The sequence below is a fragment of the Eucalyptus grandis genome, chromosome 11, assembly GCF_016545825.1.
Source record: "Eucalyptus grandis isolate ANBG69807.140 chromosome 11, ASM1654582v1, whole genome shotgun sequence".
NCBI classification, from domain to species: Eukaryota; Viridiplantae; Streptophyta; class Magnoliopsida; order Myrtales; family Myrtaceae; genus Eucalyptus; species Eucalyptus grandis.
The window spans coordinates 43,415,548-43,537,898 of record NC_052622.1 but is presented as its reverse complement, the minus strand read 5'-3'; the positions used below and the strand labels follow the sequence as shown (position 1 = coordinate 43,537,898).

General features: G+C 38.7%; 7 protein-coding genes and 3 long non-coding RNA genes across 12 annotated transcripts; 3 read left to right on the top strand and 7 right to left on the bottom strand.

The window, feature by feature from the left end:
* Window positions 1–1,426: 1,426 nt before the first annotated feature.
* On the bottom strand, window positions 1,427–3,392 carry LOC120289505. Its single transcript, XR_005547519.1, has 2 exons — window positions 3,190–3,392; window positions 1,427–1,745 (listed from the first exon to the last, which is right to left on the bottom strand). It is a non-coding gene; the product is annotated as an uncharacterized LOC120289505 (long non-coding RNA).
* An 11,945-nt stretch (window positions 3,393–15,337) lies between these two features.
* LOC104425855 (putative 3,4-dihydroxy-2-butanone kinase) lies at window positions 15,338–22,162 on the top strand. Of its 3 annotated transcripts, none has more exons than XM_010038694.3 (21): window positions 15,338–15,555; window positions 15,651–15,782; window positions 16,078–16,151; window positions 16,269–16,332; window positions 16,681–16,793; window positions 16,906–16,953; window positions 17,190–17,261; window positions 17,348–17,437; window positions 17,859–18,032; window positions 18,301–18,384; window positions 19,016–19,071; window positions 19,194–19,324; window positions 19,388–19,480; window positions 19,692–19,756; window positions 19,878–20,021; window positions 20,115–20,158; window positions 20,375–20,455; window positions 20,559–20,623; window positions 20,696–20,808; window positions 20,903–20,998; window positions 21,651–22,162. In XM_010038694.3, exons 2-21 carry the CDS (start codon window positions 15,743–15,745, stop codon window positions 21,774–21,776), a joined length of 1,773 nt encoding a protein of 590 aa, XP_010036996.1. In that variant the 5' UTR covers window positions 15,338–15,555; window positions 15,651–15,742; the 3' UTR covers window positions 21,777–22,162. The 3 variants fall into 3 exon arrangements, with proteins under 3 accessions (XP_010036996.1, XP_010036995.1, XP_018721348.1); XM_010038693.3 differs by having other exon boundaries at window positions 15,632–15,782; XM_018865803.2 differs by lacking the exons at window positions 15,338–15,555; window positions 15,651–15,782; window positions 16,078–16,151 and having other exon boundaries at window positions 16,295–16,332; window positions 16,681–16,752.
* Window positions 22,163–30,806: 8,644 nt separating this feature from the next.
* Window positions 30,807–33,389, top strand: LOC104425856 (zinc finger protein SHOOT GRAVITROPISM 5). The gene is made up of 3 exons (XM_010038696.3): window positions 30,807–31,203; window positions 31,325–31,739; window positions 32,467–33,389. The coding sequence occupies exons 1-3, from the start codon at window positions 31,083–31,085 to the stop codon at window positions 33,266–33,268; spliced, it is 1,338 nt and encodes a 445-aa protein (XP_010036998.2). The 5' UTR covers window positions 30,807–31,082; the 3' UTR covers window positions 33,269–33,389.
* A 5,567-nt stretch (window positions 33,390–38,956) lies between these two features.
* Window positions 38,957–44,027, bottom strand: LOC104425857 (transmembrane 9 superfamily member 3). Its single transcript, XM_010038697.3, has 7 exons — window positions 43,740–44,027; window positions 42,289–42,329; window positions 41,617–42,199; window positions 41,347–41,484; window positions 41,066–41,222; window positions 40,497–40,981; window positions 38,957–39,428 (listed from the first exon to the last, which is right to left on the bottom strand). Exons 1-7 carry the CDS (start codon window positions 43,892–43,894, stop codon window positions 39,209–39,211), a joined length of 1,779 nt encoding a protein of 592 aa, XP_010036999.1. The 5' UTR covers window positions 43,895–44,027; the 3' UTR covers window positions 38,957–39,208.
* Window positions 44,028–47,053: 3,026 nt separating this feature from the next.
* LOC104427653 (transmembrane 9 superfamily member 2) lies at window positions 47,054–53,995 on the bottom strand. The gene is given in 8 exon segments (XM_010040714.3): window positions 47,054–47,354; window positions 47,357–47,520; window positions 50,179–50,663; window positions 50,748–50,904; window positions 51,029–51,166; window positions 51,300–51,610; window positions 51,612–51,883; window positions 53,530–53,995. Coding segments are annotated over 8 exon segments (2,046 nt in total). The 3' UTR covers window positions 47,054–47,301.
* A 9,452-nt stretch (window positions 53,996–63,447) lies between these two features.
* LOC120289589 lies at window positions 63,448–66,131 on the bottom strand. The gene is made up of 3 exons (XR_005547613.1): window positions 65,773–66,131; window positions 65,340–65,630; window positions 63,448–65,244 (listed from the first exon to the last, which is right to left on the bottom strand). It is a non-coding gene; the product is annotated as an uncharacterized LOC120289589 (long non-coding RNA).
* A 621-nt stretch (window positions 66,132–66,752) lies between these two features.
* LOC104427655 (toll/interleukin-1 receptor-like protein) lies at window positions 66,753–67,589 on the bottom strand. Its single transcript, XM_010040716.2, has 2 exons — window positions 67,099–67,589; window positions 66,753–66,921 (listed from the first exon to the last, which is right to left on the bottom strand). Exons 1-2 carry the CDS (start codon window positions 67,587–67,589, stop codon window positions 66,753–66,755), a joined length of 660 nt encoding a protein of 219 aa, XP_010039018.2.
* Window positions 67,590–73,672: 6,083 nt separating this feature from the next.
* On the top strand, window positions 73,673–76,727 carry LOC108956775. Its single transcript, XR_005547612.1, has 2 exons — window positions 73,673–74,792; window positions 76,510–76,727. It is a non-coding gene; the product is annotated as an uncharacterized LOC108956775 (long non-coding RNA).
* Window positions 76,728–97,084: 20,357 nt separating this feature from the next.
* Window positions 97,085–101,494, bottom strand: LOC104434188 (disease resistance protein RUN1-like). The gene is made up of 5 exons (XM_039305361.1): window positions 101,019–101,494; window positions 99,146–100,250; window positions 98,801–99,050; window positions 98,569–98,705; window positions 97,085–98,050 (listed from the first exon to the last, which is right to left on the bottom strand). The coding sequence occupies exons 1-5, from the start codon at window positions 101,492–101,494 to the stop codon at window positions 97,085–97,087; spliced, it is 2,934 nt and encodes a 977-aa protein (XP_039161295.1).
* A 14,432-nt stretch (window positions 101,495–115,926) lies between these two features.
* LOC104427659 (disease resistance protein RPV1-like) lies at window positions 115,927–118,659 on the bottom strand. Its single transcript, XM_039305360.1, has 5 exons — window positions 118,181–118,659; window positions 117,947–118,024; window positions 117,469–117,806; window positions 116,946–117,307; window positions 115,927–116,376 (listed from the first exon to the last, which is right to left on the bottom strand). The coding sequence occupies exons 1-5, from the start codon at window positions 118,657–118,659 to the stop codon at window positions 115,927–115,929; spliced, it is 1,707 nt and encodes a 568-aa protein (XP_039161294.1).
* Between the last annotated feature and the right edge of the window lie 3,692 nt (window positions 118,660–122,351).

The window sequence follows — 122,351 nt, the reverse complement described above, 5'->3', positions numbered from 1 at the left end:
ATTCATTTTGTCGAGCTGAGTGTTTTTGTGGGTAGCATGTCTCTGATAGAGGTCAAATCTAATGTCTATACCCATTTCAAACTTGACTTAAGCTTGGAACGTTTTGTTCGTTTTTCATGATTTTTAGTCCGATGAAAGTGAATTTTTATCACACATATGGCTTCTCCTCGTCTGTACGAGCAATTTGGTGGGTAGAACGTCATCAAAAGATGCCGGAATTGACCTCACGAGCTGCCATGCGCCCAGGCAGTGCTAGGAGTTGGCGACATGCACCGTCGCGCCACCGCACGCATGCCAACATGTGGACTGCCACGTGGCCTCGCGCGCGTGCGCCATGCACACCGACTCATGGACTGCCTCAAAAGTGATGATGTCATCATGACATCATCCCGCCGACTTCGCCACCGCCAACACGTGTCATTGATGACGTCACATAAGCCGCCTTACATGCGACCGCCACGTGGCATGTGACGTCACCGATGACGTCACCACAGACTTGACTCGAGTTGACCAGGTTGACCCGACCCGAGTTGACCAATTGACCCAACCTGGTTGACCGTTGACTGGTCGGACCGTTGACTGGTTTGACTCATTGACCGGTCGGACCGGCTTCGAGTCGGTTTCAGGACGCTAGCGAATGCCGCTCACGCGCCGCACACTCTAGCGGCGCGTGAGGGCGCGTGTGACGTCCGTTTAGCGTGTGGTTAATATGGGCGTGCTCGTATGTGAATTTCCTATCTTGTGGTATATTTATTTGCATTGTTTGATGCCTTTAAAAATATGAAATTGTGTGTAAAGCCATAAAGATGTGAATTTTGATATAATTTTGGAATATTTTGCATGGTTTGGAAAATACAATTTTCTGCTTATGATTCTATCATCACTTTAGGAATATATATAGTATTGATTTATTAATAGTTTGTATTATTGGATGGAGCAATACAATTAGCACAAGTTGTGATTTTAGTGACAAACAGCAAATGTCATCAAGTCTAAAATCACATGTGAAAGATGAATGTGAGTCATAAAATTATATCTCTAGTATGAGAGAATTTCGATGATTCAGTTGAGTTGTGACTGCCAAAATGGCATACTTGATTAGATTTGAGAAACATTGTTCATATCGTAATGGGATGTCTCCAGTTCTGATGCATGTTATACTCCCAAAGAAGGTGCTTGTGCGTTAGTTTATGGAGGGATACATATATAGCATATGGTTGAAGAGTAACTAACCCTAGTGGTTCATGCACTCAAAGGTGGTGAATTCGCGAAATGTTAGAATATATTTTTGTCACGACCCGAACCTCGGGCGCATGCACATCCTGCAATGGTCGACGAAAGTTTGCAACCTCCTAAGAATGGTTGCTGACCCATTATTTTATTTCATAGGCGGAAACGTAATAATAGCCTCCAAATAACACAAAGATGGGATAACAAATATAGGATTATATTTACATTAAACACACATATTTTTACAAGAGTGTTTACACACATAAAAGTCTAACATGATAAGGATTTGTTTCAAAAAGAAAAGCTTTTAGGCTATCTATATTCCGAGCTTCTCGTCCATGGGTACAGGGTCCCAATCGATCCCGTTAGACTTCTCGATAACAAAAACGTAGCTGTCACCCAGTGTCCAAACTAGATGGAAGACCCATCGACTCCTGACAGAAACTAAACCAAGACCTAACTTTCACTTCCTTCGACTCCCTATACATCTCCTGAAAATCCCTTCATCTAGGAACCTGAAAAATTTTAGCCCACAACCGAGTGAGATCACATCTCAACGAGTTAATTCCCTAAAAATCCCGAGTAAAAAAATAGTACACTCTACAAGCAACCTAGTCGCGTTTCTCACCACTCTTTTAATACTAGCATTTCCCTGCATATTAGAGTCAATCAAATCATACATAACAATATTGAGTTCATACATCATATGAATACCTTAACATAAGTATATGCAATGACATAAATATCAATGCAAGTACACGGGGCCCCAATTGCCAGACTAAATTGTTGTGGCACGTCCCATACCGCATCACACAATTTCGTCTCCTTATTAGATCCCTCATTTTCAATTATTCATGCGTCTCAACAATTCAACCCAACATATAATAGTCATCAGGCATGGCTGGGCATCGTCTCACACATTGAGCATGGCAATATCTACATCTAGATGGCATTCCGATTAGGAGTATCGATCTAGCATCCACTGCGACCGACATCCATTGACTTGAGACATTTCCGAAGGAGTATCGTCCGGCCCCAAAAGCTCATAACGGAATCTCATGTCATGTATGTATTCACCCAATATCACAATTCAATAATCAATTGCATATTTCATCACAATATCAATTAAGCAAATTTCCAGCAAGAACATCTTGAGAACAGTTGCAATTAACTACTAACCATAATTTGCAGAAATTGTCCTTTTGTGCATTTCTTAGTTTAATATTAGAAATCATCTCAAACGAGTTCGAAAAATTCTCAAACTTGAACATGTAAAAAAGAACATGTAACCTAATAATTTTCATGAAGACACCGAGGTCCAGATCTCTCTAGATTCGGCTTAGTAATTTACTCAATCTAGCACTAAAACCGGTCCGGTTTTCAGCGATTATGTTTTCCGAAATCAGCTTAAATCGGGGTCTGAAACAAGTCCGTTTGATTTGAAATTCGAGTATGTTAAATTAGAAGACATAACGAACAACTTTTATGAAGGCATCATTTGAAAATTCAAACTCTAAATATTAGTAAAGACCCATAGAATTCTTACAAGCCAGGCTTTCTAGTGCAGTCCAACTTTCTATTTGAAGCTAACGAAGCTAAAATCGTCTTCTTTTTAATTTCTAAAAATTCTGAAAAAAATTATATGTTATAATTTAAGGTGTTTAAAACATTTTCTTATAATAAATTTACTTCAAAATCACAACCAATCTCCATCTACAAAAATAACAAACTGCACGCGCCTAGAAATCAGTTCTGAAACAGAGTCTCTGTTCTTGGCCAAACTGTCTTCTACGGTTTTGATCTTGTTATTTAAACTAAGACTAAGCATTTCTATAACTAATCTAACATTTTTAAACTAATATTAACTATCTTTAATCTTATCTAAACCTTTCTAAACTAATTTCAAACCCATAAACAGAGGTACACAACTCCTATTCCAGTTTTAGGAGAACAACTCACCTATTTAAAACTAAAGGTGGCTATTGCTGATGGCTAGACAGCAACACAGAGACGAACCTTGGGTCTCTCGATGATGGGGTTGAGCTGAAACGGCAGAGGGGTGTGCTGCGGTGCGACTGCAACAGTAACATACGGAATTACAAAATTTTCGATAGAGGGAAACAAACGTGGTGTTTAGTGGCTGAGCTATTCTCCTGCTGGTGAGGGAGTTTTATCATCACTTGAACTCCAAGACCAAGAGATATAAAATATGGTAGTAGTTAAGTTAAAGCTTCTGTGGGTCCAGGAATTTTGTAACGTCAAGACCACGTCTTCCTCCATTTTCTTAGTCGCTGGTTTGTTATCCAAGAGGGAGCAGGAACGGGGATTGCACGTTTAAAGAAGAAGAAAACAACAGCTTGCACGGTTGAAAAATGAAAGGGAAAAAGAAAATGAAAAGGAAAGGAAAGAGGGAGACAGGTGCATGGCAACAAGGGAGAAGAAATATGTGCGGAAGAAAAAGAGATAGGGAAAAGAAAAGACAAGCTTTTCGATTGAGGGAAAAGAAAGGAAAGGAAAATAAAGAGAAAGGGGGAGAGAGAAGAGAATAGTCGCATAGTGCCAGGAAGGGGAAGGGGATGGCACGGAGGGGAAAAGGAGGGGGAGGAAAAAAGACCATCAAGGTCCCTCCTCTCACATTTCCACAGCCTTTTTGTTTTTTTCCACAAAAGCTTTAATACTTTTTCTATGGAAAAACTCTCTCCTTTCATTGTTGAGAGGCCCACCCCACTCAAACACACTTACCCCCTTCAAATGAGACTCAAATGCAAGTGAATTTCTCCCTTACATGAATGCATCCGAATTCCATTGTTTCTACTCTTCATTTTTCCTTTCTTTTGCTTGGCCATTTAATAACCTTACTAACCAAGATGAGCCCTCAATTTACTCTTATAATTCTTAAGTCCATTAGTTGCACATTAAGGACTAACAACCCATTTAAAATATGGCATTTCTCTTATTCTTTTAATTTGCCGCATTTGCATTTTTCACTAACTATTCCCGTCATCAATACATTTTGAAAAGATGCAACAATATCCCTAGGATTAATTGTGACACATGAAAATTCTCAATTTCTGAAATTAGCATCATTTCCTCGGTTAATTTCAGTCAAATGTGATTTTAACGCAACCTAAACTATCGGGTAGTTTTTGGGAATTTTCGGTGCAAATGACCCGGTCGATTATTCCCAAGCCACAATGTACATCTTCGACGCATTGACAACTCTTGGTTGTCATAAAAAATCTCGAGGTTTCAATTATGAGCACAAGGTACCAAAACAACACAAAAATCGGTTTAATGCTGATCGATGATAATTTTGTAATTAGATGGAATCACCCATGCTTAATTATATATCTCTATCGAATCGACCTATTTCCAGTCTCTGATAGATTTTCGACTGTGCCGAAATGATCATTGTAAACTAACACGGTTGAGCAGTCGATTCCTAATCGAATTCTCAAGTTTGTTGCATCAAAATCTTTTATTAACTTTTCCGACTAGTGTAGTTATTTCATGAGTGATCAACTCAGAGAATAACACTATAAACACGTCAATAAAAAGTCCGATTTATTTCATTGAAAATAGAAGTAGAAAATCAAACTGTTACAATTTTCATGGACCACTGTCATGTGAAGAGTATCAATTGCATGTCATGTATTATGTCCAAATGTGCTTATATGTTGATATATGTAGCTCTTGAGATGTGTACTTAGCACTCTCATGATGCTAATTATATGTATTGCTTGTATAATCAGTCACCTTCTCTATAAATGACAATTTCATTGTGATTAAGATTTTTACTGGATCAAACTTTAAGAAATGGAAAAAGGATTTTCTATTTGAGATGGAGTTGGTAGATGTTCATATTGCTCTTACTGAGAATAGGCCGGTAGACCTTACTGATGTGAGTACAAAAGTCCAGAAAGTACGTTTTGTTGCATAGGAAAAGAGTAATAGAATTTGCTTGCTCATTATGAAACAGTCAATTCATGAACATTTGATGAGTGGCTTGCCAACTAACTATACTATTAAGGAAATGATGGAAGCTTTGGAGGCTAGGTATCGTGTCTCTTCCAATGCCGAGATAGGTACACTTATGCAATCACTCTTTAATATGAGGTATGATGGTTCGACTGGAGTTAGAGATTATGTGCTTAGGATGATAGATCTTCGATAAAACTCTGAATTCTTCAGGTTGAGATCCCTAAAGCTTGCATTGTGCATCAAGCATTAAATTCTCTTCCTCCTAATTATGGAATTATCAAGATGAACTTTAGTTCGCAAAATGAAGATTTGTCAATCAATGACCTTATAGTTAGAGTGGTGGCAGAGGAAGAGAAACTGAAGAAAGATAGAGGGCATCTTGCCATATATGCTTCTAGTTCTGCCAACAGAAAGGGTAAATGGATTGCACATTATAGAGGAAGTCCTAAAGCCATAGACGCTTCTAACAATATAGCTTCTAAGAGAGAAAATCCTGAAGCTGTTGGCCCCTCCACCATAGTGGCTCCTAAACAGGCACCTTTTAAAAGGGAATGTGTCATTTGCTACTTTTGTAGGAAGATGAGACACATAAAGAAATACTGCGATAAATATAAAGCTTGGTTGTCTAAAAATGAGCATAAAGGTAATGATTCTTTGATACTTGTCTGTGAATCCAACCTATCTAAAGCCCCATCCAGTTCTTGGTGGCTAGATAGTGGTGCAACTAATCATGTTGCATTTACCATACAGGGATTCACAAATAGAATGATGCCAAATCAAGATGAATCAAAGCTCACTATTGGAAACAACGAGAAGATCGTCGTTGAGTTTGTGGAAGATGTCATTTTGATTTTAGATATTGGTTTTAATATGATGTTGAGAAACACCTTTTATGTATCTTCCTTTAAACGGAACTTAGTCTCCGTATCATGTTTGGATATGTGTGGTTACTCTTTTGAAATAAAAAACAATATTGTATCCATGTTCTTTAGTTCAAATAAAGTTGGGTGCTGCAATATGTTTAATGGATTGTACAGATTGTGTTTATCTCCTAATGATATATACGTCGCTAATACAGTTGAAAATGTTGTTTCCAAAAACCTCTACCTAAGGAACAATTTAGGTATTATGGCATAAACGACTATGTCACATATCTAAAAAAAGAGTAGAAAGGCTGATAAGGACACACATCATGCCTACTCTTAAAGGTGACCTAGAGACTTGCATAGACTGTTGTAGAGGAAAGATGACTAAGATAAAGAAGAAAACCGCAATTCGAAGTTCTGACTTACTAGAAGTCATTCACACCGATATCAATGGACCCTATACTGCAACTTTGTGTAGAAATTTTTATTTCATCATGTTTATCGATGATTATTCTCAATATGGTTACCTATTCCTAATTAAGGAAAAGTATGAATCTCTTAACAAATTCAAGATTTTTCGAACTGAAGTTGAGAAACAATCAGGAAAGGTACTAAAGGTGGTTAGATTTAATCGAGGTGGAGAATATTACGGTAGACATGGTAATGTTGGGCAAATTAAAGGGCCATTTGCTAAATATTTAGAAGATTCTGTAATAGTGACTCAGTTCACAATGCCTGGAAGTCCTGAACAGAATGGTGTGGCTGAAAGGCGCAATTATACTCTCATGGATATGGTAAGGTGTATGATGAGTATGACTAATTTGCCTAACTTTTTATGGGGTGAGGCTTTAAAAACAACCCTTTATATATTGAATCATGTTCCTACCAAGCTGTTATATCGACTCCTTTTGAGTTATGGACTGAACACAAACCAAATTTGAATCATTTCAAGGTCTGGGGATGTCCTGCAGAAGTAAGATTGTATAATCCAACATTAGGTAAGTTGGAGGCTAAAACCACTCGATGCTACTTTGTATCTTACTCAGAACATTCGAAGGGGTATCAGTTTTATAATCCAAGTAGAGGAACAACGATTGTGGAATCACAAATGGCCAAGTTTCTGGAATTTGATGTAGCCGAAGAGCATGATTGCTCACAAATTAGTAAACATGACAACATGACGAGACCTGCTATGTCTTTCTCCTTACCTATGAGAATGATTATGGAGCCTATTGTGCCACAAACTGAACCTATTAACACTGAGAATCCTATTGATGAAACAGCCACAGATGAAATCCTTCAAGTTCCTCAAACTCAAAATGAAGTTACAGTGGCTCCACTTAGGAGGTCTGCTAGGGAAAGACGTTCAACGATACCACCAGACTATATAGTCTATTTAGGAGAACATGATTACAATATAGGTTGCATTATAGATCCAGTGACTTATATAGACGTTGTTTCCTGTCCTCAATCCAATTTGTGGTTGGATGCAATAAGAGATGAGATGCAATCTATGAAATATAATGGCGTTTGAGAGCTTGTTGAATTACCGGAAGGTTGTAAGCCCATAGGTTGCAAGTGGGTTTATAAGACTAAAAGAGATTCAAAATGAAAGATTGAGAAATTTAAAGCTAGACTTGTGGCCAAGGGCTTCAGTCAAAGAGAAGGGATAGACTTTGAAGCAACATTTTCTCCAGTTTCTTCTAAAGACTCTGTTGAGAAATATTGTGAGTAATAAGGGTAAAATAGTAACTTAGTTATGATTAGGGTTAAGCACTTGGGAGCTTACTTCCTTACCTACTAATAAGCAACCTGTTGGTTGTCGTTGGGTTTTCACTATTAAAGTTCACCCGGATGGTACTCTTGATCAATTGAAGGCACGGTTAGTTGCGAAGGGATATACTCAAACTTGTGGTGTCGACTATAATGACACCTTCTCTCCCATGGCCGAAATTCCTTATGTCCGTGTTTTTATTTCATTGGTTGTGTAATTTGACTGGATCCTTCATCAATTGGATGTGAAAAATGTTTTTTTACATAGTGATCTGGCTGAGAAGGTCTACATGGAGCAACCACCTGGGTTTATTGCTCAGGTGGAGAATGTGGTATGTCGCTTACACAAAACTTTGTATGGACTTAAACAATCTCATCTTGCTTGGTTTGGTAGATTTAGTGATGCGGTTATCAAATTTGGATTAAAGCGGTGTTAGGTAGATCATTCAGTTTTCAGCTCCGTGTCTTCAACTAGCTGTATCCTTCTAGTTGTATATGTGAATGATATCATCATTACTGGCAGTGATTCAAGTGGTATTCAACAAACTTAAGCAATTTATGCATAAAGAATTCAGTACTAAAGATCTGGGACGTCTTTGATACTTTCTTGGTATTGAGGTATCTTATTCACATGCTGGTATCAATTTATCGCAACGAAAGTATGTACCGGACATCCTTGGTGAAGTTGGATTTCTTGGAGTAAAGTCAGTCGATACCCTTATGGATCCCAATATGAAACTTGATGTAGAACATGGAGAATTACTACATGATCCAACAAAGTATCGAAGGTTAGTTGGTAAGTTAAACTATCTTACTATCACAAGACCTAATATATCCTTCGCAATTAGTGTACTAAGTCAATTCATGAGTTCTCCTCGTATCACTCATTGGGATGTTGTACTTCGAATCGTCAAATATTTAAAGGGAGCGCCAGGTAAAGGGCCACAATTCAAGAATTATGGCCATCTAAACACTGCACGCTTTTTTTATGTTGACTGGGTTCGATGTCCTGTGGATAAGAGATCTACTTCAGGCTATTGTGTGTTTCTTGGGGGTAATTGAGTTGCATGGAAAAGCAAGAAACAGCATGTAGTTTCTCGATCAAGTGCTAAAGCTGAATATCGTGCTATGGCACATGTGACAAGTGAATTACTATGGTTGAGAATGTTACTATCAGAGATTGGAATGTCACCGTCAAATCCATCAATGCTATATTGTGATAATCAATCCGCTATTCATATTGCATATAATCCAGTCTTCCATGAGCGAACTAAGCACATTGAGGTTGATTGTCATTTTGTGCGAGAAAAAGTTCAGAAATGTAAGGTTATTCTACAACACACAAAGTCGCAGGATCAACTCGCGGACATTTTTACAAAATCTCTACGGGGGAATAGAGTGAGCATCTTATGTAACAAGTTGGGTTTATTTGATATCTATATCCCAACTTGAGGGGAGTGTTGATAAATATTGTGAGTAATAAGGGTAAAATAGTAACTTAGTTATGATTGGGGTTAAGCACATATGAGCATATATATATGTAACCCTTTTCACTTTTTAATAATATATAAAATAATTATCTCTTTCACAGACTCCTTTAGAGTGATCATGGCATTATTAACTCATTTTGACATGGAATTACAGCAAATGGATGTTAAAACTACTTTTCTAAATTGAGAACTTGATGAGATTTATATGGTGCAACTTGAAGGTTTTGCAACAAATGATTCAGGTAAGTTTGTATGTAAACTGAAGAATGCTATTTATGGTCTCAAACAAACTTCCAGACAATGGTACTTAAAGTTTCACAATGTTGTTACTTCTTTTGGTTTTGTTGAGAACAAAGTAGATTAGTGCACTTTACCAAAAAAAGAGTAGATCAGTGCATATACTATAAGGTCAATGGGAGGAAATTTATTTTTCTTATAATTTATGTGGATGATATTTTGCTTGCTAGTAGTAATATTGGATTGCTGTGTGAAACAAAACAAATGTTGTCGAAGAATTTTGACATGAAAGACTTGGGTGAAGCATCTTTCGTTTTTGGCATTGAAATCCATAGGGATCGTTCTCGTTGTATGTTGGGCTTATCTCAAAAGGCCTATGTTGATCGTATTTTGGAGAGATTCAACATGCAGGATTGTAAACCAGGAACTGTTCCTGTCGTTAAGGGTGACAAGTTAAGTCTCTCACAATGTTCTCAATCAGATTTTGAAAAAGACCAAATGAAGGACATACCTTATGCTAATGCACTTGGAAGTGTCATGTATGCTTAAGTTTGTACCAGACTAGACATCGCCTTTGTAACAGGGCTTTTAGGCAGATATCAGTCGAATCCAGGACACAATCACTGGATTGCTGCCAAAAAGGTCTTGAAATACTTAAAAAGAACAAGGAATTATATGCTGATTTATAAATATGTCCATGATTTGCGATTGTTGGCATATTCAGATGCAAACTTTGCTGGTTGTGAGGATGATAGGAAGTCGACAACATGATATATATTCATGTTAGCAAGAGGCGCAGTATCGTGGAAAAGTGAGAAACAGAAATATATATCTTCCTCTACCATGCAAGCGGAGTTTATAGCATGTTTTTCAATTGCTACTCAAGCAATTTGGTTTCGGAACCTCATTAAGGAATTGACCGTATTTGATTTTGTGAATAGACCCATACAGTTATATTGTGATAACAATTTTGCTGTGTTATTTGTCAATAACAACAAAAGTCTTAAAGGGTCTAAGCATTTAGAGGTCAAATTTTTTTATCATAAAGAAAATGGTACAGAATGGTGACATTATAGTAGAGCATATTCCCACAAATGATATGTTCGCAGATCCGCTGACTAAAGGCCTACGCCCCTGTGTATTTGAGCGACATATCATAAACATGGGCTTGGGAAAATCGCTGGATACTATCGTTTAGTGGGAGCTACTTCAGATTTGCTCTAATAAAGTTTAAGTCTATATTTTGTTACTTTATGTAACATTTAGATATATGTTGTATAAACTGTTATTGAGTTGCGTACATATATCTAAGGAAAATCTTAAGATACTGTGTAAATCTTGAGTAAAGGCTAGGGACATTCATATGTTAGCCTTGTACATATGTCTCAATTACACATAAAGAAAAGGTTAACCATAAAGATAAGACATATGTGGGTTCATTAGAACCATAAAGATGTTCTCTAGTGCCACATCAGGTTTTTTTGTGATACTTAAGGTAAGAGAATAGTGACCAACAAAGAGCATAACACATAAGGTAAAACTCTTTATGAGGCGTTATCGATTTGCCACACAACCATATTAAATGCATATCAATAAAGTTGATAGCATTTGTGACTATGGAAGGCTCTGTTTACCGCCATGATCTAGTGTTGGAGACTTTATAGAATCGGATTGACTGTTGAAAATTATCTCTAGATCAAAATAAAAGTGCGCACATACAGTACGTTCTCAATTAATATAGTCCAAGTGGAAGAATGTAAGAATTTTCCTTATATGGGCTACATTAATTGAGATTGTAATTAACCATTCTTACGGAGTTGATCTAATAAGGTAGGATATAAAGTTTCTTAACAGTTGAATATGGGTCTGACTTGTGTGAGCTGAGTTGGGCCCGGCCCATGATGAGAGGGCCCATACAAAACTCAATAAATAGCGCTAAAGTCCCTCCTCTAGCCCTCGTTCTTCTGAAAAACTCTCTCACCTCACATAAGGAAAACTGTGAGTGGCGGTCTCATCGAGCTAGGAACCGAGGGTCATAGAGGAGAAGATCTTCGGCATTAAAGGCTTGGATTGCTGTTGTTTTGCTCTAAGAACTATGAATTCAAAATCAGGTACGCAAATCTTCGTCTTCTCCTTTAAGATGTTCGAGATTCTAGCTATGTCGATCTTGGAAAGCCATTTAAACGGCCTACAGAGACACCTTTTGAGTGCCTAGCCACGATGGCCTAAGCATCTACCACCTGACCCTGGTGCTCGAAGCAGTCGATCGGGCGTGGGCGAGTTTTGCATGTCGTCTAGACTCTCGGCTGTGTCATGGGCTGGAATTCATCAGCTCATCAGCTAGAGGAAATAGACCAAGATATGGCCGATGAGTTGGCCGAGAGAACCATGGAGTCTACCTTCTTCTTATATCTGGGAGACTAAATATTCCAAATATAATGATTCTATACCAAATTTCATTGTGCATTCTTAATATTGAATCTAACGGAGAGTTCGATAGTATATGAACATAGGGTGCCCGTGATTTTTTAGGAGATCTTCGGTCCATTTTCATGATTCAGATCGAAATGAAGCACTTCAAGTCTATTATTATTAATATTATCTCTCTCTACTTCACCCGATTCTGAAGCATGGCGTTGAAAGGAAATGTGGGCAAAAGTATATAATTGATTCTTCTCATGCATCATTTAACTTCAGTTTTCTGAATAGTAGTATCTTCGATTTTGACATCAGATGTTTGCTTGCTCTTGTCCGGCAGTAATTTGATGCATGGTAGCATCGTGTATTTGTTTGTACATTTTAATAGTTGCTTATACATTTTATATTTAGTTTACGGAATTATTAGCCTATCTAACTCATGCGTTATTTCCACCTCTACGGTGAAATTGTTTTATATGCTGATAAGAAAAGTTTGTGGTGAGGATACCTTTTCATGTAACATATGATGGCGACATGAAGAAAGTAATTTTATTGAATGGATACACTACAAACAATAACGAAGTGGTGTGACGACCAATTACCATTGCCCATGTGATACGAATCTCATTTTACTTGATGTCATGTATGTATGCATCTCACTTTCAATTGATTTGTTACATCATGTGTAACTGCTAAGTAGTGTATCCGTCACATTAAATACCTTCTCGGTAACATGATTGGTGCCTAGATCCCTTGTACCTTGATGTTATGTTAACTCAATTCAATTAAGCAATAACTAGATGCTAATGGGCTTTAATATGATTTTTCCAGTGCACCCTACTCAGGGACAATGACTTGGCAGAGGGACTTCTATCCAAGAAGAGCTTTGCAAACAAATGTGAATATATCAGTTGACGCCCTCTTTCTGTGAATTGCGATGAGACATTTTACGCTGTCTATGGTTCACATGGCTTTAGCTCTTCTGATCCAGAAATTCAGTTGAGAAGAGCCATCTGTTGTTCTCCTTTCACGACTGGGTTTCTGTCTCTGAACTTATGCGTCAACTTGTCCAAGAAGAACACTGGAGAATGTGTAAGGGTAAAGGCTGTTTCTGTCGTGAATTTGATTCTGCTAAAAGGCTGTGCTTATGAGGACAGGGAAAAGTAAGCTCTGATTGCACCTGCTTGTAAAAACTAGAACAATTTTAGGATGAGCAACTTGTATATATCTATATACATATATATGTATATTGCCAAGAACAAGATGAGCAATTATTTGACTCTGTTTTAGACTTGACTTAATTGACTTCTAGTGAATAGGTTTGGATGTTGAGTGGTTCTGGAAAGCATTTCGACACTCCTAAAGAAGGAAGTTTGTACTTCATTCTATGAGCATGGTTTGCTGAGACTAAAGAGATCAGATTGAGGTTAATTAGCATGGTTGCCTCAGCCCTGGACCTTGCAAATGGGGCTTGGTAGATGTGCTTTTTGCTAGCATAAGTTCATACCCCATCTTTCATTTTTAAGTTTCTAACATTATCTGCAGGTCCAAAAATCTTGGACACGTTCTTCTGCAGTTATAAAATTAGAGAATGTGCTTTTCCTATAGATTACAACAATGACAAAACAATGACAAATTTTCGAGGATCTGATTTTATTCTTGAGGGCTTGGCAGATTGTGTATCTTCTAGGGTAAGTGGCATACAAGTAAGAATAGTTTTTCAGGTGTTCTTTGTTTTATAAATGCTTTGATATACATCAACATCGCACTTATATCAGCAAAAGGCTCATTTCTTCTTTTCGTCAATATGTATTTTAAGCAAGAATTTCTACTAATGATAGTATAAACAAAATCATCTCTTCATTGAAATTCCACTTAGTGTCCACTTTTAGGACTTGAAGCTTCAAAAAAGAGCAACAATGCTTCTGGCATTTTTAGCCTCATCTGGAACAGCTGGCTTTTGAAGTCCTTATGGAACACAAGATATCCAATGGAGCAAACTTCCTTATGTTGATTTTGCATTGACATCAGAGATATTGGTGGAAGCAGGAGGCCCTACTGAGCCACCAGAAATCTTGAAAGAGAGGTACTGATTATGATCAGCATTCTTCTATCTTTTTGGCTTTACTTCTTCCTTTGCATATTCTGCTACTAGCTTGCAAATGTTTAATATTACTCAACCGGCTTGTGTCCAATCCTGAATATTCCGCTGCTGGCTTACAAATGTTGACAGTTAGAAGAGACATGGCCAGCTTGACCGTTCATGCAGCAAACTGAATGTCCCAGAGAACTATTAGGTTCAGGCAGCTAGACAGCTTGCACAGGCAGATGAGGGAATTTTAGGTCATCGAATTGGAAAGAGCATTTAAAAGGAAGAGTTTATGCTTATTTAGGCGATCATGTATCATAAGAGCCCTCATATATCCATGATTTCTGTAAATTTTGGTGGCATCAGCATTTATTGAAACTAGGTGAAGAACTGAGCAAGCAAGGACCCCTTGCTTACCTTGTGAGGATGATGGATGCATTACATGGAGAATTTTAATTATTTATGATAGATTAATTCTAAAAATATTATAGATTGTGAGAAATATCAGAAACTATTTTTATAATTTTTAAGAGAGAAGAGAAAGTGACTAGTATAAGTAGGATGGCTAGGTAATTTTAGGAATAATTTATTAGTGAGAAGTCCTGTTTGGAATGGAATGTAGTATGAGTAAGATTTGAGCATTGGCATTTTAGAGATGCGATTTCACTGTTCATTGAGTCACTGTTCATTTTCTTCTTCCCCGCCAATTTTCTTTGATGTTCGTCTTCTTCTTCCCCACCTGAGAGTTGGGCTTCTCCGACAACCGCCACCACCGCTTGAGGGTCGCGCGTCCCTAATGACCACTGCCTAGGGTGGCGCTCTGCCGAGCTTCACAGTGGGCGGCTCCCCCACAATTTTCCCCTCTCCACGCAGCATCTCCTCCTCCCTTTTCTTTTCTTTTCTTTTTTTCCTTTTTTTTTAATCTTAAAGTTTGTTTTGCAAAATATACACAAAAAATGAGTTTTCAAACACACTTGCTTTCCCAAAATGCCTATTCACTCAAAGATACCTAGGAAATGCAAAGTCTTCCTCAAAGTTGAACCAAACGGGCAAGTTGTTTTGAGAATTAATTTTTTTTTTTTTTGGGTAAAGCATTTTGAGAATTAATTTTTAGAGAGGTTTATTTTGAATAGAAGGTCTTGAATTTGTGCATAAAAAATTAAATAGAAATACGATTAAATGCCCACTTTTCCAAGCGATGGCGAACTAGCTTTCAACTAGCTCATATCATCAGAGGGATCCTCTGACTTTTTCTTGAGATTTTCTACTAAATGTTTGCCCTTCAATAGCACAATCCACGTGCAAACAAATTCTGACATAAGCTTTACCCAGAAAAGCAGAACAAAAAAATGGAGATAAGATGCACATGAATTTAAGCAAGGGGCGCTTCCCAGGTGCTCAGAAAGTAACGCAATCCACATTTTCTCTCGACTCAAGAAGCGCAGTGAGGTTTGACCCAACAGAAAGCGCGGTGAGGTCTCCCTTCTTTCTTGGTTCGCGTGGCATATCGAGATTCGTAGCGTGTTTGACACTGACATCTGAACCAGCCATAGTCGCCGATCACAGCCTTCTCTGGGACTTCGTCACTGTTCGATGCATAGGCGTTGAGTCAACCAGAACCATCGCTCTTCGAAGTTTTGAGCTTTTCCAGCAAAAACATGGCTTCGCAGGCAAAGAAACTCATCAACGACCCAGATGGTTTGCACACGATTTCTTCTTCTGCCCTCTTGACATGTCGCTTCGTTTTGGTTCCTGGGTGCCTTTGATCTGTTCATGGTTTGATGTAAATCAGAAAGATGTAATCTTGCATGACGTTGTCGCTAAAATCTTAGGAGTTTAATCTTTTTGTTTTGTCCTTGACGTGTTATTTCACGTCTTTATCGGCATTTAAGCGTTTCGATGACATGAATTATCTGTGTCACTCGTGGATGAAACAAGAGAAAAGGGAACAGAAAGGAAATGTATCCGTTACATCTGTTTGATGTAATTGCAGATGTGGTGACCGAGTTCATCGAGGGTCTTGTGGAAACCTATCCCAATTTGCAGTACTTGGATGGTTTTCCTGAGGTGATTCCGACTTCCGTAATATATATACATATATTTTTTTTGGATGCTTCTTTCATGAGTCTTACAGTTTATTCAGTGACTCACACGACCGTTCCAATCCTATTGGTGGAAATGCAGGTGAAGGTCGTGTTGCGGGCCGATATTTCGCCTGCTACATATGACAAGGTCGTTGTTATATCAGGTTAATGTTGTCTTCCCTGCATTTCTATGTTAATGTTTTAGAATCTAATTGTGCGCATTGATTTTCTTGAATTCTTATTTTGTCAGTGACGTCCATGGCATCGACGTGATATAGTTGTTATCTTTCAGTTCCTGCCAATGTTTCTATATTCAGAAACACTTTTTTTCCTCTCATTTAGAAACAATTGATCTGTTCGCAACTCCTCATTCCCCACAGCTTCTACTTCATCTACCCAATTAATTCATTTACAGTTCAATCATTTAGAAGGAAAGTGATGGACTTCAACAGCGGGCCATGATTTATGCATAAGAATCTCCAGTTCGATGATCTAGGCTATTTCTTTGTCAGGTGGCGGTAGCGGCCATGAGCCAGCTCATGCTGGATTCGTGGGTGAAGGGATGCTAGCAGCTGCAATATGTGGTGATGTTTTTGCTTCTCCACCAGTTGATGCTGTTCTAGCTGTATGTTTTCTCATGATTATATGACTAAACAAGGAAAATGTCATGGATCTCTTGCTTTATGTTTTGTCTCCTTGTCTATGAGATTCATTTTGCTCTATTGTATATATTTCAGGGCATCCGAGCTGTAACTGGTCCAATGGGGTGTCTACTTATTGTCAAGGTACTTCCTTTACTTTATCCTACCACCTTATAGAGTATTTTGGCATACATGTAAACTTGTGTACACAATGGAAAAACGAAAAAATTTGTAAATGGCACTTTCATTGCCACGGAAATTCCGGGAGTTTATGCAGTTCTAGCAGCCGCATAGACCACAAGTACTTATTTCCTTGTGCTATGACATCTGTCCAAAACAGAAGATCTAACAGAAGAAGGATTACAATCTCCCTTTTGCAGAATTATACAGGTGATCGCTTGAACTTTGGATTGGCTGCTGAGCTGGCTAAATCTGAAGGTTACATGGTTGAGGTACTTCCCCTGTAATTACTTCCAGATGTGATTGTGATTTTAACATATGCTGGAGACTGGTGTCAAAAGGTTATGCCTTATTGCAGATGGTGATTGTCGGAGATGATTGTGCTTTACCTCCCCCTCGAGGCATAGTCGGGAGGAGAGGATTGGCAGGGACTATTCTAGTTCACAAGGTTTGTGGTCTTTTTCTCTCTGAAAGGTTGTGCTTTAAATGTCCCTTTTGGCACAAAACAAGAACCTTTTCCTTCTCCCCTTCTCATGGTCCACACTTGTATCCTTAATTTTTGCCACCATCACTTTCATCTATTCGAGTGACTACGTCAACTTTAAAAACTCTCGTATTTTCTTGTTGTAATGGATCTTTAACATAGGAATCTCCAGTTTTAGCAAATCAATTTGTAGAAAGTTTTTAAATTTTTAATTAAGAAAGTCAGAAGGACATCCCTTTCGGATTATTCTTCTGAAGTTTTCATGCATCTGGCAATATCTATGGTTCATTGTTGTTGAGAGACTCCACACTTCTTGCCCTACGTTTATGAGTAGTTAAAGTGAAGAATATTGATATGATTCTTTGCTTTCATTTGTCAATATAAGGTTGCCGGAGCTGCAGCCGCAGCTGGGCTCTCACTTAAGGATGTTGCAGCAGAGGCGAAGCGTGCATCAGAAATGATTGGGACGATGGGTGTTGCATTATCCGTTTGCACTCTACCAGGTCAGGCTACTTCAAATCGTTTAGCACCGGGAAAGATGGAACTTGGCCTCGGAATCGTGAGTTATCTTGAATTCTCTGCATTATATTTATGACCATGCAGCGAATACAAGCTTACCAGTAAGTGATAATGATATACTGGCTAATGGCTCCACTACTCACATAGTTCAGGCTATGTTGAGCTTCCCTATCATTCATGAGAAGCATCTCCTTTATAATGTCCCCTTCTAATGCAAGCATTCTTGCGTGTGTGCTTGTCTGAAATCTTTTGGCTATGTTTCAACTCGATATAATTATTTGACTAAATAGCACAATCTTCTCTGACAGCATGGAGAACCAGGTGTGGCTGTGGCTGACATTCAACCAGTGGACATGGTGATTTCTCATGTTTTGACAAAAATATTGTCACCGGTATGACCTTTAACTAGGGTACTAAGGATTTCGTTGCAAATCAAGTGAAGCAAATATTCCTTTTTTCTAACTCTATTCAAAATCATTTTCCTTGGGCTCTCTCTGTTTCTATAATATTGTTATTATTATTTTTACTGAAGTTTTAAATGCCTTGACCTCATGTCTTAACATATTCACGCGGAACGTACTTGTATACATTGTTGTCCACTTATACAAGTACCTTAAACAAAACTAGTTTCTGCTTTAGTTCTGTTTTATAAGCAAAATGGATTGCCTTGTTTTACTTGAACAGGTGATTTTTTTATATGAGAGAATAATTCTTCAAGAACAGATGGGACAGTTTTCCCCGATTGTTTCTTGACATTCCTAGTTCTCTTGAGCCATAATTTGTCCTACATACCTTGATGAACTTTTCGACACCTTAGGGAAAACGATCCCATTTATTTAGTTTGAGTTATGATTCTGCAAGTTTTACTATTATATCCATCATTTAACAAGTCCTTTTCTTCCTCGAATATTCTGTCCATGACTCTATGTACTCTCTTAGAAAATTTCTTCACATGATGGATGTGGCAGAAGTACGAATTTAAAATAAATTAACAATCTCTGATTGATTGATTGATCTCCTCAGGAGTCGAACTATGTCCCCATTTCACGAGGTAATAGGGTGATTATTATGACAAATGGGTGAGTCTACTCTCTAACCTTTGTCTTCTGGTGTACTGGATAACCATGAAGTTCTTAGATTCTGTTTAGACAATAGGATTGCAGCTTTAACATCTCTTACACTCTTCATTTCTGAATTATAGGCTCGGTGCCACCCCGATTATGGAACTCATGATTGCATCGGGAAAAACAGTAACTAAACTGCAGCTAGAACATGGATTAGCTGTTGATAGAGTATATGTTGGGTCATTTATGACTTCTCTCGATATGGCAGGTCGGTCACTTTTTATGTGCTATTACTTTGATGGACTAGTTCTGATCGTTATGTTTCTATCAGGGTTTTCAATCACTATTATGAAGGCAGATGAATCAATTTTGCAGCGGTTAGATGCTGCAACTAAGGCTCCGGCATGGCCTGTTGGAGTTAATGGTCCGTGTGCATTTAAGCTTTTCCCTCCTCCTCCTCCTTGGTACTTATATTTCATGGTTAGAACAAGAAGAAATAAAACTACTTTACTGATGTTGGTACCAACCTTCAGAGTGAAGATGTGCATGCTTTCAAGAACATGTTGCTTTTCTATTACTAGTTCAACATGAGTTTTATAAGGCAATCATGGAGCTCATCGTGGTTTGTCGTGCAGGGAATCGCCCAACACCAAAGTTTCCAGTTCCAATGCCGCCATCTTCCTTAAAAGCTATGAATGTGGTATGTAATTTGCGTACAAGAGGAAGTTTGAGATTTTCTATAACGGCCATATGCTTCTTGAAGTTTATCAATGACTATCTCCTTGATCAAAGCTCATTGATTATGATTTAATTCTGATTAGTCATCAAGTCGGCCACGGGAGCTGAGCAAACAGGGCCTGCTCCTTGAGGCAGCTATTGAAGCAGCAGCCAAAGCAGTTATTGATATTAAAGACCAGTTGAATGAGTGGGATGGCGAAGCAGGAGATGCTGACTGTGGGTCAACAGTAAGTCCTTTAAAAGTTTCTTCTTCTTTGCCATTGGCACATTTTTTCTTCCCACCCTTTTGGCTTCCCGCTCAATATTTACCTGTTCTGCAGTTGTTTAAAGGTGCAACAGCTATTTTGGAGGACTTGAAAAACCAGTGAGTTCTGTTAGAACTTAGTCCAACTACATGAAATTCGATTTTCCTTGTACCTTCTCGCCATTGATGAAGTTCAAGTAAAGGCCACGATTATGAAATGACTTTTTCATTGCAGTGAAATGTTACCCTATCTAATAAATAAGTAGCTTTTGGATGGTAACACCAATCCTTGAATATTTGCACTGATTACTTTATTCGTTTCCTTCTACTTCCTAGCTATCCTCTCAATGATGCTGCAGAGACAGTAAACGAGGTCGGGACATCCATGAGAGTGATGGGTGGAACTAGTGGGATCATGTAATGTACTCTCCTTTGCTCTCTCTTAGACGAGGGTCGGATATTATGTTTACATGTGTATTCCAACTAAGTGTGCAACCCCCTTTTCCCCTTTTTGGAACAGATACAACATATTCTCTAAGGCTGTAAGTGCAAAATTGAAAGGGAGTGCTATTTCACCTAAGCAATGTGAGGTTACGCTCTACTTCTGATACTTTGATATGTTTGATGACCCTGGCCTCACTCCTTTTCTTGATTCAGGGGCCGAAGCATTTGAAGCTGGCATCAATGCTATCAGTAAGTATGGAGGAGCAAGTGCCGGTTACCGCACAATGTTGGATGCCTTGATTCCAGCGTCTAGAGTTCTTCATGAGGTCAGTGATAACTAATGCGATGCTGTTTTGCCCCCTGTTGTTGACATTTTCACTGTACAATCCCTTGGTTTTTTAAAATTTCTTTTGTCAACAGAAGCTGGATGCCGGCGTGGATCCTGTAACTGCATTTGTTCTTTCATCTGACGCAGCATTGGCTGGAGCAGAGTCAACAAAAGGGATGCAAGCACAGGTGATATAATTAATTAGAACACTGTCTTCTTCGCCTACTTAATGGCACTAAATCTGCAAGAAAGATCTTTACTCAGCATATCTTTGGAACTGCATGGGGCTGACTGTTGAGTTGTACAATTGTTGTCAACTAAAGAGATAATGTTAGTAGACAAGATTAACTCAACTGAATTGGATATCTGACATCTTACTCAATAAGTGTGAACTGTGAAGGACTTCAAAATCTGAAGGTGCCAAAAAACTTTTAGGCCATTTCTTGCAGAGTTTGCTTCAGATTCACTGGACGTTGGATTAGAAAATGATGAGGGCTTACGTGACCTTTGCATTTGTTCATCGCATCCTGACTTTTATAAACCACAAGGGTCGTCATTAGGATAAGACCATAAAGCAAGAGGATCAGTCACAAGTTCACATATCACGATAAGTAACCTTGACTAGATTCAGGTCTCAGATGTCGGAGTTTGCTATCTGCAGTGTAGCTTTTCTAATTTCAGGTGCAGAAGAATATGCTCGAGGATTTAGTATCAATGCTTAGTTTTGACAGAACATCATGACTACCTCAAAGGAATTAATGCTACTTATAGTTGACAATGCAATTTTCTTGACATTTTTGTGTAAAAGATTGTGAATTCATAATTACACTATTCGTATAGGCTGGGCGTGCATCTTATATCTCTGAGGCAAACCTCCAATCAGTTCCGGATCCAGGTGCAATGGCCGTGGCTTCATGGTATAGGGCAGCTGCATCAGCTGTCAAGGAAAGGATGTCAGCTTCCTGATCTTTCAAGTTCCTTTTAAGCTATAATTATACAAACCAGAAAATGACCGGGGTTCTAGCTAATGACCGATTACTTTATGGCTTGATTCTCTTCATTTTGTTGCTCCTGAAACAGTGTAAGCAAGTGATACCAGTGAGATAGCAACAGTATGTAGTTAAAGAGATATAACCTCTCCCGATCTAGATTTAGATGTACTATTCAACCTATTTTTGGTGTTTCCATATGGTGTTGGTGTTGATGAAGCTAAACTTAAGCGTGCACTACCCACTAAGCAAGCTGTAGCTATTGAAGAAGGAAATTACTGTGATGATGCGAGATTTAGAATCAGCCATGATTTTGATGCTGAGACAAATCTTTTCTCACCAGATGAAAGCATTATTGTTTTACTTTGCTGTTGCTTTATTTTGAACCTTTCATGTCTGATGTTGAGATTTTGACATATGAAGAAATATTTACTTTCAACCAAAAAAGATTTAAAAAAAAAAAATGATTAGGTTAGCTCTAGATTCTTTCTTGGGGAAGAAATATATCAAGATCTATAATTATCACTATTATTACGTACTTTTTGCAAAAGTTACAAAAATCACTGAGAGAATCATTTGGTCCATGGCTCCTCCTTTGTGTTTGTCTTTTGAGTTATTACACCGAGCATCAAGACATAACCAAAAGCAGGAATTGAGATGACAAGTGATGTCATAAATCATGATGCTGTTAAGTATGAGCACAAGGTAAACATGTCGCCTCAATCATGGAATAATTCCAAGAGGATGTTGCAAGGTTACAAGTTACAAACAAAAACATCAAGAATTTAGAGGGTCCATTTTATAGATCACGTGATATCGAAATTTCCCTTTGTTGGGTGCGTGATATCAGAATTATAACATGCGGAATATCTCGATTATTTTTTTTATTAGAATATGCTCTTTTTCAATGATTTTCTTTTTCTACACAAATAATGTATAGGGAAGATTGAAAATTCAACAGGAAACGTTGTCATGAAGATGATGGTATGGTTGCTCATTATTTGCCACTGCTCTCATATATATATTAGAACTTAATTAACTCCGAAAACAAATGAGATTGCATTAGACTTCAAAATTTTAATTAGTACCTACCAACTCTTATACGCTATTCCCTGAAATAAATTAGCCTACAAATAAAGGTTTTCTTCCATCATAAACCGTCTAAAAGAGCTTGATTACACAAGCCGTCCTGGATGAATTTCGAAGCTATTTTTGTAGGCAGAATCATCAACCATTCAAAATTAAAATGGATATGGCAAGAAGAATGATCCGACCCTATCGTATCGGTGTAAACCAAGACCTCGATGTACCACCGTGCAAAAATCCAAAAATCGATGGATGGACTCACGGGATCGACATATGAAAATTGCATGAAGCGTGAACTTCCCAGACCTCCAATTACATCCAATTTCGCTTATACGTACGGTACGATGGGCGTTGAATTGGCGATTCCAGTTCTCACGTCCGTCCATTTGGGATCCCAAATTGGGACGCGAAAATGACAAACGAAACTTCTGAAAAATCCCACATAAAAAGCCAATGAAATTGAGGCTTCTATTCTATGAACGATCATGAGATGGTGTGGTCCCTTTGCGTGCTTGATCATCACTCCTATACTGAGCACGAAATTCTCATGTAAGACTCCATCTATTTATGGTGCGATGTACCAGACCAATCATATGCAATCTATTGAATTGGCGCGTTTCTCAGGTGAATTTTACGTGATATTTGTTCCGTAACATGAATTGTTTCTTACTTAGATAGTCACACTTCATGATATCAATTCTAAGATACGTTTAGCCCAATGCCACATTGATAGACAACCAATGTGCTTATAGTAAGTGAACGGAAACAACAGAAAGAAAAGCCACACTTTCAAGATTTGAGAATTTACTAGCACAACATTTGCTCATAAACTGATGCGGCATATCTTTGTTAGCTGCTTAATGTTGGGGTGTGGTCCTATCGATAGGTAGACATGAGGGGTCCGAGGATCGTCCCAACGGAGGTTGCAGAGGCAACATTCAAGACATCAAAGGGAATTTATAATTTGAATTTATATTTTAGTGACAGTTTAAAGTTGAGCCATGAATAACCGTTAAGTATTTATAATCTATTCTCTCGTAATTGAAAGTTATAACAAAGAGGTGACAGATACTAATCATAACGGAATCCTCTATAGTCTTAATTTAAGAATGAATCAAAACAAATCTTGTATTTCGGTTTCTTTTTCCCCCCTTTTACTCTTTATTTCATTATATTAAATAAGCACCTAATACTGATACTTAAATGGGTCCCACCAACTCGATTATTTCACAATCCGTCACATCACTTTGTAACTAGATTTGGCAATATCAATCACAATATCGCCAGCATCGTTTGAAAGTCATATTCTCCATCCTAGCATGGGCACGGACCGCACAAGAAAACCAGGGAGGCTCCATGTTTTGGCCTCCTTCACCTATCAATTTCACTTGCAATCGCTACAAAAAAAAAAAAAAAAATGGACAGCGCATAAAACAGCGAAGAGCATCGAGGAACAGGAAGTTAGTGGGGCCCGCGACTCGTCCTCACCCATGAAGAGATCATTGCGGGAAAACCGACGATCCTGTTTCCCGGCATATAATTGGGAATCACCCGATCCCACGATGTTGAAACCAAATTAGTCCTTCGTGGCTAAACCTTGGAGAGAAAATCGTTTGAAAAAGTCCTAAATCTATTAATTTTTTTATCAATTCAGTCGTAATATTTTTACTTGTGTTGATTGAATTCTAAATATTTTTCAAGTTTCGATAATTCAATTTTAATTGGAATTCACTAACATAAATGTCGGCTATCCTATATGGCATCGCCAACACTAACATTGATAATATTTAATAATATTTTTTTTCCTTTTTTCTCTTTTTTCTTGTTTATCTTTTTTTTCTTTTTCCCTTGCTGGCCATTACTAAGTCTCACACTGGCCTCAGGCGAGGGCTGCCCTCTCCAAGCCAAGTGCAAGCATCCACCGTCGTCAAGCAAGGACGACCATCGCCTGATTGGGCAAGAATAGCCCTCATCAGCCCAAGCCAAGGCATCCCTTGCTCAAGGCCAACGAGGGTGGTCCTCACATAAGATCGACAACCTCCGCTAGCCATTGATGAGGATCGGTGATGGCCAACAGAGGGAAAAGGAAAAGGAAGAGAGAGAGAGAGAGAGAGTAAATAAGGAAAAGAGAAGAAAAAATTGAAAATTCAAAAAAATTTATTAAAATTATCCATAACGGTACTGGTTATACCACATAAAATGGTCAATATCCACGTTAATAATTTCCAATCAAAATTATCCAAATTAACTCATTTGGTAAAGTAAAAAGATTTATGACTCAATTGACACAATTGCAAAGTTTATGATTGAATTAGTAAAAATATAATAAATTTCGGACTTTTTGAACAATTTTTCTAAACTTTAGATTATTAACACATTCATACCCATAATTTGGTGTATTGTGTATGTCGTGAATCCTCCTAAAATTTCATTATAACATATGATCTTCTTAGTTTATAATTCCATGCTAAGTTCATTAGTTTTATGTTCAAAACAAGGCTTCATAATGCAGAGCTTTAGCTTCACATTCGACCCATTGACCAAAAGGTTTTATTAATTTTTACAATATGCTCTTTTCCCTCCATCTTTTTTTTTTTTTTTTTTTTTTTGGGGGGCGAGGGGGTGGGACATGGAATGAGAACCGAGGGAGGTTGATACGTGTCAGCGGTCTTAGCCCATGATGACACATAATTAATAGTGAGTACAAAAGTAAAAGTTGTTGATTTTAACTTCCGATTTTGTTTAATTTTTTTTATTATTACTTTGAAGTGAATGGAGGGATTGTGGGAGCCAGATTCTCCAAAACATGCATGCAAATATCACCGCAAATAATAATAATAATAAATGAGAAGGAACCGTCCTCTGTAATCATTTTTGTCTAGGGTTCTTGATTTCCCGTATCTAAAACTCTATACTCAATTATTATCTAACCACCTAAAGCATCCTCCCTCTCTCCCCTCCATCTTGCCTCTCACTTGTAGGACCATGTAATTTTTCCGCTCAATTTTAACTAGACGGTGTCCATTTTCTCTCTTTTCCTTTGTTTTTTTTTTTTTTTTTTTTTCATATTTCCCTCCACCAATCGCAAATGCAATGAAAAGAAAAGAAAATTTGAATTTTTTAAAATTACAAAAATCATTCACATCAATATCAATTTTGTCATTTAGAATGATCAATATCAACGTTAGCAATTTCCAGTTAGAATTAGTTAAAAAGACTATATTAGTAAATCGTCAAAAAATTAATGATTAAATTGATAAAATTATAAAATTTAGAACTGAATCGGTTATCGTATAATAAGTTTAGGAATTTTTTTTTAGTGATTTTTCATGAAATACATGTGCATTGTAGAAAGTTTAAGCCAGTTGGCAACGAAACATGAGAGTCGAATAGCTACTATAGGTGTAGAGAGTGTTGAGAATTTAAGGTACGAAGCTCCGGGACTGGTCAAGGTGGGGTAGGAAGCTCCAAGGGAAATGGTCTATAATAGCTCTTTGATAAATTTAAAGCTCTCTCTCGCACATGACTGTTCGCCTAAAGTAGTCGCGTATGATTGCTTTTGGAGCTTGTTCCGCTCCATTTGTGGTGGACGGCTAGTGGAGACTCTCTCTCTCTATCTCTTCCTTTTTAAGCATCGAATCGATTGCTCTCCAGATGATTTGAAAACTTGCCGCTCGCATTTCACACTTCGATTGCGAACCCACCTTTCCAATTGTCGTCGATTTTGGAAAATGAGGGAAGAGCGCTAGTAAATGCACACCATAGATCCAAAGAATAATGATACAAATAATTTTTAAATTTTGAGTCAATATATAATATTATTCCTAAGCAATAACTTCTGGTAAACATATAATTTAGCTCATAAGCTATATGAAAATATCTAATATCATTCTTCCATTGATCCAAATTCAGGGACAACATTGAACATATTCATATAATTTAGAAATTAAATGAAATATGCAACGAAAGTTCAAAATTCACATTGAACAAGTTAAAAATTCAAGAACCACATTTCATATTTGATTAAATTTTAGGGACTAGATTGAACAAATTAAAAGTTAGAACAACATTGCACATTAGGTCAAAGTTCATGAATTATTTGTATCATTTTCCCTAAATTGAATTAAGTCGAAGAATACAGCTATTGATTAAGCATTTGATTCGACAATGTTTTTTTTTTTCTCTCTCTACCCGTGATCTTTTTTCCTTTATTTGAAATTTTGAATATATTCACTTTGTTTTTTGCTCCAAGAATTCATTTAGCCCATTCCTTATGCATTTTCCAATATAAAACTGGTTGACCAAAAAAGATAAGGGTTGTGAAATAATGTTGAGAGTAAGAAATGAAATAAATGGTGCACTTATTTTGCACAAAATGAATAATTTGAAAAATATTTCCTAAAATAATCGCTTGTATCGCTTGTAAAAATAAACAAACAAAAATTATTTTCATTTTTCATGAAAATGTTTAGATATAAATTATTGTTGATAATAAAAATATTTTTATTGACTAATTATTTAATCAATCATTTTTAGAATAATATTTTTTAAATTATTCATTTTTTACAAAATCAACGTACTATCATGTTGAAGCGTTATAATAGGACAATGTCTCTATTTGTTTTTCCTTAAAGCTTTTAAAAGACAACGATTCATGTGCAATTATTGGTTTGACTAGACGAGGGATAAGCCTACAAACTACAATCTCACGTTTAAAATAAAATAAAATAAAAACACACACACACACATAGTATCTCGGCATATCAACCTCCCTAATATATATATAAAAAGAAACTCCTTAGTAAGATTATAGATTCATTAATAATTTTTATCCAGAATACAATCACAATGTATGTAATCGATGAGATCATGTGAATCTTACACGAGATCCACATGATCCGATGGATCACATGCATTGATGTTAGAAATGCACATAATGATAGTTATATTCTCAACTATTTTATTAATGGATATCACTTTAATGCAAACTCGTTTAAAATAAATATCGATAATTTCAATTTTTCACAAGAAATTTCCTCCGGAATGCAGAAAACGTGAAAATCTTTGTGCTCATAAAGCACTTCAAAAAAAAATCTCGCCTAAAATGGGGCCCTCTTCCTAAGTAGTGATCTCCTGCCTCTCACTCGGTACAATCAGACAATGTAATTATGCATGAAATTTCAAATGATGCAGTAGTTGAGAGAGAACGAGTTCCCATTCACCAAATTCGATCAAGATTTTCTCATCGTGTGGTGCGGGCCGTAGTGCATGTCGTATCATGATTTTATATCTCATTTTTAAAGTTTCTGTTGTTTAATTTTGACAGCATCATGTCATGATGCTTCGAGCACGCTTCAGCTCCGCCTAATTTGTACTATGCCTTTCGAACGTGACTGACTTGATTTCATAATTTCATTCTCTAAAAAAAAATTAAAATAAAAACAGAGAACATGTGGACGGATGCCAAATGAACGGTCAAGACAAGACGACCAACACAAGAACAATTTTGCTTTTACTAATTATCAATTTGCAACTTTGATAATTAGAGTAACATATGTAAATGTTATAAAACTGTAGATGAATCTTCTCGGTGATGAGTTATTTTTAGTGATCATCTAATATCATCTATTTTCTGACGAAAAAATAATATCATTTATTTAACAAATTGCAAGACAAAAGAGAATCTATCTATACGTAAACAATATATGGAACTAGAGATGCAAAATTAGAGATATTTGGTAGGGATTAGAGAATTGTTAAAGTGATTCATTTATCTGTAAGGGTTGAGTCGTATCTCTTTAATGATATATTTTACATTGAACATTCAATGTAACATCTTTATCAAATAAAGAAAATATATCTATGTACACATAAATAACGTGGGAATAAGATTTAGAAACTCGTCGACATTAGTGATCGACCAAAAGTGACTACCAAAAAAAGTGAAATTGCTGGGTAAAGCTCGTAGGTGTGCATGCGATGTGGCTTGACCCCACGCAAGTTTTACCCACTTATAAAGGGATACTAATTCTAGCATTATTGATCTTACCAACAAATTAATTTGCTGTTATTTTCCTAGGCATCAAAAGTCAGCGCTGGAATATGAGGGAACAAAAAAGAAACGGCATAGTCAACGGGTAATCATACCTACTCCAATGTCTTATGGCATTTATGCCTATAATTCGTAGCTAGGTCTGCATGGTAACATTTTTGTTCCTTGTTTTTTTTTTTTTTTTTGTTCTTTTATTCTCCAAAATAGGAAAATGATAGACATCCATTTTGTAATATCAATTACTTTTTCTATTTCCTGAAATAAAAAAGTGACTAAAGAATAGATTTGGAATAAAAATAAATAATTAAATAACTTCTTATTTCCGGGAACAATTTCTGAAAATAAGTCTTTTCTTTTCTTTTCTTTTTTTTCTTTTCTTTTCTTCTTCCTTTCTAATCGGCCGGTGGAAACTCACCATCAGCCGCAAGTTGCTAGTCAACGGCCTTCGCTGCCCACCACCACCATTGCCGATCACTAGTAGCTCAACACCACTACCGCCGACTAGAACAAGAAAAAGAGTGGAAAAAGAAAAAAAAAAAAAAAAAAAAAAAAAAAAATTATTAAAAAATTAAAAGCAATTCTATGGCACAAAGAAATTTGTAGGTCGTATCAAACGCATTCTTACTCTTTTCTATTCGTAGAATAGAAATTTTGTACAATTACCAAATACATTATTTTACTCATAAATTATTTTAGAAAATAAAAATAGAAAAAAAAACTATTTGTGAAAATAAATTGTTTCCTAGAATAAAAATCTTACCAAAGGCACCTAAATCTTGCAAACAGAAGCAATAAATCAATCTTGTTTTCCACAATAATGACGAGGAGAGAATCACATAGGATGACACAAGTGTAGACGAGAATCCTTTCTTGTTATCGCTTGAATGGTTTGCCTAGGTTACCACCTGCATTTAGTGATGTGGACCCTGTAATTTTTATTTTTATTTTCGTCGGTGGACCCTGTAATTTGTTGCGCACTTAATCCATATAGAACGTTCAAGACTTAATTGCACGATTCTCATCAAATTCATGAGCAGATCACACTTTTTGAAAATGCTTGATTCCATATCATATGAAACGTTTTGGACGTTAATTTAATATAATCGTTTTGTAAAGAATCGTAGAATCTTTCAAGGTAAGCTTCCATATAGTAACATTTCTTAAAGCTGATATTGAATACTGTTTTATATGCTGACTTACCATAAAAATAAAAATAAAGTAAAAACAAAAAGAAAAAGGAATGAGAACATGCAATCTTTTGAAAGGAGATGGAAAGATCAATCATCGAAGAAATTAGACACAAGGCTTGGGCAGACAGCTAATGTTATGCCCTCTTGCTGACCTATTAACATCAAGGGGACATGTTCAATTCTACTTTTACAAAAAGCTGCTTCGCATTGTAATTAATTACAGGTTTGAGCAGCCATGGCAAGTGGGTACTTTTGTCAATGCACGTTGCCATAATCAGTAGCAGAAGATAATGTGGTGGGGGAGAGAGAGAGGAAGGCTTGTGTGTTTCTCTTGCAGCCCTGTACTAATGCATGCAAAATTTCTTTTACTGTGCAAAATGTATTTACCTATAAAGCTTTTGTTCCTTCTCTCCTTCTGGCCCATTTCTTGTTGCGTGATCAAAGCTTATCTAGCAATTGATTGGCTCTACCCCCTTTCAGCACCACAGTGCTTTCTATCTCTCTCTCTCTCTCTCTCTCTCTTCTCTCTCCCACACCCCCCTCCTCCATCCATTGTATGGAGTCTTTCCTTGTAGGAGAGTTCACAGAAACTTCAGACGAAGATCAAGAGGGTCTAGAGAGAGAGAAAGGGAGAAGCAAGGCTGATGCATAGAAAAGCTGAATGTTTAAAGCCAAAAAGAAAGCTGATGACCGAAAGTTAAAGCCTTTCTTTTTTTCCCTATGGTCTTGCCTCTAGGCTTCTTGTTGCGCCTCTCTCTCTCTCTCTCTCTCTCTCTAGTGATCTGAGTCATCATCTCATGAAGAAGAATCCTTCAAAAAGACAGAAACCCAAGATCAACGGTTTCAGACACCATTAGAAATTGGCTTTTCTTTCATTTCTCTACTTCTCGTCTCTTCAACCGTATATTACAAAGTTCCTACGAAGAAAAGGAAAACTCAACTTGAATCAATACTGATGTTAGGCAACGCCAACACTTCTAGTTCTGCCCCATTTGTTCCTGCTTCTTCTGAACCAGAGAATGGAAATAACAGCAGCAGCAGCAATAAGAGGAAAAGAAGACCGGCAGGCACTCCAGGTACTTCCATTTATCTTCCTTCCTCTTGTCTCAGTCAATCGTTCACTTTCATTCGATTGGTATTTGAGAAAGGTGGGGCTCCGAGAAGAAGGCGTGACTTCTTTAACTGACCAATTGTCAGATCCCGACGCGGAGGTAGTTTCGCTATCGCCGAAAACCCTATTGGAGTCGGACCGCTACGTGTGCGAGATCTGCAACCAGGGGTTCCAGAGGGACCAGAACCTCCAGATGCACCGTCGGCGGCACAAGGTGCCATGGAAGCTGCTCAAGAGGGAGAATCCCGCGGGGCAGGGAGCGGTGGCGAGGAAGCGGGTGTTCGTGTGCCCCGAGCCGACCTGCCTACACCACGACCCCCGCCACGCGCTCGGCGACCTCGTTGGGATCAAGAAGCACTACCGGAGGAAGCACAGCAACCAGAAGCAGTGGGTGTGCGAGAGGTGCTCCAAGGGTTATGCCGTGCAGTCTGATTACAAGGCCCATCTCAAAACTTGTGGCACCAGAGGCCATTCTTGTGACTGTGGAAGAGTTTTTTCCAGGTTGGATCTTTAACTTGACTCAAGCCATGGGATTAAAAGTCATTATACTGTTGCAAATGAGAGTTTTTTTTTTAATTTAGATGCTTTTGATGTATGAAGACATTTTCCTTTGCTCAACCCTTTTCATTCCCTTTTTCTGATTGATTCTAAAAGGCTAAAGTCGAAAGTGGGAAAGGGTATATACCTCGCTCTAGGTGTTGACCGACCATGGAAAACCTTAATTCTGATGGCGTGTCGATAACCGCTGTTTTCTTGAGCACAGCGGAAACACGGTTCCCTAAAATCAGATTTTGTTGGCTGTGTTGTGTTATTTTGCTAAAAATCTCCTTTTTAGGAACCCAAGAACCGACTCTTATGTTCATATAAATAATTTCAAGTGACTGTCTTCCTCGTAATAGCATGTGCATACGTTATACGGTCGCTACACTCTCTTTCATAATTTGCACTCTCGCCTTAAAGGGTGCAAATTTTTAAATTAATTTAATGACTTGTACATATGAATTATGTTGTTAATGATACATTTGTACGAGGTTGACGACTTCATCTCCTTCTATCGCCTTGGTTCTCGGCATATCTCCATTGACAAGACAGGCCAAATAAACAAAAGAGATAGGAAAAGAGAAGAACCCTCTCTTGCTGCCCTTCCTGTGACAGCCAGAGCAACTGCTTATTCTTTCTTTTGGCATATGAACCCTTTATTCATATGGTTCCATGTACCTTTCTACAGGGTCGAAAGCTTCATTGAGCACCAAGATTCTTGCAACATGGGTCGAGTTCGGTCCGAGCTGCAACCTTTGCAGCCAGCGTGTCTCTCAAGAACTGCCTCTAGCCCTACCCCTTCCAGCGACACCAATTTCAGCGCAACTCCTAATTTACCGCCTTTCATATTGCCAAAGCCAATGGAAAATCCCATTCTCTTATTGAGCCCTACTAAAGACTGCTCTTCCAGAAATGGTCAGGATAACCACCATCACAATTTGGAGCTTCAGCTCTCAAGCTCATCGATCCCCACCGAAGCGGCTTCCATTTCCTCCAAGAGCGATGAAAAGGACTCGACCCCATTGCAGCTCTCGATTGGGTCGTCATGCGATGCCAGGGAAAAGAATGAGTCGAACAACGTGAGTCACTTGATGAGCAACATGGGCGACAGACCCAATAGCGTCATCGCCGCTTTACAGATGAGAGAAGAGGCGCGTGAGCAGTTGAGATTGGCGATGGCGGAGAAGGCTTATTCTGAGGAGACGAGAGAGCTGGCCAGGAGGCAGATTCAAATGGCCGAGCAGGAATTTGCCAATGCACAGAGAATTAGGCAACAAGCACAAAGTGAGCTGGACAAGGCCTTGGCACTTAGAGAGCACGCATCTAAGCAAATAAATTCCGCCATCCTCCAGGTCACTTGTCACGCTTGCAAGAAGCAGTTCCAAGCAAGGGCTGTAAGGGACATGGCTAATGAGGATGAGAAGTCTTCCGTTCTGGTGTTGAGTTACGTGTCATCAGTCGTTACAGAAGGAGAGGTTGGAGAAAGATGATAGATTGGCAAGGATTACTACTAGATAGAATCATCATTTCAGTTGCTTCTTTAATATGCTTATGCTTATTATTCCTCACCATGCAAGCGGTAATAATGTAACATCAACTTGATCGAGTTTAAGAAGGAAAGCTCCATGTAAACCACGTGTCGCAAATTCTTTTACGATTCTTCTTTGGTTGATCATGGGCGATATTCTAGGGCAATTGTACTATAATTGCGGTTAGAGGTGAAATACCACACTACGTATATGGCTTAAGTTGAGACCAAAGAAAGTTTCTAAACTAGAAATTTATCTTAGGAAACTTTAGTTCCTCATTTTCATGCGGGGGTTAACGATTGTGGTAAGCATCGCCAGATATATTAGAAAAGACAAAATATTTTAAAAACCTACAAAGTAGATCTTGTGAAATCTTCTTGCGGTTGCTTTGATGTCATTTGCATTAATAAAGTCGTCTGGGAGGAGAGGGTATCATCATGAGTTTTTGTTGCTTGAATGAGAGCTGCAACTAGGGGAGGGCATCTGCTTGCCCTGAATTAATCAAATTATAATATTCAAAAATATATTCTGATAAGGACAACATCATCATGAGGTATTACTTTTTACCCTGAAACCAATATTGACATTGAATGGCGAGTTTCAGAGGCACTCATTTTTCTTCTTACTTCCAGTGTTCATAGAGTTGGACTTTCTGTTTGGACTATGTGGGGATCTTTATAGGGGGGTGTCTGTCAAATTAAAGTCTCCTTCTCTTAAAGCATTAATAGTGGCAGCATGTGTTCTTGACTAAGAGAGATGGAGAGAGGGAGAGAGCATTGGTTTCATAATAGTATTATAATGGGTTATCTTACACGTAGTTGTGCAAGAGCTTTCAATTCAATTCTGAAGGTAGATAACAGTTCAACATATATGCAATAGGCTTTCATATATGCCTAGAGAAATATTTTACGTACGGTATTTAATTTAAATTTAGACATTTCATGACCATGAATTTTATATATCACCGATAATATTGTACAGATAACTTGTTGAAGAGAAAGTAAGTTGAAGATGAGATTTTTGAATTATAAAATTAAATAAGATCCATTCCATGTATGCGTCCGTTATTACCGCATTACATGACTTATAAGAAAAGTACAATGGACCTAATTGGGTTATCCATAAGATAATGTGGAATTTTCCTTTACATGTGTGGAGAGAGAGAGAGAGAGAGATTGGAGGGTGAATTATAAATGCAAAAGAGAGAGGCCATGGTTTTCAGTGCCATAGTTTGAGAGAGAAGGATCAACAGAGAGAGATCAGTGGTCGCTTTCAAACAACACAGACACAAACAAAGCTCCATTCGTCCCTATCATCAGTACCATCACCACCTCTCTCTCTCTCCCCCCCTCCCTCCTGTGTCCATGCGTCTTTTTTATGAGAATCAGGGAGCCTGATAAACAAGTGTGGGGCTAGCAGTTACAGCAGCAACAGCAACAGACGAAAAAGCTCAGCATCTTTCTTGTTTATGCAGACACCATTCAATAATTTTGTTTGTTTTATCAGCGACGCAGTCGCTAATCTGGCCAAAAGGACATGTATTCTCCAACTCTTCTTGAAATACCAAAAACCCAGAATAAAAAAAGAAGGCAAAAAACAAAAAATAAAAGAAAACAGTACGAAGTTAAACTGAGATGCTAAAGGCCTATCTACCAGATCTTCATTTTTCCTCTTTCTTCCTTTCCCTCTCAGTGCTTTCATAGCGTACAATGAGAAGCTAGCTCTTCTTCACTTTCTACACGACAGTCTAGCATGCCTAACACTCGATCAGGTGTTAGGTACTGAACTGAATTGAATTGCAATCGTATCTTATTTATGAGCTTGTATTGTGTGCACGTATAAATTATACAAGAGACGTAGCCATAACTTTGTGCTAATGTAACCGCTCGTGATGAATGATTTTTCATGCCGTTCGTATTGGTACCTTGAAATATAAGGAGTACATGAAAACTTACTTAGACCCCAACGACTTTATTTCGGTTGTGCAACCATAGAAAAGACTCGCTTTTGCTATATTGACAGATGGAACTTTAGTATTACTAAAATAATCACCTTTCTCCTCTGTGAGCTGCTTCCAATTATTTCTCTTTTTTCAACAACCTTAGATAAGGCTGACGCGGTGTTGTAAGGCTCTATTTGCCATATGTATGATGGAGTGCTTCAATCTAAAAGTGGAAATTTCAAGTGTCAAGCTTCACTTTTTAATGTGCATCCAACCACGATGGTCCAATCTTTGCACACTATCATTAAGCAGATATATCGTTTGCTTTAATAAGAATCTTGAAGAATTCTCAATGCACTTCAGTTAAGGGTTTTGCTTTTGCTTCAATTTGCACAGAAAAGCACATTCTTTCTGCTAATTTGATCCCTTATGATCATGACATGTGATGAGTCAAATAAAAAAAGGTTCTTAAGCGCGACTGCATGAACACGCACAAGAAAGTGGAAGGAAAAGCTAGCTTTGCAGGAACCAATACACCTCCCCCAACACCACCCCCTGGGGGGGCCCCCCTCCTCTCTTCCTTTCAAGGATTTTTAAACAAGAGACAAGATGATAAATATTTGACTCTTGCTTTCACATCTGAAAGAGACAAATTGTGATGAATTGGCTTAAAACCTATTCGAGCCTCCAACACGATCATATCTTCCTCATCTTCGTTTAATTTCATCCCTTTCTTCTTGCACTAATTCTTCCATAAATTTTTCCAAGAAGAAAACCTTTCAGTTAACCTATCTGCAACTATACTGCACCCAACATATTATCAAACTTTGGGCTTGGCATATGCAAGCCACGAAGAGTTCTCGGTAGAGATCATAAGGTCAAGAGCCTGACATTTTGGTGAAGATGAGACTATACTTAGGGTTCAAAATCGCGTGGCAACATATAACTGAGAGATAAAGCAATCTAGCCCGGCTGGTCACATAATGATTTCGCTTTATCCAGGTCCCCAGTTCCATTTAATTTCTAGTTGCAGCGTCACTTTCCGGAACGGGAGAGATTCAAAAACCCCCATCATTTCTTCATGCACTCAAAGCTCCAAGGGACAGAGATACAAACAAAAAGCGAAGGAGCAAAGAAGTTCCAAAATGGTCCCCTAACCCATCAAAACACTTTGGAAGGAAAAAGGTTATGCAAATGAATGTGCCACAGGGTAATTTCCCTTTTTTCCTTCTTTTCTCATTTTCGCTTTTCTCTTTCCTGCTTGGGAGACCATGTGTGGAGTACTGGATGTTCATCAGTCTTGGCGAAGATGAAGCAATTAACAACTGGGGTCATGAGGAAGTTAGGTGACACCACGAACCCTAATCATCAAGCTCGTGTTGTGTTGGGTCCCTTTGCTTTTCAGCAATCCCTTACTGTTCTTCGTTCTGGCCACAGAAGTTGGGAAACCCTTTGATAATGAAAAAATAAAAAGCTGAAGATGGTTGAATGAGAAACGAAGCATGTGAGTGGGGGAATAAGGCGCGACTAAAGGGCGAAGGAAAAAGGATAAAAAATAAATAATAAAGCTAACTTGGCCGGAGAAAGTCCAAAAGTCAAAGCATCAAATCGAAAAGATGAAAAAGCTCTCTCTTTTTCCTTTTGGAGGAGGAACTCCCAACGTGCATCCACACCACCATGCATCCTTCATTTCCAGCAGTAAAAATCCAAAAGAGAAAAGAAGAGAAAAAACACATGTTGGTGGTGCAAAAGTGGAATGGAATCCATTTCTTGAAGTTGGTGCTAACTTTTCATAAGTTAAAAAAAAAAAAAAAAAAAAAAACTTTTTTGGACTTTTGGGTCGGACTTTAAAATATTCATTTAAATTGTAAAGTGTTACAATAAAATAATATGATAATTTGAAAGTTTTTCGTGTACTTTTTCTTAAAAAAAAAAAAAAAATTAAAGAACAATGCATTACAACATCTGCGAAGCTTCAAAATTTTGAGAGTGTAAGTCTGATCCAAACAGATTTGGTGGGTGTGAGTTATTTAGTCTAAGTTCGGAACCTTGACAATCAACATGCATTAGTATGAAATTACTACCACGACTAGAGTCGACTATGGACTAACAAATACGAAATTTAAAAATTTATTTGTTCATGAAAAACTAGGTTTTCAAAAATATTTTACAAAAAATGATCAATTATACACTTATAAAAATAAATGAAAAAAAGTATTTTCGTAATTTACAAAATTATTCATGTAGAAATTATTGTCAATAAGTTTAAGCAATATAATCAATCATTTTTTAAAAAATAATTTTCAAATCCTTCATTTTTCACAAAATAAATGAATCCTAAATAGATCAATATCGGGCTACAATTACTTACAGAGTCTCCATATAAATAGTTTCATGGGGTTTCATGCAGTTTTCACATATAGAAACTACGTTCTTTCTAGAAATAGGGGCTTTTTTATGTCGCTATTATACTGCAAGTGTAAAAGTTCGATGGTGGTGAATGTAATGAACGAATTTGTAAATGCAGTAAAAGTATGGCAAACTAGGGGACTCAACTTCCGAAGATTTCTATATTTCTACTGCTGTAAAGACTAAAAGAGTTAAGAGATCTTTCTTACTCATGTTTAAATAGAGGACGCGACAAATGTTTGTTCACCACCTTTTGTCCAGGAAATTACCTAGTCAATCCAAAACTTATTGTACAACTATTAATTCATTCTTAAACTTTTCAATTTTGTAAATTTAATCATAAACATTTACACAAAACTTTAACGTAATCATTTTAGCTCTTACCAAAAAAAAAACTTAATCATTTTAGCTAATTTTTGCCAAAAATGACTAACATGACAATGAATCAAGACGTTCAACACCAAGTTAGCCACTAATGGCAAATATTGGTCTAAATAATTATATTAGAATTCATAGATGTTTATCACCAAATTGACAAAATCGAAATATTTATAACTAAATTAACAGCTATATTATAAGCTTATGGTTAACTGGACAATTTCCCTGCCATTGGTCAAATCGAAACTGGTTTAACGAAGGAGAAAAAACTATTTACCCATCAATGATTACAAACATTTACAAACATTTTTCCAGTAAATAATGACTTTCTAGATGGAAGAATAACTAGATGTTCACTAACTACAATCGGCAACTTTTTGTAAGAAAATTTAACCACATTCAGGATTCGACCCTAGTTGACTTTCGCCTAATGCAAAGCGAACAGCAACTTCTGATTTGTGAAAGATATCTCAATGGAAATTGGAATAATAAAAAAATCAAGAGTGGATATTCATTTGGTGCCCCACGCTTCAACGATCTAACACCACTTGTGGTGGCCCCAACCAGGACACATCGATTCCCCGCCAGAGGTGATTCTAGTAAAACTCTAGAAATCACCAGGTTCGAAATGACATTAGCAATAGTCAACGTCCGCATTAGGCCTTTTGAAGTAAAAATTCATTAGCAAAGATTCATCACATCGGAAGTTCAGAAGAAAAGACCAGGTTCAGAATCACCAAGTGAATAGGCAACACTGCCATGTCAAAACTTCCCCCTAGTTTCTTCCTTTTCACGTTGGCGCTCAGCTGCGAAAACCAAATAGTCTCGATACTCGATCGACAGTTAGATTCCAATGTGTCATGGACATTGAATCAAGTGTGCCAAAGAATGGTAAGAAGAGATGAAGAATCAGACACAAATTGCAAAAGGCGAGTTGAAATATACCGATCAAAAAAAGAATCATCTTCCTAAATCAACCGGAAAGAAAATCAGAACAAAACATTCGGGATAAGTAATGCTAAGCTCGTTTTTCTCAAGTAGCACGATGTGTGAGGAGAACTATATGCTTCTGCTTTTAATACAAAGCCCGAAAGCATTTTGTGAAAAGGTTATTATACAGGGCAGCTAAGAAGAAAGGGAAGAGAAAAAGAAGATTGACGAGGACCACCCATCTACTCGCACTTAATGGATCGGTATATGTGTCGGATGAACAGCAAGGCTGCGCGGAAACCTACGGTACCAAGCATGAGGAAAAATCCATAACAGATGCAGGCCATGTAGCCGAAGAAGAATGAAGTCTGCATGAATCCAGACATATCTGACCGTGCGTAGTAGTAGTATAAGCAATACCCATAGATGAATAATCCAGTTGATCCACCACAAAGAAAAGACCTGCCAAATGATACAGGCGTCAGGCTGCCGTCAGCACAGTCAAAACTAGCGTATGTATGCCATGTACATATTCAATTGAAGATAAAATCCTAGCGCCTTAAAAAGGACAAGTTGGTTTGACCTTATGTCAACTGTCGAGCACAGATGACTTAAGATAAACTAATAATTGCAATCGCCATGGCTATGTGCAGGATTTCTTCAAGAGTACGTGGAAGCTCGCAGACATCAACAACAAAGAATTCATATTCCACAAACAAACCAGCTTTTAAAACATACATTTGATGGGATCTTTACAAATTTCTTGTGAACCTTCAAGTTGTGAAGAAACTATTGACAAAAAGAAAATAACAAACACCCATCTGAAGCCACTATTGGCATTATTATGCTAATTGCTCTCTGACAATAGAACATTGAGGACGATCAGTCCCGTGGCATCACCAAATCTTCTGAGTTTATTGACTAATACATGTAAACATTAAACTTTTCAATTTAAATCAGAAGAATATGCATCATCAGCCAAATTCATCAAAACAGATACTTCGCAGAGAACGAGCCACTTCCAACACCTAATTACAATTGTCAGTTATGTGCCGCTTCTAGCCCGTTGTCTTACAAGTAATGTGGAACCCGCACCTTCTTATGACCTAGTTAATATATCTCCTCTGAGAAGGTAGTTTTCCCCCTTCCACAATTCAGCCAGTCAAAATTCTAAATTTCAAAGTTTGTCCTTGTGAAATAAACAACATATAAAATAGGACAACTGAGCATCACTAAATTGTGATTGAAGTGCTTCCATGTGTAAGTAAAAGCTAAACAGAGATGTGACATTGCTTAGCAATCTTCGATATCTTCTAACAATATCTTACCATCACTTGGGTGACTCATACGATCATAGGTAAACAATTTGACTCAAGCAAGCTAAATGTGACTGGGGATGCCAAGCATCATGTTTAGTATTCATTTTTAACTGTGAATGGCAACTCAAAGGAAAACCAGCAAGCAGGAATCTACAGCACATTATATGAATAAGCCAGAGACAAACGAATAGGGAATCATTGTATGGCATACCTCCACCACCATTTGTGGTCCTCAGCAGCAAGTTGGAAGTAGGTCAATGCCACCGTGATAAAAGCAGTGACTATCAAGAGAATGATGAAAACAACAAACAAGATGCTATATATGGTATAGATCCTGTGACCCCAGACACTGGCAAAAATGTAGTATAGTTCGATGTATATAGCACTGAACGGGAGAAAACCAGCCATTGCCATCTGAGGGATTGTGCCCCTATACCATGGCAATGGTGGAATCTCTCTGGGGTACTTAGTAGTGCGGCATGGAGCTTGAAATTCAGCCTTGCTATTCTTCCCAGCAATCCCGCCTAGTATGAGCAAAGGTGATGTTACAAGTGTCCATATAAGAACTATGACCAAAATCGTGCCAAATGGAAGAGCTGCAGTTGCAGTGTAGGCAATAGCAACTGTATTTAAGAAGCAGAATGTGAGAAACAGAGGCCCACAGAAGAGGCATCCAGTCAATAGTAAATTCCTGACCTGCCATGTCAGAAAAAAAGAAATTCAATCAACAAACAGATGTGCTGTAAATAATGTCCATAGGAAGAATTCAGCATCACATACCCAGTTTGTTCCCTCCAGCTGACAGTAAAAGGAGGTTGCAGTATAGCCTGCAATTCCTGACGTGAGTGCATAGATAACAACCAGTGCCGTAAATAGTGCGCCTCGGTTGTATGGATAAAAGACACCAACCAATGCCAATATAAAGATGAATACAGTGCTGCAGAACACAAATCACGAATTGCCCAATTAAGATAAACAGAGGAATATGGTTCCAATAAAAGGTGGTGCAAATTCCTACTGCAAATAAGCTTCAACAGATGCCAGATGATCTTGATACTTACAGAGTAAAGAGCTGAGTACCAGAACCAACTGCAGCAGCAAAAAGAGACTTATACTTTGGGAACCTAAACACATCTCCGTGTAGGTATTTCCATCCAGTCTCCTCCTCATCTTCAGCCGATTCTTCATCATGGGCATACCTATTTGTCATAAACAAAAACAGAACAAAGACAGAGCCGTCCTATCATGTTAGTAGAAATAAGGAAGGCACACAACTTTCATGTTTAGAGAAAATTAGGCAAGCAAACGAGTAATGAGAGAAGGATCCTAACTTGACGAAATCATTCTTGAGAACTCTCATGAGGATTGTGGCAAGAAATCCAGTCAACAAAAGAACTGTAACACATGAATTCACAATTGAAAACCAATGAATCTCGAGATGATGAGGCAGGGAAGATGAATGAGAGTATTTATCCATCCTTTTCTCAAAAGTAATAGTTGTTTCTTTCCACTTTGCCGAGTACATAAACTGAAAATCAACTTCCTTGTCTTCTGTAAGATCTGCGACACTGTTTGGGTCTGTCCGGACATTAATTTCGATCACACGGTTCTTGTTGTAAAAGATCTCGAAGATAATGTGCTTATAAAGAAGATACTTGTATTCACTTGGATCCCTGTCCTCCTTGTCAACCTTCCCAATGAAACCCCAAATGGGCAAGTCATCGTAATACATCTGAAAGTAATAGTCCTGGATGATTGCAGACCGGAATCGTGCCACTTCCGCCTTTGAAAGTGTTTTCTTGCAAACAACTTCATATTCTTTATTCGTTAAAAAGTTCAGGTCAAAGGGAGCACTGACTAAACGATCTCCATTTAACACTTCACCCAGAGCTTCTTTTTTATCTTTCATTTGATCTGCGAAAGGAAACAAATTAACGAATCAAGGCCTCTGACATATAATGATGCAGAAAGAAACCCAACTCTGGAAATATCAGCATACAGACCTGGTGTGCAATATGGAAGATCGAAGTAGCGATATGTTTCACTGCATAAAGAAAATGTCAAATCATAAGCTTGGCTTGAGATATAAAAGTTCCTTGGATTATTACCCTTAGAATAGACTCTATGGACAAGTGGAGAACAGAAAGCTATGAACGAAGCAGATATGTACAGGCTTGAAAGAACATTGCATAGCAAATCTAGGAGATTCTTAAAGTTACATGCCTCTGAAATTATCCCCTTTTATTAGATTTAAAATCTCTTCTTGTTTCTCGTTCGAATGACACAGTTAAGAAGAATTACAATTTACAACAAATTTTCACACAAAAAATCTGGGTTAGATAATCATTTTTTCACTTTCCTCAATTTAATAAGGCGTTATGATGAATCCATCAATAATTCGGCTCTTATATCCTGCTGAAGCCATGTAGAAACCTGAAGGACTCAAGATCAACTAGTCCAGCTGGTGCCATGGCATTATCTATTTGGTCATTTAGGGTCAAATTGCTCATACTTAGGACAAGAAGACAAAATTTTTCATTTGAAGACAAAAAAATTATTGGTTTCCTATCTAAAGTCACAAGAGATCCATTTTATCGTGACAATGCAGACAAGATTTAGATTATGTGTTATCAGCAATAAAAGCAAAGGCAGCTTCAGGGAAGAATAGCAACGGCAGCTTCAAGGAAGTAGTAACTACTGCCGTGCGTAAACAAGAATGAGATTCATTAGCATCCTAAGAATCTGGTAATGTTGAAGCAAACTCCTAAAGTCATTTCCCCCCTTTATCTTTTCACTTTTTGGGGATAAAGCAGCAAAGCAGGAAATGCCCACGTCGTATTTGAAAAGCAAGAAAAGAAACCTGTAGATTTATCAATACGACCCCCACAAAATTTATCATTTCGCTTATTTCTTGGATTGATCCAGATAAAAAGAATCAAAAACCGTAGTATGAGTAATCCCTGAGTCTCGAGCGAACGCATGATGGATGTAATTTCCCTACCCAGGACTAATTCAGGCTCTACATAGGCCCGATTCCATTGCATTATACTATAGCAACCGCAAAGCAAACAGCGCGCTCCCTCAATTCTGAAATGGACGTTCTAATCCCGATGGCATCGGAACTCCATCGAGGCCAGGAAGACACGCGCAAAACCACTAATGCTCAATACAAGAGTCACACAAGGACACGCGCAAGTGACGATCGACTCGACCAGGTCAACCCCGGACGGTCTCAAATCTCCCACCTCGGCCCTTACCCATCGATTCGCTCGCCGAATCAGAAACTCACGTTCCTCTCCGAACCGACACACTCGAGCGGACATCGCAATGCCGATCGAAACCCACGCGCGAAGGAAAACGCAGAGAGAGAAAGAGAGAGAAAGAGAGGAGATGGGGACCGGAATTCGGAATCCAACGGCGCCGGACGCCGTCATGCCGAGATCGGACGGCTCACCTGGGGTTGTGAAAGGGGCCGACTTTGTTGGCGTAGAGAGGGACGGGGTCGCGCTCCTCGTAGCGGTGGTTGGAGGGGCTCGACACGGCCGCCGGGGCCAGGCAGAGCGCCACGACGGCGAGGCCGAGGATCGGGGCGATCGTCTTCTTCGCCATGGCCGCGCGAAGAGAGAGAGAGAGGGGAGGCCAGTCAAGGAGGCGCAGGAGGCGGAGAGATCGGCGCTCGCCAGTCGTCGCCTCTGATTCTCTCTCTATCTAATTATCTCTCTACGTTGCTTGGTTTTCTAGTTTTCATCAACGGGAAATGAATTATTTTATCATTAATCGCCGGGTCGAACGAAAGAGATGGGCGGGGGGTCGAAATTGCTTCACTTTCAATGCTTGGCGGGTTTGACTTTCAACAACTTTAATTATTTGCACATACCTAAAATTTATTGAACTTTTAAAATCACTACTTCATTTTTTTTTTTTTTTTGGAAGAAAACAATGAATAGATCTCGAGTCATTTTAAGTCGCTAAGTGAGCCACCACTAATGTTTCATACAAAACCATCGCTAGAGTCAACAATTTCCCCTTGTTGCTCAAATAAATAATATCATTGCTCCTCATGCTTGATTTTCATCAAATAATGAATTGGATTCGAATTCGAATTTATCGCATCTCTCTCATGTCAAATTTAATTATTTTTTATTGAATATTTAATCAGAATTTGACAGTTAAAATCTTATTCTTGAGCTCTTTATATAAGAGTTAATATCATGAAATACTCAAAACTCCAAATTAGTAAATTTCACAAATTTACATTTGGTTAGTTATCATTAAATATACTATCAAATTTTTTAGTTTAATGACACGTGATAATTAAATGTCAATTTAATATTTTATCTTATGTTAGTAAGAAGTGTACCTATTTGTAATTTTTCACGTTAGTAATCTAATTTAATAGAAACTAATATAGGCTAAATTTATCACAAATATATTATTTTTTATTTTTAATTGTCAAAAAATTAATTTTGAGTAAATCTGTTATAAATATATCAATTTGAAATTTTTTATAGTCAAAAAATTAATTTAAGGTTAATTTGTCATGAATATACTAATTTGAAATTTTTCGTAATATTAATCTTAAAAATTATTGGCCGTGATAGAAGTAAATATATTATTAACTCATTATATTTAATTTGGAGTAGAATGTACGCATAGATGGAAACCGTGAAAGACGGGGCATGCATTAGTCCCCCTGATCGCCCCCTGATCGCATCGGACGCATCCGATTAACCTTTTCTTTCTCTTTTTTTGGGAGGGGAGGGTCAAAACATCCGATTAACCTTTCTTTTTTTGGTCGGTAAAACATCCGATTAACCTTAAACGTTGACTTTTTATAGACAGCGAGCCAAGCCTTCGACATTATTTTTTTCCAGACACGAGGTGTCATGATTGGCGCCTCGTGATTGGTGCGTGGGGTGGTACCTGCATTGCTTGAGATCTGGTCAATACCTAGGAAACATAACTTCGACCCTTCACATCCGAATCACCGCCCTCGGATCTTCAATGGCCTCTTGTCCAACACAGACCTTTTTGTGGGCCCGCCGCCACGTGGACGGCCCATTATAAGTTGGGTCAATGGCAGGCCAGCACGTTTGGACTTTTGGGCCTTCCGTTTACGACGGCGTTGGGCCCATTAATTATGAAATTAGAGAATTGAAGGGCTGATCCCGCGCCCGAAGCCCCGCGGACTAGCCCAGATCTGGCCCAATCGAATGCATCTTTGGCCGAAGGCCCTGCCTAGAAGGACTCGTCGAAGGTTAACTTGGATTGCGTATAACAACGCTTCTTGGCTGGAGAAGAGTTTTTTTTCAGAAATAATTTTTTTTATTTCTATTCTGTGAAACAATTTCTGAGTAAAATAAGATATTTGGTAACTACACAAAATTTATACTCAAAAAATAGAAAAAGAATGTAAATGCATTTGGCACGAAAATGACTTCTTTTATGTATTTATTCGTTTTTTTATTCTTGTTCACAAATCGCTGACCGCTACCGCCCGTTGTCGCCCACTGCCGCTGCTGCACCACTGTCGGCTGCCAACTGTCATTGCCAATTTCCGCTGCACAACCCATCGATCGCTGGAGGTGGATGGGCAATTGTGGGAGGTGGCAGCCGATGGGCTGTGCGGCGGCAGTTGACGGAGACGATCGACGGCCGGTAGTCATGCAAAGCGAAGAATGGCGGCGACGGGCAGCATCGACAGACGAAGGTAGTGGCAACGGCCGACGATGGCGGAGGCCGGTGGTCGGCGGCGGCCGACGAACAGAGGCGGCGACGACAACCGGCAACGGACGAAGGCAACAACGGATGGAGGTGGCAACGGAGGCCGACAATTGGCGGCGCGGCAACTTCAAGCAAGTGGAGGTGGTCGTAGCAAAAGAGAGGAACAAAAAAAAAAATTGGCTTATTTCTAAAAATTGTTCCCGGAACAAGAATGTTACTTTTTTTTTTTGTTTCTATTCCAAAATTGTTCCTAAAAACAAGAAAATAGAGAAATTGTTCCCAAAACAAAATTTTTACTAAACGGATTTCTATTCTTTTTTTGTTTCGGGGAACAAAAAAAAAAAAATTGAGAGAAACAGAATTGTTGTCATGCAGAGCCTTGATATGACATTACAATCAAACATTTTCCTATGATTGCAAGAGACATGATCAAGCCTGTCCCAAAAAGAGAAAAGATGATGTTGCTGTGTTGAAGGGTCAAAGCTATTTCCATAGGCAAGACCATCAACTACGTTCGGTAGGCTCCGTTTATTGACGTTTTTATTTCTCTAATTTTTTATTTTTTTTTTATTCTTTAAAATAAAAAATATATAAATTCATTTGACAACATCAATTAATTTTATTATTTTCCAAAATAAAAAAGCAGATGGGAAATAAATTTAAATTAAAGACAATAAGTAGAATGGAGTTGCTTATTTTGAATTCATTTACTTTTTTTTCTTTATTTTCTTCTTTTTTCTTTTCTAACTAGTCTGCCCACCGCCGACCACTTGCCTGCTGCATGGCATGGGCTAGAGGAGGAAGTAAAAGAGGAAAAAAATAAAAATAAAAATAAAATAAAAAAACGTTATTATTAAAAAAAATTGTACATCATGAAAAAATTATAGATTGTACAAAAAAATTCCTATTTTTTTCTATTCTGAAAATAGAAATTTTGTATAGTTACCAAACGCGTTCTTTTACTTGGAAACTATTTCAAAAATAGAAATAAAAAAATTATTTCTAAAAGAAATTATTTACGAAAAAAAATATTATCAAACGCCATAATAGTGTTAACAAGAGATACATACAATGTGGATGGAATGCGAAACCAATCACAAAGACCATTTCTAGAAATCGGCACAAACATGAAGGAAAAGTCATGCCCGCTTTCTCAGGTAGCAAGACATGTGAGGAGAACTATACGCTTCTGCTCTTGATACAAGAACCAAAACCATCTTGCGAAAAGGCTACTCCACAGGGCAGCTAATAAGAGACGGAAGACAATGCGGAGATTGAAAAGGACCACCTGCCTACTCGCACTTGATGGATCCGTATATGCGTCGGATGAATAATAAGGCAGCGCAAAACCTACGGTCCCAAGCACGAGGAAAACTCCATAGCAGATGCAGGCCATGTAGCCAAAGAAGAATGAAGTTTGCATGAACCCGTCCATATCAGACCGTGCATAGTAGTAGTACAAGCAATACCCATAGATAAATAATCCAGTTGATCCACCACAGAGAAAAGACCTGCCAAATGACAGGCATCAGGCTGCTGTCAGCACTAGGGGTGAGCGGTTCCAGGTTCCGGTTCGGTTCCGTCCGAACTTAACCTACCTCAGTACAGGTTCCTCAAAATGAGGAACCTGGAACCTACCCGTGGGAATGAGACCTGGAACCTACCCTGTCACAAAAGTTCCAGTGGTCGGTTCCAGGTTCCAACAGATTCCTTTTTCTTCATTTTTTTGTTATTTTCATATTTAAACTATAACATATGCGCACGTTACCCAAAAACTATAACGTACGCGCACGTTACCAAAAAAAAAAACTATAACATATACGCATGTTACCAAAAAAAAAAATATAACGTATGCGCACGTTACCAAAAAAAAATTATAACGTGCACGCACGTTACTAAAAAAAATATAACGTATGCGCACGTTACCAAAAAAAAACTATAATGTACGTGTATACTACACGGTAACTTCCCATTGACATGTTATCTTGATACATTAACTTCGCACTGCACAACAATAATAGAATATAATTAGAAATTTCAAAACAAATAGCAAACTAGAAAGTAGAAATAAAACACCACTAGAACAAGAATGTCTAGAGGTACAAGTTTTGAAAACAATTTCGATTAAACCCTTAAATGAACTCAGAAAATTCTAAAATTTGGACACGTTGTATTTAAGACCTAGAGGTACAAGTTTCATGAAGAAATCGTAGTCCAATTCGTTCTGGATTAAAAGATAAAATCGATTTACTTTTCCTATTCTCTACTTGCACAGTTTTTGAAACATTTTTGGTTAAATAGGCAAATGAACTACAAAAATTACGAAATTTAAATATGTTGTAGGGAAGACATGAAGAGAGATATTTCATGCAGAACACATTTCCAAAAGAACCTCATACAAAATGATATAGTCCACGCATTGCAACTTACAAGATCCAAACACATCAGATTGCACAGTTTTAGAAACATTTCCGATTAAATACCCAAATGACCTTCAAAAATTATGAAATTCGACTATGTGATAGCCAAGACCATAAGGTAGATACTTCATGAAAACATAGAAGTCAAATTCGTCCTAGATAATTAAATATGGACGGTTAAAATCCCTGTTCGTAGTACCGTAATTCCAGATCTAACCATCTCCAAAGGACCACGATTTCACCTACCTATTCTTGTTTTTTTTCTCTAAATTTTTTATATGTTGTACCTCAGGATGTTCTTTACAACTTTTGTTAAGAAACCGAAGTGAAATTTCGACAAAAAGGTTGCCTTACAGTCCATGCATTCATCAAGAGTCGGTCCCAAAATCTCCAGATCCAGTCTTTCCAAAGAATAACGATTTCACCCACTTATACTTGTTTGTTTTGTCCCAAATTTGAGTATGTTATACTCCAAGAAGTCCTTTACAACTTTCATTTAGAGGCCGAAGCCAAACTTCAACTAGAACATCACATACAAGTCACTAGAACATCCAAGGTCGAGCTTTTTCTGCCTAAGTAACCGGTTCCGGTTCCGGTTCAAACAGGTTCCGGTTCCTAGAAAAAGGAACCGAACCGAACCGGTCCCCTTGGAACCGGGAACCGAACCGACCCTCCTCCGGTTCGGTTCCTTCCCGGTAACCCGGGAACCGCGCTCACCCTAGTCGGCACAGTCAAAACTCACGTATGTATGCCATGTACAGATTTGGCGAGGCTCGAGCTCGCTGGCGTCGGGCGGGGCCTCGGCTCTGCTAGATCGGCGAGATCGCCGCTCACCCAACGTCGGTGAACTCGAGTCTTGCCAGATCCCGACGAGGCCCGGCCTCGCCGACAACCGGCAAGGCTCGAGCTCGCTCGTCGGATCTGGCAACACTCGAGCTCGCCGACATCAAGTGGGGCCTCAGCCTCGCTAAATCAGCGAGATTGTGCCTCGCTTGACGCCGACAAGCTCGATCTCGCCTATGGCCAATGGCCAATTGAAGAAGAAAAAGAGAAGAGAAAAGGAAAAATAATTATTAAAATTTATATTTTAAAAATAAAAATAATTAAAAATTATATTTTTTTAATATTTTAAAAAGAATTATAAAAAATTTCATTAAATTTGTATTGCATAAAAATTGTTAAAAAATTTGTATTGCATAAAAATGTTCTAACGGTACTTTTTTTTTTTTAAAAAATCATAAAAATGAGTTTTTTTAGGTTTAGTTAAAAAAATTTCATGTTACATTTTTTAGTTATTCAATAGTATGTTCACTTCAAATAAGAGAAGTATGCACATAATCTAATTTTTTTATAAATATTTCAATTTATAGGTTTTTTAATTTTTTTTTAATTTTATTTACTATTTTTAATTTAATTTGAAGTTTTAATCCAATTAACATATAGTAGAAGTGGATTTTCCTAGAATATTAATTAGCAATACGAGTCGGGTCGGATATGGATCGCTAAATTTATACTACAAAATATGGATCAAAATGAGTTAGATGGATCAAATATGAGTATCTATTTTCGACTCACCCAACCCACCCATTTGCCACCCATAGTGACTAGGGATGCCAAGCATGGTGTTTAGTATTCATTTTTTAACTGTGAAGGGCAACTCAAAAGAAAACCAGCAAGCAGGAATGAAAAGCACATTATATATATAAGCCAAAGATTAAAAAAAAAAAACGGAATCATTTTATGGCATACCTCCACCACCATTTATGGTCCTCGGCAGCAAGTTGGAGATAGGTCAATGCCACCGTGATAAAAGCAGTGACTATCAAGAGAATAATGAAAACAATAAACAAGATGTTGTAGATGGTATAGATCCTGTGACCCCAGACACTGCCAAAAATGTAGTATAGCTCGATGTATGTAACAATGAACGGGAGAAAACCAGCCAATGCCATCTGGGGGACTGCGCCCCTATACCATGGCAACGGTGGAATCTCTCTGGGGTACTCAGTGGTGCGGCATGGAGCTTGAAATTCGGCCTTGCTATTCTTCCCAGCAATCCCACCCAATACGAGCAACGGTGATGATACAAGTGTCCATATGAGAACTATGACCAAAATCATGCCAAATGGAAGAGCTGCAGTGGCAGTGTAGACAACAGCGACACTGTTTAAGAAGCAGAATGTGAGAAAGAGAGGCCCACCGAAGAGGCATCCAGTCAATACTAGATTCCTGACCTGCCATGTTAGAAAGAAAGAAATTCAATCAACAAGCAGTGTGCTGTATATAACGTCCATAGGAAAAATCTCGCTGCTGCATACCCAGTTTGTTCCCTCCAGCTGACAGTATAAGGAAGTAGCAGTATAGCCTGCAATTCCTGACGTGAGTGCATAGATAACAACCAGTGCCTTAAATAGCGGGCCTCGGTTGTACGGATAAAAGACACCAATCGATGCCAATATAAAGATGAATACGGTACTGCAGAACACAAATCACGAATTGCCTAATTAAGATAAAAAGAGGAATATGGTTGCTATAAAAGGTGGTGCAAATTCCTATTGCAAATATGCTTCAACAGACGCCATATGATCTTGATACTTACAGAGTAAACAGCTGAGTACCAGAACCAACTGCAGCAGCAAAAAGAGATTTATACTTTGGGAACCTGAACACATCCCCGTGTATGTATTTCCATCCAGTCTTCTCCTCGTCTTCAGCTAATTCTTCGTCATGGGCATACCTATTTGTCATAAACAAAAACAGAACAAAGACAGAACCGTCCTATCATGTTCATAGAAAGAAAGAGGGCGCACAACTTTTCATGTTTAGAGAAAATCAGGCAAGCAAATGGGTAATGAGAGGGTGATCCTAACTTGACCAAATCTTTCTTTAGAGCTCTCCAGAGGATTGTGGCAAGAATTCCAGTCAACAAAAGAACTGTACCACAAGAATTTACGTTCCAAAACAAGTGAATCTCAAGTTGATGAGGCAATGAAGATGACCAAGTGTATATATCCATCCTTTTCTCATAAGGAGTAATTGTTTCTTTCCACTTTGCTGAGTACATATACTGAAAATCAACTTCTTTGTCTTCTGTAAGATCTGCGACGCTGTTTGGGTCTGTCCGGACATGAATTTCGATCACGCGGTCCTTGTTGTATAAGATATCGAACATAACACGCTTAATAAAGAAAATACTTGTATTCATGTGGATCCCTACCGTCCTTGTCAACCTTCCCAATAAAACCCCAAGTGGGCAAGTCGTCATAATTCATCTCAAAGTAATAGTCCTGGATGATTGCAGACCGGAATCGTGCCACTTCTACCTTTGAAAGTGTCTTCTTGCAAGCAACTTCGTCTTCCTTATTCACTAAAAACTCCAGCTTGAAGGGAGCACTAACTAAACGATCTCCATTTAAAACTTCACCCAGAGTTTCTTTTTTCTCTTTCACACGATCTGTGATGGAAACCAATTTAAAGAATCAAGGCTTTTGAGATATAATAATGCAGAAAAAACCCAACTCTGGAGATATCAGCACACAGACCAAAGAGAAAAATAAAATAAAAATTTAAAATTTAAAAGTTTCTCAAAATGACGCTTTGAGCCTGTTGGATATGTCAGATTGCGATCGCCCCACGCGGCGAGAATTTAGATCTAATCCCAGCCAACATTACTCCTTAAGCAAACAGTAAAAGACTCATTTTTGTATGTCTAATTCAAAACTTGATCAAGGATAGCGTAACAAGATGTCATGTGGCCTAAATCAGTCGCGGTTGTGCCCTATCAATGCAAAAGAGTAAAAACAAGACTCGAGAATTTGAGCCCATAACAAATCCAATCCAAGTGGTTTTTTCAAATCCATATAGGATTTGTGGTTTGACATCTGAAGAAGTAAGAAATTATTGAAATACTTTTCACGTTGGAATTGCGCTTTTCTCCATTAGTGAGCAGAGGAGCTTTTGGTCATAAGAGTCAGAGTACAAGGGTTTTTGCCCATTATTGAGTGATTGTTTTGATAGTTCTTGTGAGAGTATACTGCGTGAGTTATTAGATGTGATTGGATTTAAAAAATATTGAGAATGTTTGAGCTACTCAAGTGTGGTTGATAAATAGGTCATATAAACCAAATCCCATCAAGCTGATGTCTATTTTAATTCTTTATTTTATTTAATTTATTTGTTCAATTGCTTGTTTTTCGAAATAGCCATCTAGTTAGTTTTGTATTTGAGATATGGCCACAATGCCAGCCATAGGCAAGGCCGCCTTTGCCTATGGCCTCCAAGGCCATGGTGATGTTCATCGACCTCTGCGGGGGAAGAAAACCAAAGGAGGAAAGGAACAAGAAAAGGAAAAAAATGATAAAAAATTCGAAAAAAATAAAATAATATTAAAAATAATTCACGTTAACATCAGCCAACATTAATGTGGACAAGTATGTGCCAGTTGGCTAAAATTGGCCGGATAGATTGAATTGGCATAGGTTTAGAGATTGAATTGACACAATTATAATGGACTTATGACTTTTCTGATAATTTTCTTAACAAGCGAGACAACTGATTAGGGGCAAGCAAGATGGATCAATTGAACCGCAAATCGCCTGAATTGGACCAAACCGGCCAGTTGGGTTAGATTCCTAGGAGTGTCAATTTGGTTTTCGATTTCTAAAAGTGGAACTGGTGTTTAGGTGGTTCGGTTGCTTTTTATATATTTATTTTCATATTTTTTAATGTCTCACGCACACCTTCTCTCCTCTTTCAATCTTTCCTTTTCACCTCGCAGCACTCATGCCTAAGCTCCTTTTTCGGTCTTTCCATTTCTCTAGATTTCTTCTCTTCTCATTGAGTTCGAGACATTCTCTCCTTTGACCTCGACTAGTTCAATTGGACTATTGGGGAATCCACATATACATGTGTATGACAAGTGCAAGATCCTCGAACGGGAGAGCCTTCTAGCTTCATCAAGGATCTGACCCCTCAGGAACAGACAACCCTCCGATACAATTCTTCAAGCATCTTCACTAGTTTGATGGTGTCTGGTAACCTTCTTATCTTTGTATAGTCGATCCCGATCGCCCTCAGTTTCTTTAGGTAGATTGACTATACCTGATGATGACAAATGCAACTCCAACAATGCTCCTAATTCCCCGAGTGAGCATGGAAGTTCCTTTATTAGAGAGCATCCGCTTAGAGACAAATTTGTCAGCTTCGTTAGTCCGCCAAGTGAGCACGGAAGCTCTTCGATTCTTGCATTTTCCATCTTTGGAATTGACAAAGAATTTAGATTGCCAACTGTCTTGGGAACCTTGGACAGATCTGAATCTCGAGGCAAGGTAAGCTCCATCAAAGGTTCTAGAGAATCGATTTCCTCAGGCAACTCTTGAAGTGCAGGACATCCCTTTAGATTCAAAGTTCCGAGATGTTTTAGCGCACCTACAGAGCAGTCGATTGTAGTTAAATTGCGACAACTATCAAGAATCAATCTCTCCAAGGACACAAACTTTGAGAGGTCAGGTGTCCTTGTTAAGCATTTGCACCATGACAAATCTAGAACTCTCAATGTATTTGCCATATGCAGAAGAATTGAAAGTTGAAAATGGATGAGAGACGTTTTAGCACAAAGATAGGGCAGTGAATAGGAAGAGACATAAACAGCGGGGGTGAACCATGCCTCAATGTCTCGCCATCCTCCCTAGTCTTCTATTATTTTGCTCCACCATAGGTTGAGCACAACCAAATTATTAACGTAAATGTTTGTGGCTGAAAATTTGGAAGGACAGTAACACCAAGAAAGCCATCTTAGCTTTAGGAAGAAGATTTTTGCATGTGGCCTTCTGATAAATAAAGGGACGCACCATGTTAGGTTACAGAGTTTGGACTTCGGACTGACCAAAATCAGCTCTGGAAGTGAAATGAATATTCCATTGAACCCTTTGTTAGCTGGGTTCACTCCTATGTGGAGAAGGCCCAATGAGTTGCAAGCCCAAAAAAGACTTGAGCCATATGATAAGTTATATGAGGAAATAGAGTTTCTCACTATCTATATAAAGAGGTAGCCACAAAAAAAGGAAATAGTAACAAGAGAAAAAGAGAAAGCAGAAAATCTGGGGTTTGGGACAATATCTGATTTACATCAAGCTGGTATCGAAGGTCGATTTGTGGTCCGATTGAGCTGAAATTTTGTCAACATGTTCGTGGCGCAATTTTTTCGAATCTGAATAGTTTGATTTTCGTTTGAAGCTCCATACATCAGGTTTTTTGTGGATTGATCAAAACCTGCATTTTTGGTCAGATTTATCTTGATCTCTTGTGAAATTTATGTGTATTGCCAAGAATTATGTTCTTGAGGTCTTTGCTGCTATGTATCTCTAGTATTTGCTAGAGAAGATTAATTTTGTTGATAGTGAAGAATTTCGGGTGGACTCCGGTCCCGTGGTTTTTGATCTTCTTACATCGGGAGGTTTTCCACGTAAAAAATCGTCTTGTGTTCACAGGCTTGGTATTTATTTTACTCTATTATATCGATTTCTATTAGGTTTACACAAGAGGGGAGATTATTTTATTCTGTTGTGTTGATTCGATATTGTTCGAATTGTTATTGTTTTCCCATTAGAGTGGTATCAAAGCATCTGGTTATTGCTTGATTTTTCTGCCTTGTGTTAAACAATGGAAATGAATACGAGTAGAATTGTTACATTGAATGGTTCAAATGATCATATTTGGAAAGGAAGATGGAAGATCTTTTATATGTAAAAGATTTTTGTTTGCCCGTATTTGCCGAGGAGAAACCGGAGAATAAAACTAATGTTGAATGGTTTATATTTCATCGTCAAGTGTGTGGTTATATTGGGCAGTGGGTGGATGATAATGTTTTGAATCATATTATTGAGGAAACACATGCACGCAGATTATGGGATAAGCTCGAACAATTATATGCTCGAAAGACCGAGAATAATAAGTTATTTTTGATAAAACAGATGATGGCTTTGAGATATCATGATGGTGCTCGTTTGACTGATCATTTAAATTCTTTTCAAGGAATTATACATTAGTTGATTGCGATGGGAATCAAGTTTGATGATGAGATACAAGCACTATGGTTGCTTGGAACTTTGCCGGACTCTTGGGAGACGTTCCGAACATTTTTTGTCTAATTTTGCCCCAGATGGTACGATTACCATAGATTTGGCCAAGAGTAGTATTTTGAATGAAGAGATGAGAAGGAAGACACAAGGATCATCCTCTTCACATTCTGATGCCTTGGTTGTCGAGAAAATGGGGAGAAGTGAGTCTCAAGGTCCGAGAAATAGAGATTAAAGTCGAGATAAAAGCAGAGGTAAGTATAATAAATTTGCTAATGTTGAGTGCCATTATTGTCATCAGAAGGGACATATTCAGAGGTTTTGTCGCCAATTAAAAAATGAGAAACAAAAGGAGAAAGGTAAAGAGAAGAAAAATGATAATGATAGTGATGACAATCGTGTTGCTGCACTTAAAGAAGACTTTCTCATTATTTTTTATGGTGATGTGGTGAATTTTGTGTCTTATGAGGCTAGTTGGGTAACTGATAGTGGTGCATCTGTTCATGCTACGTCTCGTAGGGATTTCTTTACATCATATAGGTCAGGTGACTTTGGATTTGTGAAGATGGGAAACAATGGACTAGCTCAAGCTGTAGGCATCGGTGATGTGTGCCTAGAAACCAGCAATGGCATAAGGTTAGTATTGAATAATATTAAATATATACCTGATATATGCTTGAATTTGATTTTCTATAGACAAGTTGGATGATGAGAGGTATTGTAGCACCTTCAGTAATGGTCAATGGAAGCTCATCAAAGGTTCTCTTGTTGTGGTTAGAGGTGAAAAATATTCTTCGTTGTACATTATGCAGGCAAAGTTGTTCACAGACAAAATTAATGCAGTAGACAGCAAAGATGCAGCTGAATTATGGCATAAGAGGCTCAGTCACATCAATGAGAAGGGTTTGTCAATATTGGCCAAGAAGAAACTCCTTTTAGGATTGAAAATTTCAGCGCTAAAGAAGTGTGCTCACTATTTAGCAGGAAAACAGAGTAGAGTTACATTTAAAAGTTCCCATCTTTTAAGAAAGTCAGGTATACTGGAATTAGTGCATTTTGATGTTTGCGGTCCTATGAAAACAAAATCACTTGGTGGCTCTCTTTATTTTGTTACCTTCATAGATGATTTTTAAAGAAAAAATTGGATTCATACCTTGAAAACTAAAGATCAAGTATTATATGCTTTTAAGCAAATTCAGGCTTCAGTTGAGAGACAGACTGTAAAGAAATTGAAATGCATCAGAACTGATAACATGGGAGAGTATATTGGACCTTTTGATGAATATTGCAAACAATAAGGTATTCGACATCAAAAGACACCTCCCAAGACGCCTTAGTTAAATGGCTTAGCTGAGAGAATGAACGGAACACTGGTTGAAAGGGTAAGATGTTTACTTTCACAGTCAAAGCTACCTGGATCCTTTTGGGATGAGGCTTTAAGTACAGTTGTACATGTATTAAATCTTACTCCATGCGTTCCTTTAGAGTTTGATGTTCCTAATAGAGTTTGGACATGCAAAGATGTTTCTTATGATTATTTGCGTGTCTTTGGGTGCAAAGTATTTGTGCATATTCCCAAAGATGAGAGGTCTAAATTTGATGTGAAAACACGACAGTGCATATTTATTGGTTATGGACAGGATATGCTTGGCTACAAATTTTATGATCTGCTTGAAAAGAAAATTGTAAGAAGCAGAGACGTTGTGTTTATGGAAGATCAAACAATAAAGGATATTGAGAAAGCAGAGATGATTTCAGCACCATATGTTAGTGATAATCTAGTTGATTTAGATCTAGTTCCTCTTATAAATATTCCTACACAGGTTGATGAAGAGCAGCAGGAAGTCAATGTTCTAAATAACGCACATGTTTCTGAATATGTTGAAATAGATAATACTATTTCTGAACTAGAGGCTCAATTAGATGTTCCACTGCATGTTCCAGTCTGGAGATCCGTTAGAGACCGATGACCTTCCACCAAGTATTCTGAAGATGAGTATGTATTATTAACTGATGCAAGTGAACCAGAGTGCTATGCAAAAGCAATATAAGATGAGTACAAAAGCAATTGGTTCAATGCCATGCGAGATGAGATGCAGTCACTTTATGATAATCATACTTTTGAATTGGTGAAGTTACTTAAAGGTAAAAGAGCTTTGAAGAACAAGTGGGTATATAGGTTGAAGCAAGATGAACATACTTCACAACCACGGTACAAAGCTAGATTGGTTGTTAAGGGATTCAGTCAGAGAAAAGGTATTGATTTTGATGATATATTTTCTCCGATAGTGAAAATGTCTTCTATCCGTGTGGTACTAGGCTTGGTAGCTAGCCTAGTTTGAAAATTAAGCAAATGGATGTTAAAACAGCTTTCCTACATGGTGACAAGAAGAGATATATATGGAACAACCTGAGGTAACTTGGAGGAAGAGATATATATGGAACAACTTGAGGGTTTCAAAGTGAAAGCGAAATAGGATTATGTGTGCAAATTGAAGAAAAGTCTCTATGGCCTAAAACAAGCACCGAGGCAGTAGTACAAAAAGTTTGCGTCAGTTATGACAGAACATGGCGATAAGAAGACTTCATTGATAAGAAAAATTTCTAATGATGACTTTATTATTCTCTTGGTTGATGATATGGTTGGCTGCATCAAGAATTGAGTTATTAAAGCTCAAGTCTTTTGCCATGAAAGACTTGGGCTCGGCAAAGCAAATTCTTGGCATTAAAATTACCCGAGACAGAGATGCTAAAAAGTTGTTTTTGTCGCAAGAGAAATATATCGAGAAGATCATTCAGAAATTTTACAAGGACAAGGCTAAAGTGGTTAGTACTCTTCTTGCTGCCCACTTTAAGTTAAATATGAAGGAAAGTCCTACGACTGATAAAGAAAAGAAAGATATGGAAAGTGTTTCATATGCCTTAGATATAGGAAGTTTAATGTATGCAATGGTATGTACATGCCTAGGCTTGGCGCACGCAGTTGGCGTTGTTAGTTGCTATTTGTCAAATCTAGGCAGAGAGCACTGGAATGCAGTGAAGTGGATTTTGAGGTATCTTCGGGCAACTTCAAAGTTGAAACTCAGTTTCGGGATCGGGAAACTTGAGTTAGTTGGATACACAGATTCCAACTTGGCGGAGATATTGATACTCGTAAATTTACTTCTGGTTATTTGATTTCTTTTGCGAGTGGAGCTATGTCATGGAAGTCAAGATTGCAAAAGTGTGTTGCACTTTCTACAACCGAAGCTGAATTTATTGCAGCGACTGAAGCTATTAAAGAGATGTTATGGATGAAGAAGTTCTTAGAAGAACTTGAGTTTAAGCAAAAGAGGTATGTGCTATTTTGTGATAATCAAAGCGTAATTCATCTTGGTAAAAATTCATCTTTTCACTAAATCGAAACATATTGATGTTAGATATCATTAGATAAGGGATGTTCTAAATGAAAAGTTGGTGGAATTTGAGAAAATTCATATGGATCATAATGGCTCCAATATGATGACGAAAACTTTACTAAGAGAGAAGCTTGAATATTGCCGATTGATAGTAGGGATGGTGAATCCCTCCACATTGTTGTGAGGGGGAGATTTGTTAGCTGGGTTTACTCCTATGTGGAGGAGGTCCAATGAGTTGCAAGCCTAAAAAGGGCTTGACCCAAATGATAAGTTATATGAGGAAATATGGTTTCTCACTATCTATATAAAGAGGTAGCCGAAAAAAAGGAAACAGTAACAAGAGTAAAAGAGAAGGCAGAAAATTTGGGGTTTTGGGCAATATTTGATTTACATCAAGCTAGCGTTGGAGGTTAATTCGTGGTTCGATTGAGCTGAAATTTTGTCAGCATGTTTGTGGTGCAATTTTATCGAATCTGAACGGTTTGATTTTCGTTTGAAGCTCCATACATCAGGTTTTTCATAGATTGATCAAAACTTGCGTTTTTGGTTAGATTTATCCTTGATCTCTTGTGAAGTTTATGTGTATTGCCAAGAATTATGTTCTTGAGGTCTTTGCTGCTATGTACCTCTAGTATTTGTTAGAGAAGAACAATTTTGTTGATAGTGAAGAATTTCGGGTGGACTCCGGTCCCGTGGTTTTTGATCTCCTCACATCGAGGAGGTATCCATGTAAAAAATCGTCGTGTGTTCACGTGCTTGGTATTTATTTTACTCTACTATATCGATTCCTATTAGGTTTACACAAGATGGGAGATTATTTTATTCCGCTGCGTTGATTCGATATTGTTCGAATTGTTAGTGTTCTCCCATCACCCTTCGCTAAAGTGTTGGGATATAAAAAAGTATTGAAAGAGGAGGTGAACAGATATGTGTTCCCATTGTCCACTCGCGTGAAGAATGTTTATGCTGGTCATGGATTAGGTCATTTACACTTTCATTTGATCGTAAAGTGATTAACGCAAAGAACTCAGATCCCATTCCTGGCGCAGAATTTTAGTGCTTCAGACCACTCTAGGATCAATGTGGTGCGAACAGCATGAGATGTCTTCAATCATCATTTACTGAGTTCTTGAACAGCTTGCACCATTGGCAGTTTCGGTCGGATGGCATATTTATCAGGTCTTTGGTACGAAATGAATTTCATTCATTAAAAGAAAGTTATGGCCTGATTGGTAAAAACAGAATTTCAATTTAGCATTCATGAGAGTGATAGTGGCAAATTCATAGTGACCCAACTAGATTGAGGAAGTCCGGTTATTCTTTGAATGACTTGCAATTTAGCATGATGTAAGCATAGGCCAAACAGAATTTGCTCACTCCAATGTGGATCACTAGCCATCTTTTTCATCAGTGGCGTGGAATTCCCCCAAATTCGGTGCACTGACGGTGGTTGAATTCTCTGTTCTCCAGCTTTGCTAAAAACTAAGGTCTTCTGTTAATTCAAACTGAACCTTAAGTAATCTCCATAAGCAAAAACAGACCTAGCCAGAACTACAACTGCAAATAGTTCCTCATATTGTGGCTTTATCAGCTTAGCAAATCATGCACAACATTGTAGCTCTTTTCTTGGGTATAGAAGAGGAAAAGTCACAAGAAAAGTAATCTTGCAGATTACCAGGAGTGACTTCCTCTTACTCTCGACCACATAAGGAGTTCAAAAAGAAAAATGGAGCAAACTTAAATGTAAAGTCTAATTTTGAGACACACAACCATTTTCCATATAAAACTGTTTTAGAGAAATTGTAGAGTGCATAAAAAGACAGGACATTCAGCCATCTATGATTGTATACAAATAAATGTAAAGTCTAATTTTGAGACAAGAAAATTAGTGCCGAATCTATCTATTAATATCAAAGATATGAATCCAATCTCTAATTTTACAACTTGATTGCTAGTATATCTCCGACTCTGTAATTAATGTAGATGTTAATTTGGGTGCCAAAGCAGTTAATCTTGAATCAAATGATGCAAAACCTGATTTCTTGAAATCTTCGGGGCTTTGAATCTTGATACAATAGAATTCAGATGACAGGGCTTTGAAAGGTGATCTTTGAGACTTTGATTTATGTTGAAGAAGACGACGGGGCTTGGAAGCTGGACCCAACGAGACTTTGTTGTTCTTCGCTTTCTTTGAATTTTCTTGGAGTTTTTTGAAGTCTTTGCCTTCTGGAAACTTGAAGACGTTGATTCTTCTCTTTGAGAGTCAAGAGTCTTCAAACACCTTAAGGCCTGTTTTTAATCTCGCATCCCTTATGCTTTAGGACTATGAACTGCTCAGCAGGATTGTCCTTCCTACAAGAAATGCCGAATATGACAGTTACCATCCTGGCTCAGGAGAATGCCAACCATTGATCTCCTAGCAAGAGCTGTGTCGGTAATCTTCAGACTACTTGTTCTGATCTCCCGTTTGAGTGGGCCACAAGACACTGATTGGCCTAGCAGCTGGTATAAACACAAGGGTCCGAAGTTTCTGGTGAATCCCAATCCGTTTTAGCTTTATTCATCTCGGCAGATCTGGCAAACTTTGCAGGGACTCACAATCTTTAACAGTCACATGTGTCGAATGTCGTAAGTCACTGAGGCCTTCAACGGCTCTTAACCCTGGACAACATTCCAAATCAAAATGCTGCAGCTTTTACGGCTTCGATAGGTTGGGTAATATTTCCATCGATCCACAACATGTAATTTTAAGGACTCCAGAGGTTCCAGTTTCCCCAGACCATGTACTTCTACAAGTCCTTGTAAGTTGGTTTAGCACAAGGTTTTTAGATTCTTCAAGCGTGATAGATCAGGTGTTGTCATGAGGAATGAGCATTTTTCTACAGACAATTCCCTTAAATTCTACAGTTGTTCAGGAGAGGGAAAATGCACAGTGGAGCAGCTTGAAATGGAGAGTTTCGATTGGTTCCTAAAGCTGGAAAACTGTGGCAGTAGCGTGATATTGGTAAGTTTCAATGTTGACAAGCTAGATGGAAGCCTGCGTATGGATTTTATGCTTTTCCAAGGTGAGAGAAGTTCCTTCCACTTGCTAGTTCACCCAAAATTATAATCCCTGTGGAACGATAAGTCCAAGTATTTTAAAGTAACTAGGTTTGTGAGGTCGGGAGCAATTCGACAGTGATATCCATCAAGGGCAAGGCTTTTCAAGCTCGAGAGAAGCTCTGACAATTGTCAAAGCTCATGGCAATCCTTCAACTCAAGTTCTTCGAGCTGAAGGAGACTACTAATTGTGGGAGGAAATTTAGAGATGCCAGTGCCCAAGTCCAAGATCCTTAAATGGGACAATTCCCCAATATCACGCCGGATCTCACTGGATATGCCCTGACAGTCTGGGCAATGTAACTCTTCAAGCATCTCCAAATGCCTGATCGAGTCAGGTAACTTTCCTATCTTCGTGTTTCCCATCCTGGTGACTATGAATTTCTTCAGATTTCCGGTTGAATCAGGTACATTGACTACTTGTGGGAACAACAGACCTAACTCAATCAGCAATGCTAATTTCTCAGGCGAGTGCGGAAGCTCCTCTAGTCTTTTGCGACATTCTATACACCAAAAAGAGTATCTTTTGCTAAGGCTCCGATAGAGTGTGTGGGAGTCTGCTTATTCTCCCATTCCGTTTAATAATCAAACTCAACCAAGATGTCAAATTGCCAATTGCCTTGAGGAAACTTGCAGGTCAAGGGTTTATGCTGGTTATGAAATACGTCTTTCACACTTTCGTTTGTTTGCAAAGTTCTTTTTTTCATAAGAGGAATTCACACACTGTTCCTGATGCAGAATTTTAGTGATTCAAGCCCCATTGACCACTTGAGGATTGATGCAGCGTGAACGACACAAGATGTCTTCAAGCATCTTTCACCAAGTTCTCTAACAGCATGCGCCATCAGCAGCTTTGGTTGGGTGGCATTCAGGATTGATGACAGACAGAATTTAGCATTCATGGTAGAGATAGTGGCAAATTCATAGTGACAAAACCAGACTGGAGAAGTTTGGTAATTGTTTTAGAGTATAGGCCAAATAGAATTTGTTGGCACAACTGTGAAATTCGTTTACTCCAATCTGGATCACAAGTCTTCTCTTCCGTAATTGGCGTGGAATTCCACGAAAATTGGTACACAGATGGTGGTCAAATTTTATAGCTTTACACTGTAAGACTCTGATTTCCAGCTTTGCTAAAAGCTTATGCCTTCTGTCAATTAAAATTGAAACATGAAATAATCTACATAAGTTCAAATACAGACCTGGCCAGAATTATGATTGCAAATAGATGACAAGATTGTAGCTTTTCCTAGGGTATAGAAGAGGAATAGTTACTGGGAAAGTATAACTTGCGGATTACTAAGAGTGACTTTTTATTGCTCCTGACTGTATGAGAAGTTGTAAATGAAAAAAGGGAGAAAACTTAGCGCATTAATCCAAAAAATGAACACTGAGTTACACAACCATTCTGTCATATGATATCATGTTTCAGAGAAACTGCAGTGTAGAAAAACAGGACATTTAGCCATTTATGATTGTAGACAAATGAATATCAAGAAAATTAGTGCCAAATTTATATTTATTAAACGATGTGGACACAATCTCCAATTTGACACCTCATGCTATAGGACTATCCACTGTTCTATAGACTTCTTGTCCTTACCTAAAAGAAATGCTGAATATGACAGTTACCATCCCGGTCGGGAGATTGCCATCCAAAGATCTCTTAGCAAGAGCTGCGTTGTGGAATCTTCAGACTTTGTGTCCTGATCTCCTGTATGAGTGGATCCCAAGGCTCCGATTGGTCTAGCCACTGATATAAACACAAGGGTCCGACGTTTCTGCTGATTCCCAATCTGTGTCTAGCTTGGTCCCTCTCGGCAAATCTGGCAAACTTTGCAGGGACTCACAATCTTTAACAGTCACATGTGTCAAACGTTGTAAGCCACTTAGGCCTTCAACGCATATTAGCCCGGGACAACATTCCAGATCGAAATGCTTCAGCTTTTCCAGCATTGATAGGTTGGGCAATATTTCTATTGACCCACAACATGTAATCTTTAGGGACTGCAGAGATTCCAATTCCCCCAGACCTTGTACTTCTACCAGTTCTTGTGAGTCGGATAGATACAAGGTTTCCAGATTCTTCAAGCTTGATAGATCAGGCATTCCCACGAGGGATGCACATTTTTCTATGGACAATTCCCTCAAATTCTCCAGGTGTTCAAGAACTGGAAAATGCGTCATCGAGCAGCTAGAAATGGAGAGTTTTGACAGGTTCCTGAAGCTGGAAAACTGTGGTAGCGGTGTGATATCGGTAAGTATCAAGGTTGACAAGCTAGATGGAAGTCTGTGGATGGATTTTATGTTTTTCCAAAGTGAGAGAAGTTCCTTCCACTTGCCAGTGCCCCCAAGATAATCCCTGTGGAACGATAAGTCTAAGTGTTCTAAATTAACTAGATTCGTAGGGTCTGGAGTGATTTGACAGTGATAAACATCAAGGGTAAGTCTTGTCAAGCTCGAGGGAAGCTCCGGCAATTGTCAAAGCTCATTGCACTCCTTCAACTCAAGTTGTTTAAGACAAGGGAGACGATTCATTGTGGCTGGCAATCCAGAGATGCGAGTGCCTGATACGTTCAAGATCCTTAAATGGGACAATTCCCCAATGCTACATGGGATTTCACCAGATAGGTGCTGACACTCTGGGCAATGTAACTCTTCAAGCATCTCCAATTGCCCAATGGCATCAGGCAACTTTCCTATCTTGGTGTTTCCCATCCTGATGAATTTGAGCTTCCTCAAATTTGCGATTGAATCAGGTACATTGACTACTCCTGAGAATGACAGATCTAAGTAAATCAGCGATTCTAATTTCCCAAGTGAGTGCGGAAGCTCCTTAATCCTTTTGCAACCTTCTATAGACAAATGCTTGATTTTCACTAGTACTCCAATAGAGTGTGGGAGTCTGCTTATTGTCTCATTCCATTTTATACTCAAACTCGACAAAAATTGCAAATTGCCAATTGTCTCCGGAAGCTTGCACAGTAGAGAATTTTTGGGCATGATTAACTCCGTCAAAGAGTTTAGAGAACCAACTTCTTCTGGCAATCCTGAAGAGAATTGCATCCTTCCATATTCAGAGTGCTCAAGTTCTGTAGGTTAATAATGGAGCGATCTATGGTGACTAACTTGGAACACCAAGCAAGAATCAATATCTCCAGATACATGAAGTTAGACAAGTCAGGTGTGCTTCTCAAGCAATTGCAGCTTCTCAAATCTAAAACTTTTAACTTTTTCGCCATCTGAACAAAAATTAAACATCAAATAAAGAAGGACAAAAAACATTGTGTTCCAAGAATTAGAAGCATCAAAAGCCAATATGGGGAGACATTAATACCTTGATTTGACTCCACCCAGTCCAGTTTTCAGTAATTTTACTCCTGGAAAGGTCGAGCACCACCAAATTAACTAGGCAAAAATTCGTCGCTGTAAAATTTAGAGGACACTCATGCCAAGAAAGCCATCTTAGCTCTCAATGATCTTTGAAGTTCCCTACAAAATTCAACCCTTTCCCTCGGAGGACCCTTAGACTCTGTAGTCTCTGTAATTCTTCATCAATGAAGGTATAGCCACTACCATCACTTTGACCATTATAGCTCAGACTCAGTGCTTCTATTTCTTCACTTGCCTGCCATGAGAGATCAAGCATGAATGAGAACAAATAATACAATAAAGGAAAAAGTTAACTCTGTGAGCCACTTGTGAAGTTTGTCTACTTCCCGGAAATAACTAGCAGAATGGCCTCTAAATTACATTCTGTTAAGTTATACCTGTTTATTCCTCAATAAATTCAATGCCTCCTCAGGATTCCATACCCTGCTACGCTTGCCAGGAAATTTGCAATTCTCTTCGTAGACAATGTGTCTTCCAAGATCCCTAACTTGGTCATGCATTGAAAACTTATTATCATCTCCAATCTTTATCAAGGACCTAAGAAGGAGGACTCTCATTGCGTCATGAGGTTAGTATTCACAATCGCTCCACATGAATATCGGATATTTATTATTTTCTTTGATGAAAAAGCACACGATGTCTAGAAAAACTTTCTGCTGCGTTGGTTCTAATCCCTCGTAACTTATCATCAACGTCTCTTGGACTTCCTTTGGAGGAACTTTCTGTAACCTCTTCAGCGTCTCTTCCCATAAGGCCTTGTCAGTGGAAACGCTAGAAAGAGATGAACCTATCACCTCGATAGCCAAAGGAAGCTTCCCTAAAGTTGAGACGATCTGTCTTGATAGGATATTGTAGTCTTCTATAGGAAAGTCTCTTCTAAAGGAATGTCGGCAGAATAGCTGAAGCGCTTGACTGAATCCCATTTCCTTGACTTCATACGTCAAGATTCGTTCATGTCGATTCGGGACAGCGTCGACCTCTAATGTTTCCATCCAGTCAGTCAGGACGCTCATGTTCCTAGTTGTTATAATGACCCTGCTTCCGTTTTCAAACCAATCGCTCTTCCCAACTAGCTTTTCGAGCTGCTCTTTTTTTTCCACATCATCGAGCACAATGAGGATTTTCTTGTCACAAAGTGCCTTCTTTATCATGCCAATCCCTTGGTCATTGTCACGAACAAAAATACTGTTGCTGCACGTCGAATGGAGGATGCTTGACAGCAGTTGCTTCTGCAAGTAGATGATACCGTCTGATCTTCTAGAGATCTCTCGGACATTTTCGAGGAAACTGTAGCGGTCAAAGCGAGAATATAATTTGTTGTAAATGACTTTTGCGAGTGTTGTCTTACCAATACCACCTATTCCATGGACTCCACAAAACGCACGCCACTGTAGTCAATGTCCAACAACTTCATTATTGCATCAATCTGAACATGATCTTTGACTAAATGTTCAGTCACATTCTTATATCTGGCATTCAGCTTAATCAGGACCTCCTGGACGATCTCTTTGATGAGTTTGCCATAGCTGCACCAATGCGTGAGACAATTCATTTCACTCTAGACATGAAATTGAAGAGCGTATGATGAAAAAAAAATTCAGAAACAGAAGACTCATCACTCTCCTAGTTTCTGAACATTCTCCTATTTTCTCAAATATAATGGATCTGAAGAGAAAATAAGGTTACTCTACGAAATTCCTTACCCTGTATAAGTTTCCAAGCTCCATCGCTTTACTTCCTCAACCTCCATGAGGGCGTCACGCCACACCTTCACTTGGTCTGCTCCAAAGTTCCTCTCGTGCTGTACGAACGCGTCGTGATACAGCGGAGACTTGAGCTTGACGTCATCCGAATTCACGTGAAGATAAATGGGGAGAATCTCTTTCGTGCTGTCCGACTTTGATGCCATCGTAACCATCTTAGTGAACTCGATGAGGCACCATTTGCTGGACGCATAGTTCCTTGACAAGATGGGCATGTAGATCCTAGAGCTCTCGATGGCCCGAGGGAGCTCTTCCTTGATCCTTTGCCCGACTTGGAGCTCATCATCATCCCTGAAGACGCGGATCCCAGCACCTTTCATGCCTTCGTAGAGGCAATTGGTGAATGTTTCGCGACTGTCAGCCCCTCTGAAGCTTAAGAACACCTTGTACTCAATTCTCGAGCCTCCATCTCTCTCCATTGCAGGAACCATCCTCTGGGAAGTCAGAACCTGAGGGTCTGAAATTTATACACCAAACTCTCTCTGAAGTAGCACTATCGATTTTGTTGGTAATTTCATGATGATTAATGGTGGTGTAGCGCCCCTTCAAGAAACAAGCGACCCCGTTGACCAACATACCACGCCCGTTGACACTTGCATGTGAGGGGGGCAAGTTCCGGAGATGCTGAGACTACACCCTGGATTTGATTTAAGAAATCCAGCCTTCGCGTTCGTCAATGTCGTTATTCGTGGGAAACGGCGAATGTCTGTATAATTATATCATATCAAAATAGAGATTACCAACTTAATCAAAATTGCAGTTGCATCTTTGACTAACATGTTCAATCAAATGATTCTTATCCGTAGCTAAAAAGCACTAGCCGACCCAATTGAAGTATTACCCCACTACTTCATAATAAAACAATATGATAAATGTTGTTGAGATTGCTCAGCTCGAGAGAAAAAAGATCAGCATTAAGATGACCCTTAAATGTGCGGTGAATGGACACATTTGCATTTAATGCAACTAGTTTGAGCAGTGTAGCATCAACTAGGTGGTGCAAGATCAGGTTGGTTTTGCTGGGGAATTTCCTAGCTCATGGATCATCATAGCACTTCCTATTTTAGATTACAGAATCAAGGAAAATGAGATTTTATGTAGGTAATTCCATGTCATATTAACTTCATAATTCTACAGGTGAGTATAAGAAAGGATACATCTGCAGAATCTAGAAAATACTCAGCAACCTACAATAATGGCGTCGACGAGATAAGACAATTCATCTCTCGTTTACACATCTACCAACAAACACATGGCAATTATTTTACCTAAAAAAAAAAAAAATTTTCTTAAATGAATTTTCTTAAGGAGTATTTAATTGGCATTTGTCAAGCAATTGATTGTGAAAATTCTTTAATATTTTTATGCACCGAAATTTCTTGTATTATGAACGTCTTAAAAATTGAACTGCTGCATGTCAAATATGACAAGTATCTGCAAAACCACCTGTTTATAATCAATTTTCCAAAATTAGAATTGATTTTTTGTTTCATTTTGTGATGATAAATGACCAACTTTGACTCAGTGGCTGGAGTATTGCTTTCGCATGGCAAGACTCGTCATTTCAAATCCAGCAGTAGGTAGATCTTTTATTATAAAGTTGGAAGAGAGAGAGAAAGAGAGATTTTGGGCTCATTTATTTTTTTTTTTTGGGTCAGAAATATAGGTATTGCATTACTAATTGACAGCTTTACAAAAGAACTGGGTATTACAACCGGAAGCTATTGCTTCGGCAGCTACCAAGCTTTGTAAGATAAAAGGAGGAAAATGTTCCAGTTATGGGCCATATCAGATCTACCGTGGGCCTTGGCAGCCCAATCAGCAGCACCATTAGCTTCCCTCTTGCAATGCTGAAGTCTGAAATTAGGGCACAGGGAAAGCAAATGACCAATCTCTGCGAACAACGCTCGTTCTTCCCATGGGGGATTCCGTTTCTCATGAAGAATCTCGAGCAGGACCAAACAGTTAGATTCGATGATAATATTGGCCATATTGAGTCCCTGATGCAGCAGATGATGAAGAGCGAAAGCGAGCACCTGTACTTCGGCTTGAAAGGGAGAAGCGGCGGGACATCGTCGAGTATAGACATCGGTAAGTACCCCTTGATGATTTTTGCTGATACACGCTACGTTTCCTTCTTGACTTCCCGGTTGATGAGATGCGTCTATATTGCATTTGAGGTATCCCCGATCTGGAGGTTTCCAAAGTAAAACTGATCCACGATTAGTGGGATGCCCTGTTTGTGATTCCTCCGATCGTTGATGATTTGTAGAAGAAAGGCCGTGAATCCGTGTCAGGGCAAAAGCGTCGATCACAGCTCGGGTTGGATCAGGACGGATTCGACGGAAGATCCGATTGTTGCGTTGGCACCAAATCTGCCCCGAGAATAGATGGGCGATAGTCTCCAATCCAGTACTAGTTTAGTGTTTGTTGCTCTGTTTGAAAACCACTCGTCGAGACGATGAATGTTGAGAGGAGAGAGACTGGAATGTTGATCTCGCTGATGATTCCATATCCCGTGTGTCCATGAGCAAAAGAAGAATAAGTGTTCAAATGTTTCTGGAGAGTGTTGATTGCATATTTCACAAATAGGATCAGAGATGATATGCCTAGCAAATAGATTAGCCTTGGTAGGAAGGGCATTGTGGCATGCTGACCATAAAAATAGACGGATTTTCTTATCTGTGTTGATTTTCCATAATTTACGCCAAAGAATGCTGGGTTGTTGGTATGATGATGATGCGTGGTGACCCCGTGGCGTTACTGGCTTGCTGACAATAGTCCTGTAATTGCTTTTTACTGTATGATTGCCATCTTTCGTGGCTGTCCACACTAACTGATCAGCAACATGTAGCGGTCTGATAGGGAGATTAAGTATTTCTGATGTGATGTTGGCATCAAATAAATCTGTTATAAGATGAACATTCCAGGTATGGTGGACGGGGTCAATAAGATTTGCCACCAGCCCAGTTCGTCTCTTGTAGCTGGTCCTCCAATTGGGCTAGAGGGTAACCAGCTATGATCACGAATTTTGATGTTCTTTCCATCCCCAACAGACCATCATACATTAGGTAGGATGGCGTCCCTTCCAAAAAGGACACTCCGCCAACCCCAGGATGGGCGCGTGCCGAGTTCAGCTAAGTGAACATCTTTAGTTTGGAAATATAATCCTTTGAAGAGTCGACACCATAACAAGTTTGGCTGTTGAAGTAGACGCCACGCTTGCTTGCCAAGTAGCGCTTTGTTAAAGGCTAACAAATCTCGGAAGCCTAACCCACCATTCACCTTGGCTGTTTTTAACAAATCCCAACTTTGCCAATGCACTCCACCCCTCTGTTTATCGTTTCTCCACCAGAAATTGGAGATTTTCTGTTCAATCTTATGACACAATGATATAGGAAGTTTGAAAATGGACATAGCATACTGCGGAATAGCTTGCACGACAGATTTCAGTAGGATTTCCTTGCCCCCTTTTGATAATAAAAGTTATTTCCAGCCCTCAAGTTTTGCATTTACCTTGCCTAATATCCAGCTAAACATGTATGTTTTGGATCGTCCCCAATCAGATGGAATTCCTAAGTATTTCCCATACTTCTGTAATATCGGTACCCTAAATTCTGCCGCTAAATTGAACTGAAGACTCCAAGGACAGGTTTTAGTAAAAAACATGCCAGACTTATTCCTATTAATGACTTGGCCAGTAGCTAGACAATATTGATTCAAGATATTGGCTAGATTCTGACATTCCATGAGGGTTCCTTTAAGGAAGAAGACCGAATCATCAGCGAAAAATAGATGGGAAAGAATAGGACAAAACCTGTTAAGCTGGATCCCTTTTAGATGGCCCATATTTACAGCTTGATGAATAAGGGAGGAAAGAACATTCGCCACTAAAATGAAGATATAAGGGGAAAGTGGGTCCCCTTGACGTAAGCCTCTTGATGGTTGGAAATATTGGAGTTGTTCTCCATTGAAACGTACACTTAAAGATGAAGTTATGATACATTGCATCACCATTCTAACCCAGGAGTGATGAAAACCCAATTTAAGTAGATAATCCTGTAGGAAATCCCATTCAACCTTGTCGTAGGCTTTTTGCATGTCCATCTTGAGTAGTGCATTAAAATGACGCTTCCTGATCCTTGTTTTGAAGTGATGAATAACCTCCTGAACAATTAACACATTATCCTGAATTTGACGCCCGCTCACGAAGGCAACCTATTCCATTGAGATGAGTTCACCAAGCCACGGTTTGAGACGATTCGCCAACACCTTAGAGATAATCTTATAAGCATAATTACACAGGCTAATCGGTCGAAATTGATCGAGGCTCTCAGGGTGGTTGATCTTAGGGATCAACACTAGTACCGTCTTATTAAGATCTCTAGGCAGGACCCCCAAAGAAAAAAACTCATGAACTAAACGGAATATATCATGCTGAATGATATCCCAATGGGTCTGATAAAAAAGTCCATTTAGACCATCGGGCCCTGGAGCTTTCAGCGCACCCAACTGAAAAGTCGCCAGTCTAACCTCCTCTCTTGTAAGCTCAGCAATTAAATGCTCATTCATCTCAGCAGATACTAACGGTTGACATTGATCTAGGATTGGTCTATAGTCCCGGTAACCAATAGAGGTGTATAAGGTAGAGAAATAGTCATAAGTCATCTCCTTTAGGGTCGGAATATCTCTCACCCAGTTAAGGCTCTCATCCCTTAACATTCCAATCCTATTGCGCTGCCTCTGCTGCACTATAGTGGCATGAAAGAATTTGTTGTTTTTGTCTCCCCATTTTAACCAGTTAACACGAGACCACATTGCCCAAAATTATTCTTCCTGCTGCCATAGTGTCCGGATTTCCCCACGCAGCTGTTCTGCTTCTTCGGTATCAGTGTTGGAAAGATATGGCTTGTTAATAAGAGATTGGAGCTGCTGTTGTAAGGCTGGCACCCTCAAGTGACCATTCTCAAATTTTGCCCGACTCCATTTTCGTAGATTAGAAGAAACAATTCTGAGTTTGCGCAAAAGATGGGAATTGCGTACCTGGATGGAGTTCCATGTGTCAGAAATAACCTCTCTACACTCCGGATCTTGGTTCCAATACGCTTCAAAGACAAAAGGGCGTTGACATCTAGGATAAGATATCAATGTGGACAAGAGGAGTGGGCTGTGATTAGACCCCATAGCCGGCAAGGCAAAGACCTGGGCTTCCGGGTAAAGAAGTCTCCACTCTGTCGTGCACAGAACACGGTCCAACCGTTCTTTGATTTGTTCCAGACCATCCCTATTATTCGACCATGTAAAAGTGCAGCCCTTGCTCTCAACCTCCATAAATGCACAGTCATTGATAACATCTCGAAAAGATTGCATTCTATACCGTTCCGGAGCCCGCCTACCCACCTTTTCCCAAGAGTACAGGACTTCATTAAAATCTCAGCACATATCCAAGGGAGATTATTGGAGGAACCGATCGACGAAGATTATCCCAAAGTAACTGTCTATTATGGTAGGAGTATGGTGCGTGAAGACAGGTAATGCGCATAAGCTTGTTTTCCACTAAATCCCGACAGATGAGATCAAAATATTCCGCCAAATAAGAGACCATGTCTACTGATAAGGTATCATTCCAAAAAAGCGACAAGCCTCCGGCAAGACCTACAGGATTCGGTACAAAAGAGTGACTGTACTTTAACCGTCGTTGCAAACGATTAAGAACATTATCAGTATTCTTAGTCTCCATTAAAAACAAAAAGTCAGGCTTTTCTTTGGCCGTCAAGGCCTTTAAGGCTTAAACCGTCGGGGATTGCCCAAACCCCGACGTTCAGCAGAATAAGCTTCATTTGTAAGTCGGTGGCTGTTTAGGGCCAGCCCCCAAAGCCCACGTATTCCCTTCTGCTGTGTCCAAAACAGGTGTGTCCAGCAATTGAGCATCATCAAAGTTCTCTATTATGATATTTTTCGATTCATAGGGAGAATATCTTTTCTGTTTCTTTGCAAGCCCATCTTAGGAGTAACTCGGCGAGCATTCAGTTTCTGTTGTGGTGATTTATCCATAATAGAACTTATGGGGCCCTTATGTTTGGCCTGTGCAGGGATTAAAGCCGTTGTAATTATATGACCTGGTTGTGGAGAAGTCAAGTGACATCCAGATTTTCGGATTCTAATTTCAACTGGATAAATAGGGCCGTTTTCGTTTGGTTGAAGCCGGGATTATGAAATTGAGATGCATGATGGGTGCATGAGTGAGGAAAAATGTCAATTGAAGTATAGAGGTGTCAATTTAAACTATGGAGATTAAATGAGGATAAACGGAGTAAGATTGAGTAACCAATTGGTGCCTTATACTTGCAATTTCGTGTCTTTCCCCTCCTCCCTAAAATGGACCAAAAAGAAGTCGTTTCAGGGTGTGTTTTGGTGGGCCGAATTTGGTAGCCAAGGATTATACACACAAGACTAAGTCTTGGAGATATTTTGTGAAGAAAATATCAAGCCAAGAGGCCCCCACCTCTCCCTCATCTCTATCTCTTCTCTTCCTCACCCTCACACCACCGTCCATCTCCCTCCTCCCTCTAACGACTTCCTCCTCTCTGTTCTGGCCTCATTTTCATTTTTCATGGAAAAACCGGCAGCTCCTTCCTTTGAAAGCTGAAGCCCCTTGCAGCGCCACACGTCCACGCCTCCACTTGTGTCGGTCAATGAAAGGAGCTGTCTTCACCGATTGTTGACTGCCCGGCTCTGCTTCGTCCACCGTTACGTTCCCCCGCACTAAGCCAGCATCGAAGGAGTCGCGCCAGCACATCCAGTCAACTTCAGCTCTTCGTGGACTCTGTGCCGCGTGTCTTTCCTCTACCAGCGACCACCGAAATTTCGGTCGAGCACCCAGCAGCTTCATCGACGCCAAAAGCTGCTCTCCTCTCCATAGCCACGTCCACTTCTTTTCTTCACGGCTGCCGAAGTCAAACGCCTCCAACTGCCGTGCATCTACTGCCCATCAGCCTAGCAACCGTTTGTGCCCCTTCTCCACCGAGTTTGTCGGCCACCGAGTCAGCCGAGTCAAGCCACGAAGCAGCATCCACGAGCTGCCACGTCCTTGGTCAACTGCAGCTCCACCGAATACTACAGCCCCGTGATCTGTTTCCTCCCATCGCACGCTCGGTCATTTTTCACCAACGAAGACCCAAGCTGGTCTCCTTCTACCGAAGCCGATTGCTGGTGTTGTTGACCGTGAAGCCACCTGTGCAGCAGCCGTTTGTGCACCCATCTCCAAGCGTCTTCTTCTCCAGCAGCTCTTCTTCAGCTCGTGGACTCATTGTCTCTCTTGCTCACGTCAACAGGCCAAGGAGCAGCCCACGGTTTGGGCCAGCAATTCCAGTAGCTTCACGGCCCAGCAAGCCCAAGAGAAAGAGCAGCCCATCTCCTTCAGCCCAAGAAGCTAGTGAAGCCCAGCGAAGCCTGCACATTTGACCCATCTGAAGACAAGCCCAGCAACTTTCCTCAGTCCAGCAAGTGGTTATTTGCTCAGTTCAGCCCATCTTAAAGCCCAAGAAGTTTCAGTAGCTCAGCCGCGAAGTTAGTCGGCCCAAGTTTGGCCGCCGTCATGTCGCCGTCGCGGTTTTCAATCTTTGCTTTGCCAAGTGAGTTTTACTCACTAATGCCTTCTTAGTTTGCTAATTATACTTAAAGGTTGATTAGTGTTAATTAAGTGTAATTAGGTTGTTAGATTAGAATTGATTAGTGATTATTAGTTAATTGGTTTGCATATTAGTTGTGTGATTAGTGTAATTAGATAGAGAATTGCCTATAGTATTTATTGGATGCTTCTTGGGATTTTTCCCGTCCCTTATCGGGTGTTAATTAAGCGATTCGGGCCTAGGTGGTATTTTTAGGAATTAAATATTAATTTTCGAAATTAATTATTTAATTATTTATTTCCCGGAAATTCAATTGGGATGGCCAGTGACCGGGATTTTATGCTGATGATGGTGGCGTAGACCGTTTATTTAATTGAGCTTTATATTGTGCTAAATTGAATTTATTGTATTTATTTATTTAATTTTCGAAATTATTTATTTAATTATTTATTTTCCGGAAATTCAATTGGGATGGCCAGTGACCGGGATTTTATGCTGATGATGGTGGCACAGACCATTTATTTAATTGAGCTTTATATTGTGCTAAATTGAATTTATTGTATTTATTTATTTAATTTTCGAAATTAATTATTTAATTATTTATTTTCCGGAAATTCAACTTGGATGGCCAGCGACCGAAATTTTATGCTGATTTTCGTGGCGCAATCCGTTTATTTAATTGAGCCATATTTCATGCTGAATTGAATTATTTGTGAAAGAAGGAATTATTCTTTAATTGAATAATCTTTGGTTATTAATTGAAAAAGAACTGGGCTTTGGTTGATAATGCCAAAAGGATCTGAGTGGACTACAGAAAATGGTGGAATTTATAAAAATGAAATTATTATGTTTTGGCTAAGGCCAATTGAGTATCCACTCATGGTATTTTATCGAGAATGATAAAACTGGTTATTTGATTATTGCTTGGAATGATATGATCTACCGGCTCGATGACTCTACGGAGCATCTGGAGACAGGACGGTATGATAAATTGTGTGTATACCGGCTCGATGACTCTACGGAGCATCTGGAGACGGTACGGTATGATAAATTGTGTGATATACCGGCTCGATGACTCTACGGAGCATCTGGAGACAGGACGGTATGATAAATTGTGTGTATACCGGCTCGATGACTCTACGGAGCATCTGGAGACAGGACGGTATGATAAATTGTGTGTATACCGGCTCGATGACTCCACGGAGCATCTTGAGACAGGACGGTATGATCTACCGGCTCGGTGACTCTGACACAGTTATCTTGAGACAAGATTTACGGTATGATATACCGGCTCGATAATCCTATAGATCATCTTGAGACAGTACGGTATGATAAAGGGTTGATCAAGAGATAATTTAGATGACATGTAATCGACTAGGTCGATTGATCGATGATTCGATCTGGGTGTGACTTGATGTGATTCATTGCCTTGGGTTGATGTTGTGAATTGAATGATTGAATGGAGATGACCGTGAGTGGTCTTCCCGATATGAAATTGACTAAGTCGATTAGATCGATGTGTGCCTATTCGATCTGTGATGTGATTGCTTGGGTGCCTATTTGATTTGTGCTAATATGCAGGTGGAATCTGAGGCCAAGGTAAGTCTTCTAACTCATGTTGTGCATAGGCAGCCCTAAGGTGTATTAGTTTACTAATCGGGTCTTAGGAGGTAGAACTTGCTGAGACGTTGTCTCAGTGGTTATTGAATAACCATTTCAGGACCTGGATGAGAAGCCTAAGGAGCATGAATCTGACGAGGGGATCATTATTGAGGAACCTGAAGAGGAGTACGTGGAGGAGGACCCCGAGTATAACCCCGAGTACGACCCGGATGAGGACTGAGATCCCGTCCTGTCTTGTCAGTCCTTGTTTACATGTAAAAAGTTGTAGTTGTGAATTTTCAGTATGAAAAATGTATGGCTTGCTTTTCTATCCCATTGCTTTATTGTCTGGGGAATTATAACTGCTTCCGCATGTGCATATATAAAAGAAAGGGTCGGCGATACATAGTCCTGGGATATCGCATTTTAAAATCGACCAAAAGTAAGGGATGTGTGCGTGCCTGAGGGTCGGGGCGTGACACTGCCAGGGGTGCTGGAGTGGCTCACTTAGGGCAGATGTTGTACTCTTTTGGTGGAGCAGTTGGAACTTCGGTGCTACGATCCGTAGCGAGCAAGTAGAGGGACAAATCGGCAATAAATTTGGAGGTGTCTCAGTACGGTCTCTTCATTCTGAATTAGATGTTCCGGGGGGTTGTAGAATGCTTGCCAATAAGGACTAAATTGTTTAACCTCTGCTCTTAACCAAGGACCAAAAGCCATCTTTTCCTTACTATCTGTTTTAGCTTCATCATAAGGATAGTCTGCACAGTATGAAGCATAATGGCCAAGTTTCCCACACAAATAACAGAAATGAGACAACCGTTCATAACGGAAATCCAACCACAGCATTCTCCCATCAATCCTAACCAGTTTGCCAGTCTTTAAAGGTTCATTCAGTGGAAGTTCAACTCTTACCCGTCCAGCCCTTAAAGCCGAATGCTCTTTAAAATCAACGCGAACGTCTAAAACTTCTCCAATCTGGTTAACTGCCTTTCGTATCATCTGTTCTATAGTCCACTCCAAGGGCAAACCAACAACTTGCACCCAAAATGGACATCGTGTAAAGTCATAATAGTGTAGCGGCGTGTTAGGAATCCAAGGCCTGAAGAAGACTAAATGACTAGAAAAGAGCTATGGACCACCTTCCAACACTCTTTTTCTCAGCTTCTGTCCGAAATTTCGCCAGATATAAACCATTTTCTGTTTGAGCAAAGTCGACATGATCATTCCTCCATACCCTCGTTAATGTACTCTGTAATGCTGGGAAGTTAATAGGGGATTGAGTGAAAACTTTACCCACAAGGGTTAAATGACATTCTGCTAATATGGCTGGTGTTGGCTCTTCCTCCCATATTTCTATTTCCTGTGCAGAGCAAAGGCGACCCAGTCGTTGACACAAAGCAGCCAGACGCACAGATTCTTCCTCAGGATCCATAACCAGAATCCGTAGATGTGAAAGGCAGAAATAAATCGAAGTAAACAGGGCAAATACCTTGAATGAAACAGAAGACCATACCGTCGGACAATTTAAAGACGATGATGGATGAAACGGCCAGACACCAGGACAACAATGATAGTAAATTACCTGGGTATGCAAGCGCGCAGCAGACCAAGACATGCAACCAAGGAGATGAAACAGGTAGGGCTCATTCAAATTGATAGCTAGAAGGTGGACAAAATACAGATAGATGGAACATTAGAAACATGTATGCGCAAGTTGGGAACGAATAACAAATGATGACACTTAAAAAAAATCCCGTGGTCATTTGTCAGAGGAATGATTGTTTATTATGGCCCCCACCCACATTATTCTTAGGACTAATAACATTGTGAGATTAGAGAACAGTTCTGCAAAAGCATTGTCGTAATGCCTTGGGACTAGCAATTTTTGAGAGGAAACACACATGGATATATCATATATCAGGATACTGAGTATTGCCCAGTTCAAACCTTCACCAGTTGTAGTCACCCGACAAGCTCTGTTCGAGGTCACTTATATTTTTTAATAGATTTCTTTATCCAATTCGTTTCATGTGGATCAAACCGTGCAACGAAGATGACAGACGCTTGACGCGTTGCTCTTGGATCGCTATGCATCAAAGGAGGCTTTTGTTCTGATACCATTTGGTAACGATCCATTCTGATCTAAATGAGTTAAACTTCTATAACGAGTAATCAGCAAGTGACCATTAAAAATAGGTCTCGTATAGTGTCGTAGGATATGTGACTTTTTTAAAGTAGATGACTAATCGCATTAGCAAAGCCTCCGCTAACTCTAGAAAATCATATCATTCATAAATTTAGTATTTTAGACAAGACTACTTTGTATATGTAGATATAATTTCTCCATTCTTCGGCACTCAATGAAACTGAATTATATCTATCAGTCTCCAAGCTTGCAGGGTCCCTTTTTTGAAAAAAAAATAGCATCTATCACCTATTTGTTTCCCTATAATAATTTAACTTTTTCGTTAGGATGACAAATATATCATTTTAAAATTTGAAACAAAAGCATGCAAGATTAATGTCGGAAACAGATTCCTAAAAAGTTGAACCGATACTCGAACGATCGAATACTGAAAACAAACCCAGAAACGTGCTTGGAAAACATGTAACATCGATCAAAAGCATATCATAGAGATGTACATATCTTGTTTGTCATAGATTAAGTGCCGTTGCAGTCTTAAAGAAATCGTTTGAAGTCTTGGAGTTCCATTCTTCAAGAGGGAGTAAACTGTTTTCCAATGGGTGGAAAAAGACCGGACTTTTTCTCTAAAACACTACTCTTAACATTCTCCATTTATTTATTTATTAATATATTGTAGTTATCTTTACTTAGAAAATAATTTTCCCTTTCCTCTCATGAGGCCTTTTCTTATGGGTTAGATTTGGCCTAACATAGGCAAACGGGCTTGACTTGGTCCATCAAATAAAAAGCCCATTATCTCTCACTCACATATGATGAGCTGAACATAACTCTTTCTTCACATCTTTGCAACATCCATTATCATACATTTGTTAGGAATATACAAGGTAGCTCATAATAGGTATCTCATTTTTGAGTAGATATAATATGCAATATCATAGATTGATCGATCATATTTATATCTCTCTTGATATCTTTTAATAATGATATATTATATTCACAAGTATGATTATCTCAAAACAATTATAATCGGTCGACTAGTGAATATAAAACTAGAATGTAATTTTGCAAACTCGATCTTTCTCTTTCCTTGAAACGCTCAATTTCAATTCAACTTACTTTTTTATAAATATCACATTAGATAGAATTAGTTTATGATCATTAGCAACATTTTAAGATAGCAAATGGTGAATATAAATCTTGACGAATAGAAATTACTCCTAATGTACTCTTTTGCATATGATTGCTTGGTCAATTGTACAATGTACCGTTGCCATCAATATTGAAAATTCATTTGTAGACCTCATCATCTTTCTATCTCAGTAGATCATGAAGCTGTCAAGAACTTCTAACAAGTATTTTCTTGGGGAAAGAACTCCAATAAATAGTTTCACAGCTTGAAATGAAGCTTGCTATCCTCTTTCTTTTAAAACTTGCTTGGAATGAAGACATAGTAATATCATGTTTGAATAGCTAGGAATAAGATATCATGATAACTCTATCATAGTTACTGTGATTGACTTTTTTAAGTCCATTAAAAGTGATATTAGATTCAGATTATTAAATGTAGATATTACAAAAAAAAAAAAAAAAAAAAAAAAAAAAAATTGGTTTTTGAACTTTTGAGAATGTTATACATTAGATTGACGGTTGAGGCATGAAATGTTTCGTGATGCTTAATAACTGGGTCCACCTAGAATTTCTTTGGTATATAAATTCTTTACTTATAATCAATCACAAAAACTTCACAGTTCATTATTTTTCTTTCCAGTACTAAATTTAGTTTATGCCCAGAAGGAAGACGACTTTTTAACAAAAAGATATCTCAATCGTAGGAAAATAAGTTGAATTTAATTGCTCGTTAGTGATAATTTTTGACACAACATGTGAACACGGCTCTTTGAACACAAAAACAAGAATTAAGAAATGATTGAGAAAAAACATTTCATTAACAAATGATGCATAGTAATTTAATTATGAATTAAGTTGATTGGTAACTTTGACTTCATAAAACATGACTCAAACGCAGCAGAAATGAAGAATTTAAATGGGAACTCAACCAAAAAGAAGAATAGAATTACATGACATTAATTAGTGGCTTCATTCGTGATTTGCAAATTTTGCATAATCTTAGTTGTCTTCCACAAGAGAAAATATCCATCTTTTTCCAGTCAATAACTTTTCTCCTAATATAGGATGAAAAAGCAACTATACCAGTAATTACTAATTTCTCTGGATAGAAAGTAAGTAGTAACATATATTTGATAGGTAAATTATCCACATTATTGTCTCACAATTAAGTTTTTATATGGAAAAATAACTTGTGATATATAAATATATATATATATATATAGATGGTTGATAACTTTTCCAAATATCAATTGTAAGTTTTCGCAGGAAAACAAAGAGTGATATATCCAAACAAAGAGGCCGTTGTTGCCAAATGCGCAATCGATGCCGACTCGCACACTCGACTTTTGGGTGTCGTGTAGATTGATTATTTATTTCAAGTATTTTGAGTGTGCTGATAGGCATTTATGGATAACATATAGGTAGTAGTTTTTTATTTTATTTTTAATTTCGGGCTGATCATAGAATTAGCCATATCTTGTTTTTTTTTTTTTTGGTGTCCGAATTAGCCATATCTTTTCTCTTTCTGTGATCTTAAAAATTGACTGAATTATATATATGTTATGCATGGATGGAAATCTTTCAATAATTAATACGATTCATGTATTATATGTGATGAGTTCGCAATCTTTTTGACAAAATTGCAATCACCATCCAAGCAAGAACTAAAGCAGGAGCATAGAAGATCACCAACTTTTCCTAATTATATAAAAAGAAAAATTAGCAACTATGATTTCCAGGAGTGTATGGAATATTCGAACTGAGCAAATTTTTTTTTTTTATTTTTAGTAATCCGCCGGGGCTCGCTAGTGAACAAGAAACTCCGTCGTTTTCTCATGGCTCCCTTCTCGGGGGCCGGGCTTGCTGTGTTTTTCTACATGCTCGCTCCTTCACACTGCGTTACAGTGGGCTTGTCTTGATTTATGTTTTTCTTTCCTATGCAGTTAATATATTTCTCATGTCTATGACAAAGCGTTTGTATGTTGGAAAACTATTGAACCTATACATGCGAACTTTTCAACGATTACTTCGTGGTTCATGTGTGCATATATATATGATTGTTGGCTTTGTTTTTTCGTTAGGTGCATTAAGGATGCTTGAAAATGCCACAGAAGAACCCAACTCGGAGCTTAATAAGCTGCAACTTCTTAAAGTACAATAAAGTGTGTGATAAACCACAGTCCTTGTTGTTACTTATAGTAGCATGATATGGTTTGCCTGGATACTTTGGTTTTGTACTTGCTCAGAGATTCGGTAATTGATGGACAAAAATGGAATATAATTGCAAAAGTTCTAGACCTCCAAAAACACTAGATAGCTGGCAATGATTCACGATCTTGTACATATGATAAATTCATGCTAAACTTTCAAAAACCAAAAAAATAAAATAAAAAATAGTAGCACAAATATAAAGAACGCAGTCCTACTAAAATTTTATTACTTGGAGTGGGAGCTCCTTTCTTTTGTTGCAGAGCACCTGCATAAACACTGACATTTCAAAGCTCCTCTATGTGCTAACCTGGCCTTCCAATAAAGCATGGGAATTTTTCATTTTTTTTTGTTGAAACTACCCATATATTAGATCAACAGGAGATACAACCTGATGCTAAAGCATCACTAAATACAATATCCTGGAAGATAAAAGGAGGGAAAATAAGCTAGTTACGGACCGAGCCTTGATCTCGGTGGGCTTTGGCAGCCCAATCAGCTGCTAGGTTTGCTTCTCTGCGAACATGCTGGAGTGAGAGATTAGGGCATCGAGAGATCACATCGTGAAGAACAGCGAAGAGGTGGCGCTCCGTCCATGGCGGCGGCTGCTTCTCCAGAACGATCTCCACCAACAACAGGCAGTCCGACTCCACCACAACGAGTTTGAGATGAAGCCGTTTATGCATATGTCCTAGCCTTGTAAAAAATCAAGTAATATACTAGTCTAACAAACGACTTGATTAGATTACTCTTAATTGTCGATAAGACAAAGTACTAATGAAGAAACTCATTTATAACGAATGTCTATCTACATCATTGCGGGAAATTTCAGAAATTTGTGCCGATCAAATTGTACTTCAAATCGATTTTTGTCAAACCTTACAGTTTTTACAATGCCCTAAACTACCACTCCCATAAAAATCCATTGCTTGACAACTTCTCAATCAAATCTCATAGTTCAAAATTGATATAAATTCGGATTTTTGACCAAATTTCGAAAATTATTCCGATTAGGCAAACAGCGAGCTCGATTATATAGAGGGTGCTAAGAAATGAAGCAAATTAGTGGCTTGACGAGGTCCTCGTGATGTGTATGCGCAAGCTCAACAACACACCCCAACCACCCCCCTCTTTCACGCGCGGTGACGTGAATTTCTTGGCACTCCTGTGAAATTTGTTTCCTCGGACCTGGACTGGAACCCAAGCCTTCTCGTTCTTATTAGCGTGTACACTGATGGCGGTCAAATTCCATAGCTTCACGTTTTACGACTCCGTTTTCTAGCTTTGCTGAAAACTTATGTTTTCTAGCATGTGATGGAGGCAAGTTCCGGAGGTGCCGAGACCAAACCCTGAATTTGAATTAAGAAATCAAGTCTTCGTGTTCGTCAATGTCGCTCTATGTGGGATACAGCGAATGTCTGTATAATTATATTCGTATCACGGTAGATGATACCGATTTAAGTCAAGGAAAATGAGATTAAATGAAATTCCACGTCATATTAACTTAATGCGACTCCATGTGAGTAGAAGAATGGATACATCTACATTAATGGCGTCAACAACCTAAGACGATACATCTCTTATTTACACATCTACCAACAAACACACGTGGCTATCATTCCAACTACCCAAAAGAAAAAACCTATTCTCAAATAAACTTTCTTAACGAGTGTCTAAATAGCATTTGTCAAGCAATTAATTAAGAAAATTCTTTAATTTTTTAATACCCCAAAGTTTCTCGCAGTATGGAAAATAAACGTCTAAAAAATTGAATTGCCGTGTACCAAATATATTTGACAAGTATCTAGCAAAACCACCCGCTTAGCATCAATTTTCTAAAATCATAATCGGTTTTTCGTTTTCCTATGTGATGATAAATGACCTTCTTTAACTCAGTGGTTCGACTATCGCTTTCATGCGGCAGGAGTCATCAAGTCAAATCCATCAGTAGGTACATCTTTTATTATTAAGTGGGACGGAAGGACGGTAAAACACAGATGGGAACATTAGAAACATTTACGTGCACGTTGCGAACAGGTAACAAATGATGGCACTGTCTAAATCAGATGGTCATTTGTCAAAGGAATGATTGTTTATTGAGGTCCCCACCCACATTAATCTTAGGACTACTCATATTTTCTGAGCAAGAATGGCCGTGATGCCTTGGGACTAACAATATTCGAGAGGAAACGCACGGATATATCAGGACACTAAGCTATTGCCCTGTCGAAAACCTCATCAGTAGTAGTCACCTAACAAGCTCCGTTTGTGGTCGCTTGTATCTTTTAGTAGATTTCTTTACTCGGCTCACTTCATGTGGATTGTTGGGAATAACGGATCCCCGAAAAACCGGATTCGACACTAAATCGAACCCCTAAAGCAATGCGGAAGACGAAGCCCGGAAAAAAACACGTATTACTGATCGTAAAGTACACCACGGATTCGAGCGTACCTTGTTAGCCACAGATTAGACACCGACGCCGATAAGAGGAAGAGAGTCTGGCCCTGTTCGATCCGATGACGCCTTGAAGGGAAGAAAAACGCTTACTGTTTTTCTTTTCTTTTTGGAGAGAGAGAGAGCGCGCGGGAGAAGACGTACGTACCTTTTCTATTTTCAACCGGTACGTTCTCTCTCTCTCTCCTCCCTTTTATATGTCCCTCCATCCACGGGCCGTATTCCCGTGGGCCGGGCTTTTTGGGCCCAACTTGGGCGGATGAGCCTTAAGCCCATCACTAATAAAACCATCATCTCCCACTCGCATATGATGGGCCGAACAAGATTCTCTTTACCTCTCTTCAACATTCATACCGGTGAATAATCCGTGCGACCAGCATACTTTGAGAGCTTGTTGCCATACATTTGTTAGGAATATATAGCAGCTCATAATGGGCATCACACTCCGAGTAGATTTAGTATGCAGCACCCTAGATCGATTGATCACATTTATATCTCTCTTGATCTCTTTTAAACAATGATATATATATATATATATATATATATATATATATATATATTGTATTCACAATTATGATTATCACAAAGACAGTCATAATTGGTTAATCGATGAATACAAAAACTACAATGTGATTCTCCAAATTTGATCTTCCTCTTCCCTTCAAACTCTCAATTTCAGTTCAGCTTGATTTTCTAGAAATGCCCCATTAGATCGAATCAACTCATGACCATTGGCAACATCCTAAGATAGCAAACACTAAATAGAAATCTTGAGAATAAGTAAGAGTCATGAGGGGACTAAAAAATTGAGGAACTCTTTTCCTCAAGAGTCTCACACGACATAAAAGTTGAGATCAAAATTTTGCCACTCTTATTGGTCATTTCATGCATATGCGTATGAAATACATATTACGGTATTAACTCATTTCCCATGGAGCATATGTCTACACCTTCAATACCGTACAGATGATTGTTCAGACATACCCAATGTCTAACTTGAGTTCATGTATCTACACATTCACAAAATTCATCAGAACTCACATCTGGCATCATAGACAGATAAAGTAAAATATGTGGGGTATTTTACTTTCGGACATAATAAGTATTATGTCCTCATCTTAACACCCTGTTAAGGCGACATACGTATTTTAAGCTTGAGCTCTCGATTATCACCTAGATAATAAGCTTAAAAACAGTGTCATCTCTATTTATCACACAGTAAATAGAGGCGATTACCCGTGTGAGTGGGCTAATCTTATATCTGTCCGACATACTTCCTCAACTTAAAATAATGCACTGAGCATTAAGATGCATAAAGATCAAACAAAGATTCATAGGCATCAATGATGAAAACACAAATTCATCAAATATGAACACTTGGGGAAATTACTATATTTAATACATTAGCCTCTACGCAATCCTAGAGATTTCATATGGCCACAAAACACATCTCTAGGTATTGGCTTTGTCATAGAATCTGCTACCATTCTATGCGTAGTATGTACTCTAAGTTCACATCTTTTCGTGCAATCATATCCTTGACAAAAGTATACTTGGTATCTATATGTTTGGTCTTGCCATGATATTTTGGATATTTGGTGTACGCTTTTGCTGCTTGGCTATCGCAGTTAACCAATAATAAATCTGCAGCACTTCCAATAACACCTAAATGATCCAAAAAATCTCTTAAGCCAAAAATCTTCTTATATTGCTGTTGATAATACCACGAACTCAGTTTCCATCGTGGACAAGGCTATACACTTTTGTTTCTTATTGCTCCAACATATGGTGCCTTTATTCGGTAAGAAAACAAACCCAGAGGTAAATTTTCTTTCATCTAAATCTCCTCTCCAATCAGCATCAGAATAGCCTTTGAGTTGCAGATCCTTTCCATAATAATTCAACGTATAATCAACAGTCCCCTTTAGATACCTTAGTATTCATTTAACGGCTTTCCAACGTGCTTGACCTGGATTGGATTGGTATTTACTCACCATTCCTACTGCAAAACATAAGTCAGGTCTTGTACACATCATAGCGTACATCAAACTCCCAACAGCACTAGCATAAGTAACATATTTTGTATGTTCCTTCTCTTGTAGAGTCCTTGGACACAGTCTATGACTCAATCCTTCACCTTTTGCAATAGGAGTGTCTATGGGTTTACAATCCCATATCCTTCAATTCAAAGTTGGAAGACAACCAACTCTTGACAAGATATTGACAAGTTCCATATTGCTTCCGGCAATTAGTATATCATCAACATATAATGATATGATCACAAATTGATCCTTGGATCTTTTGATATATATATAATGATCATCATCTATCATTGTAAAATCATATGCCATTATGGCATTATGAAATCGTATATACCATTGTCTTGACGACTGCTTAAGGTCATATATCGACCCCCAAAGTCGACTTACCTTTTTTTCTTGGCATTTCACTATGAAACCAGCAGGTTGTTCCATATATTTCTTCCTCTAATTCTCTATTGAGGAAAGCAGTCTTTACATCCATTTGATGTAACTCAAAATCCATACTAGCTACTATTGCCAGAATTATGCGAATCGAGGTAAATCTCACTATAGGAGAAAACGTATCTTCATAATCAATTCATTCATGTTGATTATACCCCTTCGCCACAAAGCGAGCCTTATGCCTTTCAATCGAGCCATCAGCCTTTCGCTTTATTTTGAGAACCCACTTGTTCCCAATAGCTCTGCGTCCTTTTGGAAGATCAACCAGTTCCCAGACTTGGTTTGACTTCATTGACTCTATCTCCTCTTTCATTGCATAAATCCATTTTTCTTTACTAGGGCAATTTAGAGTCTCATTAATATTTCTTGGCTCATTCTCATCTTGCGGAGCAATCATAAAAGTTTCATTTTCAATGTCAAAACTTCGACGGGGAATACTTTGACGACTTATTCGCTATATGGGAGATTGTACACTTAGCATATCATTCCCATTTATGCTCCCACTCGGATTAGATAAGGACGATATTATCTCATTATGTGGTTGTAATTGAGAATGAGTTGAATTCAATTCATCACTTCTCATATTACTCCCACTTGGACGAACTCCACTAATATCATTATCTTGATCCAAGGTTTCAAATAGGGGTAATCTTCCCCTATTTCGCCCTTCTTAGGAAATTCATCCTCTAAGAATGTGACATCCCGTGATTAAAATTCAGTTATACTCCCACTTTCCTGCTCACCTATGAACACATACCCTTTCAAGTGTTCGGAGTATCTCATTAAAATACTCTACTTTCCTTTAGGACCCAATTTCCCAAACTTGTGAGAGGACTTATGAGTATAGACAGCATAACCCCATGGCTTAAGAAAACTTAAGTTCGATTTTTTACCTGTCCATAACTCATATGGAGTGGAACTAACTGATTTGGAAGGCACCCGGTTAAGTATATAGGCAGCAGTTAACAACGCATCACTCCAAAAAGTGATATGTAAGTTAGCATATGCCATCATGGACCTAACAATTTACAGTAGGGTTCTGTTTCTTCTCTCTGCAACACCATTTTGTTGAGGAGTATATGGAATAGACAACTATATTTCTATTCCTTTTCATCACATTATTTTCTGAACTCATCAGATAAATATTCTCGACCTCGATCGGATCTCAATGCTTTTATTTTCTTGTCTAATTAATTTTCTACAAGGTTCATAAACCTTTTGAAACAACTTATTGCTTCAGATTTGTGAGAAATCAAATAGACATATCCGAATCGAGTATAATCATCTATAAAAGTGATGAAATAAACAGCCCCATGCCTTCCTCTCATATTCATTGAACCACAGAGGTCAGAATGGATTAAATGCAGAGGAAATTCAGCTCTTTTATCTTTTCCAAATGGTTTCCTTGTCGTTTTCCCTATTAGGCAATGCTCACATATGGGCAAATCGACTTTTTCAATATTACCCAACAAGCCCTCTTTGGCTAGTCTATTCATACATTATTGGCCAATATGACCAAGTCTAGCATGCCACACATTCACATCATAATCATATGAAGTAGAAGACGTGAAACAAGGGAATAACATATATTGACATCACCACAGTCAACATTTAGTACAATAAAACCATCTAGAAAGTGACCACAATCATAGTAGTTTGTATCCAAATACAAATTTACACCGTTATTACGGAAGTTCACACTAAAACCAAGCTTAACCAACATCAAAACAGACACTTAAATTTCAACGAATCTCCGAGCATTTAGAACATCATGTAGGAACAAGGTGTGCCCACCACACATGTTCGGTTGGCAGTGCCAATCCCTTTAACTTCAGCTCGAGTTGTTTCCCACATAGATCCACTTAGTTCCAGTTGGTATTCGTCGGAATTCCATGAAGGATCCTCTATCCTTCACTACATCGTCTGTTGCTCCTGAATCTATAGTCCACAAAAAGATTGGATTCAGTCTATAAAGCAGAACTTGACACAAAAGCAAAGTTCTCAAATGTACAAGAGGTGTATACCTTCTTTGGCTCACGACAGTCGCGAGCATAGTGACCCTTCTTGTCACAATTGTAACACCTCACCCTTGACATTTTCTTCACTTGAGGACGTTTTCCTCTCTTGTGTTGGTTAATTCTTGATCTCTTGCAATAAGGACTTGATCATTTGCATTCCCATATATTGAACTAATCAATACGTTTGCGCTTAGAGCTCAAAGCCCTTTCTGAGCTAGAACCAGCATTGCAAATATCTATTTTCGGCTCACATGCCGTCAAGTGGTCCTCTACTAGCTCAAGGTGGCGCACAACATCCTCAAGATCTTCCATAACATGGTCAAGAGCTTCTAGTGCTTCTTGCTTTTCCAGCACATATTGAATCTTCATATTCAATATTTCACAATTGTTGCCGTTCACATCAGCAATTACGTTTTTAGTTGCTGAATCCATCAATCTGAACACATTAGACACATATGCACGAATAATTAATGCCTATCATTTATGCATCCACTTTGCACAGACCCATCATATCAATTGAATAATTTCAAGTAAGGTTTCAGAATCAAAAGGTCACTACGTTTCCAATCATCCTCCAAAGATCCTAACTTAAAACTATTATTAATATAATTTTCTTATGCAAAATAAATTCTATGAAGTTACAAAAACTTCTATGAACTACCCACAGCTAACTACCCACAGCAATTAGCAATTAACAGAAAGCAACAGATAATTTAATATCCAATAGAATAACAATGCTTTCACATAATACAACAATCCATTACACTAAATAATATATACAAAGCAAAATATCAACATAGAAAGAGATATTTAACACTCAAAAAACATCTCAAACTAATCTAAGAAATAAACAGGGAATGTCCCTTCTAATCTATCAGTCAAAACATTTGAGAAAACTGAAGGCACATTTGCCAACCATGGAAAAACTTTTGGAGAGCTTTCATGTCGCCACCAAGGCGCATTTTCTCTACGCCATGTGGCGCTCAATCTAAGGGTTGAAGTTTTGGCCAACTCAATCCTATAGTATTCTCTTACAAAAGTTTCCACTAGCCTGCTATAACTCGGGACCACGTTGACCTCCCATAACCGATCTAACACTGCTTGCCATTTAGGTGGAAGAGTGTTCATCAAAGCCGGCACCTTCTCAAAATCCGGCATAAGATAACCATTCCAGATGATTTCCTGCATCATCTGATTGACCCTGACCACGTGTGATACTAAATCACCGTCATACCACCGATAATCAGCTAACTCTTTCATCAGCCTTTTCAGTCTAGCTCTTCCTTCGTCCGTTCTCGGACTGCAGTATCCGTGCATAACGCATCATAGTTCCCGCAACAAATGCAGAACCAATAAATGGATCACTTATAATCCACAATAAACAAAATGGAAAATACATAATTTTCCATGATTCATGCAACAAATGCAGAATAAAAAATGGATTACCTCTAACCCACACAGACATAATTGAAAAAGAAAAAAATTCTTTTTTTTTTTTTTTTGGGTCAATTGTCAACGGTCAACGGTCATCGGTCAACGGTCGTCGGTCGTCGGACGGTCGGACCGGACATACCGATCGGGCCGGTTTGGGCGGACCGACGGCACGTGCCGCACGCGTGCGTGGGCTGACATCACGCAGACGTCGGGCGCACGTGCCACGCGCGTGCCGGCGTCCGCGGTTCGGTCGGGTCGGGTCATCGACCGGTGACCGCCCGCGAAACGTCGTCGTGCGACGTCATCGATGACATCACCCTAGCAGATTCACGACCGTTGGGTGACGTCATGCTGACGTTAGCACGCGTCGGTCCGCGGACCGGCGCGTACCGGTTCGCCGGCCGGCGGCGAGCACGTGCCGGTTCGCCGACCGGCGCGTGTGTCGCACACGCTGGGCGAGCCAGCGCTTCCGGGCGCGTCGCGCCCCACACGCGCGGCCCGGGCCGCGCGTGTGGGCGCGTGCGGCGTCTCCAGCGGCACTCGACGTATCGCCAAACTCGTCTCGACGTCGCATTTCTTCCTATGCCATTAGAAACGGAAAAATGGCGAAAGTCGTGGACACCCGACGCGTTGTTCTCGAATCACAATGCATTGAAGGGGGCTTTTGTTCCTTCTAAGGATAAGAAACCTTGACCTTGAATCACGAGTTTTCCCTATCCAATTCACCCGTTTATCAAACCATAACAAACTGAGAAACCTTCACCATTGAAGGAGGCTTTTGTTCAACATTTGGTTTGGCAAACCATCTTTGACGGGATGAGATCATCTAGCCCTGTCTGCGTTTCCATTCGGCGCCTCATCCATCGAAGCTATTACTGCATGCAAATAGAAGCAGTCGCGAAATTTATGATGATTTTATTAACGGTGAGATTTGAATGAGGCATCAACGGAGACCCCAAGCGGGGTTGAGAATTCCTGTTAATCTTTAGTGGCGTGGAAGACTTGAGGTTGGCGCGTTGAATAGTCATAAAGTTTTCTAGGATATTTGTAGTTTCCTCAGTCACTTTTTTTTTGTCCAAAGAAAATTTCTTTCATTTAACTTAATTAAACATGAGAAGAAGATAGAAAGCTTCCAAGCAAAGCAAATCCTAGAAGAACTACAAAACAAAACATAACCCAGAAAACAAAAGATTACAGCTCGCAGCTGTAAGCGTGCCCTCCTAGACCAAATATTTGCTATATTAACGGACATGATGAAGTTACAGGCTGTTTTCTAGTTATAGAAATTCTTGCACATGTGAGGAAAATAATTATTATTTTCCAAATAAAACACGCATAGTGCATATGGGGAAAAAGAAGGCAAGTTAAAGCTACTGAAATCAGTATATACATACATACATACATACATACATATATACATATATGTATGTATGTATATATGCTTTAGTTTGTAACTTGTAAGGCAAGCTACACACCCTAGGAAACTAATCGAGAAAATACACAGGAAAGTGAGTTTGAGAAATAAAGCTATGAGGTGTTCTTATTGGAACCAGTTAGTACAATATAATAACAATTCATCGATGCAAACATTTTGGACAACAGAAGATCAACTCTAGTGTCAACATGTGTGCGCATCAATGCATGCATTGACATATTTATTTGTCTATGCTTCTTGGATAATTCTTTGTTATATCTGTTCCCCCATAACTTGAAATGAAAGTTGCAATCCTGTTTGTTTTGAAACTTGCTTGAATTAAGACATAGAAATATCATGTTTGGATAGCTAGGAATAAGAAATCATGATAACTCTATCATAATTACTATGAATGACAATTTTTAGTCCATTATAAGTGATGTCAGATTCAGATTATTAAATGTAGATATTGCAAAAGAAATAGCTTCTTGAACTTTTGAGAATATCATACATTAGATTGATGGTTGAGGCGTGAAAGGTTTCATTGTGCTTAATGACTTGGTCCACCTAGAATTTCTTTGGTATTGAAATTCTTTACCTATAATCAAATACAAAGACTTCGCAATTTATTATATTTCTTTTCCAGCACTAAATATAATTTATGCCTAGAAAGAAGTTAACTTTTTTTAAAAATATTTAAATCATAAGAAAATAATTTGAATTTAATCACTAGTGAGTGATAATTTTCGACACAACATGAGTGCACAGTTCTTTGAACACAAAAATAAGAAATAATAAATGATTGAGAAAAACATTTCATTAACAAAAAATGCATATTAAGTTAATTATGAATTAAGTTGATTGGTAACTCATGACTCAAATGCAGTGGAAATAAAAATTTAGGATATATTCACTAGAAGTCCTAAAATTTATTAAAGTAGCACAATTGAGTCCTTTTGTTAACTATATCCATTTAGATTAATGAAAAATACTGATATGGCTTTATTCTCCCAACATGGCGATAATGAAGTTAAATTCTAATATAACCAAAATATTAATTAAATTAAATAAAAAAATCTCATAAAAAAGGAAAAAATTAAGGTAAATGCTATTGTCACCCTCGTCGCCGAAAAGGGTTGGCAAAGCTCGGCGAAGGTTGCGACCCTTCACCTATATCTGGGCAAGGGTTGTTGGCCCTCACCCAACTGTGGTGGCCCTCGATGAGGGTTAATGGCCCTCAATAAGGATTAGCGGCTCTTAGTGCAGTCTGGCGTCCCTTGCCAAGGGCTACAGTAGTGACCCTCACCTAGAATTGGGTGGAGGGCCGTGACGCTGGGCCCTTGCCTATGATCGGCGAGGGTTGTTGGCCTTGGCTGAGGCCCTCGCTGAGCCCTCGTCGGCCCTTTCCAATAATGAGTGTGGTAGTGGAAGGGCCTCCACCCTTGCCTTTGCTACTTTTTTGTGTTTTATTTTATTTTATTTTGCTAAGCTTATGGTTAAAAAATTAGGACTAAATCCAAAATGATTTCATTGTAACCTAGTGTTCCATGTTTTAGTTACATCATCGCCATGTAGGAGAGAAACAATATTAAAAAAAGACACGTCAGCATTTTCTGTTAATCTAAATGGATGGAGTTAATGAGATGACTCAATTGTACTATTTCCACAAATTTTATGATTTAATTGCATTTTTTTGTAAATTTTAGGATTTTATTGCACTTTCATAATAAATTTTAGGATTTTTAGTGCACATATTCCTAAAAATTTAAATAGGAACTCAACGGAAAAAGAAGAAAAGAATTACATCACATTAATTAGTGGCTTCATTCGTGATTCACAAATCTTTCATAATCCTAGTTATCTTCCATAAGATAAAGTATCTATCTTTAACTTTTCTCCTAATATAGGATGAAAAGCAACTATACTAGTAATTACTAATTTCTTTGCATATAAAGTAACTAGTAACATATATTTGATGGGTAAATTATCCACATTATTATCTCACAAGTAAGTTTTTACATGGAAAAGTAACTTGTGATATATATATATATATATATATATATATATATATATATATATTATAATATTAAAATTACTTCTCCACAAATATCACTAATAAATTTTCGCTGGAAAATGAAGAGCAATATATCCAGACGAAGAGGCAGTGGTTGCCACGCGCGCAATCCACGCCCACTCGCACGCTCGACATGTGGGTCTCGTACAGATTGATTTTTTATTTCAATTATTTTGAGCGTGCTGATACGCGTTTACGAATGACCTATAGGTAGTACGGTTTTATTTGGGGCTGATCATAAATTAGCCATATCTTTTCTTTCTCTATGATCATAAAAATTGATTATTTATACATTAAGCATGTATTGGAATCTTCCAATAATCTGTCGTTCATGATTGTTATCTTGTGGTGTGCAATCTTTTCGGTAAAATGGCAATCGCCATCCAAACAATAACTAAAGTAAGAGCAAAGAAGATCACTAACTTTTTCCTACTTATATATAATTAGCAAATATGATTTGCCACCACCCGGGCCCCTTTTGAGGGTCCGGAACCTTCATTGAAGAGGTTTAGCTTCACATTTAAGCGGTCAGCCTCCTCTTCTCAGGCTGGGGGTTGAGGAGACTCTCTTAAAGAGAACTCCTTGGCGGTCCCCCCATGGGGAGGGAATATTTTTCCAGCCCCTACCTGGCTGTACCCAGACTTTTTTGGTAGTAAATAACACCCCCATTATTACAGTGATAATGGCAAATTCATAGTGACAAAACCTGATAGGAGTGAACTGGCAATTTAGCATGATGTAAGTATAGGCCAAACAGAATATCTTGGCACTCCTGCAAAATTTATTTCCTCCAATCTGGACTGGATCCCAAGTCTTCTCGTTCTTACTGGCGTCCAAACTGATGGGGGTCAAATTCCATAGCTTCACGTTTTACGACTCCGTTTTCTAGCTTTGCTAAAAACATATGTTTTCTAGCATGTGAGGGGGGCAAGTTCCGAAGATGCCGAGACCAAACCCTGGATTTGAATTAAGAAATCCAGTCTTCGTGTTCGTCAATGTCGCTCTATGTGGAAAACAGCTAATGCCTGTATAATTATATTCAAATCACGGCAGAGGATACCAATTTAAGTCAAGGAAAATGAGATTAAACGATGGAAATTCTTATGAACCCTGAAGTTTCTTGTAGTATGGAAAATAAACGTCTTAAAAATTGAACTGCTGTGTATAAAGTTGTTTGACAAGTATCTAGCAAAACCGCCCCTTCAGCATCAATTTTCTAAGATAAGAATCCGTTTTTCGTTTCTCTATGTGATGATAAATAACCTCCTTTAACTCCATGGTTCGAGTGTCGCTTTCTTGCGGTAGGAGTCATCGATTCAAATTCAACAGTAGGTACGTCTTTTATTATTAAGTTGAACGGAAGGTGGGCAAAATACAGATAGATGGAACATCAGAAACATTTATGTGCAAGCTGCGAACAAATAACAAATGACGACACTGTCTACGTCAGGTGGTCATTTGTCAAAGGAATGATTGTTTATTAAGTTCCCCACCCACATTATTCTTAGGACTGACAGTATTTTCTGAACAAGCATTGTCGTGATGCCTTGGGACTAATAATATTCGAGAGGAAACACACATAGTATATCAGGACACTAAGCGTTGCCCTGTCGAAACCTTCATCAGTAGTAATCATCTGACAAGCTTCGTTTGCGGTCACTTGTATCTTTCAGTAGATCTCCTTATCCAGCTTGTTTCACGTGGATCAAACTGTGCAACGAAAGTGGCGGACGCCCGACACGTTGTTCTCGAATCACAATGCATTGGAGGGGGCTTTTGTTCCTTCAAATACCATTGTCTGTGATAAACAAGTCAAAACTTCTATAAGGAGTAATCAATTAATGACCATTTGAAACAATTCTTGTATAATGTTATAGGATTTAGAACTAATGAAAGTAGATAACTAATCGCATAAGTGAAGCCTCCAGTAACTCTAGAAAAATCATAGCATTCATTAGTCTGTATTTTAGACGAGACTACTTTGTCCATGTAGATGTAGATAGTTTTCTCCATCATCCAGCCCTCAATGAAACTGAATCATATCTATCAGCTTCTAGCAAGAACGGCATCTATCACCTTATTGTTTCCCTCCAATAATTTAATTTTTTTTGTTAGGATGATAAATATATCAATTTAAAACTTAGAACAAAAGCATGCATTGAAAATCGAAAGGAAGTATTATCTACTCCACAATAGAATTTAGGAAACTAAAATCAGAATAACTTCATGAAAGCTGTGGGACATACCATCATGCATAAGGTACTAAAGGCAAAACAAATTTGCCGATGTTCTAGATATTGTTGGTAGTTTGTTTGTAAAACAAATTAAAATGTACATTGTTGATGTGAGTGCGCATGTGAATAGGATTTAATAGTGATCAATGATCATTATTTTTTATTTATTATAATTCGAATTTATAATTTTAAAATAACCATTGTGTCATATTAAAATAATATGACTGTTCATAATAGAGTGACTATTATTTTTAATTATTTAAAGTTGAATTTATTATTTTTGCCTAACAATTATTAGACGCTTACACAACCTTTGAAAGGTTGTGTCTATTAGGACATGAGTTCTTAACCTTTGGAAAATCATGTCTAGTCGAACATAACTTCTTCATTCTTAAAAAGGTTGTATCCATTTAAATATATTTATTCGACATTTGTGTTCAATGCTTTAATAACTTCCAATTTCATTTTCTTTCAAAAGATGTACATCCATAGTTTCCAATAGTTTCCTTTTGAGAGATCTTGGAGAAATTACTATTGCTATATGGTATTCTCATCGAGACTTTGTTGTATTTTGTAAGATTTTTGCTAGTAGCAATTAGCAATGTTTTGAGGCAAATAATTTCTTAAAGAGAGTATTATCATGCTTCTAAATCTGATTCCATTCTTCTTTCCAACGTTGATTGAAATTTCCCCAGACATCATATGACAACGATATGTTTTAGTTGTTAGTTTGTACTTTCATAAACAAACTCCCAAATGTGTTGCAAAGGTGTTGTATATGAAGATTGATCTGCATGAGACTTCCAAGAGATTCAGATGAAAAGGCTCTTCTTCCCTAATGAATACCCAGGTCAAATTAATATAATCATGGACAATCCAGGCCTGTCATTATCAGGACTACGGGTGCACAAAGAAACTAAGAGACAGGAGTTGCATGGGAACGAAAACAAAGTAACACGCCTAAACAAAAGTAAAGATATCTCTTCAAGAGGTAATTTTAGACTACTTGTCCTAGTCTCCGAAATGAGTGGATCGCAACGCACTCTTTGGTCTAGCCCTTGATATAGACACATGAGTCTGCTGTTCCTGGCAATTCCTAATCAGCACTTGATGTTTCTGGTTCTTTCCAATCAGTGTCTAGCTTGGTGAACCTCGGATAATCAGGCAACCGTTTCAGGGACACGCAACCCAGAATAGTCAAATGCTTCAAACGTTGTAAGCAACCGAGACCCTCGATGGCTTGTAACACTTGGCAATCGTGTAGCTCAAAAGATTTGAGCTTTACCAACTTCGATAGTTGAGGTAATCCTTCTAATGACTCACAGCAGATGATCTGTAGTGACTCCAAGGATTCCAACTCCTCCAGACCTTGTATCGCAACAAGACTTCCTAGTTCAGACAAATACAAGGTTTCTAGACTCTTCAAGCATGATAGATCTGGTATTCTCTCGAGGGATGGACACACTTTTATGGACAATTCCCTTAACTTCTTCAAGTGTTCAAGCTCTGGGAGATGTGCCATTGAGCAGCTAGAAATGGAGAGACTCGACAGGTTCATGAAGTTGGAAAATTGCTGCGGTGGCGGTATATCCGTGAGATGCAAGGTTGACAAACTAGATGGAAGCTGGTGGATGGATTCTACAATCTTCCAAGGGGACAGAAGTTCCTCTAACTGGTAAGGAGCCTTGAGCTTATACCTATGAAAGGACAAGTCCAAGTGATCTAAAGTAACTAAGTTCGAGAGGTCTGGGATGATTTCACAATGATTAGCCTCAAGGATAAGGCTTATTAAACTTGAGGGAAGCTGTGGCACTAGTCGAAGCTCCCGGCACTCCTTCAACATAAGTTCTTTAAGGCAAGGGAGATAACTGATCGTGGCAGGCAAACCAGAAATACGAGTACCAGAGAAGTCCAAGATCCTCAAGCGGGATAGTTCGCCAATTGCATCTGGGATTTCACCCGTAAGATCCCTACAATCCTGGACACGTAACTCTTCTAGGTGAGATGGATAAGTGATTGTGGCTGGCAATCCGGAAATACGAGTACATGACAAGTCCAAGATCTGCAAATGGAACAGATTCCCAATAGAATTTGGGACTTCACCGATAGATCCGGACACTCTGGGCAATGTAACTCTTCGAGCATCTCCAGCTGTCCAATTGCATCTGGTAGACTTTTTAATTTTGTACTTCCCATGTCGATGACTTTGATTTTCTTCAGATTTCCAATTGAATCTGGGAGACTTTCTATTCCCGAGAATGACAAATCCAACTTAACTAATGATTCTAATCCTCCGAGAGAGTGCGGGAGCTTCTTTATCCCCTCACATCCTTTTATAGAGAAATGTGTGATTCTTACTAATCCTCCAATGGAATTTGGGAGTTTGTCAATTCCCTTGCAATACTTTACACTGAAGCTTGACAAAGATTTCAAATTGCCAACACTCTCGTGAGTGTGACCAATTTGGAAGATCTGGGAAGATGAACTCTCTTAAAGATTCTAAATATCCAACCTCTTCAGGCAACTCCTTAAGAGAGTCACATCCATCCATATTCAGAGTTTTTAAGAGCCGTAGCTTACCAATGGAGCAATCAATGTAATTAACCTGGAGCAGCCAGCGAGTATCAATATCTCCAACTCCACGAAGTTTGACAAGTCGGTGTCCTTGTTAAGCATTTGCAGTTTCTCAAGTCTAAAGCTTTCAGCTTTTTTGCCATCTGCAGAAGAAATGTATATGATGAGAAAGAATAAAAAAAATTTCAGACAGGAACAAAGCACTGAGGCTGCCATACCTGGATTTGAGTCCATCCACCCCATTTTTCTGTGATGTCGCTACTGGACAGGTCGAGCACAACCAAGTTGATGGGGCAGAAATTTGTTGCTGTGAATTCCGGAGGACAATGATGCCAAGAAAGCCACCTTAGCATTGGAAGCAGATCTTTGAAGTTGCCAACAAAATTTAATCCCGTCCCTCGAAGGAACCTTAGATTTGGTAGATTGAGTAATTCTTCATCTGTAAATGTATGGCCACGCACTTTTAGTGCTTCTACATGTTCATTTCCCTGCCAGTAGAGACTAACATGAGTGGACCTCAAATCAAGTTAACAAGAAAAAGTTGTAACTCCTTGAGGACTGAAAGATTACTCGTAAATTGTACCTGCTTACTCCTTAATATGTTTAAGGCATCCTCATGAGTCCACACCCTGCTAAACTTGCTAGGATACTTACAATCCCCTTCCTGGACAATGTGCCTTCCAAGGTCTCGTACTTGGTCATTCATCCGGAATTTGCTATCGCTTTCAACTTTTATCGGGGACCTATGAAGAAGGACATCAATTGCATAATTAGGATAGTAGTTACAATCACTCCACATGAAAATTGGGTAAGTTTTATCTTCCTGGACAAAAAGGCATGCTATATCCAGAAACACTTGTTTTTGTTCTTTCTCTAATTCTTCATAACTTATCATCAACGATTCTCGGACTTTCCCCAAAGGAGCTTTCCTTAACTTCTCCAATACTTCTATCCATAAAGCTCTATTGTCGTGCTTGCAAGAAAGAGAAGATCCTATCACCTCCACAGCTAACGGAAGGTTCCCCAAAGTAGACACAATTTCCCTTGCAAGACTTTCATAATCACCTGGAGGAAAGTCTTTTCCAAAAGCATGTCTACAAAACAACTGAAGGGATTGATCGGATTCCATTTCCTTGACTTCATAATCCAAGATTGTTTTTGGTTCATTTCGAATGGCACTTAAGTTCCTAGTGGTTATGATGACTCTACTACCAGATTTCAGCCCATCACACTCACCAACTAGCTTTTCCAGAAGATCTTTCTCTTCCATATCATCAACAACAATGAGAACCTTTTTATTTGAAAGCTGTCTTCTTATCATGTCGATCCCACAATCAACATCATAAAGTTCATTATTTCTTGATCGGTGAATGCTTGATAAGAGTTTCTTCTGCAAGTACACAAGACCATCTGACCGTCGTGATATCTCTCGAACATTTTCGAGGAAGCTGCTGCAGTCAAAGTGAGGGGATAATTTGTTGAAAATAACTTTCGCAAGTGTCGTTTTGCCGATTCCCCCAATCCCACGGATTCCCACAGAATGAGTGCCGCCAGAATTAATGTCCAGCAGTTCCATTACAGCGTCGACCTGCTTGCGATCTTCCACTAAATGTTTGGTCAGAATCTTGTTTCTGTTGTTCAGCTTAATTAAAACATCTTCAACGACCGATGTGATGAGTCTGCCATGGCTGCCAATTACACAGAACACTTCAGTCAAAGGGGAAAAGAAATTTGATGAAGAACTTCTCGTTCTTAAATTTTGAAATTTCGAAGTAGAAGAGAAGACATCAAACCTTGTGACATTGATAGTGTGTCCTGACGATATTGTGTCATTATACCGGGAAGCACAACAGGCAATTACCATTTGGGACTATGCCCATAAAATTGACAAATTGCTAGCTTATAACAGAGAGATGTTGATAACCTATAGCAAAGAGATGACAATAGCTCGCTTCCTTGTATGACTTATCATTTTCAGCATGAAGAGATTAGGCAAGACTTTCAAGAACCACGATTGATTAGGGTCAGCTGAAAAGGCTAGGAAGACCGGAAAGCCACGAGTGGGCTACACACACTGAAAACCCAGGATCGAGAGAGTAAGGATTGAGGCGCGTAAGTATTTGCGATAAATTAAAGTCTATTAATATTAGCTTTATTTGGAATATTTTATTCGATATTTTTTTTTTTGATATTAGCCTATTTATTCTTTTAAACAATATTTGAACTCACTAAATTTATTTTCTAGAAGAAGTCTGAGGTACAAAATTATAAGTGTGATATATGATCGGTCATATGATCATGATTGCATAGATATTTTTACGCAACAATTTTAACTCAGGATAATTATAAGTTCAGGATTCTATAAACGAAACTTTGTAAGCTCTTTGTTTTGCAGCAGTTTTCATCTTTTGATAGGCATGGAGAAAAATTAAAGTCTGAGGGAGGAAGTTCTTTACCCTAAGTTTCTCGGTTTCCATCCCTTAAGCTTGCCAACCTCCATGAGCGCCTTTTCCCACGCTTTTACTTTGTCAGCTTCATACATCTTCGCATGATTGGATAGTTCATTTTTGTAAAGTGAAGTTTTAAGCTTGACATCACCTGGGCTCACGTCGAAGAAAATGGGAAGGATCTCTTTCGTTCCATTTGATCGGGATGTAATCTCTATCATCTTCGCCAGCTCCTTGAGGCACCATTTACTTGACGCGTAGGTCTTAGAGAAGACGGGCATGTAGATTTTGGAGCTCTCAATCGCTTGCCAAAGTTCGTCTTTGATGTTTTTCCCTCCTTGGATTTCATCGTCATCTCTGAAAACACGGACTCCAGTGCCTTTCATGACTTCATAAAGACAATCGGTAAATGTTTGGCGTGTATCAAGCCCTCTAAAGCTCAAGAACACATCATACTCATTTCTTGAGCCAGTTGCACTCTCCATCATCATAGGAACTACTTTTACCGAATGAGCATAGAAGTGTTTGTTTTTGCTTGTTTGCTCGGTATCTGAACTGCTTTGGTTTTAAACACCATCAAGTCAGTCTGGATCAAAGGAAAAATAAAATAAAGCCAAAAGAATATATTTCAATATATTTGTTTGGCTTCTTTGCCTTTTTTAAATCCTTATACAGCTATCGCTTGAACTTCATGGTAGGAGGAGGGTGCTCAATATTCTTGTGCTAGTGGAAAGTTGAATAATCGTCAAAATTATCCAATTATAACAACACTTTCTAGCCTCGTCTAGCCTCGTCTAGCCTCGTCTGCATTTCCATTTAGTGCCTCATTCATCAAACTATTACCTACAAGTCGTGAAATATATGATAATTTTATTAATGTTAAGATTTAATAGAGGCAACAATGTATTGAGATACATGTATAAGTTGTGCTAGAGAAGTCTTACATCAGAAAATTGGTGTAGTATGAGTAGTTAATATTTTCCCAGTTAGCCCCTTACTCTTTGACATAACTGAATATGTAAACAGACTTAAACTTGGGTTCTCTCTTGGCTATCTTTCCAAGTGAAGGTATCGAATTTCTGTTACGTGCTCCCAACAAAAAGTATCAAAGCTGATGGTAGATTGGTGGACGTTGTGGTGTAGCAACACGGGTGTAGGCAAGACGGACCCAATGACAGACTCCGTGGTACCGTCTTGAGAAAGTGACCAAGAATGAAGTTGGGCGTAAATGGGGATTCGAGTTGGGATACCTTTGACGTAGAGGGGCACTCGGATTAAGGAGAAGCATCTCTAATGATCGGAGACGCTAAGTGGGGTAGACAATTGTCGTTAATCTTTGGGAGTACTTTAGTAGGTTGGGGCATTGAATAGCCATAAAATGGGGGTAGACGAGGATTTCCGGTTAAAGATCAAGGAAAATTGATTGCGAAGTAAAAGTTGTGGTTTCCGGGGATAGATCAGGGAAAATTGAATGCGAAGTAAAAGTTGTAATTTATTTCCCTCAGTCTTTTTAATTTTTATTTCACTTGAGAATATAGCACAGTTCTTTTTATGGACTCAAAAAAAAAAAAAAAAAATGCTTGTGCCCGAGATACTTGCACGTGCGGGTTCCGGAGATGCCGAAGATAAACCATGAATTTGAACCACCGGCCGCGGTGGCTCCACTAACTAAGACTCTACTGATCCTCAATGAAGAGGTGAAGGGTTCAAAACCCAGGGGAGGCGCTAGGTGTATTAAGTGTGACTTAGGGGTGGTAGGTCCTCCTGCTTAAGTGTCACCTGGGGGTTTACGGCGCGGCTGTCGGCTGCAAGCCGGTTCCTCCAGCACCAAAAAAAAAAAAAAAAAAAAAAAAAAAAAAACCATGAATTTGAATTTAGAAATCCAGCCTCGGTCTTTGTCAATGTCGTTACATGTGAAAAATGGCGAATATCCATTTAAATATTACATCAAAAGAGGCATACCAATCTAATCAAATCGAAGTTACGTCTCCGACTACATGTTAAATCAAATGACTGCCTAACCAGCTGAACCAATTGAAGTATAAACCTACTACTTTCTAATGAAAGATCAGCATCCGTAGATGAGCATTAGATAAGCGGTAAATAGACATATCTGCAATGAATGCAAGCAGCTTGAGGAATGCACCATCAACTAGATACGAGGACGAACATAATAGATGGTTCGAGAATAGGTTGGTTTTGTTAGGCAATTTCCTGGCTCATGAATCATCATTGCACTAACCATTTCAGATTAAGAAAGTCATTGAAAATGAGATTATTATATGAAATTCCGCGATATCTTAACTTAATGTGCTCCCATGTTAGTAAATGAAAAAATCATTTACAGAACTCTAAAAATACTCACCAACCAACAAAATGGCATCAACGACTTAGATAATCATCTCTCATTAAGACACTTATCAACAAACGCACAAGGCATTCACCCCCCAACAACAGAACTTTTCTTGCTTTTTCTTCTCTCCCAATTTCGTTTTGGGATCTCTCTTCTCCCAGTCTAGTTCTTGATTTGAGAATTTGAACTTTGCCGATTTTGTCACGCCCCGATCCTCCGAGTGTGTGCTCATCCCTCTATGGTCGATTAACTAGCGACATCCCAGGACACATTGTCGACCCATTCATTTTAATGCACATGCGAAAGCAAATAAATAATCCCCATACAACAATACGATGTGATAGATGTTGGGAAAATATGGCTTCAAATTTGGTTAGGACAATGAGGACGTATATTTAGAGTACTCAAGTCAGATTTTGAGGCGTGATATCGTTTTTTTTAAAGATTTATTTGCTCCACAAAGTTGCTAATGGTCACCGGCAAAAATCCTCCAAGATACAACAAAGTCTCAAATGAGAATACTAGATAACAATTCTAGTATTTCTCAAGATCTCTCTAGGAAACAATCGAAAAATTGGCTGTAGTTTTTCAGAAAGAAGACTCGAAAATGACCACAATTTTCCTTCGAAAATTGACAAGTATATATATGAAACAGTCTTGTAACTCTTCGTAAAAATTGTCAAAGAATGAACAAACACGTCATTTAGAAAAATTGTTCGGATAAACAAATGCGACTCTTCGGAAGAAGTCGAAAACCGAACAATTGCAACCCTTCGGAAAAAGTTGCAAACCGAATAAGTAATTTTCCAAAGGTTGTCTTGAAAAAACACAAAACAAAAATTCGGAATAATAATTTTTTTAAATAAAATTTCGAGTTTTCATTTTTTATATTTATTTCCGAAAATTCTCAAAACAAAAGGCAACCTTTGAATTGATTAAAAAATAAATAAATAACAAAGGGATTAGTGCTAATTAAACCTCGGGCGCGCAGGCGTGCTAAGTGCACCAAAATCGCGCACCCGCACGCGGGTATGGTGGGGTCTAGCCCCACCCGCATGCATTCTCCAAGATGACATATCTAGTTACCGAGCCCATGTGCATTCTCCAAGATTACATACCAAGTTACCGAGCCAATATAATATAATGTTATTTCTCCAATATGACATACTGAGTCATCGAGCCAAACTAATATAATGTCTTTCTCCGAGATGACATACCAAGTCACCGAGCCGACGTTCGTTCTTCATCAATTTCTCACTTTCTATCATACTCGGTAAAATAGCCGTGTGTGGGTATACAGTTGGCCTTAGGCAAAATATAATAATTTCTTTTCCATAAATCCTACCATTTTATATAGTCCACCAAAATATTTTTGATGTTATAAACCGACGTTTGATTAATTTCCAACCAATTATTGAAAATAATTAAATTTAGGAATATATCCTAAAATCACAATTCACACCAATTCGGTACAAATTCGAGCTCAATTAAATAAACAAATCACACCATCACAATCAACATAAAATTCCAGTCACCGCTAACCCAGATCTAATTTTTGGAAAATAAATAAATAATTAAATAATTACGGAAAATAATTAATAAATGCAGTAAATGCATATTTAGGCCTATAATGCCTAATTATATACCAGAACGGGCCTAGAAAATTTTCGAGACTTGTTAAATAAATACTAGAGTCTATACCACCATCTTGGTGGCTGCGATGGTTTGGGCTCTCTTTCCCTCACGAAGAGAAGGAGTTCAAATCCCCTCACGGTTGCTTGGAGTCTTAAGTGGGACGCCGGGGGTGGTGGGTCCTCCCGCTACGTGTCCTCCTAGGTTTACTCGCCAACCGCTCATCGGCTATACGTGGTTCCTAGGTCACAAAAAAAAAAAAAAATACTAGAGTCTATTTACTCGCTAATTGCATTAATTATCCACCTAATATGCATCGGCAATTAATTAAATTTCACTAATCTAATCTAACTACCTAATCATACTTAACTTAATCTAATCAACTCTTAAGTGTCATTAACCTACTAAACGATTATTAGTGAGTTAAACTCATCTGATTAATGATCCGCTAAAATCAAAACGACGGGGAAGCAGCAAGGAACGACAACCTCCAAAGTAGGACCGCCAAGCGGGGCCGAGACGGGCCCGAAAACGGCCTCATAAGGCCCACAACCCTTGCTGGCCCAAAGTGCTGCAATTGTGGTTGATTCGGGCACAGCTCGAGCTAGAATCAACCACCGCGGGAGGGGGTGCGGGCTTGGCGTCACGGGTTGAAGCTGCGGCTGCTGGGTTCGCTGTAAATGGATGGCCAAGAGCTGTGATTGGGCTGCGAAGGGGGGCCGAGATGAATGGATGGAGGTGCAGCTTCGGTGGGGCGAGAGTCAACGCCCAAGGAAGAGACTCCATTGGTTGACTGGTGGGGAAAACGTGCTGGGATGAGGGCGAGCTTGCTATCATCAGTGAGGCAGCAAGGAAATGGGACCACCGAAGCAGCAAGCTTCCGTGAAGAAGGAGTCTGCGTGGAGAAGAAAGAGGAAGGGGAGACCGAAGACTTTTGGGCGTGCTTCCGTCGAAGACCAAAGAAGAGACCAAAAAGCAATTCAAGGGATAAGAATGCAGGGGGATGTCCGTTTTTGGGGGGTGGGGGAGGGGGACGTGCGAGTGAGAGAGAGAAATGGTCAGATGGGGGTGTGCGAGTGGGACCAAGGGGAGGGTTTAGAAATTAAAAAGAAAACTTTAAACAAGGTTCTATTAATTCAAATTTCAGCTCAACTTCAAATAACTTTGTCAATTGGTCATCCCAGGGCCAATTTCTTCACCAACTTGTACAATTCGAAATCCAATTGAGGATCGAAATAAACCAATCCCTCCAACCTCCGAATTTCCATCAATTCCAAATTCTATTTTCTTTTTTTCTCAAGATCCGATTTCTGAACAAACTCCTCCGATTGAGGTCCGATTTGTTAAGGTAAAAGCCCACGAAATTACCTATCACCAAATCACTCACACCCGATACCAAAAATCCTTCAATTGGCCAATTTGAATTTCCGCTCGTTTTCCAAATCGTCCGAATCAATTTTCCGTAAAAATCTCGAACTCGCTGGAAATTCCTCAAAGATGAGTTGACGTTCCTAAAATGATTCATGACATGACGGAATTTTCAATTTCTGAAATCGGGTTCAAATTCGCGGTTAATTTCAATCCGGCGTGATTTTTGCGTAACCTAATCCACTTGGTAACTTTAAGAACTTTTTAGTGCAAATGACCCGTGGTTAATTTTCTTCGAGCCACAATGAACCCCTTCAACACATTGGCGACTCTCAGTTGTCGTAAAGATCTCGAGAATTCAAATACGGACACAGGATATCAAAATGACATAATGACCTCAGTAGATGAGCACAATCGAGTAGTCCATTCTTGGTTGAATGCTCAAATCTATTGTATTGAAATCTCTTAATAACTTTACCCGATAGGCTAGTTATCTCATGAGTAGCCATCTCAGAGAAAAGTACTATAGTCGCGTCGATAAAAAGCTCAACTTATCCAATCGAAATCAGAACTGAATTTTCAGGATGTCACAATTCTTCTCCTCTTATAAAAATTTTGTCATCGAAATTTAAACCTTTATCAATCCTTAAACAAAAAGGTGGGCATATCGTCGTCTCATCAAGTCTTTTTCTTGTGGTGTTGTTAGACCACTTTAACCAATGGGACCTTCTTTGTACTCAGAATCCGGTCTTTTTGAACCACCAACCGAACTAGGTTTCCCACGTATGACACTCCGTCATCCACATCTAATTCTTCAAGATTTAGCATGTGGGTCGGGTCAGGTTCATACGTCCTCAACCTTGACACGTGAAATATGTCATGCACTTGCGTCTACCTCGGTAGCAACGCAAGACAATACGTTAGGATCTTGATTCTCTCTATAGAATCTCAAAGAGACCTATGTACCTCGGTTTCAATTTTTCCCTCATTGCCGAAGCGCAAGGCATCCCTCATTGGTGACACCTTCAGAAAGATGTAATCACAATTTGGAACTCTAAGGGCCTTCAATTCTCAATGATATAACTTTTCTGGCAGCTCTAAGTGGTCTTTAATTTGTTTCTAATCATAGCAACTACAATCACCGATTGCTAAACTAACTCGGGCCCGTGACCTTTCTTTCCCTAACTTCATTTCAAAAACTAAAGTTCTCTACACTATGCTATACAATGCTTTAAAAGGAATCATCTGACTATCCTACTGAAACTGGGAACCCCGGGTCTAGATTTGATATAAATTCGTCACTAGCACTCCATGTAGACGAACTATCTAACTCACATACAATTATGCATATCTGTCTAAGTCCAAATCTTTTCGTACTACTAAGGAGTGAGCCGACTTCATCAGTCTATCGATCACAACCTAAAATGGAGTTATTACTCCTCTGACTCCTTGGTCAGCCTGTCACAACGTTTCATCGTGATATATTGCCATTCCCACTTGGAACCCTCGAGTGATTGTAAAAGTTCTCTTGGCTTGCATTACTGAACTTTCATTTACTAGCACATCTGACACTTGCAACCTATTCGGTAATATCCATCTTCATGTCGGTCTACCATCGAGCTGACGCCAATTCTGAACTACTTTGTACTATCTGGTCGAATACTGCAATTGCTACAGTGAATTCTTGACAATGACTCCTCCTTAAGCTCCGTATCGACTGACACCTATCATCACCCATGATATTTCAGCGTTCCATCTTCAGAAATCTGAAGCTCAATCCTTCCCTTATCAGTATCCTCTTACAGGATTTTCTGTACATCCTGGTTCGTCAACTGAAGCGTCTAATTCTAACTTGAATATCTGGTTCAATTCTGAGAGTGGTCATAAAATTTGAAAGGCGGCTTACCTCAAATTTGAAAATCGAATTTCAAATTTTCTCAAATAAGGTCCACGCCAACCGTCATGCATGTCTACCAACCCCAATGCCAGCGTCTCTTCGTGGCTTCACATCCCAATGCCTTCGTTTCCATTTCACGCCTTCAGTTCAGCCCACTCGGATCCGTCCGCCAGCTCCCTCAAGTTAGGGACTCGAACCCAACAACTTAGCTATGAGCTTGACGAGCCTTTTTCGAGCCCTCCCGAGCTCTCGTTGGTGTCACCATAAGCCCAAGTTTCGGCCGCCGTTGCGCCGTCGTCGCTGTGAACCGATTTTTGCGCTAAACCGGTGAGTTTACTTGCTAAACTTTGCTTAAAGAGTTAATGACGTTTAAAGGGATGATTAGTTTAAGCTAAATATGGTTTATGTAGTTAGTTAGAACAAATTAGCGATTTAATTATTCGTTTGTGCATGTTAGATGGTTAGAATGGATAGATTAGAGACTAGATAAGTTGTATTATTTATTTAGATAGGTTTGAAAATTTTCCTGGCCCATTTGGGCGATTATTTAAGCATTTCCGGCCTAAGTTTGCATTTTTGGTAATTAATTGTATCCATTTAATTTTTTTGTATTTATTTAATTATTTATTATTTTCCAGAAATTCTAGCGAGATAGCCGATGACCGGAATTTCATGTTGATTACAATTGTGTGTTTAGTTTTGCAATTGAATGTTATTTTGTGCAAATTGAGTGGTGATTGTAATTTTGAATATTTATCCCAAAATTGTATAATTTCGGTATTTAATCAAAAATACCGAGCATCGATTTTTAACACCATAAATGTTTTCAGGCACTATAATAAATAGTAGGATTTTTGAAAATGAAGATATAGTATTTTTGGCTCAAACTGACCGTGTACCCACACACGATTATTTTATCGTGTGTTTTTAGTATGAAGAAAATATGCCAAGTTCGTTATCTTAATTAAGCATTTAAGTACAGAGCACAATGCCCTTGGTCATGATTGAGTGATCGTGTGATGGTTCATAGTCATGGCAAGATGACTATTGAAAATTGAGGTGACATGTGTTGTGTTGAGAGAACCCGATGGGTTGTGAGTCGGTAACTAAGTGTTACATGATAATAGAACCCCCTGTGAGCCATCTCTAGTATCTTGTATTGTTGCTTATTGTAGTCAAGGTCTAAGTGCTACTTGATGAATTGAATCATATGGGAGCCATCTCTAGAAGCCTTGTAGTACTTTCATGCATAGTAAAGAACTAAGTGTTATACGATAGCGAGATTTCGTGTAAGTTACCTCTAGAACCTTGTACTAGTGCTTTTTATAGTCAAGAACTATGTGCTACATGATAGCGTGACTTTGTGGGAGCCACTTCTAGTACCTTGAGCTATTGCTTAGTATAGTCGAGAACTAAGTGCTACACGATAGTATGAATTTGGGGGAGCCACCTCTAGTACCTCGTACTATGATTGATTGTGGTCAAGGACTAAGTGCCACGCGATGTTGGAACTTCTTGGGAAAGGAGGCACATCTAGAACCTTGAGCCTGGTATTGAGTATTGAGCCGGAATATTGAGTGGGGATGTTGAGGTTGGATTGGGAATTTGAATATTGAGAGTGAATATCGGGTGTGTATGGAACCATCGATATGAATTGTCCGCGCCTGATTATGGGACGAAATTGTGTGACATGATAAGGAACATGTCATAATGATTTCACCTTATAATCGGGACCCTTGTGAATGATTATTTGATTAAATGATGTATCAATTGTATTGAATGATTGATTGACTAAGATTGAAATGAGACGTTCCAAATGCTCGAGTGTTGTTACTACACTTATTTGATATATAAATTGTGCTAACATGCAGGAGGGAACTAAGGCGAGGTAAGTCTTTTGTATTGTATGCATAGACTGCCTCTATGTGTATTTTCTTCCTAGTCGGGGTTTAGGGAGTAAACTTGTCTGAAACATTGTCTCACCCTGTCGTAGGCTTAACTTTTGAGATCCCTAGTGTGAAGAACTCGGAACTTGAGGCGGAAGGGTCGAAGCATGGGTGGCTCAGAAGTTCTTTTGAAGAAAGACCTCATATACTTAGATCCTAGAGTTGGCCTCTATTTGTAAACCAGATTATGATTTTTAATAATGTGTTGATTTGAATATTTGTTGTCCTGCTTTTCTAGCCCATGTATATTATTGTCAAGGGATTAGTTTATACGCTTCCGCATGTGCATTAAAATGAATTGAGTCGACGATGCGTTCTAGGATGTCTCAAATTTTATTGACCATTGAGGGATGTGAACGCGCTCGAAATTCAGGGTGTGACAAGAATAATAAAGTCATTATCATAAAAATTTTGGACAAATACACAGTTATTCGCCAAAATCTTTTTATAACATTGTTCCATCATAACTGACATAAATTTTTTGTACCACTATCTCGATGCTTGCTTTAGGCCATAAAGACTCTTCTTCAACTTGCAAACATAATCCTCTTTTCCTTTCACTTTGAAATCTTTTGGTTGTTCCATATATATTTCTTCCTCCAAGTCACTATTTAAGAAGGCTGTCTTGACATGGATCTACTCAATCTCCAAATCTAGGCTAGCTGCCAAACCTAGTGCCACACGGGTAAAAGACATTTTCACCACTGGAGAAAATATATCATCAAAGTCAATATCATTTTTCTAATCGAATCCCTTAACAACCAATTTAGCTTTGTATCGTGGTTGTGAAGTTTGTTCATTTTGTTTCAACTTGTATACCCATTTGTTATTCAAAGCTCTTTTGCCTCTAAGCAACTTCGCGGGTTCAAAAGTATGATTATCATAAAATGACTGCGTTTCATTCTGCATGGCATCAAGCCATTTGCTTTTGCACTCATCTTCTATTGTTTTTGCATAACACTCTGGTTCTATTGCGTTTGTCAATAATACATACTCATCTTCAGAATATTTGGTGAAAGGTCGACGGTCTCTAATGGATCTCCAAACTGGAACATGTGGTAGAGCATCCAATGGAGCTTCTAGTTCAACAACAATATTATTTGTTTGAACATGTTCTAGAGCATGTTTGTTTTCTAGAACATTCACTTCCTACTTCATCTCATCAACCTATGCAAGAATATGTGTGAGAGGAATTGGATCCAAGTCAACCAAATCATTACTAACCTATGGCATTGAAATTATCTCTGATTTCTCAATATCTTGTATTGTCTGATCTTCCATAAACACAACATCTCTATTTCTACAATTTTCTTCTCAACTGGATTATAAAATTTGTAGTCAAACATTTCCTATCCATAGCCAATAAATATACATTGTCATGTTTTCACATCAAGTTTAGACCTTTCATTTTTGGGGATATGCACGAATGTCTTACACCTAAAGACATGCAAATAATCATAAGAAACATCTTTGCTCGTCCATACTCTATTAGAAACATTAAACTCTAGAGGAATGCATTGAGTAAGATTTAATATATGTGTAATTGTACTTAAAGCATCACCTCAAAAGGATTGTGACAACTTTGACTGTGAAAGCAAACGTTTTACCTTTTTAACTAATGTCTTGTTCATTCTCTTAGCTAAGCCATTTAACTGAGATGTCTTGGGAGGTGTCTTTTGATATCAAATGCTCTATCATTTATAATATTCATCAAAAAGTTCAATATACTCTCCCCCACTATCAGTTCTACAGCATTTCAATTTCTTTTTAGTCTGTCTTTTAACTGAAGCCTGAAACTGCTTAAAAGCATCTAAAACTTGATTTTTAGTTTTTAAGGAACCCATATTTTTCTTGAATAATCATCTATGAAAGTAACAAAATAAAGAGAACCACCAAGTGATTTTATCTTCATAGGACCACAAATATTAAAATGTACTAGATCAAGTATACCTAACTTTCTTGAATGAGGAAAACTTTTGAATGCAACTCTACTTTGTTTTCCTGCTAAACACTGAGCACACCTCTTTAGCACTGAACTTTTCATACCTGAAAGAAGCTTCTTCTTAGTCAATATTGACAAACCCTTCTTACTGTTGTGATCGAGTCTCTTGTGCCGTAATTTAACTCTCTCTTTGCTATCTACTATATTACTTTTGTTTGTGGACAACTTTGCCTGTATAATACAAATGAAGAATATTTTTCACCTCTAGCCACAACTAGAGAATCTTTAGTGAGCTTCCATCAACCATCACTAAAGGTGTTGCAATAACCCTCATCATCTAGCTTGCTTGTAGAAATCAAGTTCAAATGAATATTAAGTATATGCTTAATATTATTTAATACTAACCTCGTGTCATTACTGGTCTCTAAGTACACATCACTAATGCCTACAACTTCAACTAGCCCATTGTTTCCTATCTTTACAGATCCAAAGTCACCCGACATGTATGATGTAAAGAAATCCCTACAAGACGTAGCATGAATAGATGTACCACTATCAATTACCCAACTAGTTTTATGACATACAAAATTCACCGCATCACTATTAAAGATAATGAGAAATTCTTATTTAAGTGCAACAACACGATTGTCTTCATTGTCATTATCACTTTTCTTCTCTTTGCCTTTCTTCTTTCTTCTTTTGAATTGATGGAAAAACCTTTGAATATGTCCCTTCTGATGGCAATATGGTACTCAACATTAGCAAATCTATTGTATTTGCCTATGCTTTTATCTCTGTTTTTGTCTCTATTTCTCGAGCCTCGAGATACACTTCCCCTTCAAATAACCATAACGTTTGTGTCTTATCATCAAATTTGATTCCCATTGCAGCTAACTAATTGATAATTCTTTGAAAAGAATTTAAATGATCAGTCAAACAAATATCATCTAGATATTTCAAAAGCATCATGTGTTCTATCAAAAATAACTTATTATTCCAAATTTTTCGAGCATATAATTGTTTGAGCTTATCCCACAAACTACGTGCATCTATTTCCTCAATGATATGGTTCAAAACATTATCATTTATCCACTACCTAATATAACCACATATTTGACAATGAAATATAGACCATTTGGCATTAGTTTTAGTCTCCGGTTTTTCTTTAGCAAAATATGGGCAAATAAGAATCCTTTACATATAAAAGATCTTCCATTTTTCCTTTCCAAATATGCTAATTCAAACAATTCAATATAACAATTTTACTCGTATTCGTTTCTATTGTTTAACACAAGGAAGAAAAATCAAGCAATGACCAAAACTCTTATACCACTTTGATGAGAGAATAGTAATAATCCGGACAATATCATATTAACGCAGCATAATAAAATAATCTCCTATCTTGTGTAAATCTAATAAGAACCAATATAGTAGAGCAAAATAAATATCAAGCGCGTAAATACAAGGCAATTTTTTTACGTGAAAAACCTCATCTTTGTGAGGAGATTAAAAATCATGAGGTCGGAGTCCACCAAAAAATCTTCACTATTAATAAAATCGGGTGAATAAAGTTCTTCTCTAGTAAATACAAAGCAGCACAAACCTCAAGAATGTCATTCTTGGCAATATGCATAAATTTCACAAGAGATCAAGGATTTTTTTTTTTTTGCATCTGACAAAAAATGTAGGTTTTGGTCAATCTACAAAAAACCTAGTGTAGGGATCTTCAAATGAAAATCAAACCGTACAGATTCAAGAAGATTATGCCACAAACATAGTAACAAAATTTCAGCTTAATCGGACCATGAATCGACCTCTAATACTAGTTTGATGTAAATTATATTGATTTCCAAACTCTAAATTTTGTGCTTTCTCTTTTTCTCTTGTTACTGCATCTCTGCATCTCTGCTAACTTCCTTATTGCTATCACTTAAAAGATAATAATAAACTCCATTTCTCCATATGACTTATCATATGAGTTTGAGCCTTTTTGGACTTGCTATTTATTGGGCTTCCTCCATGTGAAAGTGAACCTAGCTAACAAGTACAACTTGCACATACCAGAAGTGACTTTTTATTGCTCCTGACTGCATGGGAAGTTTTAAAAGAAAAAGGGAGAAAACTTAACACATTAACTCAAAAAATGAACACAAGTTACACCAACCATTCTACCATGTGATACCATGTTTTAGAGAAACTGCAGTGTAGAAAAACGCAGGACATTAAGCCTTCTATGATCGTAGACAGATAAATATCAAGGAAGTAAGTGCCAAATTTATAATTATCAAACAATGTGGATACAATCTCTAATTTGACAAATTGATTACTAGCATATCTCCAATTGTCTTCTTATGCTAACGTTAATTCAAGTGCCTAAGCAGTTGATCGTGAATCAAATGATGGGAACCGACCTCTTGAAGTCTCCAAGGCCTTGAAACTTGATCCGATTAAAATTCAGATGAATAAGGACGAAGACGATGGGACACCTTATGACCCATTTTTAATCTGCCCACACCTTACGCCTTAGGATTATCCACTGTTGATACGTAAACTTGTTGTCCTTTCCTAAAAAAAAAAAAGTTCCGAATATAACGGTTACAATACCGGCTCGAGATTGCCATCTAAAGATCTCTTAGCAAGAGCTGTGTTGTGTAATCTTCGACTGCCCGATCTCCTGGATGAGTGTATCCCAAGGCTCCGATTGGTCTAGCCTTTCCTAAAAAAAGTTCCGATATAAACACATGGGTCCGACGTTTGGTGATTCCCAATGTATCTCCGTGTCTAGCTTGGTCCCTCTCGGTAGATCCCCTCTCGGTAGATCAACCCTTGCAGGCACTCACAATCTTTAAGAGTCACATGGGTCAAATGTCGTAAGCCACTTAGGCCTTTAACGCATCTTAGCCCCGAACAACATTCCGTATCGAAATGCTTCAGCTTTCCCGGCTTCGATAGGTTGGGCAATATTTCTATTGACCCGCAACATGTAATCTTTAAGGACTCCGGAGATTCCACTTCCCCCGCACCTTGTACTTCTACCAGTTCTTGTAAGTCGGATAGATGCAAGGTTTCTAGATTCTTCAAATTTGATAGATCGGGCAATCCATGAGAGATGTGCATTTTTCTACAAACAATTCCCTCAAATTCTCCAGGTGTTCAAGAGCTGGAAAATGCGTCATCGAGCAACTAGAAACGGAGAGTTTTGACAGTTCCGAAGCTAGAAAACTGTGGCAGCTGCGTGATATCGCAAGTTTCAAGGTTGACAAGCTAGATGGAAGTCTGTGGATAGATTTTAGGTTTTTCCAAAGTGAGAGAAGTTCCTTCCACTTGCCAGTGCCCCCATGAGAATCTTTGTGGAACGATAAGTCCAAGTGTTATAAATTAACTAGGTTTGTAAGGTCTGGAGTGATTTGACAAGAATAAACATCAAGGGTAAGGCTTGTCAAGCTCGGGGGAAGCTCGGCAATTGTCGAAGCTCATGGCACTCCTTCAACTCAAGTTGTTTGAGACAAGGGAGATGACTCATTGTGGCTGGCAATCCAGAGATGCGAGTGCCCAATACGTCCAAGATTCTTAAATGGGACAATTCCCCAATGCTACATGGGATTTCATCAGATAGGTGCTGAAACTCTGGGCAATGTAACTCTTCTAGCATCTCCAATCTTCCAATGGCATCAGGTAACTTTCCTATCTTGGTGTTTCCCATCCTAATGAATTTGAGCTTCCTTAGATTTGTGATTGAATCGGGTACGTTGACTACTCCTGAGAATGACAGATCTAACTCAATCAGCAATTCTAATTCCCCGAGTGATGGCGGAAGCTCCTTGATCCCTTTGCAACCTTCTATAGACAAATGCTTGATTTTTTGCTAATACTCCAATAGAGTGTGGGAGTCTGCTTATTCTCTCATTCCATTTTATACTCAAACTTGACAAAGATTGCCAATTGCCAATTGTCTCCGGAAGCTTGCACAGCAGAGAATGTTTGGGCATGATTAACTCCGTCAAAGATTTTAGAGAACCAACTTCTTCCGACAACTCCTGAAGAGATTTGCATCCTTCCATATTCAGAGTGCTCAAGTTCTGTAGGTTAATAATGGAGCGATCTATTGTGGCTAACTTGGAACGCCAAGCAAGAATCAATATCTCGAGAGACGCAAAGTTAGACAAGTCAGGTGTGCTTCGCATGCAATTGCAGCTTCTCAAATCTAAAACTCTTAACTTTTTCGCCATCTGCACAAAAATTAAGCATCATATAAAGAAGGACGAAAAACATTGTGTCCCAAGAATTAGAAGCATCAAAAGCCAATATGGGGAGACATTAGTACCTTGATTCGACTCCATCTGGTCCAATCTTCAGTAATTTTACTCTTGGAAAGATCGAGCACCACCAACTTAATTAGGCAAAAATTTGTCGCTGTGAAATTTGGAGGACACTCGTGCCAAGAAAGCCATCTTAGCTCGCAATGATCTTTGAAGTTCCCGACAAAATTCAACCCTTTCCCTCGGAGGAACCTTAGACTCCGTAGACTCTGTAATTCTTCATTAGTGAAGGTATAGCCTCTACCATCACTTTGACCATTATAGCTCAGACTCAGTGCTTCTATTTCTTCACTTGCTTGCCATTAGTGATCAAGCATGAATGAGAACAAATCATACATAAAGGAAAAAGTCAACTCTGTGAGCCACGTGAAGTTTGTCTACTTCCTAGAAATAACTTGCAGAATGGCCTCTAAAATACGTTCTGTTAAGTTATACCTGTTTATTCCTCAATAAGTTCAATGCCTCCTCAGGATTCATACCCTGCTACGCTTGCCAGGAAATCTGCAATTTTCTTCATAGACAATGTGCCTCCCGAGATCTCTAACTTGGTCATGCATTGAAAACTTATTTTCATCTCCAATCTTTATCAAGGACCTAAGAAGGACTCTGATTGCGTCATGAGGATAGTATTCACGATCACTCCACATGAAAATCGGATATTTCTTATTTTCTTTGATGAAAAAGCACGCGATGTCCAGAAAAACTTTCCGCTGCGTTGGTTCTAATCCCTCGTAACTTATCATCAACGTCTCTTGGACTTTCTTCGGAGGAACTTTCTGTAACTTCTTCAGCGTCTCTTCCCATGAGGCCTTGTCAGTGGAAACGCCAGAAAGAGATGACCCTATCACCTCGATAGCCAAAGGAAGCTTCCTAAAGCTAAGACGATCTGTCTCGATAGGCTGTCATAATCTTCTGTAGGAGAGTCTCTCCTAAACGAATGTCGACAGAATAGCTGAAGCGCTTGACCAAATCCCATTTCCTTGACTTCATATGACAAGATACCTCCAGGCCGATTCGGGGGAGGGTCGAGCTCTAATGTTTCCATCTGGTCGGTCACGATGCTCGTGTTCCTTGTCGTTATGATGACCCTGCTTCCATCTTCGAACCAATAGCTCTTCCCAACCAGCTTTTCGAGCTGATCTTTCTCATCCACATCGTCGAGCACGATGAGCATTTTCTTGTCACAGAGTGCCTTCTTTATCATGTCGATCCCTTGGTCAACGTCGTGGATAAAAGTATCGCTGCTGAACCTCAAATCGATGATGCTTGACAGCAATTGCTTCTGCAAATGTACAAGACTGTCCGATCTTCTGGAGATTTCTCGAACATTTTCGAGGAAACTGCAGCGATTGAAACAAGAAGAAACTTTGTTGTAAATGACTTTCGCTAGTGTTGTCTTCCCAATACCACCTATTTCATGGATTTCCACGAAACGCACACCGCGAGAGTTGACACTCAACAGCTTCATAATTGCATCGACCTGAACATGTTCAGCCTGTATTTGGCATTCAGCTTAACCAGGACTTCCTGGATGATCACTTTAATGAGCTCGCCATAGCTGCGCCAACGCGCAAGTCAATTTATTATGCTCGAAACACGAAATTGACGAGCTCATGATGAAAATAAATCTAAAAAAGGAAAACTCGCTACTCTCCTGTTTTCTAAAATATAATGCATGTGAAAAGAACTCAAAGTTTACTACAAAATTCCTTACCCTCGATAATTCTTCAAGTTCAATCTCTTGATTTCCTCGACCCCCAAGAGGGCATCACGCCACGCCTTCACTTGGTCGGCTCCAGAGTTCGTCTCGTGCTGCACAAACACATCACGGTACAGCGGAGTCTTGAGCTTGACGTCATCTGAATTCACGTCGAGATAAATGGGGAGGATCTCTTTCGTGCCATTTGACTTCGATGCCATCTCAACCATTGTGGCAAGCTCGGTGAGGCACCATTTGCTGGACGCATAGTTCGTTGACAAGATGGGCATGTAGATCCTTGAGTTTTTAATGGCCCGTGGGAGCTCTTCCTTGATCTTCTGCCCAACTCGGAGCTCGTCGTTGTCCCTAAAGACTCGGATCCCTGCACCTTTCATGCCTTCATAGAGGCAATCAGTGAATGTTTGGCGACTGTCAGACCCTCTGAAGCTCAAGAACACCTCGTACTCAATCCTCGAGCCACTGTCTCTCTCCATTGTAGGAGCCATTCCTTTGCTTTTGAGCGTTTCAAGGTCTGAAGCCAGCGAACGTATGAAGTTATACTACTGATTTGTTGGTAATTTCATGATGTTAATGATAATATAGAGCGATTGAGACATGTAACCGTGTGGTCCCTCCAAAAAACAAGCAACCCCTTAGCAACCCACCAAATGAAGAACAATAGACTGGGCGTTTATATCTCAAACATTTGTTATGTTTAAATAAAGGGTTGTGATTGTCTTTAGGGTCCCGTAGAGTTTCTTATTTTAAGACCAAATCCCTTTTCTAGTTCGGTTTTCTTATATTAGTTTAGTGGCAATTTGTTTGCTTGGTTTCCTGTGCCTATAGAATATTAATCACTAGTTAACTTATAATACTTGAATTGCTATTTTCCCCTAATTGCCAGCTCAATAAAGAAATTAATGCCACGTCTAGATTCATTGAATGGCCAAATTGATATTTAGGTGTACAATACGGAAGATCGAAGTAGCGATATGTTTCGCTGCATGAAGAAAATGACAAAATCATAAGCTTGGCTTGAGATATGAAAGTTTCTAGGATTTTTACCCTAAGAAGAGACTCTATGGAAAAGTGGAGGACAGAAAGCTACGAGCCGAAGCAGATACGTACAGGTTTGAAAGAACATATATAGCAAATCTTGGAAATCCTTCCTGCCTTCCAAATATCAGTCCTGTCAAATTCAACATCTTTTCTTCTTTCCGGTTCAAATCACTAGCTGTGTCGTAAGTGACATAAACTATATTCATTGGACTTCACTTTGCAAAGAAAATTTACATTGCCTCTCTCAGTATTCAACCATTATTGATCACAAGACACGAACAATTTCCAAACAGAAAGTCTTGAGTTAGATCATCAATTTTTTCACTTTCCTTGGTTCGAGAAGGTGTCATGATGAATTCATCAATGTTTAGGCTCTTATGTCATGCTCCACACCATCCAGAAACTCGGACGCGAGATCAACTAGGGCATCTATGTTCAACCAAAAATACATCAACGATCAGATGCGACAGCATCTTCGGCTTGGTTATTCAGAGTCAATTGCCCGTACTTAGGACTAGAAGACAACGAAAAATCGGTATTTCATGGCGACGCAAGCAAGGTTCAGATTACATGTTATCGGCAATAAAGGGAACGTTAATCAGCTACTACTTCTCTCACCATATGTAATAAAATGCAAAACTCTCAAAACGGTGGCTGCCTCAAGAAAGTAGTAACGACTGCTGTGCATGGACAAGAACGAGATCCAGATAAGCAACACCCGCTCACCCAAACGAATGGACGCGCACAAGTTACTACAGTCTACCGACTCTACCAGTTCAACTTATCGAAATCCACGTTTCTCCGAACTGGCATGCTCGAGTCGCTTAAACATCATCCACTCGACATCGCGAAACGCCGATCGAAATCTACGAATGGAAAACCAGAGAGACCAGGAATTCCGAATCCGACACCGTCGTATCGTGATCGAGCCAGGTGGTGTCCGCGGAGTGCTCTCACCTCGGATTGTGGAAAGGACCGACTTTGTTCGCGTAGAGAGGGACCGGCTCGCCTTGCTTGTAGCGTTGGCTGGACGGGCTCGACGTCGCCGCCCGAACGAAGCCGAGCGCCACGACGGCGAGGTCGAAGATGGCGAAGATGGTCTCCTTCTTCATGGTCTCCGTGACTCGACACTGAGCAAGGAGAGGCCAGTATATGAGAATGAGATGGAGACGGACAGGGAGACTTCGTTGCGCGTCAACTCTCCGCAGTGGAACTGGATTAGTTTATTACCGGGGGCTGAAAAACACTTGCACTTTCCCGCGTTCTTGACTGCTTGGCATTTGACTTTCCCGCTTTCTTGCCCCCCCAAAAAAAAAAAAAAAAGAAGAAGAAGAATTATTTTAAAAAAGTTTTCCTAAAAATATCGTTTGCATTGCTAAAATTAATTAATTAATGAAGAATATTTGTAGTACCAACGACAATTTATGTTAAAACATTCTTGTGAACGATTAAAACACTTTTCTTCTATTTACAAATGATCACTTTTAGGAAACCATTTTATAAATTATTGATATTCAACGAAACAAAAGATGCCTTATATTCTTGAAATTAGATGAACAGTGACCTTCTAGAATTACCTCAAATTGTTTCTACTCAAGAGCTTTACCATACCTCAAATGTAGGAAAATTATCAAAAAAAAAAAAAAGGCATTAAGATTATTATATTTATATCAATTTAATCATGAATATTTTAATTTGACAAATTTAGTCATAAATCTTTTAATAATAATTAAGTATTTCTAATCCATTTTGGCTAGAAATCGATAATATAGCTTCCGGGTGTCGTATGCGACATGATCAACGTTGACGTATAAAATTTTAAAACTTTTTTTTATAAGAGTTTAACAAAGGGCTATTGGCCACTAGACGCAGGCTCGTGGCCCAAACTTAAAGCTAAACGAGGGCTGCAACCTTCGCCTAATGGTCAGTGAGGGCTTGCCACCCTCACACACACGACGTCACCGGCCACTAACCCATCAAAACACTTTGGAAGGAGAAAGGTTATGCAAATGAATGTGCCACAGGGTAATTTCCCTTTTTCCCTTCTTTTCTCATTTTCGCTTTTCTCTTTCCTTCTTGGGAGACCATGTGTGGAGTACTGGATGTTCATCAGTCTTGGCGAAGATGAAGCAATTAACAACTGGGGTCATGAGGAAGTTAGGTGACACCACGAACCCTAATCATCAAGCTCGTGTTGTGTTGGGTCCCTTTGCTTTTCAGCAATCCCTTACTGTTCTTCGTTCTGGCCACAGAAGTTGGGAAACCCTTTGATAATGAAAAAAAAAAAAAAAGCTGAAGATGGTTGAATGAGAAACGAAGCATGTGAGTGGGGGAATAAGGCGCGACTAAAGGGAGAAGGAAAAAGGATAAAAAATAAATAATAAAGCTAACTTGGCCGGAGAAAGTCCAAAAGTCAAAGCATCAAATCGAAAAGATGAAAAAGCTCTCTCTTTATCCTTTTGGAGGAGGAACTCCCAACGTGCATGCACACCACCGTGCATCCTTCATTTCCAGCAGTAAAAATCCAAAAGAGAAAAGAAGAGAAAAAACATATGTTGGTGGTGCAAAAGTGGAATGGAATCCATTTCTTGAAGTCGGTGCTAACTTTTCATGAGTTAAACAAAAAAACTATGTACGGACTTTTGCGTCGGACTTTAAAATATTCATTTAAATTGTAAGCGTTACAATAAAATAATATGATAATTTGAAAGTTTTTCGTGTGCTTTTTCTTAAAAAAAGAAAATTAAAGAACGATGCATTACAACATCCGCGAAGCTTCAAAATTTTGAGAGTGTAAGTCTAATCCAAACAGATTTTGGTGGGTGTGAGCTATTTAGTCGAGCACAGATGACTTAAGATAAACTGATAATTGCGATCACCATGGCTATATGCAGGATTTCTTCAAGATTATGTGGAAGCTCGCAGATGTCAACAACAAAGAATTCATATTCCACAAACAAACCAGCTTTTAAAACGTACATTTGATGGGATCTTTACGAGTTTTCACTCAAATAACTAGTAGCAGCTAAAGCTTGTGAACCTTCAAGTTGTGAAGAAACTATCGACAAAAGGAAAGTAACAAACATCCATCCGAAGCCAATATTGGCATTTTTATGCTAACTGCTCT

Coding starts and splice junctions, on each gene's coding strand:
- LOC104425855 (XM_010038694.3), top strand. CDS start 15,743: ATGGCTTCGCAGGCAAAGAAACTCATCAACGACCCAGATG. Junction 16,333..16,680: donor CAAGGTCGTTGTTATATCAG/GTTAATGTTGTC, acceptor TTTCTTTGTCAG/GTGGCGGTAGCGGCCATGAG. Junction 17,262..17,347: donor CTGAAGGTTACATGGTTGAG/GTACTTCCCCTG, acceptor GCCTTATTGCAG/ATGGTGATTGTCGGAGATGA.
- LOC104425856 (XM_010038696.3), top strand. CDS start 31,083: ATGTTAGGCAACGCCAACACTTCTAGTTCTGCCCCATTTGTTCCTGCT. Junction 31,204..31,324: donor AAGACCGGCAGGCACTCCAG/GTACTTCCATTT, acceptor ACCAATTGTCAG/ATCCCGACGCGGAGGTAGTT. Junction 31,740..32,466: donor TGTGGAAGAGTTTTTTCCAG/GTTGGATCTTTA, acceptor ACCTTTCTACAG/GGTCGAAAGCTTCATTGAGC.
- LOC104425857 (XM_010038697.3), bottom strand. CDS start 43,894: ATGGCGAAGAAGACGATCGCCCCGATCCTCGGCCTCGCCGTCGTGGCG. Junction 42,200..42,288: donor TCTTCCATATTGCACACCAG/GTCTGTATGCTG, acceptor TTCCTTTCGCAG/ATCAAATGAAAGATAAAAAA. Junction 40,982..41,065: donor AGCTGGAGGGAACAAACTGG/GTATGTGATGCT, acceptor CTGACATGGCAG/GTCAGGAATTTACTATTGAC.
- LOC104427655 (XM_010040716.2), bottom strand. CDS start 67,589: ATGGTTCCTGCAATGGAGAGAGATGGAGGCTCGAGAATTGAGTACAAG. Junction 66,922..67,098: donor AGCTTGGAAACTTATACAGG/GTAAGGAATTTC, acceptor GCATTGGTGCAG/CTATGGCAAACTCATCAAAG.
- LOC104434188 (XM_039305361.1), bottom strand. CDS start 101,494: ATGGAGAGTGCAACTGGCTCAAGAAATGAGTATGATGTGTTCTTGAGC. Junction 98,706..98,800: donor CGACATCACAGAAAAATGGG/GTGGATGGACTC, acceptor TTTCTTCTGCAG/ATGGCAAAAAAGCTGAAAGC. Junction 98,051..98,568: donor TTACATTGATTGCTCCATTG/GTAAGCTACGGC, acceptor TTCCATTTGCAG/ATCTTGGACTTGTCATGTAC.
- LOC104427659 (XM_039305360.1), bottom strand. CDS start 118,659: ATGGAGAGAGACAGTGGCTCGAGGATTGAGTACGAGGTGTTCTTGAGC. Junction 117,308..117,468: donor TCCCCCGAATCGGCCTGGAG/GTATCTTGTCAT, acceptor TCGAGGTGATAG/GGTCATCTCTTTCTGGCGTT. Junction 116,377..116,945: donor TTCCTGGCAAGCGTAGCAGG/GTATGAATCCTG, acceptor ATTTTTGTGCAG/ATGGCGAAAAAGTTAAGAGT.